General features: G+C 39.5%; 11 protein-coding genes and 3 long non-coding RNA genes across 23 annotated transcripts in view; 9 read left to right on the forward strand and 5 right to left on the reverse strand.

Annotated features, from left to right (window-relative positions):
• Positions 1–14,502: 14,502 nt before the first annotated feature.
• Positions 14,503–17,174, forward strand: LOC133722563 (uncharacterized). The gene is made up of 3 exons (XM_062149445.1): positions 14,503–15,246; positions 16,019–16,350; positions 16,547–17,174. Exons 1-3 carry the CDS (start codon positions 14,669–14,671, stop codon positions 17,047–17,049), a joined length of 1,413 nt encoding a protein of 470 aa, XP_062005429.1. The 5' UTR covers positions 14,503–14,668; the 3' UTR covers positions 17,050–17,174.
• Positions 17,175–21,944: 4,770 nt separating this feature from the next.
• Positions 21,945–22,980, reverse strand: LOC133720351 (uncharacterized). The gene is made up of 3 exons (XR_009851817.1): positions 22,770–22,980; positions 22,504–22,663; positions 21,945–22,010 (listed from the first exon to the last, which is right to left on the reverse strand). It is a non-coding gene; the product is annotated as an uncharacterized LOC133720351 (long non-coding RNA).
• A 1,177-nt stretch (positions 22,981–24,157) lies between these two features.
• Positions 24,158–27,232, reverse strand: LOC133722656 (uncharacterized). 4 transcript variants are annotated; one of them, XR_009852892.1, is made up of 4 exons: positions 27,068–27,232; positions 26,873–26,976; positions 24,594–25,415; positions 24,158–24,407 (listed from the first exon to the last, which is right to left on the reverse strand). It is a non-coding gene; the product is annotated as an uncharacterized LOC133722656 (long non-coding RNA). The 4 variants fall into 4 exon arrangements; XR_009852891.1 differs by having other exon boundaries at positions 24,532–25,415; XR_009852890.1 differs by having other exon boundaries at positions 24,158–24,822; positions 25,268–25,415; positions 27,068–27,220.
• A 5,709-nt stretch (positions 27,233–32,941) lies between these two features.
• Positions 32,942–36,821, forward strand: LOC133723832 (uncharacterized). Of its 3 annotated transcripts, XM_062150692.1 has the most exons (10): positions 32,942–33,066; positions 33,260–33,512; positions 33,642–33,846; positions 33,981–34,071; positions 34,177–34,325; positions 35,042–35,285; positions 35,387–35,491; positions 35,643–35,825; positions 35,919–36,123; positions 36,223–36,821. In XM_062150692.1, exons 2-10 carry the CDS (start codon positions 33,269–33,271, stop codon positions 36,708–36,710), a joined length of 1,914 nt encoding a protein of 637 aa, XP_062006676.1. In that variant the 5' UTR covers positions 32,942–33,066; positions 33,260–33,268; the 3' UTR covers positions 36,711–36,821. The 3 variants fall into 3 exon arrangements, with proteins under 3 accessions (XP_062006676.1, XP_062006677.1, XP_062006678.1); XM_062150693.1 differs by lacking the exon at positions 32,942–33,066 and having other exon boundaries at positions 33,074–33,512; XM_062150694.1 differs by lacking the exon at positions 32,942–33,066 and having other exon boundaries at positions 33,389–33,524; positions 36,223–36,820.
• A 1,180-nt stretch (positions 36,822–38,001) lies between these two features.
• On the reverse strand, positions 38,002–40,659 carry LOC133723062 (uncharacterized). The gene is made up of 5 exons (XM_062149895.1): positions 40,509–40,659; positions 39,654–39,679; positions 39,429–39,489; positions 38,760–38,887; positions 38,002–38,178 (listed from the first exon to the last, which is right to left on the reverse strand). Exons 1-5 carry the CDS (start codon positions 40,657–40,659, stop codon positions 38,029–38,031), a joined length of 516 nt encoding a protein of 171 aa, XP_062005879.1. The 3' UTR covers positions 38,002–38,028.
• An 8,290-nt stretch (positions 40,660–48,949) lies between these two features.
• LOC133720254 (plasma membrane ATPase 1-like) lies at positions 48,950–49,449 on the reverse strand. Its single transcript, XM_062146465.1, has 2 exons — positions 49,378–49,449; positions 48,950–49,279 (listed from the first exon to the last, which is right to left on the reverse strand). Exons 1-2 carry the CDS (start codon positions 49,432–49,434, stop codon positions 48,992–48,994), a joined length of 345 nt encoding a protein of 114 aa, XP_062002449.1. The 5' UTR covers positions 49,435–49,449; the 3' UTR covers positions 48,950–48,991.
• A 4,013-nt stretch (positions 49,450–53,462) lies between these two features.
• On the forward strand, positions 53,463–56,512 carry LOC133721737 (putative pentatricopeptide repeat-containing protein At3g13770, mitochondrial). Its single transcript, XM_062148428.1, has 2 exons — positions 53,463–54,177; positions 54,275–56,512. Exons 1-2 carry the CDS (start codon positions 53,709–53,711, stop codon positions 55,717–55,719), a joined length of 1,914 nt encoding a protein of 637 aa, XP_062004412.1. The 5' UTR covers positions 53,463–53,708; the 3' UTR covers positions 55,720–56,512.
• Positions 56,513–57,461: 949 nt separating this feature from the next.
• On the forward strand, positions 57,462–58,077 carry LOC133723797 (uncharacterized). Its single transcript, XM_062150662.1, has one exon. It carries the CDS (start codon positions 57,518–57,520, stop codon positions 57,830–57,832), a length of 315 nt encoding a protein of 104 aa, XP_062006646.1. The 5' UTR covers positions 57,462–57,517; the 3' UTR covers positions 57,833–58,077.
• A 12,129-nt stretch (positions 58,078–70,206) lies between these two features.
• Positions 70,207–75,628, forward strand: LOC133720749 (uncharacterized). Of its 4 annotated transcripts, none has more exons than XM_062147212.1 (10): positions 70,207–70,360; positions 70,596–70,695; positions 71,691–71,767; positions 71,910–73,018; positions 73,105–73,393; positions 73,572–73,778; positions 73,926–74,099; positions 74,465–74,653; positions 74,768–74,881; positions 75,132–75,628. In XM_062147212.1, the coding sequence occupies exons 4-10, from the start codon at positions 71,958–71,960 to the stop codon at positions 75,474–75,476; spliced, it is 2,379 nt and encodes a 792-aa protein (XP_062003196.1). In that variant the 5' UTR covers positions 70,207–70,360; positions 70,596–70,695; positions 71,691–71,767; positions 71,910–71,957; the 3' UTR covers positions 75,477–75,628. The 4 variants fall into 4 exon arrangements, with proteins under 4 accessions (XP_062003196.1, XP_062003197.1, XP_062003198.1 ...); XM_062147213.1 differs by having other exon boundaries at positions 70,221–70,360; positions 70,526–70,695; XM_062147214.1 differs by having other exon boundaries at positions 70,223–70,364.
• Positions 75,629–80,288: 4,660 nt separating this feature from the next.
• On the reverse strand, positions 80,289–84,568 carry LOC133723063 (glutamate receptor 2.8-like). The gene is made up of 5 exons (XM_062149896.1): positions 84,132–84,568; positions 82,157–83,508; positions 81,720–82,035; positions 80,978–81,372; positions 80,289–80,837 (listed from the first exon to the last, which is right to left on the reverse strand). Exons 1-5 carry the CDS (start codon positions 84,232–84,234, stop codon positions 80,289–80,291), a joined length of 2,715 nt encoding a protein of 904 aa, XP_062005880.1. The 5' UTR covers positions 84,235–84,568.
• Positions 84,569–88,869: 4,301 nt separating this feature from the next.
• On the forward strand, positions 88,870–90,901 carry LOC133723064 (uncharacterized). The gene is made up of 3 exons (XM_062149897.1): positions 88,870–89,716; positions 89,998–90,200; positions 90,464–90,901. Exons 1-3 carry the CDS (start codon positions 88,870–88,872, stop codon positions 90,899–90,901), a joined length of 1,488 nt encoding a protein of 495 aa, XP_062005881.1.
• An 8,603-nt stretch (positions 90,902–99,504) lies between these two features.
• On the forward strand, positions 99,505–102,204 carry LOC133720734 (putative FBD-associated F-box protein At5g56700). The gene is made up of 4 exons (XM_062147191.1): positions 99,505–99,717; positions 100,061–101,011; positions 101,095–101,238; positions 101,744–102,204. The coding sequence occupies exons 1-4, from the start codon at positions 99,658–99,660 to the stop codon at positions 102,053–102,055; spliced, it is 1,467 nt and encodes a 488-aa protein (XP_062003175.1). The 5' UTR covers positions 99,505–99,657; the 3' UTR covers positions 102,056–102,204.
• Positions 102,205–139,676: 37,472 nt separating this feature from the next.
• LOC133719914 (uncharacterized) lies at positions 139,677–140,726 on the forward strand. Of its 2 annotated transcripts, XR_009851544.1 has the most exons (4): positions 139,677–139,831; positions 140,098–140,189; positions 140,289–140,431; positions 140,597–140,694. It is a non-coding gene; the product is annotated as an uncharacterized LOC133719914 (long non-coding RNA). The 2 variants fall into 2 exon arrangements; XR_009851543.1 differs by having other exon boundaries at positions 140,289–140,726.
• A 1,264-nt stretch (positions 140,727–141,990) lies between these two features.
• Positions 141,991–142,955, forward strand: part of LOC133722083 (receptor-like protein EIX1) — a 3,228-nt gene continuing 2,263 nt past the window's right edge. Inside the window, exon 1 of the mRNA XM_062148902.1 lies at positions 141,991–142,955. This exon is cut by the window's right edge and continues 2,263 nt beyond it. Within this exon, the coding sequence (XP_062004886.1) occupies positions 142,028–142,955 (928 nt within the window). The 5' untranslated portion in view covers positions 141,991–142,027.

Consider the following 142,955-nt stretch of genomic DNA (forward strand, 5'->3'; position numbering starts at 1 on the left):
ATCTCTTTCAGCAAGTACAACTAAATAAAACACTCGGAGTAGGGTGGAGCTCGATACCTTACGTTGCGGCAAAGCCAGTTCCCCAAAAGGGAATCGACTGGAGGTTCCTTTGGAATATCACCGCGACGGAAGGGAGGGAAATAAATCTGCAGCCAAAAGGCAAGGATCCAGAAAGGGCCACTAATGTCGGTATCGAAGAGGCGCATTACGGCTCTATAAAGGGAGCGATATAACACACCCAATACAGGTTGCCCAAGGCCAACGCAAATACCATTGTAGAGAGCAGTGGCCAGAGAATTCCAGGGCCCAGTAGGTTTGTTGGAAGAAGTGCAAAAGATAAATTTGCAAAGCCAGAATTCCAGGAATGCGATACCTCCTGTATGGTCACGCTGGGTGCAGTAATAGTCGCACTAGAATGGGTAGGATCTGCTGTAATGCCCCCGACCAGCCATATCCATTCTCAAAGGAAATTGAATGCCATCAAACCGACCATGCACATAAGGGTCAAAGTCAATGGGCAACCCCGTGATGGTAAGAACATCCAGCAGAGTTATGCTCATCTGCCCAAACCGGAAATCGAATGTATTGCTGGAGGTGTTCTAGAAGCAAAGAGCGGCAGCTAGCGGTGCAGGGCTAGTATTATGGGGAAGACAGAAGCATAGATCGATGGTTTGGGTGATACCCACTGCATCCCATCGGGCCAAATCTCTCACTCGGACCTCCTGATACCAAATATTTTCCTCGAGAGCGATGGTAGGCCAGAAGCCCACTTTCCTCCTTGGTCCCCAACTGCTAAAATCACTGGGCACCTGCCGAAGAGCCGCTATGGGACGGCGGATGGGAAGCCCATAATAGGCCATAGCATCATCTGGCAAACAATCGCGAGGTGTGGGACCCAGACTCGCTTGACTATCACCTCCACCATAGCCCATCAGTAGACTTCTCTCTTCTCCGGCCTGACTTCTGCATCAAACACCCATGTTAGTCCGCCAGGTGAAAGCGGCTTTCTCAGTGATTTCATCTGCTTGATCGATAACGAATGGTTTCTTGGATGCCATTTCTGGGTCGCAAGGAACACTTCTCCATTACACCTTGATTTATAGCTCAGATATTTTTAGAGATTAATTTATTAGCTGGGCCAATAAGTGGCTCTAGTTGATAATTAATTAATCATTATTCTATCTTGTGAATGACATCTGAGGCGGCAGTGAAGAGATGGCATTGCACCTTTCCCTACAACCGCAGGGCCAGCATAGTGGCCTGATGTTTTTTTTTAATATGATTAAAACCCATGCGGTTTTAGATGCTAAAGTTACAGCAAGTATGGTGGTTTCACTTGGTCACATGTCATGATGTCGATAGCCATGATCCAATCATCCTCTTCAGCATAAGACTCACGAAGGATTAAATGACAGCAAACAGTGAGCTATTCTGCATCTTATTTCACCAAGTACTGTAGGCCTTGATCAAACTTGATCTAGCCAGTGAAGCGGCTCCAACACCTACATTTGAGAAAATCAACAGAGAGCCAGCGAACAAGGCAGATACTTACTGCTATACACATGGCGAAGTTACCACCAAGGAAGAGAATGATCCTCATTCGCGATCAAAAGCAGTCTCCTTCGCATGGGGGCACGCTAAAGTTCTGATCTCATACAACCTGCCCAAGTTTCGCCAATTCACTGCATACCAGACATCAGATACATGGGGGGAATAGAGTTGGCAAAGAAAGCGTCAGTTCATGAAAAAGGCAATTCAGATTGTGGCATTCAAGCTTTATGGCCTAGTTAGAGGCCTATATGGAATTAGTCAAGTAATACCAGTCAAGCCAATACAAGTGGCTTTGGAGCAACGACATTATAAGAGCAGTGCTAATTCAAGACCTCTTCAGTCAAGACGAAGACCTTTGACTTCGAGGTCTGGGGGGCAATGTTTGAACCCAAAATGAGCATTTTGGCTTGACAAGGCGTGTCTTGGAGAAATTGAGCCAATATCAATGGCTCAAGCTATATATTGTCGACAAATTCGAGATATATTATTTAGAGGCTAAATAAAGCATACCTGCAGAATTATGGAAGATTATGTGAGCTGCAGCAAAAGGAAATGATGGAAGCATGGAAATGAAAAGTCAACTTTAGCACATTTTCCTACTTCGACTAGGAGAAACCGAGCTAAACAAGGAAGGAGGGGCGGCAGACTAACCAAATAAAATTCAAATGAGCTAAAACTTTCCAGATTCATTCTAGACATCCCAAGAATCATTTCTTATGAATAGTGAAAGAGCTAGTTTGGAGTGGAAAACTTTCATTTCCTTGGTCCAGTTTTCTGAAAGACAAAACTGGAAAACCGGACCTGCAAGAAGTCCAGCGGCATTTCCGGCCCAACCACATGGAAGTAAGCTCTAAAATTTTACCAGAATGATCTATACTCATGGTGGATCATTTCATATGAAGAAGTCGAAGGCCCATTCGGAGTTCTTGATGGAGATATAATTGAAGGAATAAAGGAGAATAAAGTGACTCAAAATTACTCCAAACTCATCATTTTCAATCTCATTTAGTGCTCCACTATCTCCAATTAGTGCTCCACTATCTTCAATAAGTGCTCCACTATCTCACTTAGTGCTCTACTATCTCCAATTAGTGCTCCACTATCTCATTTAGTGTTCCACTATCTCCAATTAGTGCTCCACTATCTTCAATTAGTGCTCCACTATCATTTGTTTAAGGCCAACCACTGTGGCATGGTAGCCTATAAATAGAGGTTACAATGAAACAACATGACACACAATTCATCAACAACAATCTCTAAGATTATCCAAGCCTCTCTAGAGCAACCCCTCTCCTTCTCTTACCGGTGACCACACTCTAGTCCCAGAATCCTCAGGAGCCGACTGTCAATGCCACCAAACCTTCTGTCAACGTGCTTCGGTCCTAGTCTCCTCAGGAGCCGACTGTAGTACCGCGACCACAACGGTTACGGAATCAGCCAAGCAAGGGTAACGCCCTCGCAAACCAGCCAAGCTAAAGTCACGCTTTAGCAAGTTCTCCCCACTTCCCAGTGATTTTCGCTCAGCTCGATCTACGACGTCGAGTATCGATTGTGTGATATTGAAGAAACTAAGCAAAAGTCCTCATCACGAGGCACAAAGACCCCTGCGACGAGGTTGGTGCTCTCCTCGTCTACAATCACTTGAAAGAAGTCAGGTCAAGGGACACCCCCGACGACTGCACCCGAACGGTGCTAGCACGCCCACGCAAGAAAAGAGACTGTTGACCAGCTCAAGAAAAACTGGAGTCAAACAATAAGTACACTAATTTTCTAAAATCCAAATCTGTAAGGAAAACTAAATACATAACCAATTAATTAAATACAAAGACTAATTAATTTCTCATTACATAACATTAATCTTCTTCTTCTCCACCCAAATTTGAATTTATTACTAATTTTTTAGTCTCTTGTTGCTTCCTCATCGTTAATTTATTATTAAATTCACAAAATCATTAGTGTTAATTTTATCAAAATCTTTACAATACCGTTTGTGAATATCGAAAGTAAAAATTTTAAACATGAAAAAGAAAAAAACTCAATCTTCAGCATTGCTCAAAGTTGTTAACTTACTAATCTTTTGACATCAATTGAAATAGACGAACATTGAAACTGAAATTAAAAAATGGAGGTAAATCAGATTATGATTTTATTAGGAAACTTTAATAGATTAAATGAGAGATTTATTTCATATAAAAGGATATTTCTAGAAAGAGAATTTGGTTAGATAAGTAAACTTAATAATTGAAATTAAAATCAGGGTGTAACGAGCAAGTAGGGTGAACAAAGAAAATGATAGGGTGGCAATAGCCGCACCCTAATTATATTCCTCTTAAAATATGTACATCGAATGCAACTTGATTATTAAGGAAAGCACTGATTTTTAAAAATTTAGGTTTACCTTATTTCCTTTTCGGTATACACCAACTTTGAAATTACTTGAGGGTACGAATTTGGATCATGAGTCGGCTATTGTACATTACCATCACAATCTTGCTGTGTGCATATATATATTCGTAGACTCTTTAGTTGCTTCTATTGCCTCGTATATTAATATATCTATAATTTTTTTATTATATATAAGATTTATTTCATTGATATGTCATCATCGTTGAACCAATTGAAATGTCAGTCCCTCATATTTCGAGTGAAGATACGTAGTTTTAGTTTATTGATGATTGAACTCAGTTTGTAGTTGTAATTTATTGAAAATTTTTGGGGAGAGAGAGAGAGAGTGAGTGTGTGGGCGCGCGCTCGTTTTAATATAAAATGTGTTTCAAGTTCAATTGTCTTTTTCCCCATAAATTGTTGGTAGTTAGATATGTAAGCACTAAAACCAGAAACTCTGAATTAGGGATGGAATTGACCAAAAATGGATTATGGATGGGAGGACACTACAAATAAAATGTAGACACTGAGGTACGTGCATGTATCCATATACCAATAGCATATGTCAGATCGAGATACATTCATAGTTCAATTCAATGTAGAAACTCTGGAAATTCTAAGAACGTAAATTGGAAACTAAACTTTCAAATACACTTGCAGTTCTTATGTAATTTTCCATATACATAGTACAATAGTCATTTTCCATCCCTTGCCAATCCTATGTGGAACACATTTTAGATAAAGTTTGAGAAAACAAAGCAATGATCTAACAGATGCTTTGTGAGGCTAGGGCTGCTATATATATCTTTTACTCCTAATCATATATTTTTGTATACCAAGTTAAAAACTGCTAATTGAATAATTATAAGTTAAAATAATTCATGCAACAGTGATGTCTTAAAACCCTTCTCTTTCAGCAATAGCCACAATGCCATTACTAGAAGGGATTCAGTCGGAGACGCATAAGATCTACCACCAATCAAGAGATGATCTCGCAACCGAACTTGTAAAAAGCATGAAGCTTCTCCAAAGTTACAGTTATGGCAGTCTTCCTCCTCCAAAACTCTGCACTTCAGTATTGCTGCCTCTGATGGCCCCTGAAGAATCTAGGAGGATGAATCATTTCCACCACTAACCTCCACATAGTGCAGGAGGCGACATCAGTCTAGGTCCCCTCTCTAAAGGGATCATTTCTTGAATCTTTAGATGGGACATACTGTGGTGGGATATTATGTTTTGGTAAATCCTTGGTTCGATAAAAATTTTGGATGGATGATAAACTTTTTTCTTGGCTTTCTTTCTATTCCAAAATCTAAAGATGAAGGTGCTTTCCTCCATCTTTATGTAAGCTGTAACAGTGGAGAAAAGTGAACCCTGGAGAAAGAATATCACAAATGTGGCTAGGGTTGGACAACAAAGGAGCAAAGGTACTTAGGGAGTCGTCTAGGATCCCTATTTATATCGTTTGGAAGAGTGTTCCTTTTGTCCACATAGTAAACATGCCATATAAAGGTGGACAAACTTTACTAATAATTTGCATAGGGTGCGGCTATTTCCACCCTACCATTTTCTTTGTTCACCCTACTTGCTCATTACACCCTACATTTTAATTTCAATTATTAAATTTACTTATGTAACCCATTTCTATTTCCAAGAATATCCTTATATGACATATCCAATAAAAAGAGATTTTTTTTAATGAAATTCTCATATTTAATTTATACCAATAAAAAAACTATATAATATATTAAAGTTTCGATTCCTAACAAAATCATAATCTAATTTACTTCCATTTTTAAATTTTTTCTTTCTGCTTCAATGTTCATCTATTTCAATCTATGTCAAAATATTAGTTAGTTAACAACTATGAGCAATGAAGAAGATATTGAGATTTTTCTTGCATGTTTTAAATTTTTACTTTCAGTGTTCACAACAGATATTGTAAAGATTTTGATGTAGTTAATATTAATAATTTTGTGAATTAAATAACGAATTCATGATGAAGATGTAACAGAAAGACAAAAAAATTGTAATAAATGCAAATTTGGGTGGAGAAGATGAAGATTAATATTATCCAATGAGAAATTAAGTAATCTTTCTATTTAATTCATTGGTTATTTATTTATTTTTCCTTATAAATTTGGAATTTAGAAAATTAATGTACTTAGTAGTCATTTTACACCTGGGTAATATAGTCTTTCAATAATTCAAATGTTTGTAGGGTGAACTAAGAAAATGGTAGGGTGGCAATAGACGCACCCATTTGCATATATAGCTAAACTTATATGGTGCAGTGATTGATAAATATGCAAGGCATGGAATCAAATTTCATACATAAACTTAGTTAGAAAACTAATTAATTTATTGCCATGATATGCATGTGCTTTTCTTATTTTTTTTTAAAAATTAGAATTTATCATTTTCAATAAACATAAAAATGTCTAGATACATCATGAATTTCTCAATCTCGTGTTTGTTTTAGTGTTTAATGTCATCCACGGAGTTTAAGTTCCGGGTTAAGCTCAAGTTATATTGATATAAAGGAAAAAGTACATAGCTGTTTAATAACTGTTTCAAAATCTATTAGTCGTTTGACTGCCCGTCATTAGTGATTACTGATTACTATGATATATATTCTTACTTGCACTTACAACATTCTCTACGTATTGTAGGAAGTATTGGTTGTCATTTTATTCAAGGGCGGAGGGATTTCAGGACGAATGGGGGCCACTGCCCCCATTGAGATTATGACACTTGGCTCACAATTATACATTTGCCCCCATCAGCCAGCCATATTAACAACATATATATGTATATATTGTGTTCCACAATGGCACAATGGTTGGACTAATATATTTAGGTCCATAAATCACAATTCCCACAATGGCTGGACTGATATGTTTAGGCCCATAAATCACAATTCCCACAAACCAACGGACAAAACAAGAAAAAAGGGAGCATGAAGCTTCTTGTGCACCCCATTCAGCATATATAATCAAAACTCAACTATCAAAGCACTCAAAGTCAACAACCAACTGATTTGCTGTGATGACTTCGTTTCTCAAACCCCATATATCAATATCTCTTTGTTGATCCCTGCAGCATCTATGATAATGAAATTCATATGGAATTTTAGTTATCTATTGACTATTGTCTGATTGTGACTCAGCCACTCAGGTTGATTAATTTGTTTGTTTTTTTTTTACTGCTTTTCTTCTCCTTTGTTCTTGTATATTTCCTATTGAGAACACTCAGCACAGTGTGAATTGAATTCATGATTTTGTTCTACTGGTAGGATTATGATGCTCTATCATGTATTCATGTTAATAATATAATTTGATTGCTCTGTTTTTGTGTTGAAAGATTTTATTGCCATTGTTTTTATCTCTTTTCTTTTTGCATGCCTGGAAGTGTGGAACTCTATAAGCAGATACTAATATTTTTGATAGATTACATATGATCTTGTTTACCATATTGATCGTTTCTTAGCTTTCAAACAATTTTACTTACACTTTAATTATCTAATGCAGTTGTAAATAGCTCGAGTCTTTTGTTGTAATGGCTCGAGTCTTTTTTTTTTTTTTTGTAATGGGAATCATTTTTGTGTATTATATGCACTGATTGCAAAGGGGATGTATTTTGGTTCATCAATGGTCTATTTTGGTGTATGTTTTTTTGGCCCCCATACATATATGTTTCTCCCTCCGCCGCTGATTTTATTTTGTCTACAATCAAAGAAATCCATCAATACATGGATCATAACAACACTCTTTCTAGCAAAATTGGTGTTTTTGCAGCAGTTTTGCTACAAACATAAATTTAAAATTACATATCAATGATCGTTAAAAAATAAAAGTTATGAGCAACGTAATTTTTTTTTTAGAATAATAGTCAACCATTTTATTAATAATAAACATAAGAAAAATTACAACCTAAAGATGTAGAAACTACATCAAAATATAAACTAATAAGGGAAATACTAGATACCATAAAGCAACGGAAATAAAACCGATCAAAGGTACGAAGGGATGCAATTAAGCATTTGATGACGCCCAGGACAGAGTCCGAGCGATGTAAAATGGTTCCAATAGTATGGCCGACCATACTTCCACGCATATAAATACGTCGAATAGAGGGTAACCTTCTATCAAGGTAACCGCCGGTAGTGTGACCGACCTTACCCACTCCACACAAATTAATACGTCGAGTAGAGAGCAAGCTTCTACCTAGGTAGCCAAAATTCCAAATCCAGAGTATAGCAGAAAGAGGAATCCGTAAGAAGTCGCCTGGATCCCAAATACGAATCCAAAGAGAAGACAGAACCCAATCAAAGGCCCATCTTGAAAAGCCCAAACCAATAGGAGCCCAGGTCCAGATCCATAGGTGGGCACCCAAAATCTCTCTGGGCACCCAGACCTGCCTTGTCCGCGACCCCAGCCACTGAGCCGCCGAACCTCGCCGGAGGTACCTCGTCCCGGACCTGTTCGCACTAAGCAAGGCATTGCCGCCTGCCTCACCACCCTTGTGGCGATGCCCATTGATGACCGAAAAGCTTCTGCACCAGACCCAAGCCCCGCTGGTCAGATATGGAGAAAAGCCATCACCGAAGCCAAAAACCCACTCCGGCCGCTGATACGTCATCGTCCCAGCATCAATACTCTTGGTCAAGCAACCGTACGCCGTGCACCGCACCACCGCAGGACCAGATCTATCCAAGAGACCCACTTTCAGCCTTGCCCGACTCGGTCGGAGACGATTCACCGCCGGTGCCTTTCCACCACAGCAAGGTGGCACGACCCCTTCTTTTCCCCACCAACCACGATCAGATAGAGGCTGGGACCAGAAAGACGCCGCCGGGAAGCATCCTTGCCGCAACTAGTAAGCACGCACGATGGAAGTCGTGGGCCAAGGTAACGGCGTCGAGAACAGTGCCGGAAATTTGCTCCATCGACGATGGAGGAAGGTACAGAGAGGCCACGAGCGGCTCTCTCCCAACCCTAGCAGAGCGCTAGGTATTCTCATCTGTTTTTAAATGTGGTATGAGCAACGTACTTGAAATAGCACCGATGAAATATGCTCTAAAAGCAACCCAATACCTTGATCGTATATATTTAGGATTTTAGGTAAAAAACAGCATGCCAATGTTTTTTTTTTTTTTTTGGGTGTGTGGTTGGTGGCCCCCGGGGGGTGGACATTTGAATTTGACAAGATTGGTAAAATTGGTGAATCTCTTTTTATTTTTTAAATTTATTTATGAAAGTATATTTGGCAATGGTAGTATCATTTGGCATTTCATTTTGACTATCAATGTCATATGCATGGAATAGACGAGTTTTGTGAACGTGTATAATTCAAAATTTGTTTTTTTGACGAAAATTTTTTAAGTAATTATTTCAAGGAGTAGTGTTAGAGATTATCCCAAATTTCTTTATTTAATTTGGATATCAAATGATGTGGTAATGCCACTTCTATCATTTGTACACACTCCATAATTTTTAACATAAATTTTAAAATGAATTAATATATATCTAAAATAAATTTGTAATAAAAAATAATTAATTCTACAACCGCAAAACTCATGAAGAACAATTTCAGAGTTGTCATTCAAATCAACAAGGTTTGATTTCAAATTAGGGGCCGTGACCACTTACCCAAATTTGGGCCAATATACTCCCACTTACTCCACTAAGAGTTTTTTACTCCCATTTATCCAATTTAATATTTAAGTACAGTTTTGCCCTTAACTCAATTATTTAATTACATTTGCATCTCCCTGTCTCTCTCCACTCTCCCCGATCTGCTCTTTCTCTCTCATCCCCCATTCTCCGATCTCTCTCTCTTTCTCTCTCTCTCTCTGTGCCTCAGATCTCTGTTTCACCTGAAAGCTTCCATCGCCTCCTTCACCGCCACCTCCCCTTCCATCAAACCTTCCATGAACTCCGTGAATCCAATCCATAGCCTATTGTAGTCGCCGGTACGTTTCGAAGATCAAGGGTGGCACTGGAGAGACTGGGAGACCTTGCGACTGCGCGGGAATTTGATCTCACGGTGGAGCTTGCCGGCGTCGTCGAGGTGGAGCATGCGGTGGGGCTGCTTCGAGAGAAGTCTTTGGATTTGGTGGGCGTCGATCTCGCTAATGCTTTGAACTCCGACCGCGCGTAATACGTCCATCGACCTCCGCCAGGTGACCGGATGGTCGCAATTGCTGCCACTGCAAGTCCTGCAGCACAAGAGTTCTGGTCGGGGCTTTGTTCCGGGTCGGAGCTCATGAAACCGCACCGTTCTGATTTTTTTTTTTTTGGGTTAAATAGTGGTAGAAGGCCAATAATGAAAGAAAAGAGGGAAAAAAAAAAAAGAATGCTTATGATAACACATGGAGTGAACATATAAATTGATCAATTGTGCCTGTAGTGTATTTATTTTGATTTTGGGAGTTTATGCAATTCACTGATGGGCAATAATATGATTATTGGGAGGCAATAATATGAGTATTAGGGGGCAATAATATGTTTACTGGGGGGCAATAATATGTTTATTGGGAGACAATAATATGATTACTGGGTATTATTAGGGGGCAATAAAATCATATGCCGGAATCAGGTCACCAGTCTGGTAGCCGGATTCGGGATTCCGGTCACCAGTCGCCGGATTCCGATCACCAGTTGCCGGATTCCGGTCACCGGAGTCTGCGACCGGCCACTGGTCACGGGAGTCCGGCAAGGTGTCAGATGACTTCTCTCTCTAAGTGACAAAGAAGGAGAGGGCAAAATTGTCCCAAAAATAAATAAAAAGGAATAAAAAAAATACTTAATTGGGTATTATAGAAATAATCTCTTAGAGTGTTTGGGTAAGTGGGCAATCTCTTAGAGTGTTTGGGTAAGTGAGGTTAATTAACCCCAAAATTGTGTAAATGGTCATTTTCCCTTCAAATTATTATAAGTACAAGTTTGGTGTTGATATGTTTGGGTTTATGGGTTAGACAGTGATATTGATGAAAACTTAGCTGCACCATATTTATTTATTGATGAAATCCACCTCCAATTTCAACCCTTTCCAATCATACACATCCCTCAGATTCCCAGAGCCTCCCATCCCCACAAACCCCAAATTCCTCTCTCACCTTCCTCAAAACCCTCGACTCCGCCCCATCAGCTTTTTCTACTCGGTGGCGCATTCCTACCTAATCGTCGGGTCCAGCTCCTTCTTGTCCTCCTCTACTCGACAGACGTCGTCGATCCGCGCCTACTTTGCCTTCAACATCACCGCGCAGAGAGGGTTGGGTTGGAGAATCGGAGCCTGGGACTGTTCGGAGCAATGAGAGCTCGGCTTTGGAGCCATCGAATAAGAGATTCTCCTAGCAGTGAGTTTCGAGGTGGAACGACGCCAGCAAGGTGGTGACTTGGCCGTGGGCGGAGTTAAAGGAGGAGGTGACCAGTTTTCCGGTCGGAGATGGCCGGAGGAGAGGATGAAGTGGTCAAGGAGGAGGGGTTTCTGTTAAAACCATGATGCAGCAACTTAATCATCACAACATAAGGATCAATTCACAATTACACAAACACATACCAAAAGCATAAACATATGAACAAGAGACCAGCAGAAGAGAATTCCTAATTTCATTAGGACACCCACCTGCATCCACACTCTTGATACCATCCAAGATAGTCTGACCAAGGGAAACCATGTTGACATCCATTTCCGCAGATGATTATCACAGCAACCTTATCAAAGAAGAGTCTTCTACCTTCTACTACTGTTTAACCTCATTATATGGAAAATGAGCTGTTTTTTTTTTTTTGGATATTAATGAAGCTTCATTAATAATTACCAATGGGAGTAAACCCAATGGAAGGTGCCCAAAACAAGGCCCAAGTACAAATAAACCCAATAAGGAAAATTACAACTCAACCATAATCCACATGGATAGGGCAAAAGAGTGTAACCCTAAAAATTAAATAAAACATCAACTCCTACAATACTAACACAGCCGCCGCCGCCCAAACTCTTCTGCACAGCTGCCGGTGCAGTCGCTGCCACCGCCGCCAGAAGCTAAGAGGATGCGAGAAGTGCTAAATCGAGGCGATGAGTACCGAATAACTGTTGCCAGAACAATCCCAAAAAGCAGATCCAGTCAAAACCAAAGTTAAAGGGGATGAGAGAAAGTAACCAATACCACACATTGACTCTCTCTTCTCCACCAAAGAGACTCAAACCGGGAAGGGAACAAAGCCACCGAAATGGGACAGAAGCCAATAGCAAAGAAAAAAAACCAGTGGTGAATCGGGGGTGAAACACCCATGAGTGAGCACCAATACTCCTTTGGGTAGGTGATTCTCACTTTTAAGAGGTAGCCACGAAATCCTTCATGGAGAAGGTCTTTGGTAGATGGAGGGGAGCTGGTGTGAGGTGATGGGTGAGGGAAATCATGGAGTTTTTTGGATCTGAAATTTTTTTGGGTTGATCGGCAAAGAAAGGAGGAACAAAGTCCTCTAGAACTGGACATAAGCCAGCAAAATCACCACAAGGGTGTGAGAGAAGCAAGAGAAAAAGATGAAGAATAGAGGAACTGAGAAAAACAGGGAAGCCAAACGAGAGAGACCGACCCCAACTCTCGAGCCTTCGATCTAGATCCGGACGGATCAAGATCTGGGCAAGAGAGAAGGGGGAGGGAGATAGGTTTTCTTAGATTTGTTTTCTCATCTAGATCTGGAGGGATCAAGATCTGGGCAAGAGAGAAGGGGGAGGGAGATAGGTTTTCTTAGATCTGTTTTCTCTCTCTAGGTTTTAGAGAGAGACGCTATGATGAAGCAGAAAGAGACCACAATCCTTTTTTTAAAGATGAACTGTTTGTTACTCGTAGTAGAGGCAGGGACTTCTCCTGCTAATATATAGGCATAAATCCAAAGAGTCCTCTCTCCATAAAAGAGTCCAAGTCATCTGCTTAAAGCTTATCGATTAGGAGACTTAAGTTTATCACATTAACTTGATGTTAAACAGGTAGAGTTAACTTGAACTTCTAACTCCTATTAAGAGATATATATACATTCTCAATAGGTAACTAGATAGAGTTAAAGCATTACGTTTCTTGTTATTTATCTCAAACTAAATCAGTTATCTTTTAATTAATGCTATAAGATAATTTGAAGTCCAATATTTTCCAACAGTTTCTGTATGAAAGAGTTTGAGGAGAGAAAGTTCGAAAGGGGAGAAAGAGTTCAATTATTTTATTTATTATTATTATTATATTTTTTAATGAATTTAGCTTCAAAGGTTATTTTGGGAATTTACTCTTCTTAGGGGGATAAATGGCTGAAAAGTGAGCCTCCATGTCGGCTCCAACTCAGCACACGATGTCATGTTTCGAGCTAAATTCAAATTTTGGAATCGGGTGATGTCATTTGAGAGCATAGAGACCATCGTGATTAATTCTCAGAAAGAGGGATCAAACTTATTTTAGCTCGAAAGTTCAGGATAGTAAACTGAATTTAATCCAAAAAATAATGATTCAAAATATATCGAGAGTTTTACAACATTTACACAAGAAATTCAACTACAGTTCACAGTTTTATGCTTGTGAAACAAAACTTTTCCTCCATTTCAATATGTTGATGTAAACTTGGTTTCTTAACTAAAACTCTTCATTTGGAGCGCTTGCCATAACCGCATGGCTAATCATGCAAGGATTGTACTATACCAGCCAGGTTCCTCAGAAGTTTGTTACGACTTGTCGAGAGAATATCTCTCAATCAATCTTGTCAAACGCACGAAGCTTCTCTTCGGTGACAATTGAGGTTCTAGTTCTAATTCCTCCTTTTGCATGTCATTAAGCATTGCCTTCTCGAATTAGCACACAGTTAGAGTTTAACTCAATGACAAACCAAATATGTCCAACCTGAACCATTCATGTTTATAATTGTAAATCACAATTATGAATGCCTTTATGATTATCAATCTGGTTGAAAATTTGTAGAGCTGATCTGCTCATATAGATCTAAAAACTGAACAGTCGAGATGTAGATATGTGATCGCAATGTAGTTAATAGAGTAGCAATAGCTGCACCGTTAATATATAGGAGTGAGAAAAGAATATATATATATATATATATATATATAGAGAGAGAGAGAGAGAGAGAGAAGAATATAAGGTAAACAATGTAGTTATTGGGTGGACTATAGCAGTAGAAATTGGGCTTCCTAAGTCTGGGATCCGAATTTGGGATCCGGGTGGTTTTTTTTCATTAAAACTTGGGGTCCGGGATGGCTCTTGGTTCGGTTTCCAATCTTTTATTTTGATTGGGATCAATACTCTCGGGGAACTGATGGGATAATTGGTCTGAGGTTGTCAGCGAGTCTACTGATGGATCCTGCAGAAAATTTTTATTGTCACTTTCTTATTAGTTTACTCCCCATGAGCTTCACTCAATAAGTGGAGTAATATTGCGTTTAGCGGTGTCTCTTTCTAAAAGTCTCACTGGGACGAGTCACTGTGTAATATTATTTTTTTCATATTAAATAAAAATGTTTGATCTCATAGCACCGTTAATATGATTGACTCAGCTGTGCACCCTGCGTGCAAGAATGTTTTTCTTTTCCTTCTATTTTAAGCATCAAGCTTTTTAGTTGGAGATGTAGAGTGTAAAATGGTCACGTATCTCCACCTACATCAAGCAACTTCAGGTACAGAGCCAAACTGAGTAACTGATTGTTGGACTTGAAAACAGAGCCCCAATCCGAAATGGCCACACTCTTCTTCTTCCCCTTTCTACTTACTCTCCTCCACTCCACCTCCGCCACGTCATCATCCCCACCCACCATCGAGCTCTTCCGCAACCTCACCGCCGCTCTCTCCGTCACCGACTTCGGCGCCACCGGAGACGGCGTCACCTACGACACCTCCGCCATCCAATCAGCCATCGACAGCTGCTGCACCACGCCCTGCCACGTCACCTTCCCGAGTGGAGGCACCTACCTGACCGCGACGATCCGCCTCAAATCCGGCGTCGTTTTGCACATCGAAGAGGGCGCGACTCTCCTCGGCGGCACGCGGCTGCGGGACTACCCGATCGAGCAGGAGCGGTGGTACGTGGTGCTGGCCGAGAACGCCACCGATGTGGGGATCACCGGCGGCGGAGTCGTCGACGGCCAGGGGCTTGAGTTCGTGAAGAGATTCGATGAGAAGAAGAATGTGATGGTCAGCTGGAACTGGACCGGGGCTTGTTTGGGAGACGAGTGCCGGCCCAGGCTCGTCGGCTTCATTGACTGTAGAAATGTCCAGCTTTCCAATATTGAGTTGCGTCAGCCGGCTTACTGGTGGTAAGTCCTATTTTAATTTTTTTTTCCTTCCTAATTTACTTTTCTTTTTCTATTGAGAATTTCAGTTTTGTTTCAAATTCTTATACTAAAGAATATGAATATGATAAGCATATATGGATGTTGTCGTCAATGTTGATCGGTTAGATTATTGTGGCTAGTGGCAGTAAACAATGTCATTGTTCTAAGCAAAGAATAAACAACATTCACATGTAGGATTGCATATCAGAGGTGTGTAAATATGGGAACCGGTATTACCACCGGAGATGTATAAAAGAGTATTACTCGAAAAAAAAAAACATATCTGCTGTTGCTTCATGTAGGTGGAGATGTAGAGTGGCCATTTTATTTCCGGCGATATTTAGATATTCGGTTTTCAGCTACCTTTCACTTGTCAGCTTGGCCTGAAATTCTGATACCTACCAACTCTAGGAAAATGCTAGAGCCACCAATCTAGAACAATTAAAATGCAAGGATATGATATTTTGATAAATTTTACAGGGTATACCCAAAATTGAAATTCACATTCTGTACATTTTAGTGAGTAGTCAGTTATGACAGGGACAAGCTTTAAATATTTTGTTGTGCGCTCCTGCTTTTCTTGCACAGTTAGAGCTTACACGCAATAGTTCAGCAGACACACAAGTTACAAACATTTTGTCATGCTATAGTGCAGCTTGTTCTTTTAGTTTATATTGTTCAATTATTGTATTCTTAACTTGTCCAACTTTGGAACTCTAGCCACATATCTGATAGATTTTCTGTGTGATTGCAGCTTGCACGTTGTACGTTGTGAAAGTATTACTATTCAAGATGTTTCAATTTATGGAGATTTCAATACACCCAATAATGATGGGATAGATATTGAGGATTCAAATAATACTGTCATTACTAGATGCCATATCGATACTGGAGATGATGCTATCTGTCCAAAGACGTACACTGGCCCCCTTTATAACTTAACTGTAACAAATTGCTGGATTCGGACCAAGTCTTCAGCAATCAAACTTGGCAGTGCTAGTTGGTTTGATTTTAAAGGTCTGGTGTTTGACAATATCACTATTGCAGATTCTCATAGAGGGCTGGGATTCCAGATACGAGATGGAGGTAGTAAAAAACATCTCTAGCTTTTTTGCATCATTGTTATTACCATTACTTCTGCAGAAAATAAAATAAAATTGAAATCCCACTATCATAGTTCCAGCTTGGGTTCAAGACTTAAAGCAATATCATCAGTTACTTTGATAAGCAATTTTGTCCGATCGATTAGCTCTGATAGTACTAAAATATTGAACTTGTGCAGGAAATGTGAGTGATGTTATCTTTTCAAACATTAATATCAGCACAAGATACTATCATCAATCCTGGTGGGGAAGAGCAGAACCTATTTATGTGACTACTTGTCCACGCGACTCATATTCAAAGGAGGGTTCAATCTCTAACCTACTCTTTGTGAACATCAGTGCAAATTCAGAGAATGGTATATTTTTATCAGGCTCTAAAAAGGGGCTTCTTAGTGATTTGAGATTCATCAACTTGAATCTGACCTACAGCAGACGGACCAACAATGTGGGTGGGTTGGTAGACTACAGACCAGGATGCCAAGGGCTGGTAAAGCACAGCACAGCTGGTTTCATCATGGAGCACATTAATGGCTTAGTGTTTGACAATATTTACATGAGATGGTCCGATGAGCAATGGTCTGCTGAGCAATTAGGACAGTGGAATAATCCCTTGGATTTCAGGTCTTCTACTGTAAATAACATATCTATGCTTAATTTCCATTCAAGCCTATACACACAGTGAAAGAAATAGGAAGAACCACTAAATTGTCATTCTTTTGATTGTATGCGTGGGACACATCAGTTCTTGTCATATGTGATAGTTCAGGGTATTGTGAAATAAATAATTCAGTTTGATTCGACAGTTTATATGATTGAAGTCATGAAATCTGTGGTGATTGCTGCGCAAGACAACTTTAGAAACCCATATATATTACCTATCAGACCATTAGCATGTGTTCATTGTGGTCTATTCTTAGTATACTCCATTAATGCTAAGAGGGCTATTCTTCGGAAGCCTGAATCTCTCTGTACAGATGTTAAGATCAGATATTGCTGGTTTTGGTTCTTGTTCAAAAAATTCGAAGTTGAGACCTGTGAGTTTGTGATCTCTGTTCTTCTTAGCTATAACCATCTCTTGTATTCTATGTACATAAAACTATCAATTAGCTATGACCACTCATCAATACGTTGATAAGAGCAACTACAGAAGGACAATATATATAAGAAGTACAATGGAGATTGTTGCTATTTTCTTTTGTATGTCCAAGTTCAACAGGGTCTTCTTTGCCAAAAATAATAATAATAATAATAATAAAAAGGGGCTGTGACCACTTACCCAATTTTTGGCCAAAAATTGCTCACTTACTCCACCAAGAGTTTTTTAACCTCATTTACCCAATTTAACAGTGTTTGACAGTATTGCCCTCATTTTAATTAACAAATTACACTCATATCTCTCTCTCCTCCCCCTCATCGATTTCTCTCTCTCTCTTTCTCTCTCTTTCTCTAACCTCGTCTCAGGCTCTCTTTCTCTCTCTCTCTCTGAGCCACCACACCCACCACTCCACCGTCGATGTCGGCCTCCACCGTCGCCGCTCTGTCCCACCGTCGGACCACCAGAGGATGACGCCATCTAACTCCACGATCCCAACCCCTCTGGGCTTCGCCGGTTTTGTTCGTTAGATGTCCGGGAAGCTCTCCACGCCGGAATCGGGTCTGGGCTTCGCCGGTTTTGTTCGTCAGATGTCCGGGAAGCTCCGAAGCTCCACGCCGGAATCGGGTCTGGGCTTCCCTTGCAGGTCTCGGACGACGTCAAAACTGTGGTCTATTGGGGGGTAATAGACAAATTATTGCCCCCCACTAATTTCTTAATTGTGGTTAATTAATCACTGAAATTAGATGTAAAGTTTGCAGGTAAAGAATATAATTACTTGGCAAATCAAGTGCCTCGTAGTAAAAGGCAAGTTTGAAATATTTGTACCCCTTTATTAGTTCCTAACCTTAAACGGTTAAACCTGCTAAACCCTAGATGGACCAAGAGCATAAGAATCTTTTCGCTTAATCAGAAGAGCTTACAAAAGAAAACATCGATCGCAGCTTTTCAGATAGAGTTATCTATGCCTTCCATGGTCTCAACCTGCTTCTCACCTCCATCAACGCCTCATCCTCGCCTCACTTTCAAAGGCTCACTCATTCCTAACCCTAGACCTCCCATAACCCTTCCTCACCATCTTTTCCAAACACCGGCTTTCCCACTCTCAGGATGCAGCTTTTCTGCAAAGGTTCGAGAATCTAGGGTTCTAATGCCCATTACAAGAGCAAGTTTTGTTGCTGTCACTGCCATTTGGCCCTGTCGAGGCGGTGCTGATCTGAAGAACAATAAGTTACCTAACTTGAGAACAAAGGGTTTAGGGTTTAGGGTTGATGGGAGATCATCAAGGCAACGAGCTGTACGACCCCAGAGTGATGGTGAGCTACTTTCGTCTGAGGAGTTGTACTAGACCATGAACATCCTTGTCTCTATTTTCTCGTTCCTATCTGTAGATGGTGATCCAAGTAAAGGAGTTGAAGAAGAAAGATGGAAGTTGATTTGGCAGTACATAACCTCTAATGGCGGTACTGTTATTCCAGCTGAAGAGTATGCTCCGCATCTGGTCACATTGCTTAAGCAAAAGATTGAAATCGAAAAGAGAAATCGAGCAATGCAGCAGTCAACTCGATTGGCGCTTGAATTTTCAGACGAAAGCTCCTCAGTTTTATTAGTCTGTGTTGGTGCTGCTTTCTACGGGTAGCTGCTTTTCTTGCCAAGGGTCTTTCCTTTCTCTTGCTCTCCTTCGGTGGCTCCTTTGTATTGCTGTGTTATTTTACTTATGTATTGGAAAACAACCTAAAGACTTGTAAAGTGTTCGGTTTGTTTTTGTCATACTGGGGAAAATTGCCTTGAGCTTCATATAATATTAAAACGCTATGATTTTTTTATTCAAATTTACAACATCGCACTTATAGAAGAAAAACTTAGACCAATAAGGATGTTAGTCTACACCAAAAACAAGTTTTTTGGTAGTTAGTTTAAGGATGCACAATGTTGGAGGGAAATTTGGAAAATAACTTTTATTTTGAGAATTCTTTTTAACATAACCAACACTCCTTGATAAACTGTCAGAAAAAGTCATTACCTAAGTAAAGAAAATATATTTTCAAAGCCATGAAGCTTGGCTAGAAAATTCCTTGCACATTCATGAATTTTTATAGGTTTGACAAAAAATGGCAAATCTGCGACGTCTCTCTCAAAAGAAAGAAGAGACTAAGCCCAATAACTAAATTAAGCCCAAGCCTGACCCAAGCCAAACTAGGCTCAACCAACAAGAAAAGGCTACCTATGTAGCTGCCCACATCCGGCCACCCCCATCGCCACGGCTCCACCAAGTGTTGGTTTCAACATCACATTTGTCGCTGTCATCAGTTTGTGTCCCTAGGTGTTGATCGACGCCCTGGAACAACCACGCGCGTAAAGCCTGTAAACCAATATCCATTGGGTTTCGAATTTTTTAATTAGATCCCTAACGAAAATGCTCGCTCTTGCCCCATTCTTCTCGTCGGCCCCTAAACCACCGGCCCTAGCTTCAACTAGTACAAATACAACGCATCCTTGTCGCTTCGCCACCCAATTGTGGAAATCAAAGGGGTCTACTGGACGCTGCTTCCTGCTACAGTCAGCGGGGGGATATCCGCCAGCGGCGGATCCCGAGGCCACGCCTCACTCTGACAATGACCGCCACGCGGCGTTACGGTCAGACAGTCCCTACGGGACACGGGGACTTGTGTCAACAGTCTACGACGGCCCTGATCAGGCACGTTGACCCCCGTCACTTGGGTGCTAAAGATTGGGCTCGCTACCCAACACCCTCTGCTCCGTGCAGCTCCCCCTCAACAAACAATTTGCAGACCATCCGGAGGTCTATCTTAGCCGGGGAGTGGGGGACTCCCTGGGGGGCCTAGCAGGGGCCCACCCGAAAGGGTATAAAGCGTTTGCTCAGTAAATCCATGGTTGACAACGCACTGACGCTAATTATGCTGTTGCAAGTCTAGCGGAAGATAACGCTTCAAACCGCCGAACAACTCCCCAACCAAGATTGCCCTCCTTGACTGGGGACTTGTACATACATGTACATTCACAAGCATAATTAGCTATACTGGGCTACGCTCATTGTACCGCCAGAGGTACTAATTCTCGCCAAAGGAATAACATGCAGATACACAGCCAGGCGGGCAACAGCCTGAGCCTCGGATCACCCCAGATCACCGCGGACGCTCCGCCACGCGCCGTACCAAGATAGCATCAGTAGCTCCCAGAGCTGGGGACTGAAGCACATCAGTCCCACATCGAAAACAAAGAGAAGATCAACCTCTTCCTCACCTATAAAAGGTTCTCTCCTCTCTCCTCATTAATTACGCATTCAATACTTACCTACTGTTACTTTGTCAACATAAATACATTGACTAACTTAGGCATCGGAGAGTTGAAGACCGCCCAGCGCGGTCTCCCTCTGACGCCCTTTGTATTTTACTTGACAGGTAGCGAAAGCTTTGAGAGCATCATAAGTATCAATCCGCCCACCGGATCAGCGTTAACAAAGGTTCAGCTACCGCCGAACTTTTAGACATTAACAGAAAGGTTGCCAATTCTTTGAGTTTGTGCAGACTGAACTAAACAAAATGAGAATTATATTGCAAATTAGAGAGAAAGATTGGAAATAAACCCTAGGACTTTGGAGAAAGGAGCAGAAAGGAATGGTAAGCAAACAAACTCTAGTTTAACATACCACAATCCTTGAACTAACTACTCAATGAAAGAAGAATTGAAGAGACTTTAAATGCCTATACTCGAAGAGGAGGAGGAGGAGGAGGAAGAGAGACGAGAAGAAAGCGTTGTAGACAGAATAAACACAAGGTGTAAACTGAAAATTTCAATAAGGGTGTTTTCAATTTATTAAACTGTAGCCGGTTCCCTATTTGCAATAAGAAAACATGGATGTGGAAAAGCAAGTTTCAGCTGCTTCTCAATTCCACTGCCACAGGCCACCGATTAAAAAAAAAAAAACGCAAACTTTGCAAATTAACATCAGTAGCCCTAACTTTGGCCTCAGTGCCAACCTGAGCCTATTCATTATAAACTTGCAAAGGGATTCCCAAACTCAGCAGAAAGTAACCAGAGTCTTCTTCTTCACAACCAAGTTAACCATGGTAGCCAAGAAGCAACTATATATAAGTACCCTTGGTTCTTAGCTCATTACATTAGGTCAATAGCACAAGGGAAAAATTAACGCCAAAGCTTAAAAACCTCAGCATACAACTTAAAAACAAAAAAAGAAAAGAAATTGAACATCTGAAACTTAGACAACAAACTCTTTCAGCCTCACTTTTTATGCATAACCAATTTCCCCTAATCACTTCCTATCACCTACCAAATTTAGCTTCCCATAAATTTTAGCTGTAACCAAGTTGCAACTCTTGAGAAAAATATCTGCAATTCAGAGAAATCCCAAATCTATCTACACAAAAAATCAGGGATGTGAATTACCTGTTGATAATCGAGTTTGCAGAGAAGGAACGGAAAGAGCTAAATTTCTCGACACAGAGGGTTCTTTCTCCAACTTCGCAGGGCGGTTTGGTTTACAAAACCCACGCTAGCTGCATCTGTATCTGTATATATAAAGCGAAGCGCCTGTTATTGTTGTTCCAAGACGTTCAATAGCAACATCAACTCCTAAATAGAGAGACCACAAAAACATTCTTTTAGCAGTCTAACATTTAGCACCACTACAGCCTACAAGTTTCCACAAATAGAGAGAGCACAATAACGGAGCACCAGATCAATCTCAGCTCAAATACAAACAGTGATTGAAAATCAAAGAGTTCAACCTCAACCGAACCCTAGAAATAGTAAGAAATTAAAAACCAATACTACAAAAACTAAAAGCTTGATCAATACAAAGCATACACAACTCCAGCAATGAAATTGCTTCCACAGAGATCATTTTGATACTTCTATCACAAATAGAATTGAGCAAAATCAAATTGTACCAGTAGACCTACTGAGATAACGAAGAACTAGCTATTGATAAATCGCATTAGAACCAAACAGATCTATGGCTATTGTAAACCAAATGACCTAAAAAAAAAAAAAAATACGAACCTCCTGTTCATGTCGACATCGGCCTTCTTGCAGACGATGTTGGCTAAACGGCGACCGATACCCTTGATGGAGGTCAGAGCGAACATGATCTTCTGATTTCCATCCACATTGGTGTTCAGAACACGCAAAATGTGCTGCAACTCTCGTTCGCGATGAGAGACTTCAAAACCAGAAAACTAAAATCAAAATCAAAATTGAGATTTCACGATTAGAAAAGAATCAGAGGAATCGAGATACTTCTCGAAATAAACCGACGCATGCATCACCTCCATCACCTGCTCGACGGTGTTCATTACGAGCGGTCCGATTCCGTCGCCGGGGGTTATGTTTTGGCACTCAGAGCTCCGTCGTTGGGTCGGGGCATGTAGGTGACCGATCGGGTTTGGGCAATGACGCCAGGTGAAGTTTGAGATTCGTCTTCTACCTTTTGGATTTCTAATCGAAGCTCTGGGATTTCTGATCAAAATGGAGAGAAGATTTGCGCTCTGATATTTTTGACTATAAAGCTATAAACGTATATTTGGCTTTAAGGGCAGAATCGGAATAAACGTATACTAGGTGACATTTTTATCATTTCATACTCTAATGTGACATTTTCCATCATTTCCCTTTTTTTTTAGTGTGCTTGTATTTATTTTCTTTAGATTTGGATATTTGTTTATATAAAAAAAAGATAAGCATGATCATTCAAATTTTGAATAGTACAGTGCTTCTTACTGAGCATTCAAACTCTAAATACAAATTCATCAACTTAAATTTCAAATGAAGTATTGAAATAACTGGTTGAGTGAGTGAAACTGAATGTACTGATTTATTTTGTTCAATTCAATAAATTCACGTTATGAATAAAATTCACGTGTGGCTATTTCACTTGTTCTAGAGGAGTTAGACAGGGTGACCCGCTATCCCCATTATTATTTTGCCTTGCTCAGGAAGTTCTAAGTCGTGGTCTTTCATCTTTGATCGTTGGAAAAAAGATACGGAGTATTGCATCTCCATCGGCCATCTCACCACCCTCTCATGTGTTATTCGCAGACGACGTCATGGTGTTTCTACAAGGTAAAGTTTCTCACTTGCGTAATTTACTTTCTTTCATGGAAGAATATGCCTTGAATTCAGGTCAGGTGATAAACAAGGCGAAGTCCCAACTATTCTTGGCACTACACCAAAAACTGCATCACACGACGGTGAAAAAACGTCGTCTGATTTGAAGACTCACCGTCGTCTATCTCGATGTTGTCTGATGAAAAATCAGACGACGGTGAATTCACCGTTGTATGATACAAAATCAGTCGACGTATATTTCTTAACACCGTTGTCCAAGAACTCGACAGATGCCGGACGCACCCATGCGCAGCACTTGTGCGCAGCAGTTCACACAACAGAATTTACTTTTATGCCGTTGTGGGTTGAATTTTCATACAACGGTTTTGTAGTTTAGCTGTTGTGTGATTAAAAGTAAGACAACTGTGTTCTAGTATTTTCTGTTGTATGAGCTTAAAACTAGACGACGTTACTTATTGAAATCCATTGTGTGATATCTATGAATGAGTTAAATTAGACGACGTAACTTATTTAAATCCATTGTGTGATATATATAATTGCGTTGTGTGAATACCCAAATTTTGAATGGATATAAATTAATAGTGAACAATTGGAATACAAATTGAATGCAAACCATCAAATGATCAACATTTGTACCAAAATCATTGTGATACATCAATTCATCAAATATTGAATTTAAGGAACATTGCTAAAGCATTCATACATCTCATAGACTAAAAAGCATTTAAGTTTCCTAGTTAAGTTTTACATGTTGAAAGAAAATATAGCTTGCTGCATTGCTTGGTACTCCACGCTTGATCTCCCAAAGACTCTTTATGCAACATTCCACCATATAGTTCCTGACACAATTAACAAATGCAATGAAAACAAAAGGGATAATGCATGCCTTACTATGTACATAATATACAAGCATTTTAGAATTAAACAATTTATAATATACAAGGAAGAAAGAAACAGAGTGACCTTCTGGGGCATAACAGCAAAAAACACATAAACCTCGCCTTCAAAAGAGAGAGTGAGCTCACTAGTCCACAACAACAACAAGAACTCGTGCCCCAGACTTCCGCCTTATTACCAGCAATGATGTTGTCCCCATATATTCACAGCAAGTCTCAACCACTTGGCCAAGCTTGTAGCAGATGATCAAATCCAACAAATATATACTAATCAAAAGTAAGTGCAATTATGACTATATAGAAACCCCCAGCAAGATTGACCGATACTTGCTTCTAGCTCTTTAAGCACTTGTTGGCACTGCAATTTGTTTGCACCAGATATTATATTAAAAGGAACACTGAACACCATACTATGCTCAGAGCATTACAAAACTATAAAGATATTGAGAAAATCTGGTAAATATTTCTTCCAGTGACCATTATCTCTTACTAATCACCATATTTTAAAGCCTAAACCGTGCATGTTTTATCTTAGTACGAGCAACAGATCATTTGGAGTTGGTGCTAAACGAGTTTGATATTGGGGAATATATTTTATCTTAAACCAATGATCAAGTCAGGAAACAAAAAAAAATAATTGAGTGCTGCTTTCTTCTTTGATGATGTTTAACACCAGTATGAGTTCCTTCAAAATACTAACATTTAGTCCTACAAGTAAACTATTGCTATACAAAGACCAAGAACAAGAACATGCATACAAACAATACCACAAAGAAAGCTCAAAGTATAATAGAAGAACTTACAAGGATCAGGTTTTGTGAAAATGGACCGAATTGCTAGTAGCACCTTTGTAATCGTTAGTGCTGGACTCCAACCATCCTTTACGATTTCCAAACTTACATTACCAGAAGAATCAACATTGCAATGAAAGACTCGAGTCCTGAATACGATCTGCAACACCAATCCTTTTAAGAAGAGAAATAATAAAATAAAAGAATACTAGCATCAAATGAGTGAATCAATCACACAGATAACCTGCTGACCTCCAGTAGTTTTAATTTCATACATATACATTTTATTCTTAAGATCAATATTTGATACATTGATTAATGAAATCGGTACCAAGGCTACTGCCTATGAGTCCCACTAATGACCTGAATGAAAAGTTGGATAATCACTTGTCCTAGCTTCCTGTCACTAAGAGCTTGGCCGGTTGAACATTGCAAATCTAATTGGAGCGATAAGAATTAGGCTATCCTTTCAATTTGGAAGGATATTTATATTAATTAGGAAAGTTACATATAAGGCAGCAAACAGAACAGAAGCAACTATACCTCATTATTTTCATTGACGACAAATCCCCCAACCCCTACTTGATGTGAAGCATTAGCAGGAAGCATGCAATTTTGTATATTTAGATAGCTTATGATTGACCAAATCTGAATATCTAACTTCTACTTTGAAACCCTCTTGTAAGCAAACCAAATAGATTAGGTAGGACAAGAACACTAAACAATTAGAACAAAGTTTGACACTCACAGTGCCATTGCGGATTCGGCCGAGATGTCTAGCTGCACCTATAGTGCTTTAAAGAGTAAAAAGCCAATGAAGATGACCAGCAGTGTCACAACCCAGAATTGAGTCATGACTAAAGTGGAGGTTAAAAACTGAAATTAGAGTAAGGCACTTTTTTTTTTTTTTTTTTCAGACAATACTTTCAGTTAAAAGAGAAGGTGATTAAGCATAAAGTATAGACAAGGCTCTAATGGGAAAATTACTGTTTGGATGAAATAGATTGTAAGTAAGGAAGGCGTTAATTCAAAACCTTAGTAAAAATATATTTGTTAACAATCACCTTCAATAGGTACACTTGAACCTGCAGTAGCTATATGTATAAATCCTTAGCTACATAGCATTAAAAGAGGAGAACAACATCAAAATATAGTTCTTGTGTGAACTTTGAAGAATTCCAGCAATTATAGCACAAAAACTAGTTCCATGTTGATGTCCAAAAGCCAAGAATAAATATAAATAAAAAAACGAAGAGCACAACTGCTCCTTCATTCAAATCAGTGACTAAACAACATGAGAAAATTGGGAGAGAAAGAGAGATGCTTCCAAATATTATTGTTAAAACTTTTGCTCAAAACCTAATTCAGATAAAACTGAAAGAACAGAGGTAATGATCATAAGAAACAAGGCATCATTAATTCATGCCAAAACAAAGAAATCAAAGCTGCACGAAGGGAAAGCATTCCCTAACAAACAAGATTTCCACTTACAAATCAAATAATACCCAAAACAATAATCTCAAAACAATTGGTAAAGAAAACATTCCAAAGCAATCACACTCACTACGTACACACCAGATTAGAAACTAAGCTATAAGAAAGTTTTGTTTTCCCTACCTCAAGCCTTAGTTCAGCGGCTAACAAAACCCCAATCCACTGCTACAAGCGGCAACCCAAATCAAAATGCTAATACCCACTCGATAATCAGCAATTCCAACCACCTAAACCAAATTTTCGACAAAATTAAACCCAAAATCAAAGAAAGGCAGAAACAGAAGGAGTGGGTTTTAGAAGATGGAAAATTCGACTTACTAGAGATAGCTGCAAGTAACCAAGGAATTCAATTCGAGGTCGGTGGGTTTCACAGCAATCTCTCTGAAGCTATTGGAAAAGTGTAGATTTTGACCTTTGGGTGAGTGAATGGAGGTCAGTCTTTGAGGCAAAAGAAGCGGTGGAAGAGGAAGTAGGCATGATGTTTCTCGTTGAGAAAAAGAAAGGCACAGGAATGAAGGAGTGAATGGCACGTGTTGTCTCATTAGATTGTGACTAAGCTTTCTAAACAGATAAGTCTAAAACAAATAAAGTAAATAACCAACTATAGAGATAAAAATCTGAAATAAAACCAAATCCTAGTCAGAAAACAAAACACACCAAAAGAGAAGGACAAAGAAACAATGCGGTAACCTAGCCTATTTCTTAAGTGAGATCGTCACAAGCAGATACAAAGGATTTCTGCCATTAAGGCACAAAAATAGATAAGTAAAGATAAACACCAACAAGTTCATATATCCTTGGTACAAGAAAAGTATAGAATACAGCTCATTCAAACACATATAGAATACATACCTGCTCAATTCAAAAGAAAAAAAATAGAGAAACCATTCAATACGAAAGATTACACAGGGACATAAACCTCCAGAGCTCGTACAAAAGTGCTTTAGAGAACTAAACTTTAGAGAACATACCGCTCGGAATATCCTTGAGCTGAGTTCCACGACTCTGAAATCTCACAAACCAAGCACAATGTAAATCACCCAAGTGCCATACAAGTAATTAACAACGAAAAAGCGAAAAGCCCCTCTTTTCACATCACAATACCAAAAATTGATAGTCTACCAAAAATTGGCTCTTCCCCATAAGGGCAAGCCATTTGACAGTTCACTTTCCAAGAACACCCAACAAGAACTCCATAAATACCAAACACTACATGGAATCTAGTAACAATATTCACCATTGAAGGAGAATATGATTGAGTACCTGGAACAAAAATCAAGAATTGTTTGAATAACATATATTATGGATCTATATTCCACAACCATTTTAGTAGCTACACAAAATAAGTAATCAAACATGCAAAGACGAGCTGTTGTTATACAACAATCCACACTCACGGCAAAAAAATAGAACCAACATTCTTTTCCCATTATTTCCCTTTTTCTATTACAATAGAACATAGTCCTCTAAAGCCTAAACCTCTACTGAAAATCTCAAACTCATAAACTCTCACTCAAACCTGGAAGCTTTAGGCTACACAGTAATACCCTAAAATCTTTGCTTCCAAAGATAAGAAATTTCCTATCACAGGACCATCAATAAACAGAAAAATACGAAAATTCAAAACACCACACTCACATTCACAGAACTATCATATTAAACTTATGATGCAGGAAAGTGAAAACAGTAGCAAGCTGAGCATCCTCGGGACTCGAAGGCTCTTAAAGCTGCTCATACCACCAAAAATAAGAAACAAAAATATGTAAGGTAACACCAGCTGTTTAACATTCACATCAATGCTCACCGATTGAGGCCAATGAGGCCTATCAAGTAAAAGGACTACCTCTTCCATATGCTCCTGATTCTTCCACATACTCTCATCCACTTTATGCGGCAGAGGACTCTCTAGTTCATCCACTACCAATCTCTCTTATCCTATAAAATCAAACTCACTGATTCACTCACTATTCAAGATCAATACTTTAACAGAAATAAGAACGGGAATTTCAGAAATTGTTGTAATTTAGAGTACCTGGAGTGGCCAGAGAGTTGGAGAGCAAATCGGCGGTGAGGGATCGAATCTCGGAGGAGAGGCGGGGGATGTCATCGGAGATAGGAAGGAATTTGTAGGTGTCGTAATAAGAAGTGAGAAAAGCCCTGGTCATGGGCACCAGACCCTCCGTGGAAGAAGCCATTGGCAATAGGAACCGCCTTGATCTCGTTGGGTTTGTTTTGTTTCAGGTCGTCGTCAGCAAGGAGAAAAGGAGAGGAGTTACTATGGAATAACTGATTTTGAAAGGGAATAAACCGAAATCAGCAAATTTGTTGGAGATAGGGACCTTACCAGATTTAGAAGCCTTGAATTGATTTAGATCTTTAGACATAGAGAGAGAGGAGGGTAACGCAAAGCGGAGCTTCAATTATCCATTAGGTAGACGGAGTTGAAGGCGGGTTTGGAGAAGTGAAGAGCGAGCACAAATTCAAACCCCAATTTCCCGCAGAGAGAGCTCTCAAAACACTGTTGAAGCAAGCCCTCTGCCTATCCCGAAACGCCGCCGCCGCTACTGCTCATTGCCATCGTCTTCCCATCTCACCCCATTGGACGGCTTGAGAATCGAGGCCATTGTAGTCGGCTCCCTGTAAAGGTGGAGGATTTAGGGATTTAAAGGGTTGAAATTAAGTGTGGAATTGGAAACTGGGGAGAGAGGGCCGAGAGAGGTTTCACGAGACAGAGAGCTTTTGCGGAGGACTGAGAGATTCACGAGAGAGATTGAGGTTTCACGAGAGAGAAAGAGAGGCGTTTCGGGGAGGCTATTCAAGAGAGAGGGTTGAGAGTCTCTGTATGTCGTGCTAGGTTTTGTTTTCCTTCTCTCTTTGTTTTCTTTGCACCACAATGTGGCATGACAATTAAACCTAGAAAAAAATTGTCAAAGTTACTCACACAACAGAAACCTCACCAACTGTCGTCTGAGTGCCACACTAAAAATCAAAATGTGAAATCATGGAGGGAAACATGGCGCCTACAACATTTTAGCTCAAAATGTTGCCGCCCAGTTCCAAGTTCACACAACAGAAAATCTTAATTCTGTTGTATAATTTCTACAGCTTGCACTAGGCCTATCTAGGGGAAGACATTCAAGCAAGCTTCCTTAAACTTTGGTGCTCAGTTTTTCAATCATACAATGGAAATAGTGAAATCCGTTGTACCTAGTACCCCAAATTTCAGTGTTTCAAGAGGCAACCAAGACTCCAAAGTGGAGGGAAATCTGCCGCTAAATTTTTAAGACTCAGAAGACGGACAATACTTAATTCCGTTGTGCAATGTAGTTCTGATAAAAAAGTTATCACTTTATTGACATTCACACAACAGAACATCACTAATACCGTTGTACAATAGAGTTTACTTAAACACACAACGGATGATTTCTGTTCTGTTGTGTGATTAGTGTTGTGTGATGCAGTTCTTGGTGTAGTGTGGGGAAGTATGCTGCGCTGCGGCAGAATAGAATCTGCAGAGTTTTGGGGATCCAAGTGCACCATCTGCCTTTTATGTATCTGGGGGTTCCAATCTTCTCTGGGCATCCGAAATCTGAGCACCTAGTTTTGATTGCCGATAAAGTGCGGTGTAAATTGAGCTCTTGGAAGGGGAAACAACTATCTCAAGCAGGTAGGTTGCAGCTTATTTCTTCGGTGATTCATGGTATTTTGACCTACAGTTTCCAAGTGTACGAGTGGCCCAAATCTTTGTTGAAGAGAGTCCAACGATGGATTCGAAATTTCTTCTGGAATGGGGATCCTCTCAAGGATGGCTCTGCACTTGTGGCATGGAGCACAGTCTGCACCCCAAAAGAGCAAGGGGGGTTAGGCCTAAAAAATATTTTTACCTTGAATAAGGCTCTGTTATTGAAGAGATGTTGGGATGTGGTGTCGTGCGCATCAAGCTCAGCCAAGTTTCTCCATGCGAGATTTGTAAAAGGGGGTCTGCAGCCCTGTTCTTACTACAAAAAATCTTCAATTTGGTTAGGGCTCAAGAAGCTTTGGCCAACACTTCTCGACGGCGTTCAGTGGCTAGTGGGGGACGGCACTTCAATTCGATTTTGGAGAGATAACTGGTTAGGGGAAGTTCTAGCAAATTCCGCCAATTATGCTCAGGAGGTCCAAGAGCTGCTCAATGACAAAGTATGTGAGTTTATTACTAATGGGCAATGGTCTCTTCCTGCAAGCTTCTGTCACACCTTTCCAGAAGTAGCCCAATCAATTCATTCAGTGGAAATCCCAACAGAACCCACGGTGGACCAAGTTATTTGGTCAGCCACGGCATCAGGCTCTCTAACAACTAAAGAAGCTTACAACACCCTTGCTCCTCATTTACCTGGGCCCCTGTGGTGCAAGAGCATTTGGCATGCTGCAATTCAGCCAAGGAAAAGTATTACAACGTGGAAAATTCTACTACACAAGATTCCAACTGATGATTTCATTCAAAAACGTGGGACCAGTCTTTGTTCAAGGTACTTCCTTTGTAATAAAAGTCAAGAAACCACACAACACCTTTTTCTTACATGTGATACTGCTGCGGCACTTTGGGATTGGCTTCTGCAATTATTTAGACTTCATCCTTCTCCAGGTGCGTCCCTACATGATTTATTCCATGATCACTTCCTTTCTTCTCTTAATAGGTCCTCAAAGTTACTATGGTACATATCGGTGTGTAATTTGCTATGGTCCCTCTGGCAAGAAAGGAATAAAAGGAAGTTTGACAATGGTAATATTTGTCCTGCCCGTTTACAGCAATTCTTTGTACTATCTCTAAAAGAATCTGCAGGCATGGCTTTTGCATCTTATTCAGGCACCTCGTCGGTACTGCCCATCTTTGCACTCTTGGGCCTATCTCCTTTGCTATATTCTGCGCCTAGGTACATCCCAGTGGTCTGGAATCCCCCTCCAGTTGGCTGGTTCAAAGCAAACTCAGATGGTTCCTTCCATGACAGTGATCATGCTGGATATGGTGGAATTTTTAGAAACAGCGAGGCCGCATTCCTGGGTGCCTTCTCTTGTAAAGCAACAGTCTCTTGGGCTATTGATGCTAAGATCCTGGCAGTTATTGAGGTAATTAAGGTGGCTCGTGAGAAGAACTGGTTTCCTTTGTGGATTGAGACAGATTCCATGTTAGTCTTGCATTATTTCAGGCATCCTAGCATGGTCCCATGGCGTCTCCGCACCCGTTGGAAGAACTGCATGAAATCTTTTAACCAGCGGCAGGTTCATATCTCTCATATATACAGGGAAGGTAATCGTGTGGCGGACAAGCTTGCAAATTATGGTGCTATGAATATTGGTACAAACTGGTGGACTTCAATTCCACAATTTCTAATTAGTTCTTTTGGTCATGATTTTACAGCTAGAACAGATTACCGGTTTGCTTAACCGGTTTGTTTTTCTCTTGTTCAAGTTAGAAAGTCCACTAGTGCAGTACCCTGTTTTCTGTAACTCTCTTTTTGGAGGTGGTTTTGGCCTAGTCCCCTACCTCATGTACTTTGGCCTGTCGGCCACCTATTATTAATATATTTTCTAGCGAGGGATGGGCGGTGGGTCCCCGGTTGTAGTGGTCCCCTTCGGGGTTGTGTGGGTGCTTAGGCATCCCTTTCAGATCGCTGCAGAGGGACTAATATCGCCTAATCCTCGTTAGTTAAAAAAAAAAAAAAAAAAAAAAAAAAAGAATAAAATATGGTCATGATTTTCTACACTATGGGCGGGTAGACCCCATGTGACCAACAAAACAATGAGTTTATTAAGAACCCATTTTGAAACTAATGCATCAATTGCAAAGGTTGAAATAGTTTTGAATAAACTCCATATACCGTTATGGGCCGCTATTATATTCTTTTTCATACCCGATTTACTTGGCAAATATAGAAGTGTGTAGGAAGTAGGAACTCTTCGATATGTAGAACTCTTCCACTGCAAGGAATCATCTCCGATCTGTTAGTGGTTACAGAATTGGAGTATATGAGTTTTCTTTTGTTTTGTTTTTTTCTCTTTGTTGTTTCCCGGTCAAAGTAAAAAAACACTCGCAAGCTGATTATATATCAGTCCAGTTCATGAATCAAGAAACAAACAAGGGAAAAGTCTGCGTCGTATTTCTTCAAATGCGTCCATCAATAATAAAAAAAAGCCCATAAAATTCTATAAATTCCACCCCCGTCTTTCGAAATCTCAACTTCACAACTCTCTCTCTCTCTCTCTCTCTGCCTCTGACGACTCTCTGCTTTGAACAGAGCAGAGATTGATTGTTAATTGCCTACTGGTATTACAGCTCTGTAAGTCGCGCGCAGAGCAAGCATCATTCTGTTAATTGCCTACGGGTCTAGTTTTAGACTTTAGTTCAAGTGTTCAACTACTTCTCCTGTTGCATATATTCATTATTGGTTTTTGAATTCAATGATGGTTGCTTCTTCATATATTTACCTCAAAAGTGGCTTTGTAACTATTGATATATGTAATTTGTGACAGGAAATAGCTATGATGCCTGTCTCCTTGATGAGGGGGTTTCTTCTGTTATGCTTGTGTATAGCAGCGGCGACAATGAGAACAGCAGAAGCAGCAGGTGGAGGAGGATACATGAAATATAAGGACCCCAAACAGCCCTTGAATACTAGAATCAATGACCTAATGAGCCGGATGACTTTGGAGGAAAAGATTGGCCAGATGACGCAGATAGAGCGCAGTGTTGCTTCAGCTGAGGTCATGAACAAGTACTACATTGGTAATTAACTAGGCATATATCATTCTGTTATTTTACCTTTCAAACTCACTGCATCCAATAATATGTCCATTATTTTGTGTTGTGTACAACTTCTTTATTCAATTTGGGGGTGCATGTCTTGGCCTGCAGGGAGTGTCTTGAGCGGCGGTGGGAGTGTGCCATCAAAACAAGCTTCTGCAGAAACTTGGGTTACAATGGTGAATGATTTTCAAAAGGGTTCTCTATCAACTCGCCTCGGTATTCCAATGATTTATGGTATTGATGCTGTTCATGGCCACAATAATGTCTATAAGGCAACAATCTTTCCTCACAATGTTGGCCTTGGAGCTACCAGGCAAGTACTACTGCTATATCCAATCCATAATCTATATAGTACTTAATAAATAACTAATATCTCTAGCACAGTTCTCATTGATTCCTCATGAGTCATGAATATGGATATTGAATCAATCGGTGTATCAACTGCAGGGACCCTGAACTTGTTAAAAAGATTGGAGCTGCAACTGCACTTGAAGTTAGAGCCACAGGCATTCCATACGTCTTTGCACCTTGCATAGCGGTAATAATTGTTGCTCAGCATTCATAATGCAGTATGAAATTAGTTAAATTCCATGCTCATTGTATATATAATTTACTAACTAATTCGATCTGCGATTGTGTGCAGGTTTGTAGAGATCCAAGATGGGGTCGTTGTTATGAAAGCTACAGTGAAGATCATAAGGTTGTTCAAGCAATGACTCAGATCATTCCTGGATTACAAGGAGATATACCACCTAACTCTAGAAAGGGTGTTCCCTTTGTAGCAGCTGGAAAGTAAGAAACAAATTATTGTACTTGTTTGCTTGTACGTGGTACCAAACATTCTTTAGCATTGCACAAGCTCAGTTCATAGTAAAAAGTAGCATTACAGGCCTGCTGCTACATTTAACTCTCACCTTTAATCCAATGAGGTAATTGCTCATAATTATAATTCGAGAGTTTGCTGTATAGTATTTGTGACCCTCGATCGGCCTTATCCATTTCTGATTTTCTCCATCTGATGTGAGAGATTGAGGTTTGCGTACATATTCTTCTGTTTAATTGATCAGTGTTTGAAACCAACCTCAACTCATTGATTCCAATTGTGGTCAGTCAGCCAACTTGAGCTATTGAAAATAAGAAAGGTCGTATATTGCTTGGTAGACCTATGATCATAGTTTGACATGGACTTATTCTGTTTTACATTCATCTTTTGACCATATAAAGAAGCGATCTTGGCTATATCTAGATTATTGATACGTTTTTTTTTGGATAAAGATGATTGATACGTTTGTCATAGTGTGAAAGTTACAGTTTGGATTTATGTATCTGGTTGAGGACTTGTGAAGTATTCCACAAGCTTCTTTGCAGAAACTTTAGCACTCTGATTGTGACTAAAAAAATGGATATTTATATATGTCACCGTCTAGTAATTACAATTAAAGATGACCGACAAAGAAAAATATTTACATAGTTTGAAATACTGACCTTAATTGTGGTTGTGTTTGTAGTAAAAAGGTTGCAGCCTGTGCAAAGCATTATGTGGGCGATGGTGGAACAACTAAAGGCATCAATGAGAATAACACTGTGATAAACAGGCATGGGTTGCTCAGCATTCACATGCCAGCGTACTATAACTCAATTATCGAAGGTGTTGCAACCATTATGGTATCTTACTCCAGCTGGAATGGAGTCAAGATGCATGCTAACCGTGATCTGGTCACTGGCTTTCTTAAGAATACTCTCCGTTTCAGGGTAATTCTAATCGATTTATAATTCCAGCACCGTCCCCTTTCATCCATTAATTTCACATTGTATAGAGTACGATACCATTGTCACATTGCATTGTTTTTCAGGGTTTTGTCATCTCAGATTGGGAGGGTATTGACAGAATCACCTCACCACCTCATGCCAACTACTCATACTCGATTACAGCAGGGATCAATGCTGGCATTGACATGGTAATAATTATTGTCCATCTCCATCTGCAAATTAATTGGTTAAATTTCCTTCTATCTTTACTTGGTATAAATAAGTTAGCTAGCTTGATTATCGATGTTATCTGGCTGTCTTCTAACACGTCCTTCTGTTTTAACTGCTTGTCACCTTCAGATCATGGTTCCATACAACTATACAGAATTCATTGATGGTCTAACTTTCCAGGCAAAAAATAAAATCATTCCCATGAGCAGAATTGATGATGCAGTGAGGAGAATTTTGCGGGTTAAGTTTATAATGGGGCTATTTGAGAATCCGTTGGCTGATCTCAGCCTCGTCAACCAGCTTGGCAGTCAGGTAAAGTACTTGACAGTTGACACTACCACTCTACAAGAAATGGGGAGCATTCTTAAACTAATTGAATGACATTTCGGATAATAAATTTAACAGGAACACAGAGACTTGGCTCGGGAAGCTGTGAGGCGATCGTTAGTTCTTCTAAAGAATGGTGAATCTGCAGACAAGCCATTGCTACCCCTTCCCAAGAAGACATCAAAAATACTTGTAGCTGGAAGTCATGCAGACAATCTTGGTTATCAGTGTGGTGGTTGGACCATTGAGTGGCAGGGATTGAGTGGCAACAATCTCACACATGGTAGTTAATTAAATTAATCATAGCCCCTTCTCTTCCCCGTAAAATCAAAATATGTCCATATTATTTATAACCTATATATTTTGTTCAACATGCCCGCAGGTACCACAATCCTTACCGGTATAAAGAACACAGTTGATCCAGAAACCAAAGTGGTGTATAAGGAGAATCCTGATGCGGAGTATGTTAAGTCAAATGATTTCTCCTATGCCATCGTTGTCGTAGGAGAACCACCATATGCGGAGACATTTGGTGACAGTTTAAATTTGACACTCCCTGATGCGGGCCTTAAAACCATTACAAATGTTTGTGGTGCTGTGAAGTGTGTTGTCATCGTCATCTCCGGTCGTCCTGTTGTGATCCAACCATATGTTCCCCTGCTAGATGCTCTGGTTGCGGCGTGGCTTCCAGGAAGTGAAGGCCAAGGAGTTGCTGATGTTTTGTTTGGTGACTATGGTTTCACCGGCAAGCTTTCTCGCACTTGGTTTAAAACTGTTGATCAGCTGCCTATGAATGTTGGGGATCCACATTATGACCCTCTCTTCCCCTTTGGATTTGGCCTCACAACAACACCCAGCAAAGCCAACTAGGAAATCGTTTTGCTACTCTTCAATGATTTTATGGATATATGTGAGCTAATGTAATTGATTTAGAATCCCTTTTTTTATCAGCATAAATCAAGCGAATTACCTTTAAGCAAAAGACAATATTTGAGTTTATGGAAATTTAACCTTAAAGGATTTATCCTTGGAATTAATAAGGTCTTTCCAAGGAACAACATTATTGATACCAAGGTAACGGCAAATAGCAGTTTTATGTCGGATTCGAAGACGAAAATACTCCTCACGTGCTAACTAAGCTAACGGAGAAATTAGATGAAAAGTCCAAAAATAAACGGTAGGGGGTAAATCGGCAACAATTGAAAAAGTGGGGGTGTAAATAATCAAAATTAAAATGTTAGGGGGTAAATCGACAATCATGGGATAAATTAGGGGGTAATTTGACTATTTTGCCAACAAAATAAGGTAGACTTATGGTAATTAATTTGCTGGTCAGTAGCTTTGGAAAACAACTGTAGAGTAGGTAAAATATGCCTTGCAGCGGTAGTAGAAGCCTTAGAGAAAATAAGACAGTCACTAGGCCAAAAAAGCTAACAGACAACGGACCAAATTCGTTGTGTGATTTGGACGATCTCCGTTGTGTATCGGAGCGTTGTGTGATGAAAAATGGCACAACGGTGGAAACCCGTTGTATGAAACACAAACAGACAACACTTATTTGGTTAAAAGTGTTGTGCCTTCTCTCGGCAGATGGCAGCCATAGTTGCCGCGCAGTCATGCTGTGCGTGGCATGTGCATCTTTCAGACAACAGAACTTATTCCAAAGCTGTTGTTGGAAAGCCTAGTTAGACAACAGTTTTTTTAATTTCACCGTCGTCTGATATACCATCACACTTCAGTTGTGCAGTATGCTTGTTGTGTGAATTGGTTTTGGACAATAGAGTTTAGTTTTTACCGTTGTGTGATTGTAATGAATGCATTGTGTGAATGGCCTAATTTTGTGTATTCAAACAATGTTGAATTGCCACACTATAAAACTGTTGTACAATCATTTTCATTTTCTATATTTTGTGCACAATAATGCTCCATTTTACCTAATGAACGCAATCAATTGGAAAGAAGACACATTACAAACCATCAAATGAGTAATCCAACCCATTCTATATACATCAAATGTTAAAAGGGAGCATTTCTCAATCATCCAAGCCAACATTAAAAAAAAAAAAGTATTCCAATACATGCCCATCTACTTGGGATATCCAAAACTGATACAAATTATTCCAAAACAAGATAGCATTCTAGTGCCATGCCATTATCAATATCAATAAACCATCAAAAATTAATATGATTATTGACAAAAATATGAGCTGCTGCTGCATGTAAATATTATATGCCAGAAGAAGCAGAAAACGGTGCGCCCATCAATATTTTCCCTCTCTTTTGCAGAATCTAGAATGAGTCTGTAAAGCCTTCTTACTAGCTTGAGGATCTCAGTTATCTGCAAAAGCAAGAGGATAGGCTGGATTAATATAGAACTTTAATCTGTACATGTATGCACAATTGGGACTTTCAAAGTGATACTACTATGTTAGTTAAGTCCACGACCTATGTTATTAGCTGAAGCAAAAGAAAATACAAATCTCCAAAAACAACTTTAAGATGCATCCTAGCAAAATTTTATACATTCTGCAAAAACTTACCAGAAATTTGACCCTTTATATCCTGGTATTGGAGATCTCACAGAATGTGAGCAGATGATTATCACATTGCAAAATATCTAAACTCATGTTAATGTAAAAATGCAGCAAGTAGAATACATAATACAATAAGTTGGAACAATTTAAAGTGGAACTCAATTCATGTGGTCATTTTAGAGCTGAAGACACTAAGGGAAAACAATAAAGGGCTCTAAAACGACCTCTTTATATTGCAAGCAGAGATATAATACAATCTCCTCATAATACTTGCTTTCATGTCCTTATACTAACTCATGAGTTATGTGTAAGGAGACTGTACGTAATCAATATAGCAGCAATAGCACAAGGAGACTGCAAATTTCCAGAAATTGAAGCAACTTACACCAAACACTGCTCTTCTCATGGCCCATTGTATTTGATTTGGACGTTGACTGTTGTAGCTAGTCACAACTGCTATACAAGAAACATCAACAGATAGTACCTTGCCCACCTCAAGATTTTTTTGTACAACTAGCATCAATGGAGAAAGCCAAAAAAATTCTAAGATTAGTCCAAGTCCAACTAAGGGATCACTAGCTAGATTGGTCAAGAAAGAAACATTATTCCAAGAGTTTTCAACAAAAGTAGCAGAAGTTTGTCCTTTTTTTTTAGCATTTCTAATATAACATTTTACGAATTGCAAAGAATGATGCTGCAAAGAGCCTTTTGTATCTCCCACTCTTCTGAATGTCCTATGCATCTCCATTTTTACTATCACTGAAAAGTTTTATGAAAGAGTATTCTTGAAAAGAGAGGTTAAGATTTTGCTAGTTTTGTTCAAGAGACAATGTAAGAAGTTTATTTTGTCATGCAACAAAAGAAACTACAAATACTTTTAGTTTAGGATCTGAGGTTAAATTTAGAGCAAAAAGGGGGAGAAGAAAAGAAGAAAACAAGAGAGGTGGTTTGATTTAGCAAATAGATAAAACCACACATTTAAATTGACATCTAACAACTAAGAGACTGAACATCTTTGTAGAATCTGTGGCAGAATGCGTCAAGAAATGCTTACCAGATCCACCTGCAATTATAAATGCAAGCCCTTGGCCAGATAGCTTCTGTCTTAGAAAACCCTACAGTACATTAACATTGCAATCAAATAAACAAAGAAAAGACATGGAACTTTGAAAACAAATGAAGGAGACAAAATAGAAAAAAAAACAAAAAAAATTAATTAATGGTAGAAGCATGCTCAGGAAAAAAAAATGAAATATTTCTGAAACACCCAGTATCTTACCTCTGCATAGACAGAAACTACCAGACCTGCAATGAGATTGCAGTATACAGTTTAAGAAGATAGCCATATAAAAAGTCCACCAACAATAACTTAAAAACTAGAATATACTCTTAGCAAAATAGAACACAGTATAAATTTCCCTCTGTATACATGAATACATGGACAAATGACATTATTTAAAGAACCATCTAACTGGAAAGTAAGACATTTCTGGCAAGCAAAAATAATCCTGAAAAAGCCAGCAAGTAACTGAACCCAATAACTTATTCAAATATACTAGCAATTACTAAACTTTTGCTTGAATTTGTTGAAGGAATATCGATTTAGTGTGCCTTATCAAACTAGGAATAGCAATAGGAGAGAAGGTTCTAGATTTCTCAATCCTACACGGATTGGTATTCCTTGTAACATTAGAACTAGTACTTTGTAATCCCTATATATAGGGCTCTTATTCTCAATAATAATACACATCTCTCTCTACAATTCTCTCTCGAATCTATTTCACTTAAACACGTTATCAGCACGAGCCCTAAACCACAAAAAGCCAAAAAGCCAAAACCCGAAAAGAATTTCATATCGCCAAAAACTGCCGCAGCCCCTAGCCTGTGCTAGCATCGCTGCAGCCTGCCCCGCGTGCGCCCCTGCGCCTACTGCTGCCCCGCCTGCAACCTTGCACAGCAGCCCCTGCGAGCTGCTCCCGCAGCCACACGCCCCTGTATCGCTGTTTGCTGCCCCCTCCCTGCAACCCTGCGTTCCAGCCTGCTGCCACCGAAGCATCCCTGCACCTAGCCCCTTGCTAGCCTGCCTGCTCCTGCAGCCCTTTCGGCCAGCATACCTGCCAGCCCGCGCGCATACCTGCTAGCGCGCCCCTGCGACCAGCTCTGCTGCTGCCACTGCAGCTGCTGCCCCTGCAGTTTGCCTTCGCTGCTCCTACACCACTACTACCACCGCAGCCCCTGCTGCCCCGCATTCGCTGCACGCATCTACTCGGATTGCTTCGCTCCATCACGCCTGCATCGACACGCGCATGTTCCAAATACAAGTAAGTATTCAAGAGTAAGTTTTGAAGTTCATAAATTTAAATACTTCTTCTTCTTTTCTCGGGGACTTAAAAACCTCCCTTCTTCTACATCCCACCTTTCTTATAACGTGGGTTCGATTTTGAGAAAGCGGAATCGTGGGGATTCGCGCTATAAACGAACTAAGAGCGTTCGTAAGACTTCGGACTAAGAGCGTCCGCAAGCATCGATTAACGACCTTATAAATATCATTGTTTCGGTCTAATCCAATTTTCTTGGAAATCGATTTCTTGGTAGCATAGCTCGGAAATCTCAATAATTAGTTGTCGTGGAAGTTTTAACTCCGAAACTAATATATTTCTTCTTCTTATTTTCAGGATGTCAAAACTTGACTTTCCTATCCTTGACTCAACTGGCTCGGAATATCATAGTTGGGTCACGAATGTTGAGAACCATCTCACTTCAAAAGGGATCCTACCCGTAATTCAAGCACCAAATCCCGACCTCATATTTGAGCGTACGGCTACAAATAATGCCACCGCTCTCATCTTGATGAGACGCCACATGGATAAATCACTCCGATTGGAGTATATGGCAATCAAGGATGCTAGAGAATTATGGGTTGCGCTTGAGGATACCCTCCTCCCTGACTTGAAAGTTCAATGGAACAATCTACGATTTGCTGACTTCAAGTCTGTAGCTGAATATAATTCAGAAGTTCTTCGCCTCAAAACCATGTTGGGGTTCTGTGGACAACCTGTCACAGAGCAAGAACTAATTGAGAAAACTCTCTCCACCTTCCCCGTCTCAGCTATTTTGCTATCAAAGCAATACCGAACTGAATTCAATACTGGACGGCTCATGAGGTTTCATCAGCTAATTAATATTATGTCTGTAGTTGAAAAGCATGATAATATCCTCGTGAAGAATTATAATTCAAGGCCCATCGGAACTAAGAGCGTTCATGAGGCAAATTATAATAATGCACCCAAAGGAGGGCGCAAGGAGCGGAACCCTAAGAATAAGGGACACAACGGACATTCTGGTCCATATAACCGCCCTACAAAGGAAGGTACTCGTCAGAATGAAGGACGATCACGTGGCAATACATGGCAACGTGGGAGAGGAGGCCGTGGGGCTCCAGGACGTGGAGGAGCCACCCAAGGCCGTGGGAATGGCGCCAACTCCTATAAGGGACGCCACCCAAGTGCAAACAATGCACCTCAATTAAAGGGAGGAAATCACAATGACATGTGTCATCGATGTGGATCTAGTGAGCACTGGTTCAAACAATGCAAAGAAAGCAAACAATTAGCTGCGCATTACAAGGCATTTAGAGACTTCAGAGAGCATGAAGCCAATCTTGCCGAAAATATAGAAGAAGATGGTGATGATGCCAACGTCAATCTCACCATAGCGGACTTCAAATCTGACAAAGAATTGCACAAGGATGCTGCAGATTTTGATTAGTATAGTCCTTTATTTTTCCAAGAATTATGTAATGGCTATTATGCCTTAAATCAATAAAATGACTTATTGTATTAACTTTTTCCCTCTAGGCATACTCAAGAGTACTTGTGATGTCTAGGCAAGGTTTGATCTGGGAGAACGGTTTTAAAAGTGAGCAACACTCCACCAAAATCTCGCCTTACCTTACCTGGTCACAACTAAATTGAAATTACCGAACAGATTGAGTGACTACGATTTGTCTACGGTTTGATTTTTATGTTGGATTAGATTTTGGTCAAGAAACTCTGATGTAATCATTGGCTATTATTAATAAAGTATCGATTTATTTTATTCAATGTCTTGGACATGTTTTAATTTCGAACTTTATTATTTTTCAGTATGTTTCCTGGAGAGCTAGAATGCCTCGTGGATAGTGCCACCACACATACTATCCTTCGAAATAGACAGCTATTTCTATGGATGACACCATCTCGATCTTCCGTGACTACGATGGCTGGATCATCTCGATTGATCCATGGTCGAGGACCAGTCCAATTTATGTTGCCAAATGGCACGACTTTCAATGTCACCGAAGCTCTTTATGCTCCTAGGGCAGGAAGAACCCTATTAAGCTTCAAAGATATAAGAGCCAATGGTTTTCATGTGGAAACACATTGTGAGAATGGACAAGAGTTCCTTTGCATCACCTCTAATGACTACGGACATAAACGAGTCTTAGAGAAACTTATGTGTCGCTCTAGTGGGTTGTACGCAACCACTATTCGAGTTATTGAATCCAACCATGTCATGAGAGATGATTTATGGGATTCCGACACATATAGGCTTTGGCACGACCGTTTGGGACACCCTGGTCGTGACATGATGATCCGTATATTAAAGACTTCACACGGACATCCCTTTTTCAGAACGAAAGGAAGTAAAACTCGAAATTTAGATCAAGGAGGAGCACCTGCGCCTCACGGCGCCTTCCCCCTTCAAGTCCGGCCACCACTAGCCGGCGCCGCCATCCTCCTGCGGCTCAAGGGTGGCTTTGACGCCCCCTCTGCTCCTCTAACTCGAATTTCTACTTCTAAAGTCCATTGTGACTTCATGGCTCAACCAAAATCCTCATTGGTTGTTTCTAAAGCCCATCATTCGTTCTGCAAAGCCTGCTCTTTAGCAAAGTTAGGATCGAGACCATCCTATGCAAAGGACACCAAAGAAAATATACCATTCTTGCAAAGAATCCAAGGTGATATTTGTGGACCTATTCAACCATCATGCGGACCATTTCGATATTTTATGGTATTGGTTGATGCATCGACACGTTGGTCACATGTCATGCTATTGTCCACAAGGAACGCTGCATTTGCTAAACTCCTAGCACAAATAATTAAGTTAAGGGCTCACCACCCTGATCATCCTATTAAGTCTATAAGATTAGACAATGCTGGAGAGTTTACATCAAAGACTTTTGATGATTATTGCATGTCCATTGGGATTGATGTTGAACATCATGTTCCTCATGTTCACACCCAAAATGGTCTCGCAGAAGCCGCCATTAAACGACTACAAATGGTCGCTAGGGCATTGGTAATGCTCACCAATCTCCCTATTTCTGCTTGGGGCTATGCAATATTGCATACCGCTGTGCTTATTCGTCTGAAGCCCACTGCCACTCAACCCTTTTCTGCGTCCCAGATGGTGACTGGGTATGAGCCTAATGTCTCACACTTACGCATATTTGGGTGTGCAGTTTATGTGCCAATTGCGCCACCACAGCGCACCAAAATGGGTCCTCAAAGACGATTAGGTATTTATGTTGGATATGATTCTCCAACGATTATCCGCTACATAGAACCCTTGACAGGCGATCTCTTTACCGCTAGATTTGCGGATTGTCACTTCAATGAGACAGTCTTCCCGTCGTTAGGGGGAGATAAGAACATCAATGTTCAACAGGAACGACAGGAATTGTCGTGGTCTGTCCCCACTCTGTCTCATCTTGATCCCCGAACCGCACAGTCCGAAATTGAAGTGCGGAGAATTCTTGATCTTCAGAACGTAGCAGAATCGATGCCTAATGCGTTTTCTGATATCGCTAAAGTGAGGAGGTCACACATACCTGCTGCAAACGTGCCTGCAAGGATTGAAGTCCCTAAAAGTAGAGGACATGACGCCAACTCAAGAATGCATGAGCATGGCGCCAACGTCCCATCTCTCAATGATGGTGACGTTTTGGCTAGGCCCACGGCTCCTGCCAGGAAGCGCGGGAGGCCTATAGGTTCGATGGATTCTCGCCCAAGAAAGAAAGCGAGTTTGGCACAAAATAATCCATTAATCATCGATGTGAATAATCCATCTCATGAGAATATTCCGGATTATGGTTATGTCCAAGAGACATCATTGGGGGACGCTCCAATGTCAGAACCAACTCCAGAGAATAGAGAGATCTCCATAAATTACACTAGTGTACATGAGATGATGGATAGAAATTCTATGGCGATTGATGATGCATTTGCATATCATATTGCAAAAGGAATTATAGAATATGATGATATCGAACCTCGCTCTGTTGAAGAATGTCAACGAAGAGCAGATTGGCCTAAATGGAAAGATGCGATCCAGGTTGAATTGGATTCACTAACAAAGAGACAGGTATTTGGGCCTGTAACGCAGACACCCCCAAGTGTAAAGCCTGTTGGCCATAAATGGGTCTTTGTTAGAAAGCGTAATGAGAAAAATGAGGTGGTAAGATATAAAGCCCGCCTTGTGGCGCAAGGTTTCTCACAACGCCCTGGAATCGACTACGAGGAGACATATTCTCCCGTAATGGACGTTATAACGTTCCGCTACCTTGTCAGTTTGGTAGTTTCCGAAAAACTTGACATGCAGCTTATGGATGTGGTTACAGCATATCTCTATGGGGATCTAGATTCAGAGATATATATGAAGGTTCCAGATGGACTTCAATTACCCAAATCAAGTGGCTCTAAACCACGGAGCGCGTTTTCAATAAGATTAAAACGCTCACTATATGGATTATAACAATCCGGACGGATGTGGTATAACCGTCTAAGTGACTACTTGATTGGGAAGGGATATATTAACAATGAAATATGCCCATGCGTGTTCATTAAAAGAACAAGTTCCGGATTTGCAATCGTAGCAGTTTATGTCGATGACATGAACCTAATTGGAACTCTAGATGAGTTGAAGGAAACTGCTAAATACTTGAAATCCGAATTTGAGATGAAAGATCTTGGGAAAACACGGTTTTGTCTCGGTTTAGAACTCGAGCACCGTAGTGATGGGATTTTGATCCATCAGTCTGCATATACTCAGAAGGTCCTAAGGCGCTTTAATGAAGATAAAGCGAAGCCTACGAGTACTCCCATGATCGGCCGTAGTCTTGAGCCCGGAAAAGATCCGTTTCGTCCAAGGGATGAGGACGAAGAACCATTAGAGGCCGAAGTGCCCTATTTGAATGCAATAGGCGCATTATTGTACTTAGCTCAATGCACAAGACCGGATATCTCATTCGCAGTGAACTTGTTAGCTCGACATAGCTCTGCGCCAACACGCCGCCATTGGATTGGTGTAAAGACAATCTTTCGATACCTAAGAGGTACGGTTGATATGGGCCTATTCTATCCCTACAGAGAGAAAAGGAATGACGGAAAGTTGGGATCGGACCCCAAAAGGCAAAACGCCCCCGTCCATGGAATGGCCGCCGGCCATGTTGCCGCCGCTGGCGCCGCCGCCGCTCATGGTGGCCGACGTCCTCCTATCTCCCTCCATCAAAACGACAATGATGTCTTGATGGGTTTTGCTGATGCAGGGTACCTCTCTGACCCTCACAAAGGTCGCTCCCAAACTGGTTATGTCTTTACCATGGGAAGCACTGCGATATCTTGGAGGTCTACAAAACAGACCCTTGTTGCTACTTCCTCGAATCATGCAGAGATTATTGCTCTACATGAAGCCGTTCGTGAATGTATATGGCTAAGGTCTGTGATTCGACATATTCAAGGGAGTTGTGGTTTAAAGTCTACCACAGATGAACCTACATGCATTTATGAGGATAATGCAGCTTGTATTGAACAAATGAAGTTAGGTTTCATCAAAGGCGACAACACCAAGCATATATCGCCTAAGTTCTTTTATAATCAGCAACAACAATCACTTCTAAAGATTGAAGTGAATCAAATCCGATCAGAGGATAATGTAGCGGACTTATTCACCAAGTCGTTACCTAAATCCACCTTCGAGAAACATGTGAAGAGCATCGGATTGAGAAAGTTATCCGAACTCCCACGATTGTAGCAATCAGGGGGAGATATCGACATCAGGGGGAGTTATGATGTTTGCATGTTCGATCTCGAAGAGTGAAGGACGTGTTGTGCTCTTTTTGTCCTTCGACCAGGGTTATTTTTATCCCACAGGGTTTTTGTTACCTGGCAAGGTTTTTAACGAGGCAACGGATGAAGCGTCACCACCAAGTTTGAAGCGGCACAAGGGGGAGTGTTGAAGGAATATCGATTTAGTGTGCCTTATCAAACTAGGAATAGCAATAGGAGAGAAGGTTCTAGATTTCCCAATCCTACACAGATTGGTATTCCTTGTAACATTAGAACTAGTACTTTGTAATCCCTATATATAGGGCTCTTATTCTCAATAATAATACACATCTCTCTCTACAATTCTCTCTCGAATCTATTTCACTTAAACAGAATTAAAATTAAGATGTAATTGACCTGCACTCTCGTCCTGTACAGAACATAAACCTTCTTTTAGCAAACCAGCTTGAATTACAGTCTGAATCAAATGAGGACCTTTACCAGCTTCCCAAAAAGTACAGAAATACTGATAGAGGAACTTTAAAATAAAAAGTAACTAATTTTTGCTTTAATTTATTCTCCTACACTAGCAGCTGAAAAATGACATATAAAGTCGGTAATGTCTGCAGCAAGAAGAGGATAGTGCATCGGTACTGCATAGACACAAAACCCGACGTACTGAGAGGAATTACATAGTAAACTCATACCTGCAATCCTTTGTACGGACAAAATCATTCAAATGCAAAGAGAGCTAGAGAGCTCAAGAAAATAAAATTAATAATCCGAGACCAAGTATCTCTGGCGATAGTCTTGCCAGAAAATTCATGTATCCCGCACAATCATGCATGTAGTTTGAGTCCAATTAAAGCATTTTATAAGAGGCGAGAGTAATGTTACAAACTTGCAACAACTGTTCATTTAAAATCATATTCAGCATTATAGGATTACAAACTGAAAAGGATAATCACACACCTTCAATAAAATTAAGCTTTGTCACAAGGTTAGCTCTTGAAATACCTTTCCCACTGTTTGCCTTGAAATCAGTACCAGCAAAGGCAATCAAGAAAAAATCATGTCTAAAGGAACAGTAGAGAGAAAGAAACAATAGAAAATAAGATAAAAGAAAAGAGAAGGGGAGAAAAAAAAGAGGAAGAAAATAAAAACCTTAAGCTGAAACTAGGATCACTATTATTCCATGCCATCAATCTAATTGCTTCTTCTTATCCCAGATGCTTTGTCCATCGCCTTATCATCCACAATAAAATCAATTAAAATGATGGGAGGTGAAAACAGATTACCAAGCCAGCTATGCAAGGTTTAGCAACTTCAATCTTTGATTCCTCCACAGGGAATGAATTTGAAAGGAAAGCTGCAAATATTTTGCAGTATTAATTCTGAACGGATTTCGATGGTACAACATATATGATAGACAATAGTTCCTCAAATGAGTAGCTGTTTACTTTCTATTGTTTAGGTCTATGACAGTCCCAGATTACCTACTATTCAGAAGGCATATGAACACACAAGTATGACTATATTCTTACTACATGATGAAAGTATAGAGTGGCAAGAGCACGTGCTTGTGTGCGATCATCACCCTCTACTTTGGGTAGAGGAAGAGAGTTACTTCCTGCATACCAAATTCAAAGAAATTAAATAATATCTCAAAGTAGTTACATGATTATAGCATATCAATTTTAAAATGGCAAACGAAAGAGAAATTGCAATCTTATTAGGAACCTGACAAACGAAAGAGAAATTGCAATCTTATGTACACAAAATAAACAATATTCAACAAAACAGTCACAGAACACAGAAAATGAAGATAATAATCAGGCTGCATTATATAGTTTGACCAGCAAAGCATAGTATGGATCAATTTTATACAGGATACCACCATTATATTTCAAGAAATGTATACCTGTAATATATTAAGAACGGTTCGAATCACTTCCTGATCTTTAAGAACTTTGACACTTTGGCGTGCTTGCCCAATGATCTCGGACCATTTCTGAATGACAAGTACCTCATAAGCCACACAATATACTATCAGCACCTGCGACTTTACAAGTGTGTGTTGTGTGTGCATGCAAGGAGGATATGAACAGGTCCTAAAACAGTGGTATTCATATTTAACCTGATTTGGGAGACTCATCAATATGTGTAAATATTCATCCCTCTTTTGGGGATCAGATTCTGCTTCAAGCATATATCACCATAAAATCTTTCTACTCATACATCAAAAATTGATCAATAGACCAATATGGAGCTTATGGCCTATTGTATCACCATAACAGAAGCAGTAACTACCACCCTAAAAACAAAACGACAACAAATTGGTATATCTGATACCTTGGCTTTAGGAGCAAGACGAGCCATGAGAGCTGCTGCAGCATTACCGACATTATTTTCCTTGATGAAACTAATGGTGGAGTTGATGACCAGTAGAGTAATAATAACCACAAAATCTTGCCAGTTAGGAGGCTTCCCCTGCATACAGATAAACAAAGATCACAAATCAACAAACAAATCACCAAAAATGCAAGCAGTGTAAAAAAAATAGCAACAGTAACCCGAAAACTTGAAAAACTTGCTCTCTTGAAACACAACACCCATACCACACAATTGTGAGAACATGAAGAAGAAAACACAGTTTGTGAAGAACAAAGAAAGGGGCTGTGAATATGAGGAGAGTAACCTGCTTTTCCTCAAGCTTGTTATGCCCAAAAATGGCTAATCTTTCCTCAGCAGCCTCACTGCTGAGACCCTCTTTGCTACATCTCAGATTCTCAAGCACCTCCTCAATGGGTATGTTTTCCTACAACCACAGAGTTCATAAACACCCATTTAAACCAAAACCACACAGCAAACCAAAAACCAAGCAAAAAGCTTTGAAATTTTCTTAGATCTATATACCAAATCAATTGTTTCCTTCAGCACCGCGTCAAGCACTTCAGGCTTCTCCTCCGCCATCTCTCTCCTCTTCCTCTCTCGTCACAGCTCTACAGAATCATTAACACTCGAAAGATCAGAAACCAAGAACCAACAAGAACATCAAAAATACTCAAAATTTTGAAGAACCCAGAAGAAGCTGATAGCTTTTAGAAGAAGACAAGCACTAACCAGTTGTAAAGATTTGTTTTTTATCAGAATTAAAGGTTGAGGGACCAGTTGAAGAGAGAAGCACAGACGAGAGAGAGTGGGAGGAGAGAAAAAGTGGATCTGGAGGAATCTCTCTCCTCCGTCACCGAGAGGGAAGTGAAATGAGAGAGCGGGGAAGTGTGGAAGTTTTTTAGCTGAAAACTCTCTAAGGCCAAAGTGGGAGTGAGAGTGAGAGATGGAAGGCTCAGGATTTTGCTCGAAGTGAAGAAAGGCTCGGGGTTTTGCTCTTAGACTAGAAAAACGAAAGTGTGTGTAATGGTGCCCTCGAGTTGTATAAGGCACCTCGCATTAATTTTTTTATTTTTTTTTTAATTACTCAGACAACATATAGAGTTATATATGTTGTCTGAAGTGTAGCAAAGCTGAGGGAACAAAGATGGAAATTTCCCGCCTGTGCAATCAAAATTTCAGTTTTGGCGCTGAGGTTAGACATTTCTCAATCACACAACAGAAATAGTTCATTGTGTTGTAGGAACTTGCAAGCATAACAAACCATTGAAGCCAAATTTACTCGTTTTGGGGAGAGAATGAATGCCATTTTGGAGACTTCTCCAAATTGTGCCACTCACTTGCACAACGGCACATTAAAAACCATTGTATGATGATTTGCAAGTACACTCCTACAACACAAGTAACTAAACTGTTGTATAATTTAGTGGCATCTAGGGTACAATTTGGAGCCAAATTTGAGTCCATCTAGGAGGGAAATCCGCCGCATTTTTTTTTTGATTCACACAACAGATTATTCTTGTAACCGTTGTGCAATGACCTTCTAAAAAAAAAATTCAGAATTTTAACCACCTTATACAACGTGAGTTTAGTAAACATGTTGTGTGATTCACTTTCCCACATCACACAACGAATTTTTTTTTTTCGTTGTGTAAAAAGTGTTGTATATTAAGGTTATTGGCCTAGTGAGTCATCAGCAAAGAAGAAGTTGGAAACTCTAAGCCCTCTAGAAGAAGAAAGAATCCCTACCTGATTTCTTGTATTAGAAGCAAGGTTGTTGAGGTTATGTATGAGAGGTTCAATACACAATCAAAAGATATAAGGGGATAAAAAATCACCTTGTCGAATCCCTCGTGCAGGGGAGAAAGCAGTTTGGGAAATTTCATTAAGTAGAATTGAAAAAGTGACAGAAGAGATACAGTTCATAATCAAATTTGTCTAGGTAGATTTCAAACTTACAAAGGCAAAAGCGAATGTAATCCCAATTAAAAAATCATAAGCCTTCTCAAGATCTAACTTAATAGCTAGCTAGCAAGCCAAGTCTATTTTTAGTGTGATGAAAGTTAGAAAACATCTCATGAGCTATAAGAATATTATCAAAAATCGAACGTCCAGGTACAAAAGCTCCTTGGTTTTGAGAAATGCACTTATACAGAAGAAGGCATAAGCGATTATCGATGATCTTAGAAATGATTTTATAACTCACATTACATAAACTAATAGGGTGGTAAAAAGCTCCAAGATATAAAGGGTAGAATAGTAACCAACAAATATTAAAATAAAAAAGTTCAAAATTAGAAACGTGGGAACTGTTTTCTTGGGTCAACAACATGACTGCAAGTCACTGCATTGATAAAACTATTAACTGCATAACTGTGTCTTTTGTTATGATAAAGTGGAAAACGGGAGGCATCTTTTCAAGGATTGTAAAAATGTCCACATCATGTGCCACTCAAAATGAACCCTACCACACATCCACCCTCTTCCTTGAGCGAGTGGGTAAGATTGTTGGTGTGTGAGTTGCCTGTCCATGACGTTGAAATGGTCTTAACACTACTCTGGGCAATTTGGACGGTGAGGAATGACATAGTTTGGAATAATGGTTGCTTTAATCCTCTATATATAGTTGAACAGAACAAAGACAAAGGGAAAGTTTGGGAATTTCTGATGAATTGATCTTCTCCAAAGATGGAGTACATATACAAAGTATACACATTCCTAATAGGAAACTAATTACACCATGATATTCTCCCCCTTAACTACATAATATTCTCCTTAACTATACAATCCTAATTATACTACAATTCCTACAATTATGGAGAGTGACTCACGCCAACACTCTCCCTCAAGTTGGAGCATACAGATCACGGATGCCCAACTTGTCAAGTGAGTAAGAAAACGCCTTGCTAGAAACTGCATTTGTAAGAATGTCCGCCAACTGCTCCTCAGTAGGTACGAAGGGAAAAGAGATGATTTGTTGATCCAGCTTCTCTTTGATGAAGTGTCTATCAACCTCCACATGTTTTGTGCGATCATGTTGGACAGGATTATGAGCAATTTCAACTGCAGCTTTGTTATCACAGAATAAGGGCATGGCTTTCTTCTGCTTGAACCCTAAATCCCTCAACATGTGCCTCAACCACAACATCTCACAAACTCCACGAGCCATTCCTCTATATTCTGCTTCAGCACTAGAACGGGCCACCACCTTCTGCTTCTTACTCTTCCAAGTAACTAAATTCCCACCTAAAAACGTAAAGTATCCGGAAGTGGACTGTCGATCAGTTATACAACCTGCCCAGTCTGCATCTGTATACCCCAAAACATCCAAATGCCTATGCTTAGAAAACACCAACCCCCTTCCAGGAGCAGACTTCAAGTACCTCAAGATCCGAACTACAGCTTCCATATGAGCCTTACTAGGATTATGCATGAACTGACTCACAACACTAACTGCATAAGCTAAGTCTGGTCTAGTGTGTGACAAATAAATTAATCTTCCAACTAACCTCTGATATCTCGCCTTATTCGTGGGTACTTGATCTGGATACTCAGCTAACCGATGGTTCTGCTCAATGGGTGTGTCAGCTAGTTGGCAATCGAGCATACCCGTCTCTGCTAATAAGTCAAGGACATACTTTCTCTGGCTCAACATAATACAATCTTTTCCTCTAGCAACTTCAATTCCCAAGAAAAATTTCAAACTCCCCAAGTCTTTCATTTCAAATTCTGCTGACAATGCACTCTGCAACTTCTTAATCTCCTCAAGATCATTACCTGTCACCACCATGTCATCCACATAAATAATTAAAGCTGTAACTTTACCCTTCTGATGCTTAAGGAATAGGGTATGATCTGAATTGCTCTGCCTGTACCCAATCCTCCTCATGAATGTCGTGAACATACCAAACCAAGCTCTTGGAGATTGTTTGAGGCCATATAGGGACTTCCTTAAACGACACACCACCTTGACTCCAGTGGAAGTACCATATCCCGGAGGCAAGTCCATGTATACTTCATTCAAATCACCATGCAAGAAGGCATTTTTTACATCAAATTGTTGCAGAGGCCAATCAAGATTAGCTGCTAGAGACAGAAGTACCCAGATTGTATTGATCTTTGCTACTGGTGCAAAAGTTTCATCATAGTCCACACCATACTTCTGGGTATAACCCTTCGCTACTAGCCTTGCCTTATATCTGTCCACCGTACTTAAAATTCATCCTTTTAATTTCAAAATCCTTGATATTAAATTCAATGGTGAGTGACCACAAAATCTTTGATCACCTGGTGATTGTGTAAACATTACTCTAAAACTATATATGATCAAAATCATTCCAACAAATCAGTAGATATGATTGACTTGAATATCACGTCATTTGACATTTAATGATAACACGAACATACTTCATATAAACTTGTTTGGAATTGGAACAGTCTTCAATCCTAATTTCTGTGGTAAAAAAAAAAAATGCAATCACACAATAACCTGACATGCCCGCATGCTATAATTAGTATGATATGCAATGAGGAAATTAACTTTCGTAGTATCACCTAGAATCAATTGTGGTCTAGTATTTCAATAGCTATGGTCTTCACTTCATACTCTTAAAGAGTTCTAACCTAGACTTTGATTACTATTTTGTATAAAGAATGCCAATTCCAGATAGATATGGTCATTTTGTTAGAAGCTGTGCTTCAGCAACATCATGGCTATCTAGGAAAGGATTGATAATCGACGCCTCAACGGGGCAAAGGAGGATAGTTAGGGTAATTCGCTAGAAATATTTTACAGACATACGTGCAACTTCGCAGTCAGCAATTTAATTTGAAGGCAAAGGGTGTTCAGTTAAAACATGCAGAGAAGACTACCGTTCTTAGTTTGCAACCGTAACCATGTAATCTCTACCCCATTTTTCCGCCAACTATCCCTTTCATCCTTCCCGCCAAATTCACCGGCTTTAACATCTCTATGCTCCAACGGTCAACTGAGAGAAGCCCTGGTCGAAATGACCGTTCAAGGCCTTGACATGAAGTTCGAAGGCTACTACACGCTCTTAAACGAGTGTGTAACCAGAAGGGCCTTGAGAGAAGGTCAAAGAGTCCATGCCCACATGATCAAAACCTGTTATCTTCCGCCGGTGCACCTCCGGACCCGGCTCATTGTTTTCTATAACAACTGTGATTGTTTGGGCGATGCACGCCGCGTGCTCGATGAAATGCCTCTGAGAAATGTGGTGTCGTGGACGGCCATGATTTCGGCTTATTCTAAGAGAGGGTACGCCTCCGAAGCCACCGATCTTTTTCTACAGATGTTAAGATCAGGTACTATTGGGTTTCATTCTACAATTTCAAGTTAATTTTTGTTGTTTAATTATGTTACATTGTTTTATGCGTTGGTAATGTTGTGTGAATATTGCAGATGAGGGACCTAATGAGTTCACGTTTGCAACAGTACTTACTTCATGTACTGGTTCTTGGGGGTTTGACTTGGGCAGGCAAATCCACTCTCTTATAATAAAAACAAAGTATGAATCGCATATATTTGTTGGCAGCTCGCTTCTTGACATGTATGCCAAAGCTGGTAGAACGCTTGAAGCGAGACGAGTTTTTGACAGCTTGCCTGAAAGGGATGTTGTCTCTTGTACAGCTATAATCTCTGGCTATGCCCAGCAGGGTCTTGATGAAGAGGCTTTGGAGCTGTTCCGGCAGTTGCAGAGGGAAGGAATGACTGCGAACTATGTCACTTATGCCAGTGTTTTGACGGCATTATCAGGGCTTGCTGCTTTGGACCTTGGCAGGCAAGTTCACAACCATGTGCTTCGTTGTGAAGTGCCTTCATATGTGGTTCTTCAGAACTCCCTGATTGATATGTACTCAAAATGTGGAAAGCTAAGTTACTCAAGACGAGTTTTTGATACCATGCCCGAGAGAACTGTTATCTCATGGAATGCAATGCTCGTAGGGTATAGTAAACATGGAATGGGAGAAGAGGTGGTTAAGCTTTTCAAGCTAATGAGAGAAGAAAATAAAATCAGACCAGACAGTGTCACTTTTTTGGCTGTTTTATCTGGTTGCAGTCATGGAGGAATGGAAGATAGAGGGATGGAATTCTTTTATGAGATGGCGAGAGGGGAAAATGGAATTGAGCCAGAGCTTGAGCATTATGGATGTGTTGTTGATCTGCTTGGCCGTTCTGGTCGAGTTGAAGAAGCCTTTGAATTCATTAAAAAGATGCCTTCTGAGCCAACTGCTGCTATATGGGGTTCCCTTTTAGGTGCTTGTAGAGTTCACTCCAATGTTAAAATCGGTGAATTTGTGGGTTTTCGGCTTCTAGAAATTGAACCTGAAAATGCTGGGAATTATGTCATTCTTTCTAATTTATTTGCTTCTGCAGGGAGATGGGAAGATGTAAGAACTGTAAGGGAATTAATGACAGAGAAGGCTGTGATAAAGGAGCCAGGAAGAAGTTGGATTGAGCTTGACCAAATCCTTCATACTTTTCATGCAAGTGATCGCTCCCATCCCAGAAGGGAAGAGGTATCTGCAAAGGTGAGAGAGATATCAGCGAAGTTAAAGGAAGTTGGATACTCTCCTGATATGGGTTGTGTTTTATATGATGTGGATGAGGAGCAGAAGGAGAAGATACTTCTAGACCACAGTGAAAAGATGGCTTTGGCTTTTGGGCTTATTGCTACTCCTGAAGGTGTGCCAGTCCGTGTGATAAAAAATCTTCGCATTTGTGTTGATTGCCATAATTTTGGGAAACTTGTCTCGAAGATATATGGAAGAGAAGTGTCTTTGAGAGATAAAAACCGTTTTCATCACATGGTTGGAGGGATTTGCTCTTGTGGAGATTACTGGTGAGTTTTGAAGATTCATACTGGGAAATTAAAAATATGAATGTCTCACTTCAGAATGGAACATGAGCATATATGGCCATGCAGCAATGTTGACATAAAAAGTCCAAAATCATGTCAGGACTGGCATACTTGGTTTCTGAGATGAAAAATAAAAATGTGGGAGCAAACTGGTCATGCACGTTGGCCAATTGGAAGATCATCTGAAGTGCAAGTTAAGCTCTTCCATTGTTCTCGGAACGCTCCTAAGTTATTATTGAATGGGGCCCTCTATGGGGGCATTGGAGAGGGTTATTTCGTTTGAGACTAACAAAGGCAAACAGCAGTCTAGAAGATGCACCCTTCATGCCTAAACATGATTTCACTGAAGTTTGAAAAGTCCTCTGTCATCGAATTGGATTTTGGAAACCTTTCATTGATTTGATAGAACATTAAGGCAGTGTCAAGGGAAAGTGCATTTGAAGTTTGAACTGTTTGCCTCAATAGCATCGTGAATATAAACATGCTGCAACTTGATGTCCAATTGGTAGAAAAAACTGGTGAACCTACTTGAGTAGTGGAGCATGGTGCTCTTCCATGATCTTCCAAACTAGTGAACCTACTAACAAAGTATCTACAGAAAGTATCAAGCTCGTTACTTGAATAGCTTACTTGGTATTCACAGCAGCAAACTGTCATGGCTCAACCGATCTGGAGAAGTAGCAAGCTTGATACTTGCTGTTAGCTTTGTTAGCCTAATTACTCTATTACTCTATACACCGAGCCTATAGAATGGCATATGAATTACAATTTTGATTCAACAAGAAAATACAAAGAATTTCCTATCAACTACTTTTTTCTGTAGAACCTACTTACTCTGGTTTTGTCATTTTAGACTCTCACTTTATTTGCATTCACAAAGTCACATACAGAGTAACCAGTATCACCCCCTCATCTTGGAGAGATGGAACATGAGCACCATGCACCACATTATCTCTTTCATACCAAAGCCTCCCCGCCATACAAGCAAAGAGGTCCAGTTTCATGCATCCCGATTATGCAATGATGCCGAAGCATGATATTTTAGTCTAGAAAGGCTGGTCTAACTCCAAATTCATCACATATTTTGGAGCTGAACTGCAAAAACTTCGACCTACTATTCACCAATTCACAACTCCACAAATAATGAATATCACCTCTGCAGGCCAAACCAGAACTTGGAGGCTTAGACCCAGCGAGGCGAGCTACAATTCTTTTAGCAAAGCAAATTATTTTTCAAGTTTAGATAGTTGTCTACGGTGGTGACTTGATTCACATGAATTAAATCAAAATAGAAGGAACATACAACATATTTGGAATTGGAAGTGTGAGTAGTACCTCTATTTCCAATTTTTCATATTAAACACACATACATTCAAAGAGATTTTTCAGTCACACGCTCAAATCATTAAGCTTGTCCGACTGTCCAATCATGCGATGTCACGTATATCAAGCTTAAATACATAGAAAAAAAAAATTTCAACACTTCACATTCGATCCAAGAGTAATATTTTAGTTTTCTAAATTTTGATTAATGGCTCGAAAGTGTTTAATATCCGATGACTTAAATAATTGGCTGATTAAATAAAATAAAAGGTCAAAAAAAAAAATTGTATAAAAAATAATAATAATAATAATAATAACTAGTGAAAAACGGCACCAGATAGTTTTTGCGACTCTGTGAAAAACGCCTCGTCGCACAGCGCAGCATCACACACTTCTCCTTCTTTACCAAACAAAAAAATTCACTTCACTCCTTCTCTTAGAAGTCATACCCGCCCCACAAAATGCTCCGCCAGCGCCTCATCCAAACCCTCCGAACCCGCGGCGGCTCCGCCACCGGCCCGAGCCGCTGGGCCAGTCCCGGCCACGAAGAGCATCCCAAAGGCTACCTCTTCAACCAAACCCCTCCACCTCCAGGCCAGTCCCGAAAATGGGAGGATTGGGAGCTCCCCTGCTACGTCACCAGCTTCCTCACCATCGTCATCCTCGGCGTCGGACTCAATGCCAAGCCCGATCTCACCATCGAGACCTGGGCCCACCAGAAGGCCCTCGAGCGCCTCGAGATCGAGCAGGCCGGCCTTCCGGCTGAATCCGAATGAGGATTCGATCCGGGTAAGAGAGGTTTCTGGGTCGAAACTGGTTTTGAGTTTCCGCGGGTTGTTTTCGCTGTTGATATTTATGATATGTAGTTGAAAAATAAGGGTTTCTGGATCGTTTAATTGGGCTCTTTTGAAGCTTGAATACTTCCTAATTTTTGTTGCTTTCCAGATTATTTGGATGTTTGACTTGGTAATGTTTCGAATAGCTCATCATTTTATAGAGATTTTATGCTTATGATTTTGAATTTTGGAGTGGTATCAGTTGCTTAATGGTAGGATAGAAACAGTGTATATGAGCTTGCATTACTTCCTGTTGAGATGTGTGGAAGAGCATAAGTTCAGCGTAGGGTGCTTAGTATGATGGGCTTGACAATTGACATGGCACATAACCCCCCTTACATGAGTTTATAAGCTAAACGTCTAGTCCGTGGGCATCTAGCATTTTTTTTTACTTTTCTTAAGAACGTGTCTTGCAGAGCATGAGAGGAGTTGGGAGATTTTAAAGTCTGAATCCTGATGTAGCTGCTACGAGTTGTGATTGTCATGAGTTACAAGTCATATTAACTATGTAAGAATGAAAACAACTTGAGTTGTCAAACGTTTGCAGAGGTTTTTATTAATGCTATATTGTGAGAAGTGTCTCCATTACGTAGGATAATGGATTAGGCTTCTACCAATGCAGAGGATTTTATTAATACCATATTGTGAGAATTATCTCCCTTGGACTATTATTTAGTCTTGCATTCTAAAACTTGGTTGATGCACGGGGGATCTTTACATTATGTCTGTCTTTAAATACTTTTGAAATATATGTAAAAATTATTTATGAACTTGTTCTGCTACTTATCTGTTAGGTCTTGTGTCAACAGACAAGTGATAGTAGATGTGTTTTTGTGCCAACAGATTCTTGTGTGTGTCAAGAAATTGGTGATTTGTTGTACTCTAAGTCCATATCGACTTAAAATTTAGTTGTTTTGTGCAATAACATCAAGCGTTTAGATTTGAGATTGATGCAAATTAAAAACTTAGATTATGTTGCCTCCTTCCTTTGAGTTTGTTCTGCGATACAGCTAACACTGTAGCTCGGACAAAGGCCATGCTGTTATTAGAGATGTTATTATAGAGAGTGGGTTTAATTGGGATGCAGTAGCTATCCACAGATCATCTTTTTTAATCTTAAAATCTTACTTTCGGGTTGCTTTCTTGGATTTATGTTAATCCATGCTATCATCGTGTAAAGGGAATTTGAGCTGACCTGCATGTTTCAAATATGACTTGGCCTTTTGAAATTTTAAATAGACTATATCCAGAGATGTTGGTAGTTTGGTGCTTCATTGCTTACCTTGGACCAAGTGGTTCACATATAGTGTGGAAAGTACTTGGGAAACCTTTGGACATAAAAGAACTATGAGTAAGAAGATGCTTTTCTATACTAGAAAATTATTTGACTTCACCGTATCTAGCTATTTGGAAAGCTTTTTGCCTGATCTATGAGTCAATTGGTTTAAAATCTCTGAGATTCTCAAATCCATAAGTTTGTAGTTGTGCCACTCTGTATAGTCATTGGAGCAGTCCCTCCTTAGGTTAGGAAGTAGGGGTGGTGGAGGTCCTGGAGGATGTTGAATAGGTAAGAATGACATCCTGGAATCCCCTTCACTGTGCTTTTACCCACCTTTATGAAGGCTACTGCTTACTGGTAATCAAGTATCACCTGTATTAGAAATGGGGGTATTTATCTGAGTAGCATCAGATGCTTCATACAGCTATGGGAATGGATTCCTCTATTATGTGTCTTCATGCTGGTTAGACTTATTTATGTTCTTCGTTTAAGCAGATATTGACTTCTATTATCTTTTTTTTTTTCCCTTTTTTTCTTTTGAATTTTACCCTTTTCCTGCTTGTGAGGAAATAAATTTTGGAGTTTTTTTATTTTGCATAGATCTCTGTGTTCTTTGTAAGGTTTTGAACATTTGGTAATTACCCCATCTCATTGGTTCTCTTCACTCATGGAGAACGTAGATATCACTCTCAACTTGGCTTTGAATGGGGCAAAGTTAGTCTTTCGTTATATCTCTTGGGGCTCTAATTGGTTTCCCCAAAATGATTTGAACATTTTAGATATACAGATAGGTTTGCCTATCCCTTGGTGATTATTGTGTCTTATATGGAGCCTGATTTTGCAAGTTCAATTTTCTGGAAGCTTTTGTGTTGTATAGAGCTTGTTTCCGCCGACTTGTATGGTAAGAAAAATGGAATCCAAATTTTTTAATTTTGGTTTTTATCAAATAACAACACAAATCCCCCAATGTAGAGCACTGAAGCTAACCAGATTCCCAACAGATGTGACAGTTTAGAACAATTGGTTTGTCAACCTTAAACAAGGTCGTCACTTTTTCAGTTTTGTATTTCTGTAGTGGTCCTTCGGAGGAAAGAAGCAATTAACCAAATGCTCGGAAATTTTCATATGTTCTAAACTTTGGCTATCCTGCTTAATGTGAAGCAGAGTCGAACAATTGGTACCTGCTAGTTGAAGTTTGAGTTCCAACAGTTACCAAGAGAATTGATCATGAAGCAAATGAGATGGTTCACCTTGCCTCTTGAGTGATCTAAGTAGAGATGCATACTTTGGTATCCATGGTTATTGACAGAGGAATGTCAACCCTAATTTCTGTTATGCCCAACCAATTAAATTTGATTAGTCTAATTCAAAGAACTAGTTCCGTCCAGATTTATACTTTACAACACTTGCTAAAGATAAACGGAGCATAAGATCACATGATACTACATGTTGGTGCATGAGTAAAGTTGGACCAACAGAATCCTTCATGTAGTTTGGCCAAAAGGAGAAATCTTTCACGTAGATTTTAATGTGTTCAGGAAGCTTCTAGTTTACAACTTAGACACGTGAGCAGTTAACAGGTTTTTTCATGTATTATAATGGCCTAATGTAAATTTTTTGTATCAGAATCTTCAAAACTACCTAGTGGTACCTAAATTAATGTACTATTTTTCAATTTGGTACTTCCATCTATTTTGCCGTTAAAAATGTTTGTGTGACACAAAACGGTGCGAAAGTTAATTCAATTCAATTCAATGTCAAGTGGAGAGGAAAAAAAATATGAAAAAGAATAATCAAATAAGAAAGAGTTACTTCCAAAAGGTGCTTCAGAAACAACGCTGATGGCGCGAGTGCATAATGGGCTCTGTTCTAGTGTTGTATAGCGAAGGGACCCTAGGCGTTCGCAATTTAAAGAGCGGCGAACTCAAAGGCCATTAACGAAGCATGTAAGAATAATCATAATATGGTGATACTTGGCACTAGCCCGCCTATTGGCAACCAGTCCTAACCAACTGCCGACCATCGTTGATGTATAGTTAGAAGCCATCTAGCTCAGCTAAAGCATCTTGCGCTACTACCTCTAGTCTCTGGCTCCGCTTGAAAAGCACCGTCTATGTTTATTTTCTGTCTTCCACTAGGTGAGCATTATTAGTCTGCAGCCTCTTCTTTTTTTTCTCCTTCAGAGGATGCAATCTCTATAGTGGTCCTCCAGAAATGAAAAACCCAGCTAGCCGTATTACACGGATTAAAATATTAAATGTCACATCTTTCTAAACTCGGTTGTTCCTCTCAATCTATATTTCATTATTTCCCATAGAGAAATAAAAAGAATGCATTATTGCTGCTTAAGAAGAGCTCAAAAAACCTCACATACCCAATCTTGATTAGTAGGGACGGGATGTTCTCTTGATCTTAGGCTAAGAGACACAATGAAACCAATATGAGATAGTAACACTGTAACAGAGTATGTACTAAATAATTGTAAGAATAATATCAGGTAAATCACTTTTTTATATACTATCTTTTTTTTTTTTTTTTTTTTTTGATCGGGTTAGTTGTTAGTAACTCACACACCCATGCAGTGGTATCCCAGCGCCAGGACACCTGCACCGACATTGCGGCGAAAGCCTGGCAAAGCCAGACTAATCCACTGCACTGCAGACGCACGAACCCAAAGGATCCCTCAAATCTGCTGGCTACGGGATGCAAAAAGGTAGTTCATCTAGCATTACTCTATATGTAAATTACTTTCAACAACACCCCTGCACAATCCACAAACATTATCGGCCAAATTAACTTTTTTACTGAATGTCACTTTAGTAGGGAGAAGAATATCCCGCATCAACCTCTAGATACCTTACCTTAAGATGAATATGAGCTTTCCAAATATCACCATTTGAGATACTGAGATACAAGATCCTTTTTTTTTTTTCATGACACTGAGATACAAGAACTTTGAAGACAATGAAGACCTCACTAATAGGTTTTGTCAAACCTTAGCTGCACGACAAGCGTACTTTTTAAGAGGTTAGATAAATTCTTTTTCTTTTCAGAGATTAAATAAAGGAAGAAAATCCTCTCCTGAGCTAGTTATCATAAATTATTCTTTCTAACATTGAAGTTTAAATTTTATGATCATTTTCGTAGTTGTTAATCTATTTTATGTTTCGTGTTTCTCATCTATGAATATTTTTTATTTATTGATTTATTTTTTCTACTAATCTCGTAGTGTGATTTTCTTAAGAAAAGTTTTCTAAATCCGCCACTTTTGTCGACTAACCTAGTATCTCCGTGACTCCATTATACTCATCTGAAGGTGAAAAAGACCTGCCAACCATACCGCCACAGGTCACCAGGTATTTCTACCAATCAAGTGACAGAAAAAAAAAAAAAAAAAAAAACTCAACATCCTGTCAACTGCCACAGGTCACCAGGTATGTCCATACTTTTGTGAGAATGCCATTGGATTTGGATGAGAGATACAGTAAAACCTTGAAAACCCAAAACCCTACTCTTTTAAAGAAGAAAGCGAGGCTATTTTGAAAATAGGTCCATTCTAGCTTCATTATTAAAGTCTGTCATCTCTTGGCAAAATACAATGTCACCTTCTCGTAAGGGGTTAAATTTTACTTTTGGTTGTTGACTTGTTTCTAAGAGATCGCTTTTGGAACCCTCTTTTTGATCAAATGTCGCCGGATTCACAGTTTAATTTTTAGAGCTTTATAAGCGGATCATTTCTGAAAATTTTCAACTAAATTGGAAATCCTTAAAACATTCATAATTGTCATTTACCATTATGAATAATAAATTGAAAATCCTTAAAACATTCATAATTGTCATTTACCATTATGAATAATAGACATGTTTGGTTCATCTATTTATTTGACCTAATTTAGTACCTTAATGATTACCAATTTAGATGAAAATTTGTAGAAATGATCTAGATATATTGAAACTAAACAATGAATTTGTTGAAATATAATGTTAGCAACAAGCGATCTGTCGAACCCTTAAAAAAATTCGAAAGAACCCTACACACACATGAATTTGTTGAGATGTAATGTTAGCAACAAGTGATACGTCGATCCCTTAAAAAAAGTCAAAAGAACCCTACGCACGCTCGCGTATATGCATACACACATATATTAATGTAGGAGAAAATTTTAGCAAGTTTCAACAAAAAATATCAAAAGAAAGAAACGTCATCATATTAAGAAGAGTGATTTGAACATTGAAAATTTCTATTCAGATAAGCTTCTTAATGGTGAAATTACTCATAAATGGCTATTTTGGATATATCGAGTTTTTCAAGCATTGTCTATTAGAGAGCCCGGACGTCGTTTGGGACGGTTGGTCTATTCCCTCCGGTGCTCGACCCAGGCCGGTGGCAGAGGAGAATGATAAACCGGGTGCCCAGTGCTTTTCTCTAGGTGCCCAAATCAATTATTTTCTTTCTTCTTCTTCTTCTTTTTTGTTGGTAAAATGGGGCATAAGGCCCAGAATGAAAGAAAAATGAAAAAAAAAAAAAAAAAAGTTCTATTTTTTGAGGAAATAGATAACTTCATTAATTTATCCATGGCCAGAAGGCACGTACATCAGATGCTGACTCTTACCAAACTCATAAATGGCACAAGCTACCGAGCAAAGGACAAGTGACCCTCACTGTTAACACATACGCTCACTTATTGAGCCTAATCATATGAACTCAAGTCCAAACTATCTAAATTCTTGTAGTAGCAATTCCAGCCGCCTAGAGACCTCAATTGGTGTACGACTAGAGAAGCCAAACTTAAATAGCAGAAGACCATAATTCAGATGCTAGACCGAGAGACACTAAATAGTGTAACCAAACGAAACATCATGCCCAAGTCTCCAGGGTCCCAAATCCAAGCCCATAGAGAAATCTGACCCAACAGAAAAATGAAGTAGACCCCACAGCAGCCCAATCTTCTGAAAGCCAGATCTAATATGGGCACCCAGACATGACCACCTTCCGTCAGCCGCCCACAGTTTCATCTGCTTCCAGCAAAGCCACCAAAGGACACGCCAGCAGCCTCCCTGGATTAAGGATCCGATCAGCCAAGCCATCGACTCGGGTACCAAAACCATCGCTGGCCACATCGCTGGCGCCGCTAGTAGTCCCACACCCCTCTGCACTGCCGCAACAAATAGCCCAGTACCGCCAGCAAATATCCGCCAATCACTGTAAGAAGGAACACGCCGCCCGAGCCCAAACCCGGATCTCCTCCTTTGATCACTGAAGCATCCCTGCCGCGGGCGCAGCCTGAACCTGAGGCAACCAACGAGCACTGTCAAGCACATGGCGGCCCGCGGTTCCTCAAAGCGAGAAGTGGAGTGATCTGGTGGAGGGGATGGCCTCCCTGCAAGCCGCCCAAAGAAGGCGGCGCTAGGTTTTTGAGAGAAAAAACTCTCGACTCTCATATTTTTTCCTTTTTTTTTTAGTTTTTTCTTTTAGAAGAATTATTTAAAAAAAAAAAACAGTTCTATTGGGGCAATAGAGGTCTGTGAAATGTCTGTTGCCCCCTAATAGACGTCTATTGGGAGGCAATAGACGTTTTGAATTGATGTAATCTTCTCGTTTTTTTTTCTTTAATCAAAGTTTTATTTGTCTAATTTTAGTAACATTAGTTCTCATTTCAATTATCGAAACGTTTATTGGAGGGCAATAGAAGTCTATTGCCCCTCTATTGGGGGGTAATAGACGTCGGGGCAATAGACGTTTATTGGGGGGCAATAGAGGTCTATTGGGGGTAATAAACCTTTCCGGCGACCTATGAGATCTCCGACAACATCTTTCGGGACCTCCGGTGGGCGGCGGCCGGCGACCGGGCTTCGGCGAAGTGTCCTATGGTTTCTCTCTCTTCCATTTTCTTTCTTTCTCTCCCTCTCAGTAACAAAGAGGTGAGGGTAAAATGGTCTAAAAAAATAAAAAAAAATTAATGGGGTATTAGGGAAGATTTTGTTTTGGGTAAAGGGGAATTAAAAAAACTTAATGGGGTAAGTGGGGAAAAAAATTCCTAGAAATAGGGTAAATGGACAAAAACCCTTTTATATATTAACTTGCAACCAAATGCTCAATATGTATAAAAAAAAAAAGGATTAAATTCAATTTAGTCCCTCGAACTTTAGGGCTAAAATCAGTTTGGTCCCTGACTTTTTTTTTTAATCAAGATGGTCCCTGCACTTTCATTTTCCATCACCCGAGTCCAAATTTCAAAATTGACTCTAATTGTGACGTCATATGGTGAGTTGGCACCGACCACATGGCCCACTGTTTAGTTTTTGACTCTCAGTTTGGACGAAATGTCCAAACTACCCTGAATACTATTCTCCTCATCTCTCTTCCCCGAAAGCTCCTCCCTCTCCCCCTCTCCCTCTCCCTCTCCTCCACCACGTCTCAACCCATGTCCTCTTCACCCTCAGATCACGACCACAATAACTCCAGCGCCGTTCCAAGCCCAAATTAATCCAAAAAACACAAAGAAAACGGGATCCCATTCCCGTTTGACCCACACCCTCAGATCATCTCTCTTCTTCTTTTTGACCCATACCAATACCACATCCAGTTCACCATGCTAAGCAACAAAGCCAGAGCTCAGTCGCTCTCCTCCACTGCTGATCTCGTTTTGCATGTCGGGTTTGAGGTCAACGACGAGACCTGGAGTCGTGGGAGGGCGTCTGGGCAACCCAACCATGTCCATCGTCGTCACCGCCGCCCACCCCCTTGCTGGACCCAGGACGAGGCCCGCTCCCTCATCCTCGCCGATCGTGACCGCTGGTTGGCTCTCCGCCTTACCAATCTGAAATCTGCCGACTGGGACCACGTCGCCGCTGCCACCGCTTCCTTGGCTCCCTCCTCGCCGCCCAAGAACGCGTTGCAGTGCTGTCATAAGCCTCGTCATGGCTTTGTTTCATCTCATGGATCAAATGGAATCCGACCCAGATCGGGAATTGGATAATGGTGGTGAGTTTGGAGGTGGGTTTTCGTTAAAGGCTTGTAATTTGGTGAAATTTGATGGAAATGTTGATAGGGATTTTAGTCCTGATGTTGATTAGAATTGTAGCTTTTATTCTAGCTCAGGGAAGAAAAAATATTGATTGCTTCTAGTTTTGTAGCTTTGATAATGTGCTCTTGTTTTGCTCTGATTTGGTTGGAAGTAGATTATTAACATAGATAATGGATATGGGATTCTGCTTTGAACAAGGGACGGTGGAGGTGTCGAATTTGGTGGAGGAAGAAGAAGAATATGGGAGAGCCAAGTGTGAGAGTCAAAGTTAGGGGTAGTTTGGACATTTCGTCCAAATTGAGAACCAAAAACTGAACAGTGGGCCATGCTTGTCGGTGGCAACTCACCATATGACGTCACAATTGGAGTCAATTTTGAAATTTGGACTCGGGTGATGGAAAATGAAAGTGCAGAGACCATCTTGATTAAAAAAAAAAAGTCAGGGACCAAACTGATTTTAGCCCTAAAGTTCGAGGGACTAAACTGAATTTAATCCAAAAAAAAAATTCATTAAAAAAATAGATAATTAAGCAATAGAAACATAGGAATTTATTAGCAAAAGTGGATTTTGTTCAATAAAAAAAGTGAATTTTGTTTTTGTCTTTTTTTTTTTTATAATTTTGATTTTTGTATCTTGTGATTTACCATTGCTCTTCAACTACTAAATATATAATAAGATTAATATATGATCTAAGGACTCTCTGGTGTTTCCACATCGTCCACTGAATTCTATTAAACATAGTGTAGATTATATAAACATAAAAAGTAATACAAATTCAGTGACCATTTGAATATCTAATCTAAAACAGCGTCAACAAAAACAACTTATTATAAACAATTTTATAATCTGAGGGATTGAGGATTAGTTGAGGAAAGGGTTCACATCTGATCACTATCAATAATGTATACTAAATATGACGATAAATACGTCCAAATTAAACCACTACTTATTAAGGTGACCGCCATGACATATATAATTCCATACTTTTCCCTTGAAAATATTAACATTCTCCCATTGCCTACTTTGTACGAGATCGATGATGATCTGAATAAGCTGGGAAAGGAACATTTCGTTCTCTGCATCTCCTCTCAGCTATAAAGAAGGTGAGGAGAAAGATGGATTATTAAATCTGTAATTTAATGACTATGTCAAGTGTGATGCATGCTAGGAGAGACAATGACAAAGTTGAGGATCTCATATCTCGGCACACTAGTGATCTGGAACCACATTGTTGTCGGTGTGCACCGATCACTGAATTGCTTCGGTCTTACTTTACTAATCTAATCCCCTGGCCTTCACTCTTTTCCATTTATCGTAGTAAATAACTAACGGCTTGCTTGGCATTTGTCATCTTTTTTATTCTTTTTTCTTTTTTGGGAGCAAATTTTTCATGTTGGGTAAAGCAAAATGAAGCTATAAAGGCTACTCTTAAGCCTCGTTTGGTTGCCAGAAAGGAAATTAGTTCATTGGTCTTTCCCACGAGCATGGGAAAGTAAATTTCCCTACCAATGTTTGGAAACACCGGGAAAGTAATAGCAAAATATATTTTACTTTTCTTTCCGATGTTCGGTTTGTACATGAATAGGAAAGCAGGTAACATTAATTTTCTAATAATATCCTTATTATTAAAACATAAACAATTCAAGATTCAAAAGTTTATTGGATAATTTGGTAACAACCATTAAAATAATCTTTAGAGTAGGTAATTAATGTGCAATTAATGCAAGGAAAGTATAAGAGAAAATGAATCCCATGAGGTGTGGGAGGATCCATTTTCCCCCTATTTTCCCTTCATACAGGAATATTGTTCATTTCCTTGGGTGTGCCAAACACAGGAAATGATCAACTTTCCTTTCCCAACCTTTCCATTCCGCAAACCAAACGAGGCCTTAGCTCTAACATATGATATGGTAAAATTGACTTGTTGTTTTAAATTTAACATTTGGCTAATCTTAGCTCCAACCAATATGTCAAAAAAAATTTATTTCTCTCGGTGAACAGTGAATTAACATTGGAAAATAGAGAAGTTAAATTTGACATATGAAAGGAAATGTCTTTTGCCATGTCAGAATTGACATATGGGTTGGAGGAATATAATATGTCAAAAGTAGTTGTTGGACTTGTCATGTAAAAGACATCTCCATTGAAGACGCTCTGTTATAATTTTTTTTTATCACTTTTATTATGTGAGATCATCCCCTCTATTATATTCAAGTGTAAGTATTTTCTGCGGCCATATTGCTTTCTATGTTTCAGAGGTTAATTCAATAACAACAATATTTTCCCATCAAAGCCTCCATACAATATTTGATGTTACTTGCATTTGCACCTCACTTCAATTAACAGTTAAAGCGCTCCGCACTGGATGTCTTCCCTTATAATATGGGAAATATCACATGCTGTGGTCTGTTACATGGATCTGAGTCATCTGACATATTTTCTTGTCCGGAAGACTCCAAACTTGTGGGTCTTAACATGTTATCACCGTTCCACGAACTTGGAGATCAAGTTATTTCAACATCAAAATTAGTTTAGACTCGGTTCTAGTTGTTCTACGTTTTCGGTGCCGTAAACATTTACTTTTCATTACTAATATTCTAAACAAGTGTGATAAACATTATAGTGATCAAGTCTTAGGAACTAACCTTTGAATGTCTCATAAGATATGAAAATTATTCTATGCACCGACGGTGCAAGTGACCAAACTCTTGATAATCTCTATCATAAGGTATGGAAATTATAATTGCTTAGGATATGCTAATCACCTACCTACCTGTTAGATTTTTAGAAAATTATTGTTGGTGTCGTCGGTCCAGTGGTTGGTTCGGTTTAATGAGAAGGGCATTGTCATTTAGTTGCAGCTGAATTTCTTGCATGTCAAAACAAATCGAGTACAAACGACGACTGTTATCCATAACATTAGATGATTAGACTCATAATTGCAATATTGCTTAGTGCCTACAACATTTCAAGTAATACTTGTTAGGGCCACACACTCATTTTACCCTTTTGGTCTGCAGAAAATTTTGTATTTTGATCTTTTTCTTTTTATGCTAATGTTGAAAACATTTTCTTGCATGCATGCATATCATATATTTTATGCTTATAACATGAGCAAAATGATTGTAATTTTACGTTGCTAATACTTTAGTGAATTAGGGTGCATTGTTGTTGGGCTTTTCATGGTGGAACGACGCTCCTCCTTTTATTAATGATATGTGTGCTCAAGACATGCGACATTTCGTTTGTATCTAAATAAGTTTTTTAATTTAAAAGGAAGAGATTCAGAGCACCGACGTGTATATAAATTAATACGAATGAATAATTAAATAACATTAAGTGCAAACTATAAATATCAATCAAGGAGTGAGATTACCTAATAGGTAGTAGATGTTTAGTTTATTAAAACCAAAAGCTAATATGTATTATAATTAATTGAAAATATAAGGAAAAAAATTAAGCATATAATAAATACTTATGAATAAAAATTTATTTTCTAAAAATTTAATATGTTCTAATTTTTTTTTTTTTTTTTTTTTTTAAGCTCAGACTGGCGCTAGGCGCCTACACAGAGAAGGAGCTTAGACGGCAGCCTACTGAGATGTCAGATTTCTAGAACTCTAGTTCGGGGTACAAGTAATAACTTCCCAAAAAGAAATTAATCAGCCATAAATCGAACGAAAATAAGTTAAAGATGGCGATGGACCCAAAAGGGTTTTAAACCAGTCAAAAAGTCATAGGATGTGACATTAAAAAAAAAAAAAAGTCACATCCTCTCTCTCTCTCTCCAATTTAACACCTAGATTTAGATTTCTGATATCCAAGAAGAGCCACTGACATGGGGTAATTTGGGTACACCGTACACCAGCAAGCAAGTAAACCTTAGAAATGACGACGACCACGCGGTAACGTAAAACCGGCAATACCCGGTCACTTCCCGCCACCGACAACCCCCTCCGAGAACCACCCCCCCCCCCCTTCCCTTTTTAAATAGCCCTCATTCCCGCACTCATTATTCAACACTGCCTCTCTCTCTCTCTCATAAAGCTCATTATTGTTGGTGCATTCACACACCTCTCGATATAGAGAGAGAAAGAAACGCAGAAAGTTGATAATTGCTAACGAATCCCAAGCAAACGACGCTGAACCAAAAGCCTTCGGTAAGTAAGTACAAATTTCTGGCGTCAGTTACAGCTTTTCTCTACCGCTCGATGCTCTTCTTTTCCCGCTCCACCGACGCGTCGTTTTAGCCTAGATCTCGTCACTTTCTTCATTCTCCGCTTTAGCTTTTCTTGTTTTTCTGTCTTGAGCTCCATATTTTCCAGGTTCGGTTTCTCCAGTTCCGGGCATTTCCTCACTCTTTCGATCTCGCTGTTTTTTTGCTTTTCCATGCAGTCGCGGCCAACGGCGCGTGAGCGTTTTCGGTTCGATACGCCGTCGTTTTAGCTCCGATTGCGGCATTGCGTTGGATTTCCGGCTCTGTTATTCTGACGCGGTGAGTTTGTTAAAACCTTTTCCTTCTCCTTCAGTATACTTCAACTTTTTGTACGGTATTCGTCTCGCCACGTCAGCGGTTGGTGATTATATCTACGGTGCATATTACTCCTTAGGATGAATGAACCACTGTTGTGATCATATACGGCAATCCTGTATGAGTTGAACAGTGATTGCAGATTTGGAAAACTCGGATCTCAGCTTAGTTTAATGAATTTCCATTTGTGTTTACTGTTATGATTAAATAGTCAATTCCCTTTGTTTATTATAATTTTATCGATTTGATGCTTTTTTGGTGGAATCGATTTGATTCTTTGTACTTGATGGCGTCCTATTGGTTGGTCGAAATTAAAGAAAAGAGGAGATATTAAATTGATTTATGATTTTGTTGGACTGTATGGTGTTTAGCTGTAGCCAGTTGCTAGAGTGAGATGTGTATATTCATAGTGTGCAATTTATTCTATATACTGATGGGGACGTAGAATATGATAGATTTGTGCTCTAATTCGTAGTGCTGGACCCTCCAAGCCATTTTCTGCTCTGTTGAAATTCAATTGATTCCCAAAATTGACATAGTTCATCCCACAGCCTTTTTCAACGAGTTTGAGATGTTATGATTGTGTTGTTTTTGAAATGTAGTGCTTCCTAATTCTATATGATTTTAACCCAATTGATTGAAATTGACTGAAGATGCTCGTGTCTTAAATGCCAACACATTTTGATCATAGCATTAGCATTATTGTAGCATTGATTGAAATATTGGTAAGGATTTTGCCCTCCTGAGTTGAATGGGTGAACCAACTCTGTTTTGCCTTTAGTGCATAAATTTTTTTGTTTGTTTGTATTTTCTGATTTTGAGATTAGAAGATAACTGAGACAGGAAAGGTAAAGCTGTCATGACTGTAATTGGCCTTCACAATTCGGTTAGGACAAAGTTTTATGTCGAAACTGTGTTACATTTTCCAGTTAATGACACAGAACAATGTCTTATTGCAGGCTTGCTTAAGGTAATTTTGAATAAGGAAAGGCCCTGAATAAGTTTCCACCATTTTTGAGGAGTCACTTCATAAAGGGTAGTGGCAGTCCCTTGCTTTATGCATCTAGTATTGCCTTGGCTCTATTTTCTTCTCTTCTGCTCTATTTCTTTTCCGTCTGAGTCTTAAAAATAACAGCCTTACTCAGATATTAATTGTTTTTCATTCCTCCCTGTCACAGTTTCTTCATCTGATTGTTGTAGTTGGAGGAAGTAGAAATTTTTTAAGCATGAAGGAGGTTGACAAAAGGAAAACTACTAATACTAAAACCACCAAGCGCTCCGGAAGAACTGAAAGGAGAGACCATAAGCTGAACCAAGGGAATACTGGCAAGACTCTGAATGGAAAAGGAACTGAATCTAAAGAGTCTCATGCTAGAACAGGCCCCGGTACTTTAGTAAGTGATTTAAACATGGGTACAGAGGCCTCGGAAGTTAATGAAAATGTGGTCATACATTATGTGGATGATGTGAAAAAGTTTGTGGAGGCGCCTCAAGATTTAAAAGCCAACCCAATGATTTCCATAGAGAACAATGATGAAGATTCAGATGGTCATTCTAGTGATTTGGAAAAAGAAACAAAGCAGGGGAAAGAAGAGGCGTCAGATTGTGAGACCATAAAGGATTCGGTATCATCTCAAGGAGAATCGACTACCTCTGCGGATGACATAGTAGAAAGCCCTCCAAGGGTTCCCAAAATTATTGGAAGAAAAGATTCCTCAGAGAGCTCTCATGGATCCAGGGAGAGATCTGGTCATGAATCTAGTAACTCAAAATCCAAGGATCACACTCACAAACAATCCACTACGATACACAAGGGGCCTTCTAGGAATGATTCTAGCAATATGGAAATTCCCATAAAACCTTCATCAGAATCATCCGAGGAGGTTGATGACAAGGCTGTCAAAGAAATAGAAGGAAATGATATTGTTGATAGGTCTTCAAATGGTGCCCAGAGTATTCAAAGTGACAATCAAACGATAGATGCAGAAGAAATTGATGAACAAGAGGATGTTACAGCTTTGGAACAGAAGGTTGAAGAAATGGAAATGAGAATTCAGAAACTTGAAGAAGAACTGCGAGAAGTTGCTGCTCTTGAAATTTCTCTATATTCTGTGGTACCGGAGCATGGGAGCTCCGCACATAAAGTGCACACACCAGCCCGGCGCATTTCTCGACTTTATATTCATGCTTGCAAGCATTGGACTCAGGACAAGCGAGCCACAATTGCTAAGAACACTGTATCAGGGCTTGTTCTAATTGCAAAGTCCTGTGGTAATGATGTTGCCAGGTAAATGTTATCATGTTGTAGCCGAAGTGTTGCAAATTGTTGTAATTTCTGCAAACTAACTTTTCTTTTTCCTTTTGTATATTAAGGTTGACCTTCTGGTTATCCAATACTGTTGTGCTTAGGGAGATCATATCTCAAGCATTTGGCAGTTCACGTCACTCAAGTCCTTTTTCTAAGTTTGAGTCTAATGGAACTAGCACGAGAAATGATGTGAAGTCTGCAGCACTGAGATGGAGGGGTAGTTCTGGTAGTAAACAAATGAATGGCCTCATGCAGTTTGCTGATGACTGGCAAGAGACAGGAGCCTTCACAGCGGCATTAGAAAGAGTTGAATCCTGGATTTTTACTCGGCTAGTTGAGTCCGTGTGGTGGCAGGTAAATCTATATAACTTAGTATGAAATATATAATTGATTACTACAGCTGAACTATAGTGTTTGTTTGATTGAGACAACCAGAGTACAGTCATTTTTTATTTCCAATCAACATATGACGTATGTTGTCAAGGGATATGATTGCTCTTTTGTTTAGCTGATTGAAATCTTATATTTTTAGGCTTTGGCTCCGCATATGCAATCTCCAGTCGAGTATTCATCAAATAATAAGATAGCAAGGTTCTTGGGACCTGCCCTCGGTGATCAGAACCAAGGCAGCTTTTCTGTTAACCTGTGGAAAAATGCTTTCCAGGATGCTTCTCAACGACTCTGTCCTGTTCGAGCCGGGGGACACCAGTGTGGCTGCTTGCCTGTGTTGGCGAGAATGGTATGGAATCCTCAAATGTCTACCTAAGCTTCCCCTGTAGCGTAAATGTTCATCGCAGACATTGAACTTTAATCTTAACCAGTTTGTTAAACTTTCTAAGCTTTCCAGTTGCTTTGGAGGTTTAATCAAGTATAATTTTTCTTTTAGGTCATGGGGCAATGTGTTGCCAGGCTAGATGTTGCAATGTTCAATGCTATTCTGCGTGAGTCAGTACATGAGATTCCTACTGATCCAGTGTCAGATCCCATTCTTGATTCCCGGGTTCTATCTATTCCTGCTGGTGATTTGAGTTTTGGATCTGGCGCGCAACTAAAGAATTCTGTACGTAGTTTATACTCTTTCTATTTTTATTCTTTTTAGACCTGATATATTCAATTTTAAGTTGGCATTTCATCGTTTTGAAAAACTAGGAATCTCGGGATTGCCTTGCCCTTACCTAAAAGTACTATGACTTTTGATTATTATGATGCATCTTTAATCAAGTGCCGCTAAAGGCACACTAGTTATTGGTAAACCACACATGTCAACGGTCACTTGCCTGTTTGTTTAACTAGAATCAAGAGTATTGATAAAACTAGCTCTCTTGATTTATTTGATCTCCTTGTGATATACGTAATCCTTGGGTATAATGTGAAAAAATCATGATTGCAAGTGTTAAAAAGTTGAGGAGGCTGCTTTTCATGCAGGTTGGAACTTGGTCTAGATGGCTAAGTGATATGTTTGGCATCGATGCTGATGATTCTCTGCCTGGAAGTGAGGACGATGACAAGCAGAGTGGAGATGCTGAACCAAAATCCTTCCTTCTTCTCAATGCCTTGAGTGATCTTCTGATGCTTCCAAAAGACATGCTTATGGACCGCTCGATCAGAAAGGAGGTATGCTTCTATTTGCGACCATTCAACTTTTATACTTCGTTCGATACGTTATTTGACTTATTTCCCCCCTTTTCTGGGCTCCTGATTAAAATTTGATTTTGTTATGTTCACTAGGTTTGCCCATCAATTAGTCTTCCATTAGTTAAGCGAATACTTTGTAACTTCACTCCAGATGAGTTCTGTCCAGATGCTGTTCCAGGAGCTGTATTAGAGGCACTGAATGCTGAGGTATGAGTACAGTTTCAACTGCCCCTAGCTTTATTCAATTTCAGTTTCCATTCCCAAATGAACCTGTGCCATTAATGCTGGATGATTTTGAAACATTTGTGCAAGTTTTCACTGCCACTTGTTTAAATCATGAACGAATGACAGTTGCATGTTAGTTCTAAACCAACTGGATTGTAGAGATGCTTTGTAACTTGAAAGACCAAACATTCCCTATGGTAAAAGCTTAATGTTTGTTTCATTATTTGTTTAGAGTATTGTGGAGCGGAGATTGTCCGGAGAATCAGCGAGAAGCTTCCCTTATACAGCTGCACCAGTTTTGTACCACCCTCCTTCCTCAGTTGATGTGTCAGAGAAAGTTTCAGAAGTAGGAGAGAGATCTCCATTGGAAAGGAATGTGTCGGCTGTACAAAGAAAGGGATATACAAGTGATGAGGAGCTAGAGGAGCTGGACTCCCCTCTTACAGCCATCATTGACAAATTACCATCATCTCCAGCTTTCATAACAAATGGAAACGGAAATGGAAAACATGAAGAAACAGGTCATGCCTGCATGAATGCAAGGTATGATCTCCTTCGCGAGGTCTGGTCTGCGTGAGAAAATTATGGAGATGTATACCTATAGTTTCCTTATACAGTGAAATCATGGAGAAAATTAAACAGAGATGTAAATAATATGAAAGGCAAATATCAAGACAATTCAGCGATTCTGAAATGCGGCTATATAGGTTAAATCCATTAGCACTATTACATTTTGTTTACCGAGTTTTGTTATTATATAGTTTGCGAGAGCAGAACATACACAAGCAGCAAATATCAATTAGGTAGAAAAGCAAATGGTCTTCCAGACTCGATACTGTCTCCAAGAAACTCTTTATGAACATCCATAACTAATAATAATGCTACCAGCTTAACAGGACCCTGCATTTCATCATCAGAACAACTTCAATATGGACCTGCTTGCTTCTAGTCGCGGCCAGCAATACTAACCTAACTGCAGCATATATGTGCAGCTAGCTACCTTGCCTAAAAGGTAGTCAGGTGGGGAACGTGGCTGCCATCGCAGTAAGTGTCGTAATCAAAAGTTCGAGTAGGCAGGATTTTGGAGGAGAAGGCTCCTGAATCATCAAACTGAAACTTGAATATAATGATAAGAAGACCACTGTCTCAATTTGAATTGCACTCGATCTCTTTGTAATGGAATCCCTTGGCCTTCAGAAAGCAGACATTACCATCTCCAAGATGGACAAACTGGGCGAGGAATATCCCTGCGTCTTACTAACATTCAGCTTGCCAGCAGGGATCTGATCCCCAGAAAGTTGCTCCACGTAACAACCAGCAGCATCAAGATCATCTTCTTTGGACAGCACTAATTGCCGGACCACTGTATCGGAGTCCTGATACAATATAAACATCACCTTGTCATTACAGTTTCGAGCACCATAGTCCTTCCAGTCCAGGACTAAATCCTCAGCACTGAAGGGAAAAGGCTGAGGACGGGGTATCTAGGAATTAAGCTCGGTGTCAAAGCAGAGGGCATGAGAAAATGAGTTCCTCTTCCACACCAAAACCTTGTTGCCGAGTGATTGCATTATAAGAAGTAAACTGAACAACATGTATATTTAATTACATGAACAAAAATCAACTATGACAAATATAGAATTGATATGTTATTCTGATCCTAAGTTAGGATGCGTAAATCATTGCAATCCTATAACACAATAAGTACATATATATTGCAGTAAACAATATAAATTGAAATCAAAGACAAAGGGTGTGCAGAGATGCTAACTGGATCCACTGCCTCCTTCCATTGTTCTTCTCCTACATCCACCCTTGATCTCAGATTGTTAATGGGACAATTTTATTGAGGTGTGGTGTTCTAGCTGCAGGGATCAATGTAGGCTTTGCTATGTCCTTTATATCAGACAAAACAGTTATGCAGTTCCATCCATTAAGGAACTGCTGCATAACTTCCTTATCCTTGTCAGATTGGATTGATATTGATAACCACACAATTTGAAATTCAAATTCAAACATATTTCAATATATAAAACCATTTTCGATTACAAATTTATATATACAATATATTAGTATTTATTTGAACTCTAAACTTCTCAAAAATATCAGCTTAACGTACTAGACAATGTTGATGTTATTATAAAGTAGAGAGGAGGTAATATAGAACCCTATGGAGAAAACAACCCTAATCTCTCTCGCAACGCTTATTCTCACACTCCCTCTAACGCCGCCTCCTGTCGGTGATGCATACAACGGTTCCGACCGACTTCTAAGCCCAAATTTTTTGGGTCCGATCTCTGTTACATACCTTTGCGGGTGATGGGAATAATCCTTCTTGGAAGAGCAAATTTCTGCTCGAGGAAATCCTGAAGTGGTGGTCTGATCTCCCTGGCAATGGTAGGGGCGGCGGCGAAGCAGTCTGGCTGCTAAAGACCTCCCAATCTCTCTCTATGTCTTCAATGGCGTTATCGTCGTTGCTTGAGACGCAGATGACAAAGGGTGTTGAGCGAAGGTGCAACGCAGAGGTTACAGATCTGGAATATATAGATGTTGAATGGAGCTTGGGCGCCGCTGCAGACGTGGTCAAAATGGCCGGTGACTTGCCGATGGATATGGGTGTCCAAATCAATAGGGCAGGACTGTTTTTTGGCTCATACTCGAGCCCAGTTCTCGGTGATTCTGATGATGATGGCCCGGTGGTGTTCTCTAAAGGCTACGTTGGTCTCGAGCGGTGGTCCAGGTGGCTGGGTGACTCCCTGCGACGGAGATGGTGGTGGCTGTAGCAGAGAGGCTACTGCCTTAGTGAGATTGGGTTTGGGCCCAAATGGGCTAGGGCACACTGTTGGGCCCGTGCTTAAGGCTGCTGCTGTGGGCCAGAAAAGGAAGATGCAAGAAGAGGGTGATGGGCTCGGGCTATTCCTTAACAAATCCATTCGAATCTTTAAGAGTTTGGGCAGCTGTGGGGCCCACTTCATTGTGCTATTAGGCCCAATCTCTCTATGGATCAGACAACTTTTGTGTTCGACAAAATCTCCTAGCCCTACCTTGAAGGGCAAGGAAAAAATATAGATAGGTGTGGTAGGGGCCTATTTACTATGTCTTACTATTCTCCATAGTTTATAGGCTCACTTTAAATAAGTGAGCAATTAGTTCAAATATATGTGGTCTTTTTCTATGTATCACAGTAGTTCTCTTACTACAACTTCTTGATCTGTCTAGTCGAAGGCAGCAGAAGGATATGTAATGGCCATCTTGGCATGCGTTAATGAAATCCACATTTCTTTCAAAAAAAAAAAAGTAGAGAGAAGATAAAGAGAGAATAGTTAGGAGGAAGTAGAAGTGTTCTCATTCAGTCTCATTAGCCTCATTTATATAGAGGTAGGGTTTACATCAAAGTATATAACTAATGAGTATTTACGTGGACAACCACATAGATAATAATATTTACAACACTCCCCCTTGGATGTCTACTAATGAATGATAGTATTGGACGCACTTATTGTTGCCTCGTTAAAAACCTTGCCAGGTAACAAAAACTCAATGAGACAAAAATAACATTAGTCGAAGGACAAAAAGAGCACAACGTGCATATGTCCTAGGTAGCATGCTTCTGGATGCTCCCCCTGATGAGAATCTCCCCGTGATTGTTGCAACCTTCAAACATATATGTGGTAAAATATATGTATGTAGTATCACTAGAGTGAGACCATGTGTGCTTTGCATATAGGGGCTCATCACGAATTTTCATACCTGTAACATTAAAGCAATACCAACAAAGCTAGATAATTTTCATTAAGTCTTACCTCATATAATAAGGTTAGAAAAATCTCATATGCTCAAATTCATACACTCAGTAATAGCTAAACAATATAAAGAAATTGACACATTCAACTTCGTATAGTTTAAAACTTTGAAAAATCATCATGGCATACCTAGCCATATACATCAATATCTTTGTTGTGTATTGATACGTTTCATATAAGCTCTTCAGGAGCTCTAAGTAATTCATAACTTCGCGAAAGATAGAATATGTTGCAACATTATAATCGTAATTCGAATTCAATTTCATAGTCTTATCATAGTACTCACTGAGGCAATTTAGGTCGCGTTAACTATAACAGAATGAATACTTATGAGCTAGCTTTAGACTGTTTGATTCCATGAGTGAGCATCAGGCTCTTTCAATCATTCATGGACTTGCATTTGAATCCCTTAAGGGTTTGATAAGCAATATGCATATAATGACACTTTACTTTTGAAATTTTGCTTTTAGCAATGTGTCTTTAAGATCTTCATAATATATGATGACAACGTGCCATAAATCTCTCGTCAATATAAAAGTTATATGTAACACTATATTTATAGAAAATTGTCATTCGGATAAGGGAAGATATTCATTATCTCATGTCTCTATAAATCTCATGTCTCATTTCCTAATGGCGTACTTACACCCTTTGTATGTGTAGCCATATTAGGAGCTGTGATATTGTTTAATGACATTCTCTTTAGGAGAACCATGTTGGATACACTTGCATCCCACAAATCAAATGGAGTCTACATTGTTTGCGTTTATATGGTTGGTCTCATGGACTTTAACCCAAGTAGATGCCTTTGTATTTAGCATATAATTTTGTCACTTTCTTTTATAAATCACTAGGTTAGATATTTCTCAAAATAAAAATGACATGGTGGATAAATATCTCACACCAATTCATGTCATTCTTTAGGAACAATCTTTCTCCCCCTCATGGTAGTAGAATCCTCTTATTAAAGTGACAACTCGCAAATATGAGGTAAATAAACAATTTACTTGTCCGTAAGGTTAGCAGTCATCAAAACTTGTAAGTGCACGATTCCATGCAACATGGCAGAAGAAAGATGACGTAATGTGTTATGCCACAATAGTGTATTTGGTTCAATGAACTTCTAGTTCATGACATTATATGCCTCAATTTACTGTAAAAATTTGATACAATATATATGAGATAGAAAAAAAAATCTTCCCCAACCATATTGGAGACACAGCTTAGTGCGACAATATTTCAAATTTGGTAACATGATAGTAGCTCATTCGGAGCCACATATCAAGATCTACAACTCTTGATATGAGTGTTACCTAGCTTGAGTAAACATCAATTGTGAAATGCTGACAATTGGAATGGACCAAAATCATTTTGAACTGCTAGCCAAAATGATATACTCGAAATTATAATATGTTGTTGGGATAAGTGAAATAATTTTGGCCAATTAACAAAATCTTCTTACTCGCTCCCACGCAGTAAATAATTACAATTTTAGTACCTTTTATTTTTTTGAAACAAAGGAGGCAACAGCCAAGCAAAACAAACAGAAAAACACTACTTAACCATAATGACTAGTATAGAAATTCCTAGGCAATCTCTTGAGTTGTTTGACCATTAGGATTCAGATCATCGAGCCTAGTAGACAATGTTTCCTGCATTTCCAAAACAATAATGTTTGATGCAGTCTGGCTTGAGTGACTGGATAATGGCCTGGGGGAGCTTGCTGAGGATTCCACTGCACCCAGACTATGAACACTTTCTTGCAGCCTGCCACGCGTAATAGTATGGGAATTGATGTCCTCTTGGTCGTACATCTGGAGTAGGATGCAAATTCTTCTCCAAAATGAGATGTTTGGATCAGAGCATATCAAAATGTGCCGATGCTGATAGAGGAACATAGCTACAAATATGAGGACAGCTAATGATGAAGAAAGCCAAGCAATCAGGAAGAGGCCCCAGAAGCTATCAAGGCTAAGAGTAAGAGGCCTGTTGGAAGAGCCCGTGATGTTGGGGCCCATACAAATTGCTTGCTTCCCGAACCACTTGTCCCCGATTGTTCTAATTTGATCTTCCTTTTGCAGATCAGTGATCACTCTTGAGAAATCACGTGTGAGATGCGAACCCTTTCGGAAGACCTGCGGATCAAAATTCAAATTCAAAGAACATGAAATCCATATATATCCTAGAAGGGCCCTATATAGAAGGAATAAGATCATAATAGGATATATGTAAATGAGTATCAAAGCAAGAGCAGAGAAATAATGAGTAAACTTACAAAGGAAAAACCATTGTCAGTTTTAGAAAATGCCGTCTCAACCACGGTATATTTTGAGCAATAAGTTGAAACAAAAACCTTCATATAAGGGGCTTCATCAAATGCAGCAGATATACTCCCTTGTTCGAACAGTTCATGCAACCTTTCTATGGAATTATAGGTCCTAAGCTTGTCTGGATAAAATCCTACTTGTTCCAAAATCCCCTGGACAAAAGAATCTTCTTGTAAGCCAACAATGTCACCATTTTTCAGGAGAAGGCTTACATCCGTTGGTTGCAGCTGTTGAACTGTTAAAAGTGATGATAAACTGGCGGTATAACTTTGAGTCAGTACGAGGACAACAAAGCACCACACGATCACTACAAACCTAGCTAAGTTGCTCACTAGTTGATCCCCTGTTACAAAAAATAATAATTATTAATTATAAAAATGATAATTATCACCACTTCAAAGTTAATGATATACTAGCATTCTGGAAACCTACTTCTACGGCGTCAATAGGCTTCTTCAAATAAAATTAGAATGGCCAAATATAACATAACTAACTCAGCATAAACAAAAGGATTTTAAAATTTTGCTGTTTGTTGTATTTTACAATTTCACCCTCTTATAATATATCTGCTTCGTTTGAACAGTTTCTTTAAGAAAAAACTTCAAACATCTTCAAAGGTTGTACCAAATTCCAACTTATGCATTTAGATTATATTAATATTTAGTATAGTATAGATTGGAGAGAACTTACTCTGTGCGAAAACCATGGTATAGAAGGAGAACCACAAACTTGTGCCAATTTGGTTTTGCAGAGGCCCGCGAAAGTCTTTGTTTATCCGATGCTCCAGAACCCAGACGACAAAACCCATGAATATAAAAAAACAAACACTTAATAACCACACCTCCCAGGTCAAAGGCTTCAAGAACACCCATGCATTTTTACTACTTTTGCTGCGCTTGACAGGCAAAATCATTGATATCCCAGTATCAGTGTAAGGCAATGTAAAGTCAACATACAAGGACCTGTTTGCTCTATTTGATAGATCTCCCACTGCAGCATCAAATTTCTGTGAAGTAAAAATGGCATCCTCTCATTGTAGAAATTTGCAACTCTTGCTAGAATAAATGTGAAATATAAAAACAAGGATGATATAATATAGGAAAAGTTGGCAAAAATAAGTGTTATACCCCACGAAAAACTTGAAAGATCAAATCATCATAGCTGCCAGCTGGGTCACCATTAGGCCTTTCAAAGGGGAAAAACTCGTAAGAAACTTCATATGGTAATCTTTCTACCACTGCATGAAATACCTCTATGCAGTATCCACTGACAGTACTGGTAGTAGGAGCACGTCTCACACTTACGAACTCTTGAAACCCATGATTCACCGGAACTAGAACTCTCATCCGATTCCCATGTTTAGGAATCTCCCAACCTTTGGGAATGGTGATCGTGTCTCCAGGCCAAATAATTGGTCCAAACGCATTGGCATCCATAAAAGAGGATCTGCTTGTGTTTGTGCTTCTGCTAGTTGAATTTAAGTTTCTTACAAGTCCCTCTTGGAGTGTCCAGTATCCAATCTCTCTTTCTCCATTACCATTTACATTAACTATCTGAAAATTTGTTGAACGCAGTTGCCCATAAAGAAGACTAAAGTTTCCTGAAAGGCCTCTAAATACTGTACTTGAAAGTGCTTGTACTAGTTCAGGACCACTTTGTGAGACACCTAATCTTTCTAAAATATTAGTGGAATGGTCGGAAATGTTCAACTTTTGGAAATTGAAGTTTGCAGCCCCAACCTTTTCAACTGCCATGGCCAATGCCCAAACAGCATCATAAGCCCACAATCCAAAAACATCCAATTTAACATTAAGGATTGTCGGATTATCCTTTTGGAATTTCATTTGCCATCTAAGTTTGAAATGTTCAAGCTCTTCTGTATTCGGAACATAAGATTTCAAACCCATCACACCTAGCATGTTATCCGTGACAGAAGATTTTATGGAACCAAAAAAGTTTGTCATCCTGTCTGTCGTTATCCAAGCATAACCTTCACCCATCATACCCATCTCCTTAGCGATTGCAAATAGCCGAGAGCCAAGAGAGGGTAACATGTGTACTATGAATACCCTTGTTTGCATTGTCATCAACTGGTAAGGCTTTGCAACAATTTGGTCATCACTGGCCATTGAAGGAATGACACACCAGTAAGGGATACGAACATCTACCTCTTGCAAAGCATTAGTCAGATAAGGTATTACTCCCTCCCCAAACTCATAATCAACGTAGATGGGTACTGCTTCACTCCATCCAAAGTTTTGGATGATGGATCTTATGACTTTCACTTGAGATGAGTCATTCTGTGCAACTCGGAAAAAATACGAAGTTGGGAAAGAAGTTATGGAAGAGCTTGTTGTTGAAAATGATATTATGGGCACCTGAGCTTTATCTCCAAGATTCATTGCATACTTTGCTTGCATTGATGATTCCGGCCCTATGATGATGGCTTGCACTTCTAAATTCTTTATCAAGTCTACAGCTGTTTCAAGGGTGAAATTTAGAAAGTAAAGAAAACCCATGCAATTCAAAATATGTCATAGTAGCTTGCTAAAGAACAATATTTTCAGTTGCTTGTCTTGGGTTTGGATCCATTTCTGGCTGGCTTGGGTTTAGGTCTCAGGTTTTGGGAACAGAGTTTTTCATTATGAGCTCAGGTCAAGCTCCGGCTCAATCGAGAGCCCTGAGCATTATACAATTTGTTTAAGGTATTACTATTCCTTCTCAACAGTATATTACGCTATAAATGAGGAAATACTATTCTGAAGATGAACTCTAATTGATGTTAACAAGCTAGAGTCGGACTCTGGCTACAGTCTAAAGCAAAAGTCAGAGAACCAAAGAGCTGAACTAGACATAAATCATGCCTCAAACTTTGGGCAGTGTGTCAAACTAGATGAAGGATCAAAGTCAATGAGATATAACGTACATCTAACAGAAATGTCATAAAAAAAAAAAAAAAAACATCTAACAGAAAAAATACCAATCATATACAAAACGTACTGATTATGATTCAAACATATATGCGCGGAACTAAAACAAAATATTGAAGCTCCAAAAAAAGAAATCAAAATATGGAAAAAGGGAAAGAGAGATGGAGAGAACCTTCACCAGCTTCAACAACAACATCTCCCTTGGAGTCCCTTATGTGTAGAAGCAGCCTAGTCTTGTAAGAAGCATGAGAGGCATAGAAGTCTGAGATGGCCATATTGATGCAGCTTAGCCCAATCTTTCCAAACAATGAATCAACATCGAGGACCACACCCACATTCACTGGGACAGTTGTGTCTTGTGCAACGGCCAAGGAAATTCTAAGGAATAAGAACAAAAGAGAACAAACATAACTGTTAGGATACTTTTTTTTTGACTTTGTCAAGGGGAACCCAAAGGCTTCCTAGGCCCAAGATAAACCCCTTCGGCGCATGTGAAATGCTCCAACTGTGCATTGCAGCACAGTGCCTCGCCACTTTGACAGCTTCGGGGTTCGAACCTAGGTTGGGGAGCACACCCAACTAGGCAAGAACCACTAAGCCACTTGCAGTGGTTATAACTGTTAGGATACTTGATCATGCTTCAATCTATTGGAAGGTGCGCTATTGATGGCAATGAGTAAGAAGGAACTTATATAATGATTATGGGTGGTGGTGATTCAAACAAACTTCGTTTGAATCTCTTGGAAGCTTCAATGTAGAGTAAATTTTACGTTAGAAAAACGAAAATTCCAGGAAGCATTAAAATCATTAAATATATATAAAATCAAGCCAATGACAATGTCTCACAGGAGAAGAGTCAATGACACATGATGTTCCCCTCCACACATGTAATTGACAATGTTTAGAAACAAGAAAAAAAAAAATAGAAGGTTTGACCTGATATATTAGGATATTAATGAAGGCATGGAATATGTGTAAAATCTTATGTATAAACAAAAACATTATGGAACTGACTACAGATTTACAGAACACTTCAATTCTATTTTACAAGCTTCAACAATTAGAAGCAGAAGACTTCTGTAGTTCTGTTATTCCTTATAACCAAAGTATATGGAATTTCTCAACTCGTAACCTGTAAGAAAGTTTATTACTGCTTCTCTCTTATGCACTAGGACCATGATCTCTAACAGATTTCTTCTGGCAATCGACTCAGGGACAACGTTTGAAAACGACCATAATTTACTCTATTGCTTTTTCATCTGCTAGACGAACCCAACAACAATACATATTACTTCTCCATTGTCATATCACAAGAAAACAACTAAAGTGTAACTTGTAGAAAGTAAAATCCCATGGAAAGAAGATGTGCCTTACATTAACGAAGAGTTTGTTATAACGAAATTGCATGGCTGCGAAAGAGAAATTCAAGATGTACTATTAGCAAAAAATTCAATTTCAAGCCAAAAGTAACGTAAATTATAAAGAAAAATAATCAAGCTAATAAATTTCAGCAAGCTGGCAATGTAAAATACAGTACTGACCTCAACTAGCTCTAGATCGCCAACTGCAATTGTTCTGACTAGTGGGCAAGTCTGAAGGGAATAAACCCCGAATCCTCTCCTGCTCTCCATCTCTCGGAAATAAGTAATGTTAATTTTTTACCAGAAAAAGGCACTACACTGAAGCAAAAGAAAATAGAACCCGCTATAGAAATTACTCACCTCAGATGTACATTGCCAACTGCAATTTTTCTGCTCTCCATCTCTCCAAAATCATTTGTAACTTCAATCCCATTCTGAAAAATTTAGAGTGAATGTGAACCGACAATTGCAGACCCAGTTTTGAATCAAAAGGTGTGAAGTGAACGCACACGGGCAGAAAAGAACAGAAGAGAAGGACGTTTCCGTTTAAGGATAAGAACTCAATTAAAAATGCCTTCTAGAGTGAGAAGCTCTTCCTTCTCTCTAAAAGTCTTTACCTTCTTCCAAACCTCACCACTGACCCAACCCTTCATCCCTTAGATCTTCCTGCTCCCGTAGCCCTCCCACTTGTTCTCCTTGTCCCCCCTTTTAGATTCCTTTACTATTGCCCACTGTTTATCAACTGCTCTACCCAGTTAATCACCAAACTTGTGGTAGTTTGTCCACTCTCCCTAGTTGGAGGTTTATACAGCTCTACCCACACGTGGTAGCCCTTCTCTGCTTTTCTACTTTTTCTTCCCTTTGGGAAGCAAATCTGTCTCTTGTCCTGCTCCCCTTCGCTCAACATGTCTTATCATGATCACCTTGCTTCCCGTTTGGAAAACACTTGCTGCCTCGACGAGATTGAGAATGGTGTCTCTCTTCTTGGAGCACTCATTGCAGATGTTGTACCAAACATAGGTGGCATAAAGGGATCCCTCAAAACTTCCTGGAGGGACCGCGGTACGATTAAGATTGCCCCCCCCCCCCAAGCTGCCTCTACTCTTCTAGAAGGTGGTCCTTGGCATGTAGACAACATGAGATTCAACGTGGTTAAATGGCTCAAATCTCACTATAAGGCCACGTTTGGTTCGCGGAAAAGAAGATTCAGGAAAGGAAACTTGCGTTTGGGATGCAAAATGAAAGAAAATCGTTTTCTGAGGGAAGGGAAAATAAGGGGGAAAGTGGTTCATTCCAAATCTCAAAGGAATCATTTTCCCCTTTCTTTCCTTACAACATATTATTTTATTACATTATTTACAAAATTTTTAACAACTTTTTTAATAACTTTTCTTACGTCACCAAACATCGGAATGGAAAGTTGTTATGGGAAAGACAAAGGAATTATTTTCCTTTCCGAGAACCAAACGATGCCTAAGTGATATTCACTTCCACAAGGTCTGGTATTGGGTCCAAATCTCCGGCCTCACAAGGGAGAAGATGAATCCAGATCTCCGGCCTCACAAGGGAGAAGATGAATACCAAGAATCCTTCGTTGATAGGCTCAGAGATTGGCACTGTTCTTGAAGTTGAAAACCATGAAGTTGTGGATGCTACCCTCAGTGGCTACTTGAGAGTTAAGGTTCTCATGGATTCCGAAAACCCCTTCCCCACTGGCTTCTGGTTCCCACTTAATGAGTATACAAGTACTAGGGTGGATTATGGGTATGAAGGTCTATGTGACTTCTGTTATAAGTGTGGGAAGCTAGAGCATCACCCTGATGTGTGCTAGAATTATAGGGTTATCAACCTAGAAGAGTGGAGAACCAGAGAACATTTGGTATGGCCCTTGGATGGAGAGGAGATCCATCCCTGTGAAGCACCAATCTTGGCTTGATCGGTCAGCAAGGGTTCACCGGAGAAAACCAAAAATCAATAGAGTCACGGGTTCATGTTCGAACTCCCCTTTCGAGTCACATGACAGCCCTAGTAGACAACCCCATGAGGTCAGACCTGAGTCAACACTGGTGGTCAGCGATGTGACTCTCCCTCTTATCATTGAGCCAGATGATGTTGACTCATCACCCCAAAATTCAAATTCTCAAGATTCCCTCATGGTACTCCGAGGCCCAAGATCCTCTTTGCCTCCTGCCCCACATGGAACGCTTACATCATCTGTAAAGGTAAACCCATATCCTAGTCCAAACTAGTGGAAGCTTGCTGTCACAACTACAAAAACGCATGTGGAATGGACAAAGAAAATCATTTCCCCAAGCCCAACCCACCCCATAAACTCCAACAGGCCCATACCCTACTCGCTCCCAGTCTCTTACCCACAAAGACCCCCGAGGCCCCTCGTTCTTTCTGAACAAAAGTATAGCCATGCTGTCATCACGGGCAGGCCCGTGGTCAATGACACGACTCGGGACTATCAAAGGGGAAAGGCCCAACCCAACCTGTGCTTCCAACCCACATAGCTGAGAACGATCTCACTTCTGGTGCTCTTCTATCCCACTATCAAACACAAGTGCTGACTTTCAACTCCCCACCCTCTTTACCAATCTCAACTAAAAGACTCCACCCTCAAACTAACTCATCTCCAAGCCCCCAACATGCCAAAACCAAACTCATATCCCAACAGCCTCAGAGCACTGTTCATGAAGAAGGTGGTGACCTTTTTATCCCAATCCCCGCTCCATACATGGCTGCTCAATCTAGGGGTAGAGACTGCCCCCGTGGCAGGGGCAGAGGACGGAGAGGAGGACGATCTGACTCACAGTCTCCGGGGACAAATTCGGGCAGGAATGGCAGCAGATTGGGTACAAAAAAGAGATCCTTTGGAACATACCCAAGCACTGAACTCAACTTGGGAGCTGTCCAAGAGATCAGAGTTGAAATTCTGGAGGATTCATCAGAAATTAGTGCTAACACTCAAGGTTTTTCTCATGATCTGGAGGAAGTATCCACACTCCAGGGCGGTGGTGGCTGGCCAACAGCCACAAAGAGGCCATGAGTCAACTCCTCTCCTGGAACTGTCGTGGCTTGGGACCAGCCTTGACAATCCAGAAATTAGGGGAGCTCATCCGCTCCCACTCCCCGTCCCTGGTTTTCCTTTGTGAGACCAAACAATCAAGCTTCAGAATCAACAAACTTCGTCGCCAACTCAAATTCTATAAAGGCATCACCATGGACCCATCTCTCAATTTTGCAAGAGGACTGGCTATGTGGTGGCGTCCTGAAGTGGAGGTTAAGGTACTGTTTAAAGATAAGAACATTATAGATACTTTTGTTAAGTTCACAAATTTGAATACTTCTGTGAGAATTACATGGTTTTACGGCCCTCCTTACCAGGAGGATAAGATTGCCTTTTGGTCGTCTCTATCTTATTTATCAACTCCTCCGGATACTCCTTGGATTTGCCTTGGTGATTTCAATGAAATGATCTCAATTGACTAGAAAGAAGGGGGAGTCCCTTGGCATTGGAATCGAACTAGGTACCTGAAGAATTTTATGGATCAAAATGCTCTCTTTGACTTGAAGTTCAGGGGACCCAAGTTCACTTGGGAAAACAAGAGAGAAGATTCGGGTGAAGTTGTTCGTGAAAGATTAGACAGAGTTATTGGAAACGCCGTGTGGTTGAGCTCCTGGCCTGATTCCATCACTCACCACGAGCCAAGAATTGGCTCGGATCATTGTCCACTAGTCCTATATACTCACCCTCGAGTGAAAATAGGTCCTAAACTCTTCAGGTTCGAAGCAACTTGGGCTGATGACCCAGAGTGTGAGGAGATAATCAATACGAACTGGTCTTCTAATCCCAACACTAATCCCTTCAGTTTATGGGGCTCGAATTTGTTAGCCTGTAAGAGGAGCCTATTGCAGTGGAGCAAGAGAAAATACCCAAACAATAGAGCCGTGATCAATGCTCTGAATTGGGAATTGGGTGAGATACAATCCGGGGAGTTTTCTCCTGTGGCAAGAACTAGAGAGAAGGAGATTGTGGCTGAACTGGAGACTACTTGGAAACTGGAAGAGAGCTTCTGGAGGCAGAGTTCGAGGATTAACTGGCTTTTGGAAGGAGATCGGAACACAAGGTTCTTTCACTTATCCACCCTTCACAGAAGACAGAGAAACAGGATAAATAGTATGTGTATTGAGTCTGATATTTGGATTTCGGAGGAAGGTCAGATCCGTGAGGCTTTCACTAGTTTCTTTGGAAATCTTTACTCTTCTTCTGGCCCAAGGAATTGGGGAAATACTCTTAACAGTGTCGTCCCACAGATTTCCTCTGAACAAAACTCAAAGCTTACTAGACCCTTCTTATTAGAAGAGATTCATACTGCTACTAAACAACTTGGCAATTTCAAGGCCTCCGGACCGGATGGCTTCCCTGGCCTTCTATAGCAGATTTTGGGAGATTTTCCGGGACAGCATAAACCAAGCTGTTTCTGGTTTCTATAGTGGGAACTGTTCTGTTGACACCCTAAACCAAACAAACATTGTTTTGATCCTGAAAGTCCCCCTTCCTGAATCTGTAAACCAATTTAGACCCATTAGTCTCTGCAACAATTCTGTCGAAATCCTATCCAAGCTTCTTGCCAATAGAATAAAGCCAATTTTTCCCCCTAATTATTTCAGAACACCAAAATGCCTTCATCCCAGGCAGACAGATTCAAGACAATCTCATCCTTGCTTATGAAGCTTATCACTACTTGAAGCTGAAGAACTCAAAATCTGATCATGAGCTTGCCTTGAAATTGGATATGAATAAAGCCTACGATCGGGTTGAATGGGACTTCTTGGAGGCACCACTACTGAAGTTTGGTTTTGATTCTAAATGGGTGAGTTTGGTAATGAATGTGGTGACGACAGTTTCCTTTTCTTTGTTGATTAATGGAAAGAAAGGCCGGAAGTTTTTCCTTTAAGGGGAATTAGACAAGGGGACCCCCTGTCTCCTTATTTGTTCCTTATAATAGGGAAAGTCCTATTAAGAAACCTATCTACTTCCTTATCCTCCAATACTCTTCAAGGTTTGAAACTCAGCAGGAACTGTTTAGGCTTATCCCATTTATTCTTCGCTGATGACGCCTTGTTTTTCATGAAGGCCACCACGGCAAATTGCCAAACCCTGTGCTCAATCATTGATACCTATTGTGTAGCCTTGGGACAGTCGGTCAACTATGAAAAATCCTCTATCTTCTTCTCTGCCAACACTCCTCCGAAAGCACAATATGAAATTGCTGTTGTGCTCAACATCGCTATTTCGAATGAGCCTGGTACATACCTTGGTCTTCCAACCCACTGGGGAAATTCCAAAAAGAAGGCGCTGACCTATATCAGGGATAGGATCAAGCAGAAATTGGATGGATGGAACGCAAACGTCTTATCCCAAGTTGGCAGGGAAATCTTAATAAAAGCAGTGGCAATGGTTGTAATAAATTCTGATATCGCTAATTTTTGGTGGGGATCAAATGGTAACAAAGGAACAATTCACTGGAAGGCATGGGATTCTCTGTGCAAAAGTAAGTCGGAGGGGGTATAGGCTTTAAAGAGCTGTTGACGTATAATAAGGCTCTCTTGGCAAAGCAATGCTGACATTTGATTAAAAACCCGGAGTCCTTTTGGAGTAAGGTTTTGAAGGCCAGATATTTTGATAATACCTCTTTCCTAAAAGCTAAGAAAGCTGCTAGACCATCATGGATCTGGAACAGTCTGCTGGCAGGGAGAGACACAATAAAAAAGATTGCTTTATGGCAGGTCAGAAATAGTTGAACACACTACTAGAATAACTCAATCACACGACAGTCATCAGACGACACATGAGTTTTTGCTGTCGTCTGAGTTAGTCAGACAACAGATTTTTTAAACCTGTCGTCTCACTTCTACTCATCCAACACATGATCTTTTGGTAAATTTGAGAGATTTCAGACAACACGAACAAGGATATCTGTTGTCTGAAAAACGGAAAAAAAACAAACAAAATTTAATTTACATTTATTTTTTTCCCACTTAAAACCTAGCAGCCTTTATGAAAAACCTGTGTTCCCTCCCTTAGCTAAAATTTTAGGTCACTCTCCCTCCCAAATCGCTCTCAGCCTCTCTCTCACTTACTGTAGCTCTCACCCTCAGTCCCCCTCACCCTCTCAGCCTCTCTCTCAGTCTCAGTCGATACACTCTCAGTGGGCTGTCTCTGTCGATCTAGACTGACTTTAGTCTTCAACCTCCATCTCTCTCTCTCTCTCTTTCGTAAGTTCTTCTTGGTTTTTCTTACTTCAATATAAGATTCATGTTCTTCAATTTTTCAGATCGAAAAAAAAAAATTGGGTTTTGTGATATTGGTGTGCAGCTATTGCAGTAATTTCAATTCTATAATTGACATTCTCAATTCTATCGCCCGCGCCTCTCTCTCCACCGCGGGTTCTCTCTCCTTCAGTCTCTCAGTCGCGACTCTCTTCTCCCCCCAGTGGCGGAACCAGGATCTAAAAATGGGTTAGGCTAATTTTTAGTACATAAAAATTTTGCGAACTTCTATTTTTTTTAGGTTTGGAACCCAGTGGGAAGCTCATCCTCACGCCTTTATTTTTAGAGGTACATCGTTCACAGAATTCGACGTCACATTTCTACTCCCACTATCACTCCTAATCTCACTCCCACTACCACTTGATGGAGTATCATTTGTAAACCATGACAAAAGATTTTTGTATCGCTTGGGTTTTCGGTGATCCATCATTTAAATCAATATCTATAATATTATATATGTATCAATATTAGAATAATATGCAAAACAACAGATGATTAGATGAAGAAAGCAATTTCATTGGACTAAACATAATTATCCAATTACCATTGACCAAACATAGTCATCCAATTTAGTGATTGACCAAAACACAATTCCCTTTGACAGTTCGACCATTTCTATCTTTTGACTCTTTCATATAATTGATAATCAAACAAGCTGCAAGCCCAAGCATATAAAATATAAATGAAGACTCACAGACGCATAATCAAAGAATGAAGACTCAACAAGCCACATAATCAAACAGCAAAGCAATTTCATTCCAAAGGAAGACTCACAGACGCACGCGGCATGTCCACACGACCACACCTCCAGTCTGAAATCTGAAAACACAGATGTGAGGTTGTGATGAAACATGGCCAACCAAACCCCTTAATCACCATTGAGAATATTCAAAGGAGCATTTGTGAGTGGTCAAATATGTCAAGCTTGCTGACCAAACATCACCATGATGTTACTAGGTCAGGAACCCCCCCCCCCCAATCCCGGAGCATGGAATGAAGAAAGTCACCACAGTGGGATTGGAATTATTATCAGAAATCACAAGGGTCACTCTATTGCTGGTGCAAGCATCCACGGGAGTCATAACTCGACCATTGAAGTGGAGGTTGAGGCAGTGGTTAAAGGCCTCCAGCTCGCTGCACACATGAAACTTCAGAAGATCATTGTTGAAGGGGATTGCAAAGAACCTAACTGCCCTCAACAACTCTTCATGCTCCCCAAACTGGAGAATATCCCCTAGTATCAACAAGATTTCTCACCTAAAACTTTGTTTGCCGAGATCAATTGGAACTGGATCCTTCGTGAAGTTAACCGTGTTGCGGATGCAGCGGCCAGGCTTGCCAAATTGAGGTTGCGCTCTCAGGATTGGGCCAACAGGCCCCTCCAACCTCTCTAGCTAGTCTCCATTCTCAGAAGTGATGGCCTCCCAGGGCCTCCTTGTAACTAGCTGTGAGGCTGTGTCCTCCTCTATTTTTGTGTTGTAGCCTTGTTCTTCCCTTGCTCATAGCTTCTGTTCCTTGTAGTTTCTTTCGCTTGCCCAAGCGGCCTAATGAATTATCATTATTGACCAAAAAAGAAGGACGTTTCCTTTTGAACTTTGAGGAATGTGATTAAAATGAATGAATCGGGGGTTTCCAAGAATATGAATTGTCGAATAACAAATAATATGAGCCCAAATTAAATGGATCGATCGACCACTAGCTTTTCAGCCCAAATGTTTGACTTTTATATAAAAGTGGATGGGATCCAGTAGGTCTCATGCCCCATCCACTTTTATATATTTTTTTAATTTATGTATATGAAAACGTCAATAAGTAGTTTAGAGTTTCTTAATGTTTTTACTAGCCAACTTGGTGTAGTGGCAAGACATATGCATGGATTTTGTAGCTGGTCCGATCCATGCGTGTTGGGAAGATTTTCCAATTTCTTTTTTCTTTTTGAGAACATTGACACAATTTTTCCTAATAGTTTTAAAATTTAAAAATAAATTATGTCTCCATAATGAAAAATTGTCTAATGTAATTTTAAGAAAAATATTAATCTTACTGTAATTTTATTCTAATTAATTATATTTTATTAAAATTTTGGTATATATTTTAAATTCTAAATATTTTTTTCTAAAACTTCTAAGTGCCTCGTAGCTCCACTAAAAAGGATAACAACAAGAAGAGAGAACAAATGGAGCTGGTAGGGTTCTTGACCATGTTGAATTGAATCTCTTTAGAAGGTCTGCAATTCATGATATATATGCAATAAACAAAAACTTATATAAGTGTTCACAGAAACCTGCTTGATCTTTTAAGCTTCTTCTTTCACTTTCATGATTATGGATGATTAGAATTCTAAGAAACTTCGCTTGAATCTCATCTAAGCTTCATTTTAAGAAAATGTCAAGGAAATTCGAAGTCAATCACAATGATCCCCAAAAGTCAATGACAATATTTCTCAACCAAAAAGAAAAATGGATAAAGATGTCTGACTTTTGGCACGTTTAAAAATATAACAAATTACATATAAGTTATTGACAAAAGATAACTTAACCGATACATCATTTAAAGATTGAATTAAATATATAAGTTATTGTCATTATATATTTACTTTTTTACTTTTTTAATGACAATAACTTATATATTTACTTTTTACCACATGTCATGAGTTAATTTACTTTTTTACCCTTAACTACTTCTTTTGACTTCTAATCCCTTTATGTTACTTTTTTTTTTTCTTGAGAATAATCCCTTTATGTTACTTCTCAAAGAAAAAAAAAATCTCTTTCTTTTACACGTTGCTAAGAGAGAGAATCTCAGAGCTCTTCGTCAAACTTATTTTTCTTCTTTATTGTTGAACGTGTCCTTAGTTCAGTAGCAGCTTCATTTGCAGTAGCAGGAGCAGGAGCAATAACAATATTGATTGACTTCGAAACATTGGATAAAGATGTCTGACTTTTGGCATATTTAAAAATATAACAAATTACATATAAGTTATTAACAAAAGATGACTTAATAGAGACATTCTTTGAAGATTGAATTAAACATACGAAAGCATAACTTAAAAAGATCTAGACACAGAGAATGCAGAGCAACTTATGAAAGCAGTAACATCTTGAGCAAATTCTTCTCGGGTTGTTGAGAGAAACATTGGCTTTAGCAAGACAAAAGGAAAGGAAAGAAGCAACAAAAAAAAAACAATCGAAGAAGTGAACTTAAATAGGAGGAAGAGGAGGAGGTGTGAATGGAGCCAAGACGATCGGTGTAAAGAATAATGGGAGTCATCACTGTTGTAAAGAGCATGAGCATCACCACATTCCCACCATCATCTTTCATATTTGAATCTTTTATACAGAAAACGAAATTCTGACGAAGCCCAGAGGCGGAGACCAATCCTGAAACTGATTGGGGTGAGGAGTGAATAGACTAAGAGATTGTGACCAGACATGGTTGAGTGAGAGAAAGAAAACTTTGGGTCTCAATCAATGAATAGAGGTAGCTGAGAAAAAAGTCATAATCTTTTGACAATGGCATCACAGTAATTTTAACGAAAAATTGTATTAATTCTTTTTTTTTTTTTTGAAGGGAAGACGACAAACTATATTAAGTGAAACTGAAGAGTACATGGAGCGATGCAAACGCATCGAAAGAAAGCAATAAAACATAACAGGATGCACAAGTGCATCTAATTTTGGAAAGTAACCAGGGTATGACTAAATACCTTTCGGACATGAGTAGAAGCCGAAAAGTCAGGAACTGCACTGCATATATCAATTCAGCAGCGAAACTGAAGTAGTAACTGTAACCAGGATCGTAACCGTAACTTGGGAGATACACCTCAAGAGAGTGAAGTGAGGCTCCCGAGAGGACGAAGGCGACCAAGGGTGTCAAAAACTTGGACGTTAGCAATCGAACTCTCAAGAACAAGAACCATGAGACCGAGTCTCTAATCCAGAATTGAACTAGAGCCCGGATTAAGCAACAACAACCACCTGGGTCCCAAAAACAAGCCCAAGAGTGCGTAGGCCTAGAGAAAGCCCACACACACCCTGCAAAGCCCAACATACAGGCCCAAGCCCAAGCCCACAGAGAGATACTATGGGCCCCCAGACCACTCCGATCGGATTCCCTAACCCTTCGACGGCACCACCCGACCACTGCTGCCAGTACACCAGAGCACGAGGGCAAAGAACGGTCGCCACTAGAGGAAGCATAGGTGCGCCGGAAGGAAACGGCGCTCCGAAGACCACCGTCCCCAAGCAACCTTGCAACTTGGATCGGACCCCTATACCAACTAGAGTTCTTCAGCCCCTGCGGTCGGATGTCTTCCCGACCTCCACCATCACCTACTGCCACCAGCAGGCCTACCAGGTCCCTATCGCACCCACTTCTCCATCCTCGCGAAAGAGATGAACTAGATCCAGGATCCCACAGACGGATTTTCACCCACAAACTCGATTTGGAGAAGCACCTCCTCTGGCAAGAATCCCGAGCAGACTCCCCACGAGCACCGCTGTATAGTTTAGAGCGACAGTCCAACAAGAAACGGATGCCACAACCCAATGGTTGAGCATAGGATACAGACGACCTCAAGGAGGACGACAAACAGGCATCACGAGGGGAAACATCGGAGGCAACAGATCTCGACGAGCAAAACCCTAGAACTAGGGTTTGCCGCCGCCAGTAGAGAGATAAGAGAAGAGCTCTCATATCGCTAGTAAATCAATCCATTATACCCTTTTTACAGTTGAAGCCTAAAATTAAAGTAATTGACACCGGGAAGTTCTAAATTAATTAATGGGTTCCTTGACTAGAAGTATTCTTATTGGTCAAACCTTGTATTAATTCTTAATTACGCATGAAATCTCAGAGATTAGGTCTACTTAATTCTCCTTGGGCCTAGGCTTTGTGTCCTTATTTGTATAAATCTAATATAAGATGAGTTTTATGTTTTTTTTTCTTTGTTTTTTAATTTTTTTTTAAATTTGGTCTGTTACTTGCATGTAATTTTCTAAAATATTATTGGGCCATGGACTATTTGTGCAAGCAAAAACTAATATGGAGAGAACTGTTCAAACTTTGTAGACTTCAACTGTTACATTGAGTTCCATCATTAGGAATATAATCTATGAACTTATATGTTCAAACTCTACCAATAAAAAGAAAAGACACTAAGGCCCCGTTTGGGATTGCTTCGCTTTAAAAAAAATCAGTTTTTGTTCAAAATTTTAGATTTTATTGTGTTTGGTAAATAAATAAAAAACAGCTTTCATTGAAAGTTATAGGTCAGTGACAGCATATTTTAGAAGCAGCCTAGAGGTTGCTTTTAGAAGCTGCTGTGGATCAAAACACACTCTGCAGTTGTTTTATGTACTGACAGCACTTTTAAAAATATTATTTACCAAACACGAAATTGTTCTAATTCATAGCTGATTATTCTCACAACACAGCAACAACAGTTTTTTTTTTAAAGTCACAGCAATCCCAAACTAGCCCTAAACCACGACCTAATAAGAAAATCATGGACATCGATCACTTCTTCATCTGTGTCATGCCAGCTGCTGAGGAACTCTAGGAGTAAAAGATCAATAGATAAAGGGAAACAAGATAGCTCGCTCTGAATTGAAGAAACTAGCACCAGAATTAACCTTTTAAAGAAATCATCCGGAGTTCTCATAAGTATGGAAAGACGATTGGCGTTTGTGTTTCAAAGTGTTAAGTGATTTAGGCTTAGTTTGGGATTGCTGTGCTGTGAGAAAAAGCACTTCCGAACTTACTGTGAGAGGAAGCACTTCCGAACTTGCTGTGAGAAGAAGCAGCTGAGTGTTTGGTAAACTGTTTTTAAAAGTGCTGTGAGAACAAAAAGTAATTTCTAAGTGTTTGGTAAGTTGCAAGACAAAAGTGCTTTGGCTGAATATAATTACCAAAATGGTCATACATGTTAATACACTAGGCACATTCCTCATCTCATCATCTCCTTTTTGTACTGTACTATTAAAATCAAACCAAGAAGCAACCTTGTTAATTAACTCAAGGGCTTGTGAGACATTCTTCCCAAGAACTCTGCAATTTCTATTTTGCCATAAAAACCAAGCAATCACTGCAATCCATTCTAGCTCCCAATCTTTAGCCACAGTTGCAACATGATTAAAAAGCTCCATGAAATTTCATTATTTCCAGACTTTACAGACATCCACCAAGAAAGTATTTTTCCACACATCAGTAGCTACTTTACAGTCCCACAAACAATGAATAGCAGTCTCTTCCCTGAAACCACAACTCCCACAACATGCACTAGACCCAATCTTTCGATAGAACAAGACATGTGAGCCCCGGAAAATTTATTGAGCTTAATTGAGATCATTTGATAATTATTTATTTACGATCTCGAAAATTATTAATGGTGCTCGGAAATATTTTTCAGAAATTTTCACTGGGAGAAATTCTTGATTTAAGGGTTTGAGAGTAACGTACACGACACAACGAGTCCGTGAGAATTTTTGGAGAATTTTTCGGATACCCGAGCTAATTTTTACGAATTTTGGAAGTTTTGGGGATTAAAGAAATTATTAAAGGAAAATAGAAAATCAGGTGGAGCGATCTAAGCCGTTCACTTTCTCCACAGACTGATCTTGGCCGTAGATGTTGTTTAAAAGGGGATGGACCAGATCAGATCGATCTAGAAGGCTCGGGAAGGGATTAGAGCCTCTGACCCGCGACGCGACCCGATGACCCGAAAACGAGATCCGGCTGGAACTCCTCCGTCCGACCATATCCTGGCGGTGCACCACCGGCGTTCGACTCCTCTTCTCAGCGCTGACACGTCTACGGTGATGGATCGTCCATGCAAGGATCTTGGAGAGAGATTCGAAGCTTGGAAGCTTGAAGCTTTTCCGGCGTTCTTCGACATTTCCCGCGACTCTGGTCATCGTTGTCGATGCTTGAGGTATAGAAATTGATCTTCTCTTCATGCTCTAAACGATAGTACACATAATTTTCGATTTCGCATGAGTTATGATCGAATGGGATTTTTGGTTGTTTTCGGTGCGGACGGAGCTCACTGTGCACGGCAGTTTTCTGGGCTTCGTGGTTCGATTTCGACGTTGATGATCATCCTAGAGCAAGAAACCGGGCTTGGTAGCACTCAATTTCAGAATCTATGTAGTGGAGTGCAAACCCGAGCGGAATTGGAGGGTAGCAGGGTGTTGGCTTCGAAGTTAGAAAACATCCTGTTCAGTGATCGTGTTCGAAGCTACACACAGTAGCAATAATCGTTATTAACACAGTAAAGGTAAATTTCATTCTCATACTCCATGTGTATTGAGACTGTTTTGCTCGGTGCAGAAATGGAATGGGTTGTGGATGTATGCTTATTGTTGGCTCTGTTGTATTTCGATCGATTACAAAAGAACGAGGATAAAATAGGTAGTTGGCTTAACTTCATTAAATCTTCCGTGTTTTCAGCCGCGTTCCGTAAAAGCCATTTTCAAAAGCTACTGAAAGTAGCTTCTGATTTCCTGCTGCCCAGAGAAGCGCTTCCGCCCAAAAGCAACAATTTTGAAGTTTACCAAACAACCTCACTTTCCTCCAAAAACACTTTTGGACCAAAAGCAGGTTCCAAAAGCAATTCCAAACTAAGCCTTAGAAATGAACCACCGGCGAAAACTATTCCTATACTAGCTAGGAGGGGTTGCTGGGGCATGATTTGGGTCATTTGAAACTAAAACCGGAAAACATCTTAATCGGTTCGGTTGTGGAAGGTGGATCGTGCCAAAACTTGGGCCAACTGTTAATAAAGAGCCCAAGTAAAATGGGTCAAGATGAAAAGCCCACTAGCTTCTGGGATCGACATCTCTTCCTTAATTGAGAACTGCCAGCCCCGCATGTGTACCATTTTCGAACAGAGCAACAATTCAGATCTAACTCCAAAACCCAGAAACCTCAAGCTTTGTTTCTTCCAGTTCGGGCATCAGCTGTCAATGGGATTAGCTTAGCTTAACATTAAAGTGACCAATGTCAAACTCAATTATAAACAAAAGGGTGCGGGTGCCTTGTCTACCCTCTCCGGCCAAGGTAAAATTTTTCAGAACTTGCATCTCTTTTTTGTTTCACTAATGTCGTATAAAGGCTCCATCTTTTTCCTTCCTATGTATCTAAATAGTGTCTTTGGCTCGATTTAGTTTTCTAACTGCTGTCATTGTTGTTTTTGATTTTTTTTTCTTTCTTTCACGAAATTGAACAAGTCTGATGATTTTAGAGTATTAGGGAGAAGACGACCTATAAAGTTTGCATCTTTGTTCCTTCCCAGATGTCTCTCTAGTATAAAGCTGTAATTTTTGTTCTCTGAGTTTTTATTTTTAACACTGTTAGTTCTTTCTCATTGTTTTTTTTTTCTTCGTTTTGGGTCAATTTGTAGATTAATTTCAACTTGAGCAAGATACAGAGGATTAAGAAGCCTGAGTCCAACAAGGTGGACCGAATCAGCGCCCTACCAGATGAAATTCTTGTGAATATAGTTGCCTTCTTGCCACTAGATGAAGCACAGGCTACGAGTATCCTTTCTAGGCGATGGCGTTATATCTGGAAGTCTGTGTTGGATTATACCATGACTCTCAACTTTGATGCTGAGAAGCATTTGTCCAATTTTGCATCCCGGGAAGAGTTGGCAATTCGTTGGTATGTCGATTGGGTGGATACAGTGTTGAACCAGTATACAGGCCGAAAAATGAAGCAGTTCAGGGTTTGTTATGATTTGGACAGCACGTTTTCAAGGTCAATTGATGGATGGATTCATTTTGCAATGACAAAAGGAGTTGAAATGCTTGAGTTAGACTTATTAGAATATGGTGTTACTCGCCGTTTGGAGTATCCAATTTATACATTTCCCCACAGACTTTTAGGCATCGTGAAAGAATCTGCTTGGAAGCACATCTGTTCTGATGTTCCTAGGCTAAGTCCTTGTGCATGCATTGGCTTTAAGTCCCTCAAAGTGCTTAGTTTGAAATGTGTTGATGTGGATGGACAAGTTCTTGAGTACATGTTTTCTAATTGTCCAGTTCTTGAACGATTATCACTAGGTTATTCCCCGAGCTTGGTTAGTCTAAGAGTTGTTGGTCCATCAATTGCATTGAAGTACTTAGAAATACGAGGATGTGCTAGACTTGAGAGCATTGAGATCTGTGACACAAACCTTGTTTCTTTTGTTTATTACGGAAATGAGATACACTTGATAGTTAGAAATGTACCACTCCTTGTTGAGGTATCAATTTGTGAGTCTTGTAATAATGATTACATACTGGTCGCCTTCACCCAACTCTCATGCTGTCTCTCTCAACTAGAGATTCTCAAACTAATTGATGTCATACTGGTTAGTACATGAGATTGTTATAGCTGTTTTTGCTTTCCTTTTGTTGGGTTATTATTGTGCTTTAATCCTTGTTTTGTTGTCAGCCCTACAAGAGGAATCCTGTATTTCCTATATTCACAAATCTCAAGCATTTGGAATTAAGATTTTATGAAGATGATGATTGCATTCTTCTTCATTTAACTTCTTTCATTAAGGCATCCCCTTGCTTGCACAACCTTGTGCTGGAGGTATGTATTCTGATCTCATAGATGATATAGTAAAACTTGGTATCTTTGAGGCACTTTGGGTGATATTAGTAGTCCTTGAGACTCGCTCGTGGCATTGATATATCATATATGCCACTTTTATATATTTGTTTCATATATTTGACTTGTCCTTATTTGTGTTATTTGTTTAGGTTTAATTCCACAATCAAGTGTGCCACTTAAATGAAACAATATAAGTTTCAAACATTAGACATATACCTCCTATAAAGTTGATTCTTTTATTTTTGTCAGGGTCTATAATATTTGTGACTGTTTTTTGGAGGTTACTTAGGGGTGTCAATGTTCCCATACATGGTTAGACTGTTCAGCCTGTTTCTCATTATATTGATAGTGTGTAATTACAGGGATTTATTTCACCTTTATTGCTCTAGAGACTTGTATGCTATTGGTGATTGTATTTGCTAGCTATAGTTTATGGAACTTTTGGTGGTTGTTGCATGTACATTAAGTTTTTCCTTTGATGCAGTTGTACCCTTTAACATGCCGAAGAGAAATAGAATTTAGAAAAGCTGCCAAATGCTCCCATGATTACCTAAAGGTAGTGGAAATATTTGGATATCATGGACGCAAAAGTGATTGTGAACTGGTCAAGTTCTTGACAGAGATTGCTGTTAATTTGGAGAAAATTGTTACTGATCCTGCTCATCCTGCTGAACGACATTACTGTTATCCTAAACACAGACGAAAGCCGGATATTGAAGTCGTGGCGAGGGCTGAACAGTCAAGTTATGATTATGCTACCATAGTAAAGAAAAAATTCCTTCGACTTGGGAATTGATTGTGTTGGAAAATGCAGTGGTGCACTTGCTTAAGTTATCTAAAGACAGGCAATCATCGGATACTAAGGTTTACATTATTGATGTATATAAAGCTCAAATTGTGGTTCTGTATTAGTCAGAAAGTCAAGGTTTTACTTGGATTACTGCTCATGGGTCTCTGACTTGGGGTTTTGTACTTATATGCTGCAAAGGAGCTCTCCCGTGTATGCTTATCTCCTGACTGGCATATTTTATGCTGAGAGAAGAGCGGAGTATTGATTATGTGATGGTCCATTGTCTGGTGGCTTTCTCCATCCGGGGAAGGGTTTCATGCTTGACAAGAAAAGGCTCAACTTTCAAGGGCTTTGGTTGGGGAAAGAAGGCAAAGTTTCTTTGGGGTGTAGTCTGGTGAGTGTTACATGGGTGATTCCAATGTAAAGAATCTGGAGGTTGCTTGAAGAATAATGGAAACTTGGGCTGGAGCCTGGAGGTTTGGCTCGGTGTGTTATAACTTGTGTGGGTGATTTTTGTCTAAATCCAAATGCTGCTGCGAGTTAGTAAGCAATTTGTAGCTATTTTATTATTACTCTGATTGATGTCTTCTTGTATACTAGGTATACTCCGGCGCAATGGTGCGGTTTTGTTTTTTTCTTTTCTCAAATTATTCAGAATAGTCATAATCGTAAGCTAAGAAATTTTAACTGAGAATGTTATCATTTTACATATTCTAAAAGTTGGTGTTTTAACAGAAAAAGAATTGAACTACCATTGAGATTCTCTTGCAAGTGAGCATCACTTATAATTAAAAAGAATAGTTTTTATCATTAAAAATTTTTTGGACCGGATAAAATGATACTCAATTTTTAAAATGATCAAAATGGTTCCTAAACTTTTTTAAAAAATCAACTTGATATCTCGGCTTATTTTCTATCACTTCTCAGTTAAAATTGATCACATGATGTGCATGTGAGGTGTTTTGTGGGATTATAATAAAGGGGGTGAAATTTGCACTCTCCAAGTAAGCATAGATATTGTTATCACCAGAAAAAAAAATATATGACAATTGATAAAATTATCAACCAATTTTCATTTGTCACTTGTCAACTTTTAGATATCTTTATCTTACAAAAAATATTTATGATTTTATAAGATAATCACCCAATCTTCATGACACGTGTCAACTACAAATATTGTTATGTTTTGAAAATAAATTTAGGATATGTGATAAGATTTTTGACCTATATATACGTGACAAGTGTACTTATCTTCACTTTTTATCTTTCAAGATTGGTAATAAATATCTCGTGCCAGTTTAGTTTTTAGTTAAGTTTTTTAGTATGTTTGGAGTTGGGGCCTAGTTTGGCTTCAACAGTGCGTCAGTATAGATGTCCATTTTGACGTCTAAAGTGGGAAAAGTTTTGGTTGAAGCTTTTATCTCCCATTCTCATTGTAATCTTCGTTTTTATTAATGAAGTTCTTATTTGATCAAAAAAAAAAAAGATTGGTAATAAATAAGCTTCAGATTTTATTCTCTGCTCATAAATTCTTCTCATCCTACACCTACATCTCTTTTGAAATCTTATTATCCATCTCATTTCTCCTCTTTCTGATGAAAGAATTGAACAAATAGATAGGAAGCGTGAAAATATAGAAGTGGTTGAGCAAATTCAAGCTACAAACTCTCAAGCAGCTGCGATGGTGGCTAAATATCAATTATTGGAGACACCTAGAGGGGGTGGTACACGAGTTGGCCATGCCCTAAATTTTGGAAGTCATAGAGAAGTCTAAAGTCATTTTCTCCTTGACGATTATTTTGTCGAACCAGTGTATGATGAAGCATGCTTTCAGAGGCGGTACAGAATGCAAAAACATGTCTTCCAATGTATAATGGAGGACATTTACAACCTCGATAGTTTTGGGGGATAAAAAGCAGATGCCACTGGAAAAATGGGATTGCTTCCCTAATAAAAAATGATAGACAAGTGCCCTGAGAATGCTTGCGTACGGTGCAACTGCTGATCAATGTGAAGAAATCATTAGAATGGGGGATTCTACAACTCTGAAATGTCTCAAGAAATTTTTTAGATAAGTCGAGTTTCTTTATGTTGGGTGGTTCCTTCGTCCTTTAAATCTCGCTGACTTATATATGCTTCTCAACAGAGGACAATGCCGCAGTTTTCTAGATATGATTGGGAGTGGAAGAAATGCCGAACCGGTTGGGGGAAAATGTGAACCTCGTCCAGTCAATTGGTGCTACTCATTATACAATTATGGGAGGTCATTTGTGCATGGTGCTTCTCTTTGAGAATTTTCTTCAACCCTCGAAATTGAGATTTGAGAGCTGAAGGAGTTCAGTTTGTTGGTGGACCATGCCAATTTTGTATATAATCAGCATGAAGTTTCTCCCATAACTTTTGAAGAGGTTATATGTTTGCCGGTGATCAAGCATACAATCTTACACGCTCATGAATCACACAATTGAATTTGCTCGTCGACTTGCCATTTGGAACCCGAATTTCCCATTATTGGATGATAATTGAAAGAAATGAAGAATAAATTGATGGAGGAAGATAAACATTTTGCCGCTTATGTTACAGGTTTAATACTTTCAAGAACTTCATAGTCTTCTTCAACAAAGCTCTACAGGCCATAGGATATGAACATCCTCCTCATCTTGATTCTTTAGAAGTCCAAATCCTCTCCACTAACAAATCATGCAGGGTACGTACGAAAATCTCCACTATCGCTTTGAACGTGCCATTGATTTGTACATTCATTACATTGATCGATGATACAAGCTCCGAAACCATATTAGAATTTCACTCTTCTCACTATATCTCAAAACAATATAGGAATGAAAAAAGTAATACACAGTTACTGACAGTAGAAAGGAGAACTAGATAACACCTGGCCTCAACTCGATCAACAACGATATAGCTAGCTTCAGATAATTTCTATTATATTTGTTCTATTGATAGGCACTGCCTTAAGTTAATATACATGAGAATGATGAGATCATCTTAGCCATACGTGGGCGGTGTGGCACCAGATCCCGAATTTCACAATCCACTAAATATAAGATCGACATAAGAAACCAGCATCAAATCAGAAGTCAGAACTGTTTAAGGTCATTAACATTTCGAACCAGCTGCTAGATGAAATGTCCAAGTCTGGATTGTCCATCCTAAAGTCTTCAGCAAAATTTCTATTTTCCTCTACTGTATTGGTGCAATCACAGTGACTCTCGTTCGTCCCCATCATTGCGAAGCTCGCAACTGGTTCCTGACCACTGGGAAATTCCCTGATATCGCTACCACTTTGAAGGTTAGTCAACTCACTAAAAATATTAGGGTTTTCATGGCAATTAGGGTTCTGAAAGTCTTGAAGACTGGAGGAGCTAGGGTTTTGAGGCATATGGGGCTGGGAATTATCACTGTTATACTGATGAAACTGAAGCTCGTGGTTCTCTGGGGTCAGAATAGGTTGAAACTGGAGTGATGGCACTATCTGCTTTTCACTATGGTTACCCGAATTATCGAAACGAGGGTTTATTGGGAAATTAGGTTTCTGGTAGCAAGGAAGATGATCAAATTCAAATTTAGGCTTTTTAAAGTACTGCGGGAATTGGAATATTTGGATCTGGTCATTATTTTGGTTGGGATTGAGGGAGGGGCATGGATATTGTTGTTCTGGGTTTGAATTGCAATGGGTTTCTAGGGATTGCACTGTTGGCTCAAATAATGGTGGGGCTATTGGGGTTATATTAGGGTTATTACCCGAGCTGTCAACTTGTAGTTGTGAAACGGCAACATTGTGAGTGGTTCTTCTGCTCTGGATGATATGATCAGCTGCAGTCCACCTTATGAACTTTGAAGCACCATTTTCAATTGGAATATTTGGGCTCTCAAGAATACCTTCGACATCATAGTGGCTTAGATCAAAATTGGTCACTGCTTCCCGCCCTCCTCTACATTTTATTACTGCAATATCATAAGCCCTTGCTGCTTCCTCTTGAGTATCTGTTATAAATTAAATCAGAAAAATGAAAGGAAAATCAGTATCTTGTTTTTCTACGCAGTATAAGTTTTTATTTTTCTTATATATTTATTTTAAATCTTATTCTCTTAGTGCTATATGGACACCTTTATCTAATGCCACCTTGTTACGTTACTAGGCTCCATCTCTAATTCCATATTTATTAGATATATGCTCAATCAAGAAAGGTGGTCCGTAAATGTGATCCAAATAATTAAAAAAAAAAAAAACTTATAAGTAAAATACTAAAAGGCTTATAATTATTCTTACCAAATGTTCCCACATAAAGGCCTTTCGTGTCTTTGCCTTTGCCTAATCTGGCTTGCCATCTCATATTATCTCCATACCTGATTCAAATTAAGTTTTGACAATGAGGTGCTTGAGAGAGAGAGAGAGAGAGAGAGAGAGAGAGAGAGAGAGAGAGAGAGAGAGAGAGAGAGAGAGAGAGAGAGAGAGAGAGAGAGAGAGAGAGAGAGAGAGAGAGAGAGAGAGAGAGAGAGAGAGAGAGAGAGAGAGAGAGAGAGAGAGAGAGAGAGAGAGAGAGAGAGAGTACTTGGAAACTCCTCGATATTTAGATAGCCCTTTGGAGAAGCAAGCACTGGTTCTGAAAGTTAAACATCATTCAACATCTGGGGCGTAACCAGTCACAGGGCTGGTTGGGCTATAGCCCAATCTAGAATCAAGGAGAAAAAGCCCCAAGTATAGGTATTGCCCATAGTAGCCCACTTACAATATATATATATATATATATATATATATATATATATATATATATATAGCCCTTCTTGGCTGTGGATATCCGCACCTAAGCAAAAGGTGCGGATTTCCAGTTTTCCCCTACTTTCTGATTATATTTTCACATCTTAACCGTTCAGTTTTTAGATCCTAATGTATAGATCACTTCTGCAAATTTTCAGCCAATTTGATGATCGTTAAGGCATCCAAAACTGCAATTTACCATTATAAACACGAACGGTTCCGATTCGACATATTCGGTTCGTTCGTGTAAATTGCAGTTTTGGATGCCTTAACGATCATCAAATTGGTTGAAATTTTGTAGAAATGATCTATACATTAGGATCTAAAAACTGAACGGTTAAGATGTGAAAATATGATCAGAAAGTGGGAAAAAATGGGAAATCCGTACGTTTTGCTTAGGTGCGGATATCCGAACCTGAGCAAGGTTGTATGTGTGTGTGTGTATATATATATATATATATATATATATATATATAATTTTAATAATGATACATATATATATTATTATACGTATTGAATACAATGACGGATCACCGAAAACCCAAACGGTACAAAAATCTTTTTTCATGGTTTACAAGTGATACTCCATCTAATGATAGTGGGAATGAGATTGGGAGTGGGTCTCGGAGGGTACGATTCAGTTAGTTTTTATTATTTTTCAACAAGTTTATGCTTGTAACTTTTAATTTTTCAACAAGTTTATGCTTGTAACTCCCACTGGGTTCCAAACCTCAAAAGAAAAAAAATTTACGAGCTTGCAGAATTTTTATGCACTTAAATCCAGCCCACCCTATATTCAGATCCTGGATACGCCACTGTTCAGCATCCAGGAATAACCAAGAATAACAATAAAGTAGTATATATTTAGAGTTTTAGACTCGAAAAGTGACACCAATAATTGATCCAACCATTGCATTTCAATTAACGACCAAACTAATTCTCGACCTTAGTTAGATGATCGATACTCGACCCTCTGTACATTTCCCTTTCTTAGAATAGATTTATTATTTCATTAAGATCATTTTAAGTCAAAGCAGTCTTCCTTAGTAGTCTACCTTTCAATGAAACAAAGTTTCGGTTTGTTGGTATAATAACTGCACACGTTACTTACCTTCGAATATGGAGCAAATAGTCTTTCTTTGTATATGCTTGCATTTCCTCCAATTCCTTCATGTAATCACTCACCTACAACAATAAATACACGTACACTTATATATGCAGTATTACTTAGCGCTTTACACATTCTCATTAAAACAATAGTCATAAAACAAGTTTTACTGTCAAATAATCCAGCAATTAACATACAGGAAAGTTTAATGGGGTAGAGTCGCCCCAATACTTCAAAGCAGCTAGATCATGTGCTCTGGCAGCTTGCTCTTCTTCTCGAAATCCGCCTGCCAAATTTGAACGAGAATTGAAGAAATTAGTGGGAAAGATTGATTTCAACTCATTATATGTTTAGGGACAAATATAAACCATCCCGTATGGCCGTTTCTCTGGTATAACAATATCAGCCTTCTACAGGATGATAATGATACTTGATACTAACCCTTAATTGCATAGATGACTAATTAAGCTATTGTAAACATTAATTAGTTCACTTTGCCATTTTAAGTTTTTTCCTCTATTTGTGTCTAAGAAGATGATTTTTAAGTTAAAAGTGAAAGAGTTATGCAAGAAGCTTCACTTACCAATGTAAACTGTCGTATCATTGATGGAGGAAACAAAAGAGAAAACAAAAGGGTTAGTAGATATATAGTTGTAGGTGTTGCATAGTCGAGGAAAATGGTAAATGGATAATAAGAAAATTTTGGGTACCTGTCTTGCCTTTCACTTGTGGATCAGAATTATCCCATAGAAATGCTTCAAAATGTCCTGGGTACCTACAGCAAAATATTCAATGTTATGATTCTGTTCTGTATTTTTTTTTTGTTGCCAAAAGTTATTTGAACATGAAAGTATTAGATCCACATACGGAGCAAATTCATATTTGATAGTCAACCATAGGTTATGGAGAATATCCATTATGGAAACCATGCCAATAGCATTGCTTGATCAACTGTAAACCCTAAACCCTCAATAGTAACGACTAGGTAGATACGTACATACCTCGTAACTCCGCGAAACTTAGAACTTCTCTGATGACCAGATGCTTTTTTGCCCTTTTTAGTAAGCGGACGTTTACGTTGCACTTTCACAGAATTGAGTCCTCTTCCAGTAGGATTCTTCTCTTGGTCGAGCACATTATCACTAATAATCGTTTAAGATCAAGTTAGGATTGAGACAAGCAGAGAATCCATTTCACTAATTGATCATAACAATAAAACAGGACATAGTTAGTAACTCCGCGATACCTTTTCTCACCAAATAATGTTCGTTTACACTTTTTAGTAGGGCGACGTTTGCGTTTTATTTCCGCAGATTTTGTGCCACTTCCACTAGCATTCTCCCCTTGGTTCATGAAATTATCACTGGTCATTGTAGAAGAGTTAATAGATATGTAATGACATGATAAACTTTTAGAAAAATATGAATGTTAAAACATTAACATAGCCCAACCTAATTTGGTTTCCTCCAAAGGTGCTGCTGTTTACACCAGATATAAAACCCTCATCACTTGCGAACGGAAATGGTGACGACAAAGGATGGTTGTCAAAAGGAAAATTATTGTAATTGAAGTCATCCAAATTCATATCAGAACAAAGAAATCTGGAGCTGTCACTGTTCATGATCACCTGAAAAAACAAGAGCTGACAATTTGGAGAGATATAGTTGTACATACAGACAAAATATGTAGGAAACGAAGTAATTAATTATGGTTCTGCATTGTCCTAAAGAATGCAACAAAGGCAATTATTTTTTTTCCTTTCTGATTCGGGAAGTGGAGACTTAAATGGAGATGTCATCCATCATTTTTGATATCTGATGAACTGTTTATATTCACAACTGATAAATCACGATTATGAATGTCTTAACAATTTTTAATTTGGTTGAAAAATTACATAAATAATCTATACATAAATATCTAAACATCGAAAGGTTGATTTGTAAAAATGTGATAAAAAAGTGGGTCTCATAAATAAGTTTTCAACTAGTCCTCATTTTAGTCATGGGTACTGTTATATATATGAAGGTGGTCTACTTTATCTAGCAATACATATAATGGATACCATCCCTAACTACCACTATTCATGGTCGACCAAAAAAATGAAGAAGACACAACTCAATTCATGAGGAACTTTTCCCACCACATCGGATAATAATCATATGGAGTCCGCCTGCTACAAAATAGTAAGTACGTTTTTTTTTTTTAGTCGGCTATACTGAATATGCGATGCTAAATCAAACATAATTGATAGTTTATACACGTGGACTTCATATTAATCACTATAAAATACGTTACAGTTAATCACTTAATTGTTAAGGACAAAAAGATTACACTCAAATATAAGAAAAGGTAATGATCACAAGCTTCTCTCTAACATTTGTACTTCTAATTCTCAAAAAAAAAAAAAAAATTAATAAAATAAAAAACATTTCTGTTTTAAAAGAAAATAAATTTATGATTAAATTGTAATTATATATAGATCTAGAAAATGAAAATAAAAAACACATGTTTAAGCCCCGTTCTTAATAAACACATGATGAGCTCACAAAGGATAGTTCAAGATCAATCCTATCTACATATATTATTATTATTATTATATGATTGATTAGCAAACAGTACTTCACGTTCTTAAGAGACTGTTGTGTCTCAATTTTAGTTTATCCTGATTGATCGAGTAATTATTAACTAGATATCGAATTCTTTCGATCCATTGCTATGTAACCCATTCCCCTGTAAAAACACCATCACATAAATTGAGCAAAAATGGAGGCCGTAACGTTGATAAATTTTCATTGTCCTGCAAGAGTTAACTTAATTAGCAGCCTTAATTTACCTAAATTAATCAGTAAATATGTCTATTAATTAATAATAATATATATGAAGATATATGCAAGTCATCATTCAAAGGCGACATGCAAGATTACTGTGATTTGTTTAAAAATAAATCATGTATAACAGTGATCTGACTAATTTGATGCTAGTAATGCACCTACCTTGTGTGTTATATCCGAACTGATTAGGGAATGTTGAAGGTATATAGCAACCAGCAGCTAGCTCACTGTGTCTCTCTGCTTCTTCAAAGCAAAACCTTACCAACCCTAGAAGCTTGAGTAAAGAGGGTATGGGGAAGCAGTAGATATATACCCAAAAAGTTATATGAACAAAGGGAAAGTAAAAAGGAAAGTAGAAAAAACCAAATTTCATGGCCAATGCTAACTGTAAATGCAACAGGTGTTGGTAAAGTTTGTGTGAATGAGCTGTATTTTGTTGGTCTAAATAGCAAATCCCTGAGCAATAAATAAAGGGTGATTTTGTAACTGTATCTGGCTCCATCAATTGAATTCTACAATCTTGTTCTTTTGGTAATATTTTCATATGGTATCTTGCAAGTAGTCTGACGGTGGCACTAAAAAATTTATCCTAACATTAGTCAAATATAAAAATCCCATAACCTAAGTAATACAACTCTTTCAATTAAATTTTTTTTGTCATTTCAAAAAAAAAAAAATTGTTACAATGTCAAACTCAAGAGCATTTTTAGTAGACTCTTTAGTTTGATCCCTTGGCTTTTTTTTTTTTTTTTTTGAACGTAGAAACTAATTTCATTCAAAGCAAACACATGCTAGAATGGCACGATACAGTTCCCATCAAGGGTGATAGGTGTCATTACATTTGAAAACAATTTTGCTCATTTATTCAGAAGCTTAGCAGAACAAAACATAATTCTAACTAAAATAATAGCTGACAAAAGTTCTCAGTGCCAATGCGCTCAATTGCAGTACACCTAAAAACTTTTCACTTAGATGTGTAGAATCAAGGGTTTTTTTTATCATGAGTGGGGTCTGGACTTTTTCTGACGGGACTAAATAGTACCCAGACTTTAAAAACGATCAATTAGATACCTGAACTTTCAAAATCACATCAATAAGATGCTTTCATGTTCATCCACCATCCGTCACTTTTCCGTCTTTTCCTCAATTTGCCTAATCAAATGTTTGTCATAGCCTCTGATGTAGCCCAGCATTTTTCTCCAAACATTAATCCTCTAATGCTTACAATCTAATTTCCCTCCAAACTATCAGGCCAAAGAAAACTTCTCTTGTTGAAGGAAATTGACTTTGTGTGCCTAATCAAACTAGGATTAGTTTCATGGTTGTATTAGGAGAGAAAGTTCTAGAATTCCTAGTCCTATTCAGAATAGTATTCCTTGTAACATTAGAACATGAACTTTGTAATCCCTATATATAGGGCTCCTATTCTCAATAATGAAACACACAATTCTCTCATCAATCTCTCTCAATTCTATTATTCTAGAACACGTTATCAGCACTAGTTCTAACCACAAAACAAAAACCAAAAACCTGAAAATCTTCTTTCACCACCGCTGCACCTAGCCCGCGCTAGCCCTACCACCTGTTGCCCCTTGCAGCCCTGCCGTACGCTGCTGCTCCCTGCAGCACCTGCCGCGTCCGCGTCCGCTGCTACCACCTGCCCGCTCGTGCGCCTGCAGCTTTGCGTCAAGCTGCTGCTACTCCTGCAGCTTTGCTGCACCTCTCGGCCAAGTCCCCTACTGCATCCTCTCGGATAGCCAAGCGTCCCTATTGCCCATGCAGCTCTTCCGGCCAGCCAAACAGCCACCAGATCAGCCTAGCTCCCTGCAATACTCGACAGCAATCAAAACTCTTTGCTGCCATCAACACCGAACCACCTAAGGCTTCCTAACTCGACCTACATCATCTCAAGGTTTCAAGACTTCAAGACTCAAGGTTTCAAGCTTCGAATTAACAAGTAAGTATTTACATTAAAGTTCCCACTTTTGAAATTTAATTTCCTCTTTCTTTTTCTTCGGGGACTTGCAACCTCCCTTCTTCTACATCCCACCTTTCTTATAACGTGGGTTCGATTCTTGAAAAGTGGAATTGTGAGGATTCACGTTATTAACGAACTAAGAGCGTTCGTAAGACTTCGGACTAAGAGCGTCCGTAAGCATCGATTTATGACCATCTAAAATCATTGTTTCGGTCTAATCCAATCATTCTTGGAAATCGATTTCTTGGTAGCATAGCTCGGAAATCTTATTATTTAGTTGTCGTGGAAGTTTTTTTTAACTCCGAAACTAATATATTTATTCTTCTTATTTCAGGATGTCGAAGCCGAAGCTTGAATTTCCTATACTTGACTCAACTGGCTCGGAATATCATAGTTGGGTCACGGATGTTGAGAACCACCTCACTTCAAAAGGGATCCTACCCGTAATTCAGGCACCAAACTCTGCGCTTATTTTTGAGCGTACGGCTACAAATAATGCCACCGCTCTCTTCTTGATGAGACGCCACATGGACAAATCACTCTGATTGGAGTACATGGCAATTAAGGATGCTAGAGAATTATGGGTTGCGCTAGAAGAGCGTTTTGGCAATGTCAAGGACTCCCTCCTCCCCTATTTGAAAGTTTAATGGAGCAATCTACAATTCGCCGACTTCAAGTCCGTAGCTGAATTTAATTCAGAAGCTCTACGCCTCAAAACCATGTCGGGGTTCTGTGGACAACCCGTCACAGAGCAAGAGCTAATTGAGAAAACTCTCTCCACCTTCCCCGTTTCAGCAATTTTGGTATCAAAGCAATATCGAAATGAGTACAATACTGGACGGATCACGAGGTTTCATCAGCTAATTAATGTTATGTCTGTAGCTGAAAAACATGATAATATCCTCGTGAAGAATTATAATTCAAGGCCTATAGGAACTAAGAGTGTTCAAGAGGCGAATTATAATAATGCACCCAAAGGAGGGCGCAAGGAGCGGAACCCTAAAAATAAGGGACACAACGGACATTTTGGTCCATATAACCGCCCTACAAAGGAAAGTAATCGTCAAAATGAAGGACGAACACGTGGCAATACATGGCAACGTGGGAGAGGAGGCCGTGGGGCTCCAAAACATGGTGAAGCCACCCAAAGCCATGGGAATAGCGTCAATCCCTCAAGGGGACGCCAACCAAGTGCAAACAATGCACCTCAATTAAAGGGAGGAAATCACAATGACGTGTGTCATCGATGTGGATCAAGTGAGCATTGGTTCAAGCAATGCAATGCAAGCAATCAATTAGCTGCACGTTACAAGGCATATAGAGACTTTAGAGAGCATGAAGTCTATCTTGCCGAAGAAGAAGAAGATGGTGATGATGCCAACGTCAATCTCACCATAGCGGACTTTAAATCTGACAAAGAATTGCACAAGGATGCTGCAGATTTTGATTAGTGTAGTCCTTTATTTTTCCCAAGAATTATGTAATGGCAATATGCCTTAGTCAATAAATGACAATTTTATTAACTCTTTCTCATGTGGCGCATCCAATGAAGTATGATGTCTAGGAAAGTAATTGAGATTAGTGGTACTTAAGAGAGTCTCACTCCACCGACATCTCTCTCTACTTTCCTGGTCATATTTGATTGGAGTTACCAAACAGATAGAGTGACTATGATTTGTCTAAATTTGATTTTTATTTTGGATTAGACTATGGAAATTTTGATGTAGTCATTGGCTATTATTAATAAAGTCTCGATTTATTTTATTCAATGTCTTAGACATATTTTAATTTCGAACTTTATTAGTTTTCAGTATGTTTCCCGGAGAGCTAGAATGCCTCGTGGATAGTGCAACTACACATACCATCCTTCAAAATAGGCAACTATTTCTATGGATGACGCCTTCTCGATCTTCTGTGACTACGATGGCTGGATCATCTCAATTGATTCATGGTAGAGGACTTGCCCAATTTATGTTGCCAAATGGCACAACTTTCCAGGTCACTGAAGCTCTTTATGCTCCTAGGGCAGGAAGGACCCTATTGAGCTTTAAAGACATAAGAGCCAATGGTTTTCATGTGGAAACACATTGTGAGAATGGAAAAGAGTTCCTTTGCATCACCTCTAATGACTACGAACATAAAAGAGTCTTAGAGAAACTTATGTGTCGATCTAGTGGGTTGTATGCAACCACTATTCGAATAACTGAATCCAATCATGTTATGAGAGATGATTTATGGGATTCCGACACATATAGGCTTTGGCATGACCGTTTGGGACATCCAGGTCGTGATATGATGATCCGTATATTAAAGACTTCACAAGGACATCCATTTTTCAGAACGAAACGAAGTAAAAATCGGATTTTGGACTCCGAAAGAGCCCGTACGCCTCACTGCGCCATTACCCCCCAACACCGGCCATCCTTGGCCGGCGCCGCTGTCCCCATGCGGCCCAAGGGTGGCTTTGACGCGACCAATGCTCTTTTGTCTCCAAATTTTACTTCTAAAGTCAATTGTGACTTCGTGGCTCAACCAAAATCCTCATTGGTTGTTTCTAAAGCCCATCATTCGTTCTGCAAAGCCTGCTCTTTAGCCAAAATAGGATCGAGACCATCCTATGCAAAGGACACTAAAGAAAATATATAATTCTTGCAAAGAATCCAAGGTGATATTTGTGGACCTATTCAACCACCTTGCGGACCATTTCGATATTTTATGGTATTGGTTGATGCATCGACACGCTGGTCACATGTCATGCTTTTGTCCATTAGGAACGCTGCATTTGCTAAACTCCTAGCCCAAATTATTAAGTTAAGGACTCACCACCCTGATCATCTTATTAAGTCTATAAGATTAGACAATGCTGGGGAGTTTACATCAAACACTTTTGATGATTATTGCATGTCCATTGGGATTGAAGTTGAACATCCTGTTCCTCATGTTCACACCCAAAATGGTCTCGCAGAAGCCACCATTAAACGACTACAAATGATAGCTAGGGCATTGGTAATGCGCACCAATCTCCCTATTTATGCTTGGGGCTATGCAATATTGCATGCAGCTGTGCTTATTCGTCTGAGGCCTACTGCCACTCAACTCTTTTCTGCGTCCCAGATGGTGACTGGGTATGAGCCTGATGTGTCAAATTTACACATATTTGGGTGTGCAGTTTATGTGCCAATTGCGCTTCCACAACGCACCAAAATGGGTCCTCAACGACGATTAGGCATTTATGTTGGATATGATTCTCTAAATATTGTCCGCTACTTAGAACCCTTGACAGGCGATCTCTTTACCGCTAGATTTGCGGATTGTCACTTCGATGAGACAGTCTTCCCGTCGTTAGGGGGAGATAAGAACATAAATGTTCAACCGGAACGACAGGAATTGTTGTGGTCTGTCCCCACTCTGTCTCATCTTGATCCCCGAACCGCATAGTCCGAAATTGAAGTGCGGAGAATTCTCGATCTTCAGAACATAGCAGAATCGATGCCTGATGCGTTTTCTGATATTGCTAAAGTGACGAGATCACACATACCTGCTGCAAACGTGCATGCAAGGATTGATATCCCTAAAACTAGAGGATATGACGCCATCTCAAGAGTACCTGAGCATGGCGCCAACGTCCCCTATATGGGTGACGCAGTGGTCAGGCCCACGACTCCTACCAGGAAGCGCGGGAGGCCCATAGGTTCGATGGATTCCTACCCAAGAAAGAAAGCGAGTTTGGCACAAAATAATCAATTAATCATCAATGTGAATAATCCATCTCATGAGAATATTCCGGATTATGGTTATGTTCAAGAGACATCATTGGGGGACACTCCAATGTCAGAACCAATTCCAGAGAATAGGGAGATCTCCATGAATTACACTAGTGTACATGAGATGATGGATAGAAATTCTATGGCTATTGATGATGCATTTGCATATCATGTTGCAAAAGAAATTATAGAATATTATGATATCGAACCTCGCTCTGTCGAAAAATATCAACGAAGAGCGGATTGGCCTAAATGGAAAGATGCGATCCAGGCTGAATCGGATTCATTAGCAAAGAGACACGTATTTGGGTCTATAACGCAGACACCCCCAGATGTAAAACATGTTGGCCATAAATGGGTATTTGTTAGAAAGCATAATGAGAAAAATGAAGTGGTTAGATATAAAGCCCGCCTCGTGGCGCAAGGTTTCTCACAACGCCCTGGAATCGACTACGAGGAGACATATTCTCCCGTAATGGACGCTATAACATTCTGCTACCTTGTCAGTTTGGTAGTTTCCGAAAAACTTGACATGCAGCTTATGGATGTGGTTACAACATATCTCTATGGGGATCTGGATTCAAAGATATATATGAAGGTTCCAAATGGACTTCAATTACCCAAATCAAGTGGCTCTAAACCACAGAGCGCGTTTTCAATAAGATTAAAACGCTCACTATATGGATTAAAACAATCCGGACGGATGTGGTATAACCATCTAAGTGACTACTTGATTGGGAAGGGATATATTAATAATGAAATATGCCCATGCGTGTTCATTAAAAGAACAAGTTCCGGATTTGCAATCGTAGCAGTTTATGTCGATGACAAGAACCTAATTGGAACTCTAGATGAGTTAAAGGAAACTGCTAAATATTTGAAATCCGAATTTGAGATGAAAGATATTAGGAAAACACGGTTTTGTCTCGGTTTAGAACTCGAGCATCGTAGTGATGGAATTTTGATCCATCAGTCTGCATATACTCAGAAAATTCTAAGGCGCTTTAATGAAGATAAAGCAAAGCCTGTGAGTACTCCCATGATTGGCCGTAGGCTTGAGCCCGGAAAAGATCTGTTTCGTCCAAATGATGAGGACGAAGAATCATTAGAGGCCGAAGTGCCTTATTTAAGTGCAATAGGCGCATTATTGTACTTAGCTCAATGCACAAGACCAGACATCTCATTCGCAGTGAACTTGTTAGCTCGACATAGTTCTGCGCCAACACACCGCCATTGGATTGGTGTAAAGACAATCTTTCGATACCTAAGAGGTACGATTGATATGGGCCTATTTTATCCCTACAGAGAGAAAAGGAATGACGGAAATTTGGGATCGGACCCCAATAGGCAAAACGCCACCGTCAAGGTTTTGGCATCGGCCATGTTGCCGCCGGCGGCGCCGCTCCGCTCCATGGTGGCCGGCGTCCCCCTACTTCCCTCCATCAAAACGACAATGATGTTTTGATGGGTTTTGCTGATGCAGGGTACCTCTCTGACCCTCACAAAGGTCGCTCCCAAACGAGTTATGTATTTACCATAGGAAGCACTACGATATCTTGGAGGTCTACAAAACAGACCCTTGTTGCTACTTCCTCAAATCATGCAGAGATTATTGTTCTACATGAAGCCGTGCGTGAATGTATATGGCTATGGTCTGTAATTAGACATATTCGAAGAAGTTGTGGTTTGAAGTCTACCACAGATGAACCTACATGCATTTATGAGGATAATGCAGCTTGTATTGAGCAAATGAAGTTAGGTTTCATCAAGGGCGACAACACCAAGCATATATCGCCTAAATTCTTTTATAATCAGCAACAACAATCGCTTCTAAAGATTGAAGTGAATCAAATCCGATCAGAGGATAATGTAGCGGACTTATTCACTAAGTCGTTACCTAAATCCACATTCGAGAAACATGTGAAGAGCATCGGATTAAGAAAGTTATCCGAACTCCCATGATTGTAGCAATCAGGAGGAGATATCGACATCAGGGGGAGTTATGATGTCTACATGTTCGATCTCGAAGAGTGAAGGACGTGTTGTACTCTTTTTCTCCTCCTCGAGCTTGTTTTTGTCACACAGGGTTTTTCACTCGAGCAATGTTTTTAACGAGGCAACGGATGAAGCGTCACCACCAAGTTTGAACGGAAAAAGGGAGAGTGTTGAAGGAAATCGACTTTGTGTGCCTAATCAAACTAGGCTTAGTTTTATGGTTGTATTAGGAGAGAAAGTTCTAGAATTCCTAGTCCTATTAGGAATAGTATTCCTTGTAACATTAGAACATGAACTTTGTAATCCCTATATATAGGGCTCCTATTCTCAATAATGAAACACACAATTCTCTCATCAATCTCTCTCAATTCTATTATTCTAGAACATCTCTCAAATTAACAAGTATACCAATGAGAAACAATGAAACAAAGGCACGAATGCAAAACATCATCAAAATGGATTGAAACAGTAGAAAGAAAGATAGATCCCAACAATAATGACCGTCTTCTTCTATTAGAAACCCATTTGGACTCATTTTCTTCATCTGGAATAATGAATTTTTGGGTATACCAGTACATATTCTTTGGAGCAATTCAAGATCATGAAAAACCATATGTAGTCTTATTTGGGTTTGATGCGGAAAGGATAGAAAATAGGATTGTGATTTGAAATTTGTTGACCAGTGAATCAACTTATTGTAAATTGAAACAGAGAAGACAGGATGGCTATGGTTTCTCGATCTGTGGTGGGTTTAGTCGCTGAAGAGTGGTTTCTCTACCAGCTGGTATAGTTTGGCCATGAATTTCTGGGTTTCTTTGTTCTTGGTTTCTGGGATTTTATTCTTAGTTTGTATGAATTTCTGGGCTTTATTTATCAAACATTAATTGATTTAATCAGTACTTTCTTCTTTAATCAAAGATTCCATCTCCAAATCAGACTCATTCAGTAAGATATTTCATATTCGTTCTTCAATTTAATAATAGCTGAATTAATCAATAATCCTTGAATCATGCATCTGGAGGATCTTGGACACCTCATGTTCAGCATCTTGAAATATCTTAGGTACACCTACGCTTGTAGCAACAATACGTTTCTAGCAAATTAAGTTATGGAAGTCTCTTAATCCTTTATTGATTGATGGAGAACTGTTAGTGCAATGTTTAACTGATTGGCATTTCCTAAGCACAACAACCCAGAGTCATGTTTTCATGTAATAACTTTCTACTCTTGGATCCTTAGAAGAATGGATGCTTCAAGCTTCATGCACAACTCTCATCAATCAGGTATGTCTGCATACATGTGCATGCTTGTAAAGTGGTTAGGACTGAACTTGCCTTTAAATCCTATTAAAGGATGCGATCCTCTTTTCAATCCTATTGTACTGATCTGCAAATTTTCATATGGTTTTATCCAAAGCATATAAACTTTCTTAAATTGGTTTATGGGCTTTTCTAAAGGGTTTTTTACTTCAACAGTGTCTGAACTCTTCGAGGACTTTTGAAATGATACCTGAACTTTCAAAGTTATCAATGTGATACCTGGACTCATTTTTTCATATCAACGTCGTACCTGCGGTCGATTTCTGTCACAGAACCGTTAACTATGACCACGTGCCCAGCACGTGAGCACAAAATAAGGCTAAAAATGACCTTTCCCACTTCCTTTAGTTCTTCACGGGATTTTTTACTTTAACAGTGTCTGAACTCTTCGAGGACTTTTGAAATGATACTTGAACTTTCAAAGTTATCAATGTGATACCTGGACTCATTTTTTCGTATCAACGTCGTACCTGCGGTCGATTTCCTTCACAGAACCGTTAACTATGACCGTTAAGTGCCCAGCAAGTGAGGCACTTAATGAGGTTAAAAGACTAATTTACCCTCAAAAGTATTGTTTTTTATTTTTTTTGCTTTCTTTTTTTCTTTGTTGTTTTTCTTTTTCGACGTCTTCTTCCCTCTGATTTGTCCCCTCCGATTGGCCGCAAATCAGATCTCACCTTCTCTCTCAACCACCCAACCCTTTCCAAGCACTACCTGACTACAACCACATTGAACTCAGCTAGATCGATATGGCTACCATGCAAAAATTCAAGCTCCTCGCCACTCAATGCCCCATCGTCGCCTGAAGTCCCACGCGCAGCCCATCCGCCAGCCCCGTCATCCACCTCTACCGCCGTAAAACCCTCAGATTGTTCCTCACCCGCCCCAACCGTCGCCGATTGCCTCGCCGGAGTACCTCGTCCGAGGCTCCCACTAAGTACTGATATTACAGCCGCGAATAACCAAAGGCCGATTCTTTTTTGAACAAATTGATTAGAAGCTGGAATCAGTGAAATGATCATTGCCCCATTGTTCGATAAATCATATTCAGATAGATATAGTTATACACAGACACGCAATCGCGGAAAAATCTTTTTTGGGTTTTCTCCAATCATCACCATCCTTCGCCTTTTCGTCGCTGTTGAGAGAGAGAAAGAGAGAGACTCTCAGTCTCCTTCACTTTTGCAGATTTTGATTCAATTACAAAGACACGGACTATTTTTGAATTTCATGAACTTATGCTGTGATGTTAGTTGCGGTGAGGAAGCCGAGTGCCACGACAGCGTGGCCCGCCTCCATCATATCTCCGGCAAGATGCACAAGAAGGTCTGGATTGCCGCCGGCCATATTCTCTCTCTCTCTCTCTGATCCCTCTATCTGAAATCTCAGGTAAATTCCAAGTCTCAGATCTGGAGGCCAAGAGTCGTGAAACCGTCTACACCGCTCCGGCCTGCAATAAATTCAGAGAAGCAAAGCCGTCGAGCAAGTTGTGCTTGGAGAACTCCGACGAGATGGAGTCCCCGGCAGTGTCCGTCCATCAGAGAATTGGATTCAAGTTTTGCTTTGGGTTTTGCATTTTGCTAGGAAATGTCATCATCCCATCTGATTGCATTTTGCAGATGAAAAAGGAAATAGAAATGGAGAAGAAGAACTGAAGGTACGACGGGACACGTGAAGAACTAAAGGAAGTGGGAATGGTCATTTTTACCCTTATTTTGTGCCTCACGTGCTGGGCACGTGGTCATAGTTAACGGTTCTGTGACGGAAATTGACCGCAGGTACGACGTTGATAAGAAAAAATGAGTTCAGGTATCACATTGATAACTTTGAAGGTTCAGGTATCATTTCAAAAGTCCTCGAAGAGTTCAGACACTGTTGAAATATATACTTTTGAGGGTAAATTAGTCTTTTAACCTCATTAAGTGCCTCACGTGCTGGGCACGTGGTCATAGTTAACGGTTCTGTGACGGAAATCGACCGCAGGTATGACGTTGATACGAAAAAATGAGTTCAGGTATCACATTGATAACTTTGAAAGTTCAGGTATCATTTCAAAAGTCCTTGAAGAGTTCAGACACTGTTGAAGTAAAAAACCCTTTTCTAAATGATAATTCTATTTTAATCCATGCTTTTTAAAAGATGTCATGAAGCCCATGTACATCAAAAACCCTAGCTCGTACTCTCATATATATATATATATATATATATATATATATATATATATATATATATATATATATATATATATATGTTTCTCTTAGGGTTGTTCAAGGTGTGGAACATATCAGAATATTTGGTCGTTGCCTTCTTAAGAGTTTTTTGCCTTTATCTTCAGAAAGCATTGAGCTAAAGTTTCATGTGAGAATCCTTCATAAGCTGTTCCTTGTTTAGCTTTTGAAGGATTATCAAATCCCAAGCTTTTTTTGTCAAAAAAAAAGTTTTCTGGTTTTATGCTTCATGTGTGTTGGTAGTTCATGCATGATTTATGCCTTGAGGTGATTGACAACTGAGGTGATAGTTGTGTCATCTCAAGATTGACAAAGGAGAACAAGTTCGCTGATCTGAAAGTAGCATAGATGAGAAGACACCGCTGCCCACTAGATTGGTTCTAGTAGATGAGTTGTGTAAGATCTTTATGTACTTTCCTATTCATATAGTGGATTGTTCACCGGCATAGTGCCCGCAGTTGTTTACCTATTTGGAGGGTTTTACTGCGTCAACAGATCTTGGGTTATGTGTGATGATTTTACTTTGGATGGTTTGGCGAATTGAATAAATCATAACATCATCAAAGATCTGCAGTTTCGATTAGGATTCAAGTTATACTGCAATCCTGTATTAGGATGCGAACAGGCCTCCACTCCTAAGACTAATTCCTAAAGTTTTTGACATACTGATCAGTTTAGTTAGTTGTGAGAAATACATATTCATTCTGTAATTACAAGAACTTTGGCAAGAAGACAACAATTTGTTTTTCTCTGACTGGAACGAACTATATCAAAGCTCAAAGAAAGAGATGGAGATTTGGCGAACTAGTCCTCTTAGGTATTGTTTAAGGCAAAAAGTCTATTATGTCCCTATGTGTTGGATCAATTAATTGACACGTGACTAATACTAACGGAGAATTGACGGAGAATGGATGGAAGTACCTAATTGATTTTTTTTAAAGTATGGGTACCATCTTGTCCGGTCATGAAAAATTCAGACTCTACCCATAATAAAAACTCTAGAATCAACAATTATTCTGTAGGCTAAAAACAAAAAAACTACCATTAGATTTTCTCCTTGCCCTTTGAGTTAGAGAATTTTCAGAACATCTTCAGCCAGGACCTTTGATATCTTTGGTGAATTTTTGTTCCTCGAACCAAATGGACGCCCTCTTTTCTTCTTTGAAACACTGCCACTTGACAAGGAGTCTATTTTGAGACTAAGAGTCCTCCCGGGTCTTCCTTGAGCCCAAGGGCTTTGGCTGTAAACCTAATCGGCATTTTCAGCTTTTTAATGGGGATATCATCATCTATTTACAAGCAGTCCGGCTAGTACTTAATTACACGCATTTATATACGTGTAATCATGTCTAAAACACTAGAAATAAGCCAATCCTCATGTCAATTAATATGTAACTAATCCATTTTTATTTATTTTGTAGCAAATAAGTGGAGTTGAGAATTTCGGAAGAAAATGGTGCAAATTTGGAATAATTTGGAGTTTTCGACAAGGAGACGAAAGGTCAACAGTTGTCAACCATGATCAACATGAGTGAGGAAGCCGAATTCGAGTATTTCAAGATGATGCCTTTCAATATGCTTTAAGACCGGAGAAGGAAAAAAAAGAATGAAGAAAAGAAACTATTAATTGATTAATTAGTGGCTTAATTAATTGATCATGGGCTTAATTAATTAACCCATGATTTGATTAATTAATCCCCAGCCGTGACGTGCAGGAATCATTGCACGGGGACACGTGGCAGCCATCACAAGATATTTCTTTCCCTTCCTCATGCATCCTGCACGTGCAACTTATCCTACTGATGTAGGACGAGATTTTAGTCAATTTCAACAAAGAATCTCGAAAAAAAAGAAGCGTCTCTACATTAAGAAGAATGATTTGAATATTGGATATTGGTATTCAAATAGGCTTCTTAATGATGAAATTAATCATAAATTACTCTTTTGGATATATCGGGATTCTCGAACAAAATCTTGGTTGGGAGATTGCGTAATATTCTTTAGTATCTAGGATTCTATTTCTGATTTTTATTCTAGTTTTGATTTTTATTTAATGAGGTTTAATTAGGTTTTCTAGTTTTAGTCTATAATAAATTATTGATCAGATCTCATATGGCTCTGATACCAAATGATGCGGGAAGCGTGAACACGATAGTAAGGGGCTCCGTCAAGCGTCGAAAGCCATATGAGATAAGCTAGAATCCACTAGCAATTACGGACACAACCGTAAGAAACATAGAGAAATTTCTCTAATATTTGATTTTTATTTAATGAGGTTTAATTAGGTTTTCTAGTTTTAGTCTATAATAAATTATTCTTTTTGTTTTCTAGTTGTATTAGGTTTATGTTATGTGCCCTATATATAAGGCACCTCTTAGATTGTAATTTTGATTCAAGTTATCAATAAAAAACCAAATATTAGAGAAATTTCTCTATGTTTCTTACGGCTGTGCCCGTAATTGCTAGTGGATTCTAGCTCATCTCATATGGCTTTCGACGCTTGACGGAGCCTCTTACTATCGTGTTCACGCTTCCCGCATCATTTGGTATCAGAGCGGGTATCGCCCGCTCCTTAGCAGACGACGGTCCAAGGGAGAAGTTCACTACCGCCAACCTCAACGACGCTGGTCGTAGAGTATCTATCGAAGAAAGTTTCGTTGAAGAGGAACATGCCAAGGGATTCGCCCTAGGACAACCTCATCAATCCAAAAAAAAAAAAAAGGAACGTTGGATATTCACAACGCCGGATTACGACGACTTCCGAACTACATGTATCATCAACGACAAGGTATGCTTGGTAATAATTGACAGTGGTCTACGAGAGAACTTTGTAGCAAACAAAGTTGTGGATTATTTTCAATTACCGACAGTGAAGCTGAGTGATCCATACTGGATTCCATTTGGGGAGGATGAATATGCACAAGTAACAGAGGTTTGTAAAGTTCATGTCTCTATGGGAAAATTTTATAAAGAAGAGATTACTTGTCATGTGATTGACATGGACGACACTAATGTGCTTTTTGGAAGACCATGGCATGAATGTGTCAATGGTGGTTATTGCAAGGACAACACATATTTATGTAGGTGGGATGCGCACAAAATTAAAATCAAGCCTAGAAGGAAGAACATCAAGAATGACCATCCTGAGATGTGTGAAAAGAAACATGAAGAAGCCACTTTGAAGATTGAAGAGAAACTTATTAAAGACAAGGAAGCTGATTCATTCATCACATCGATATCCATGTCATGCATGCTTAATAGTGTTCAAGACCAACCCAAAGAGAAGTCAATGGCCATTCCTTTTCAAGTGGAAGAGCTTAAGTTTCAAGATGCTTATTCTAAACTTGTCTACGGTATTGGATTCATGGTGATACCTTTTAATTTTGAGAATATTGAAGTTGATGGCTTATCATGTTTTATTCCTACTAATGATCGAGCTGCATTCAAGAGGAACTCGAGGTCGAGTTCTTTTCAAGTGGAGGAGACTGATGTAGGACGAGATTTTAGCCAATTTCAACAAAGAATCTCGAAAAGAAAGAAGCGTCTCTACATTAAGAAGAATGATTTGAATATTGGATATTGGTATTCAAATAGGCTTCTTAATGATGAAATTAATCATAAATTACTCTTTTGGATATATCGGGATTCTCGAACAAAATCTTGGTTGGGAGATTGCGTAATATTCTTAAGTATCTAGGATTCTATTTCTGATTTTTATTCTAGTTTTGATTTTTATTTAATGAGGTTTAATTAGGTTTTCTAGTTTTAGTCTATAATAAATTATTCTTTTTGTTTTCTAGTTGTATTAGGTTTATGTTATGTGCCCTATATATAAGGCACCTCTTAGATTGTAATTTTGATTCAAGTTATCAATAAAAAACCAAATATTAGAGAAATTTCTCTATGTTTCTTACGGCTGTGCCCGTAATTGCTAGTGGATTCTAGCTCATCTCATATGGCTTTCGACGCTTGACGGAGCCTCTTACTATCGTGTTCACGCTTGCCGCATCATTTAGAATCCTAGATACTAAAGAATATTACGCAATCTCCCAACCAAGATTTTGTTCGAGAATCCCGATATATCCAAAAGAGTAATTTATGATTAATTTCATCATTAAGAAGCCTATTTGAATACCAATATCCAATATTCAAATCATTCTTCTTAATGTAGAGACGCTTCTTTCTTTTCGAGATTCTTTGTTGAAATTGGCTAAAATCTCGTCCTACATCACCTACTCTCTCCTTACAATCACAACAAGCCACACCCATATATATTCACAATCACTCTCTTCTCCCAGGAGGCCGCAGCACACCCCATTCTCTCAAACCTAACACAACACCAGCTGCATTCATTCCTTTACCCTTCCTCTAGCATCGAACCAACCACCCCATATTCATCTCTTCTTCTTCCCACCGAAACTCACCACCACCAACCCATTTTTTATAATTTCTTCACTACTCCACCACTAATTATCATCAATTTCACAAGATTCAAAGGGAAGCCCAAGCATCAAAAGCTTTATCAAATCAAATTTGAGTAAAAGTAGGGAGTCATAAATCAAAGCTAGCCATAATTGCTCTATAGCAATTTGTGGCTTGTTCTTGTTACTCATACTTCTCTTCACTTTGTTCCTCTTTAAATTATGTATATTGATGTTTGTTTAATGATGGGTAGTGAGTAGATTTGTTGTTGGGGGCTAGGGTTGTGTGTCCTAGTCCAAATCTTGTGTAAAATATGCTTATTTTAATGTAATGATGCAATTTTCATATGATGGATGCTTATATATATTTTTGTTGGGTTAAAATGCATGTCTAGGAGCCTAGTCAACTCTAGGGTGTGTATTTTGAGCATGTCTAGGATGGAGTTAGAGGCTTGACCCCCTCTAATTCCTAAGCTAGAAACCTTCAATTTCGTATTCGAGGGGTTATAAGCATGGTGATTTACACCCGTTGCGTGATTGCGCGGGCGGATCGCTTAGTAGTCTAATTCCTCGATCTCTAGGACTCTTGATGTGAATTAGGGACCCTTGAACCGGCTCTAATACATGTCAAGTGAGTTCATACGACCCTTGAACTGGAGTAGGAATACCATGAAAGGGAATTTCGGTCCTTGAGCCTTGAACTGCCTTGGATACTACTACCGCCAAAGTAGGAAATTTGCATCTACATTAGATTAGCTTCCGACACATGAGATTTGGGTGAAGGAACCTCCCTAGCACCCGACATTCTCATTATATTGTTCACACTTTTCTAGTTTAATTTCCTTGCATTTTTATTAATTGCTTTACATTTTAGGATTTAAAGTCTGCTTACTACCTTGTACTTTAAAGAGTTCATCAGTTCAGTCCATGCACTTCTAATTTAATCAGAAAAGTCCTTGCACTCTCTAATTTCATCAAATCGATCCAATCCATCACAATTCCGTCAATTTTCGCTGTTAAAATGCTGACGTGGGACCTTCTCATAGGAAAAATTCCCAAACTACCCATCTTTAGGCTGCCCGCCGACGTGTTAGTGTTGTGAATGTAGATGGGTAGTTTGGAAATTTTCCCCGAAAATTGACGGAGTGGTGACGGATTGGATCGATTTGATGAAATTGGAGAGTACAAGGACTTTTCTGATTAAATTAGAAGTGCAGGGACTGAACTGATGAACCCTTGAAAGTATAGGGTAGTAAGCAGAATTTAGTCCTACATTTTATTACTTTTTGTTAAGTTCAAATCAACTCTCAAATATTAAATCCATCGACTCATTTGTGTGTACCCATCTTGAGGCTACAAGTTAGTGGCTTTGAATAGGCTTGGTGTGAACTAAGCCGAGCATTGCCAAGGCTTGGTGCCTTGATTGTTTATAGTTTTTATTTTTATTTTTTATTTTTCTTGTGTGCTTTTAGTATCCTACCTCCAATTATCTTGGTTAGGTCCAACACCTAATCCCCGAGGTACGATAAACTAATGATGGAGAAAAGATGGTGATTACACCCTAAAACATGGAAGATTTTTGGGTGGTGATGATGGTGGACTTTTGGGTAATATGGAAAGTTGAGATGGTGTGGAAAAAAGGGAAAATGGATGGAGTTGATTTTGAACCAAAAGGTTTGGGATTTGGTTGTGATATAATGATGATGAATGAATGTAGTGGAATAGGTACAATATTATTCCTCCTCCTTGCTCCTCCATGATTATAGCCGTAAAATACATGGCACCACCATCAATGGTGGTGGGCCGCCATTTGTGGTGGTTCGCCAAAATTTGGAATTTAATATTTTGCTCCACATTTGACCGTTATTCTTCCTAACTCCAATTCTCCACTTCAAAACCCAAAATTGATGTTTCCTTCACTCTTGCAATATTCCTAGATAAATAAGAAAATGATTTAGTGAAAGCTAAAATAGACTCAAAAACAAGTCAAATCCAATATTTAGGGGAATGCATATCTATGTAAATTATGGTCTAACATCGGTGACCCCTCATTTTGTTGTTGGGGAGAAGCAAGTTCCATTTGCTATTTCTCATATTGGGTGGTGGAATTCGGTTCTGGCTTGGCCTTTGCTAGATCAGAGATTTGCCAAATTAGTTTGATTGAATATCAACTGGTTGGTTTTTGCATGTTTAGATTGACTTGCTGGTGATGATCGAATTGTAGAATCTAATCGGATTGCATGGGTTGCTCGAATTATAGGGGATGATGGTGTAGATTGCGTTGTAGACGGCTGCGCTGATGACATTGTTCTTCGTGGTGGTGAGGTGCTCTGTAGTGGCTGGATTGCGGTTGTCGATTTTGGCCGGAGTATAGACCTTACACTTTGGGCGCCTTACTTTGGACTCAAACGACTAGGATTTCATTTGAAATGGGCTGCCCTTTGTTGTGGGTTTGGAAGATCTGGGTCCTTAAGGCCCCTATTATTGCTTAAATTTTTTGGGTCACAAAAAGGGTAGTTAATTTGTTGACTCAATTTATTCTACTTTGGAGGACTAGATTTTTTTTTTTTTGTTTAATAGAAGTGCTTATCATTTAAAATGTGACTGTATTGGGGGTGTTAGGGCTTATGCTGCTTTGGTTGTATAGATTTTGGTACTCAGTATAACGGCTCTTTCTGACGACCTCAAGGGGTATGTCGTTTTTGTACTGCTTGCTGAATTATAATATTGGAATGACCTTATTTGTTTTTTTAAAAAAAAAAAGGAAAAATTTCAGTTTACTACTCTATACTTTGCACTCAACATCATGTCAGTCCCTCCCCTTTCAATTTGATCAGCAACACCCTTGCACTTTCAATTTCAATCAACCGTGTCCAATTTTTATTGTTCCATCCAAATCGAACGTTAAGCGATGACCTGGCAATGACCAACTGATTCAGTGGGCCCACTTAAAGGGCTAAATTTGACAATTCACACAATTTTCGTCCAATAAAAAAAAAAAAAAACTCTGATCGAATGACCCTAAATTTTTGAAGATGACGATGACTCGTCGAAGATGGAAGATTGCAGCTTGCCCAGTCGCTCTCTATCATTAGTATTTGGTCATATTCTTACGAATGCATATTTTCTCAAGTTGAACCAACCATTTGACATGTCTCTGCAAGCTCTATTTCCAAGTTTTGAAACCACAATCATAAACTCACCATCCAGGTTTTGAGCTTTGCAGCGAGCTTGTCCAAGTCACTTTGTATCAGAAACTGATGGGATGCTAAATTCCGAGCAGAAACAGTTAAACTGATGCATCCCACAAATAATAACTCTTCTAATATCATATTGGTCGGCAAACAATGTTAACTGAAATCAGAAGATTTCTGGGACCAAAACTAAGAAGAATCGGTAACAACTCAAGATCGAGCAGCAAAAACAACCTGATTTTCAGCTTCTTTTTCAAAAACCAACAGCTTGTGAACTTCAAACAAACCCCAAACCAAATTCTACTCAAGACTGTTGCTTTCACTCCCCAAACACAAACCAAAACAAAATCTTGCATTTATAAGAAGATAAGAAAAACAAACAACAAAATTATGGAACAAATGTGCCAAAATCCAGAACCAAAAAGCTCAAAATTGAACTAAGAAAGAGAGCAAGATAGAGATAAAGAAACTTAATTTACTCAGACCCATTAGTGAAATCACCACCACCATCTTCTTGATCAACTGGGTCTTGTTCTTGCCTCACCATTTGCTGTTGTGATGTCAGCAAGCGATTGAGGCCATCAATAACCAGAAAGAAGCTCTGGTACAGGTCCTGATCGGCCACTGGAATATCATTGAGCACAGGGACTTCACCTATCTTGATCGAATTGATAATAAACCTTCTTCAAAAGTCGGCAGCAGCTTCTGCACCACATGCTCCCTGAAAATCACTGAGTAATCGGACAAGAAACGCGTCCATGATCAAACAACCTTCAGACCTAAGAAGATCTGCAACCGACCCGAAAGGCCGGTGTGGTTGACCCGAAACTCCAGCAATCGGAGCCGGCGCCGAAGCTTCATCAGCCTCCAAGAAAGACAAGTTAAAGAACCGATCGATGGTGTATATCATCATCGACCCATTGTCCAAAAAGAAATTCGGGTCGACCCGAACATCATTGATTGACGAATAGCCTCTTGAAGTTGGAGATGAAGTCAAAATCAGTGTGTAATTCGGGAGAAGAGTTTGGATTTGTGAAGAAGACATGTCGAAACTGAGAGAGAAGAGAGTGGAGATCAGAGGAGAAAGACCTTGGAGAGGTCTGGCGAGGCCAAGGTGTTGATCTGAGAGTCGAGGGAGAGGAGGTGGGTGGAGATGGAAGAATGGAGCTCTGAGCATATTTTTAGCGTCATTTGATCCATTTTTTTTTTTTAGGAAAATTGTATGAAATGTCAAATTTAGCCCTTTAAGTGGGCCCACTGAATCAATTGGTCGTTGCCAGGTCGTTGCTTAACGTTCGATTTGGACGGAAACAGTAAAAATTGGACACGGTTGATTGAAATTGAAAGTGCAGGGGTGTTGCTGATCAAATTGAAAGGGGAGGGACTGACATGATGTTGAGTGCAAAGTACTGGGTAGTAAACTGAAATTTTTCCAAAAAGAAAAAGATAGACCAATATAATTAAATCTCATTTTCTTTTTGTTTTTGTTTTTGTTTTTTTTTCTTTTCATGTGGTCAATTTTATGCAATTCAGTAAATTGTTTTTATTTTTTATTTTTAACAAACTATAATTTCATTAAAGGATAGGAGAAGACATGACCCTATAGTCACCTTTACCTTTCTCCGGGGCATTGCACTTTTTTTGTTTTTTGCACTTGATTTTGCTTTTAAAAGGTAACCGTACTGAGAGATTGCTAGGTTGTTTAATCATTTGTTAGGGTAGCTTTAAAGTATTTTTTGCATGACGGGGTGAGTTATTACTGTACCGCTTGCTGAGCTACATAATGAATGACATTTTTAATTAAAAAAAAATACAGTACTATTTGTAATAATTAATGTTTAATGAAATTTCCTTTGGCAACAAAATAAAATAAAATAAAAGAATTCGCATTTACTTGTGCACCATCCTCACTAACTCACCCGGAATTGTTCAAACCCGGAGTAGGCCCGTGAACATAAAATGATTCAGATTTTATGAGTCATTGGATCAAGTGACTTATCACAGTTGATGGAAGAAGAAAAATATGTTATGGGGGACTGGGGGAGGGACGCTTCAAAGTCTCCGCTGCTTAGAGTCTTAGACCCACCGACCTACCTATCTATGTCTCCCCAATCACCCACCAAATACGACTTCTATCACCAGTCTTATTCAGGTTACCGTACAACTTGGACCAGATAACATGATTATTCATTTAGTCTTAATCTTTTTAATATGTTTTGTTGTAGAAGCGCGTCTTGATTTTCTATACCATGAATGATCATGATGCATACTCTATTTATGTTAATTTAATTCAATGCCTTTGAGGTGTCTGACAAAATGCCTGAACCATAGTAGAGAATGATCATGACGTTAACAAAACCAACTCGGACACAAAAATCACTACAACATAGTACTTACTTTGCAGTAGTTGATTAAGTTACAGATTGAAACTCCTTACATTTGCCAATAGGAATAGCTAATAAAAAGATGATGAAGAAGAAGGGAATCCTTTGTCAACCATATTTCAGGAAATGTCACATAGCAGCTACTGCAAGGAGATTACATTGCTACCACTTCACGCATTGAGCCAAATAATCAAAAAATGATTCAAACATGAAATACTGCCAGAATGATCGAGATAGAAGCAGGCTGGTCTAACCTACACTACATCACTCCAAATCCATAAAAATATCTTGTATTACCTATCCAGACTCCATACATTTCAGGTTGATGTTTGGCACAATGTAAATCAGTTATACATAAAAAGCAATATACACATCACACAGTAAATGGGGAAAACAATACAAATTTTCAATCAATTGTTCTGTCTTTCAATCCTCTTGTATATATGTTTAATGTGAATAATGTCAAGTTACATTATGGTATCAGATTCTCTGTCTTTCATTACCCTTTAATAATACAAGATTTGTTTGAGGACAAGCATAAATTGACAGAAATATAGAGAGAGTAATAATTCAGAGAGAATGGAGATTTATGTGTGTTTATTCATCTCATACAAGAGGGTATTTATAGGAATACATTACAAGTGTGAAAGCTCAAAGATAATATCAAGCTTGGTATCAACTTGATTTACAGCTGCAGCTCAACATGATAGCTGTGATGATGATAATTGCCATGTTTGTTGCCCTTTGGCATAAAGCTTGTTACACAAGTCTCTATACCTATATTATACACTCAAGTACCTTATCTATACACTCAAGTGCCTATTTATACATGATATAGACATTTATACTATGACTCATATATACTACAATATGATTCATGTATACTACAACACTCCCCCTTGGATATTTCATGTTTAATAGCATTGTCTAGGCCGTGCGCTTCGAAATTGCCTCGTTAAAAACCTTGCCAAGTAATAAAACCCTGTGGGAAAAAACAACCTTGGTCGAAGGACAAAAAGAGCACAACGCGCGTTTGAGTATGGAGTATGTTTCTGGATACTCCCCCTGATTTAGACTTCCCTTGAAGATCATGGGAGTTCGGATAACTTTCTTAATCCGATGCTCTTCACATGTTTCTCGAAAGGGGTTTTTGGTAACGACTTAGTAAATAAGTCCGCTACATTATCCTCTGATCGGATTTGATTTACTTCAATTTTTAGAAGTGTTTGCTGTTGCTGATTGTAAAAGAATTTTGGTGATATATGCTTGGTATTGTCGCCCTTGATGAAACCTAATTTCATTTGCTCAATACAAGCTGCATTATCTTCATAAATGCATGTGGGCTCATTTGTGGTAAACTTCAAACCACAAGTTCCTCGAATGTGTCTATTTATAGACCTTAGCCATATGCATTCACGCACAGCTTCATGTAGAGCAATAATCTCTGCATGATTTGAGGAAGTAGCAACAAGGGTCTGTTTTGTAGATCTCCAAGATATCGCCGTGCTTCCCATGGTAAAGACATAACCTGTTTGGGAGCGACCTTTATGAGGGTCAGAGAGATACCCTGCATCAGCAAATCCCATCAAAACATCATTATCATTTTGATGAAGGGGAGGAGGAGAACGTCGGTCACCATGGATAGTGTCACCGACGTCTACATTACGGAAGATGGCTTTTTGCCTCTTGGGGTCTGATCCCATGCTTCCGTCTTTTCTTTTCTCTCTGTAGGGATAAAACAAGCCCATATCAATCGTACCTTTTAAGTATCGAAAGATTGTCTTTATGCCAATCCAATGACGGCGTGTTGGCGCAGAACTATGTCGAGCTAACAAGTTCACTGCGAATGAGATATCCGGTCTTGTGCATTGAGCTAAATACAATAATGCGCCTATCGCACTTAGATAGGGTATTTCAGCCTCTAATAAATCTTCGTCCTCATCCCTTGGACGAAACGGATCTTTTGTGGGCTCAAGACTACGGCCGATCATGGGAGTACTTACAGGCTTTGCTTTATCTTCATTAAAGCGCCTTAGTAATTTTTGAGTATATGCTGACTGATGGATCATAATCCCATCACTACGGTGCTCGAGTTCTATTCCGAGGCAAAACCGTGTTTTCCCAAGATCTTTCATCTCAAACTCGGATTTCAAATATTTAGCAGTTTCCTTTAACTCATCTAGAGTTCCAATTAGGTTCATGTCATCGACATAAACTGCTACAATTGCAAATCCGGAACTTGTCCTTTTAATGAACACGCAAGGACATATTTCATTGTTAACATATCCCTTCCCAATCAAGTAGTCACTTAGACGGTTATACCACATCCGTCCGGATTGTTTCAATCCATATAGTGAGCGTCTTAATTTTATTGAAAACGCGCTCCGTGGTTTAGAGCCACTTGATTTGGGTAATTGAAGTCCATCTGGAACCTTCATATATATCTCTGAATCTAGATCCCCATAGAGATATGCTGTAACCACATCCATAAGCTGCATGTCAAGTTTTTCGGAAACTACCAAACTGACAAGGTAGCGGAACGTTATAACGTCCATTACGGGAGAATATGTCTCCTCGTAGTCGATTCCAGGGCGTTGTGAGAAACCTTGCGCCACAAGGCGGGCTTTGTATCTAACAACCTCATTTTTCTCATTACGCTTTCTAACAAAGACCCATTTATGGCCAACAGGTTTTATATTTGGTGGTGTCAGCGTTATAGACCCAAATACCTGTCTCTTTGTTAGTGAATCCAATTCATTCTGGATCGCATCTTTCCATTTAGACCAATCTGCTCTTCGTTGACATTCTTCAACGGAGCGAGGTTCGATATCATCGTATTCTATAATTCCTTTTGCAATATGATATGCAAATGCATCATCAAAAGTCATAGAATTTCTATCCATCATCACATGTATACTAGTGTAATTCATGGAGATCTCTCTATTCTCTGGATTTGGTTCTGTCATTGGAGCGTCCTCCAATGATGTCTCTTGGACATAACCATAATCCGGAATATTCTCATGAGATGGATTATTTGTATCGATGATTAATGGATTATTTTGTGCCAAACTCGCTTTCTTCCTTGGGCGAGAATCCATCGAACCTATGGGCCTCCCGCGCTTCCTGGCAGGAGCCGTGGGCCTAGCCAATGTGTCACCCATAGAGGGGATGTTGGCGCCATTCTCATGTACTCTTGAGATGACATTATGTCTTTTAGGGACATCAATCCTTGCAGGTACATTTGCAGCAGGTATGTGTGATCTCGTCACTTTAGCGATATCAGAAAACGCATCAGGCATCGATTCTGCTACGTTCTGAAGATCGAGAATTCTCCACACTTCTATTTCAGACTGTGCAGTTCGGGGATCAAGATGAGACAAAGTGGGGACAAACCACGACAATTCCTGTCCTTTTTGTTGAACATTAGTGTTCATGTCTCCCCCTAATGACGGGAAGACTGTCTCATCAAAGTGACAATCCGCAAATCTAGCGGTAAATAGATCACCTGTCAAGGGTTCTATGTAGCGGATAATGGTTGGAGAGTCATAGCCAACATAAAGGCCTAATCGTCTTTGAGGACCCATTTTAGTGCGCTGTGGCGGCGCAATTGGCACATAGACTGCACACCCAAATATGCGTAAGTGTGAGACATTTGGTTCATACCCAGTTACCATCTGGGACGCAGAAAAGGGTTGTGTGGCAGTGGGCCTTAGACGAATAAGCACAGCTGCGTGCAATATTGCATAGCCCCAAGCAGAAATAGGGAGATTGGTGCGCATAACCAATGCCCTAGCAACCATTTGAAGTCTTTTAATGGCAGCTTCTGCGAGACCATTTTGGGTATGTACATGAGGGACAGGGTGTTCAACCTCGATCCCAATGGATATGCAATAATCATCAAAAGTCTTTGATGTAAACTCCCCAGCATTGTCAAGACGAATTGACTTAATAGGGTGATCAGGGTGGTGAGCCCTTAACTTAATGATTTGTGCTAGGAGTTTAGCAAATGCAGCATTTCTTGTGGATAAGAGCATGACATGTGACCAACGTGTCGATGCATCAACCAACACCATAAAATATCTAAATGGCCGCAAGTTGGATGGATAGGTCCACAAATATCACCTTGTATTCTTTGCAAGAATGGTATATTTTCTTTAGTGTCCTTTGCATAGGATGGTCTCAATCCTACTTTTGCTAAAGAGCAAGCTTTGCAAAACGAATGATATGCTTGAGAAGTAATTCTTTGAACCTCTCTTGGGTTCGTACTTCTTTTCGTTTTGAAAAATGGATGTCCGTGTGAAGTTTTTAATATACGGATCATCATATCACGACCTGGATGTCCCAAACGGTCGTGCCAAAGCCTGTATGTGTCAGAATCCCATAAATTTTCATTCATGACATGGTTGGATTCAATGACTCTAATAGTGGTTGCGTACAATCCACTAGAGCGACACATAAGTTTCTCTAATACTCGTGTATTTCCGTAGTTATTAGAGGTGATGCAAAGGAACTCTTGTCCATTCTCACTATGTGTTTCCACATGAAAATCATTGGCTCTTATATCTTTAAAACTCAATAGGGTTCTTCTAGCCCTTGGAGCATATAGAGCTTCGGTGATATTAATATTTGTGCCATTTGGCAACAAAAATTGAGCTGGTCCTCGACCATGAATCAATTGTGATGGTCCTGCCATCGTAGTTACTGAAGTTTGACTAGGCGTCATCCATAAGAATAATTGCCTATGTCGTAATATAGTATGTGTGGTGCCACTATCAAGAAGGCATTCCAATTCTCCCGAAAACATACTGAAAAAATAAAGTTCGGAATATTAACACATGTCCATGACATTGAATGATAATGCGATACTTTATTAATAAGGAAAAAGCCAATGATTACATCAAAGTTTCCAAAGTCTATTCCAAAATAAAATCAAACTTATACAAATTGTAATTGCTCAATCCGTTTGGTAATTCCAATGAAATATGACCAGGGAAGTAGAGAGATGTTGGTGGAGCGAGGCTCGCTTAAATACCCCGATCTCAATTACTTTCCTAGACATCATACTTCATTAGGTACGCCACATGAGAAAGAGTTAATACAATTGTCATTTATTGACTAAGGCACATTTGCCGTTTTATTGGAAAATAGAAAAGACTATTCTAATCAAAGTCTGCGGCATCCTCGTGCTCTTCATTTACAGCTTTGAAGTCTTCTATGGTGAGATTGACATCTTCACCATTTTCTTCTTCAGCAAGGTTGGCTTCTTGCTCCCTTGCTTCCCTATACTCGTAGCGTGCAGCTAGTTGAGTACTTGCCTGGCATTGCTTAAACCAATGCTCGATTGAACCACACCGATGACACATGTCATTGTGGTTGCCTCCCTTGATTTGAGGTGCAGGTGGTGCACGTTGTGGATATTCCCTAGGCGGGTTGTTACTGCTACTACCACGGCGTATGGTGCGACCTCCACGGCCCACAGTGTTACGGCCTATGGTGTTGTTATATCCACCTCTCCCACGTGTGTAGTTACCACCACGTGTGCCCGCACTATAGTTGCGGCTGCCTTCTTTGTTGGGGCGGTTATATGGACCCGTTCGTCCTTCATGTCCCCTGTTATTAGGGTACACATGTCCCCTATTAGTAGGGTACCGCTCCTTGCGCCCTCTCTTGGGTGCATTATAATTCGCCTCACGAACGCTTTTGGTTCCAACGGGCCTTGAATTATAATTCTTTACAAGGATGTTGTCGTGCTTCTCAGCTACCGACAAAATATTGATGAGCTCATTTAACTTTGTAAGTCGTCCAGCATTAAATTCAGTGCGATGCTGCTTTGATACTACAATTGCTGAGACGGGGAAGGTGGAGAGAGTTTTCTCAATTAGCTCTTCTTCTGTGAGAGGTTTTCCACAGAACTTCAGCATGGCCTTTAGGCGAAGAGCTTCTGAATTGTATTCAGAAACAGACTTGAAGTCTGAGAAGCGTATATTGTTCCACTGAACCTTCAAGTCAGGGAGGAGGGAATCTTGGATATTACCAAAGCGCTCTTCTAGCGCTGCCCATAGGTCCCTTGCATCTTTGATGGACATATACTCTAATCTGAGTGCTTTGTCCATATGGCGTCGCATCAAGATAATTGCTTGTGAATGCTTTATGGATGTTCGTTGGAACACAAGGCCCGCAATTGGTGCCTGTATGATGGGCAATATCCCTTTTGATGTGAGATGGTTCTCAACGTCGGTTCTCCAACTATGGTATTCCAAACCTGTTGAGTCAAGGATTTGAAAATCGAGTCTAGGTTCATTCGACATCCTCGAAATAGTGTTGTCTGAAATGACCGAAAAGTTGCAGGAAAAGTGTCCCGAAAGTCGCCGGAAAAGTGCCCGGAAAGTTGTCGGAAAAGTGTCCCGAAAGTCGCCGGAAAAGTGTTGGAAAGTCGCCGGAAAAGTGTCCCGAAAGTCGCCGGAAAAGTGTCCGGAAAGTCGCCGGAAAAGTGTCGGAAAGTCGCCGGAAAAGTGTCCGGAAAGTCGCCGGAAAAGTTGTCGGAAAAGTCGCCGGAAAGTTGTCGGAAACTTGCTCGACAGATCTGTCGACAGATGTGTCGACAGCTGCTCGGCAGCAGCTCGGCAGCTGCTCGGCAGCAGCTCGGCAGCTGCTCGGCAGCAGCTCGGCAGCTGCTCGGCAGGTGTCTCGGCAGGTCTTCGGCAGCAGCTCGGCAGGTGCTCGGCAGCGTCTCGGCAGGTGCTGTCGACAGGTCTCGGCAGCACTCGGCAGGTCTCGGCAGGCCTTCGGCAGCGGTTCAAAAACTTCCGGCGACCGGTTCAGGTGGTTTCCGGCCGGTTCCGGTGATTCTGAGGCCGGTTCTGAGCTTCTGGGATCAGGGGCTTTGATATGAGCTAGGGTTTGGAGGTTTTTTGTAGGTTTGGAAAAATGACTTCGATTGATGATGAACTCTACTCTTGTCAATTTTCGATTCTAATTCTAGAGCAATTTCGTGCTGATAACGTGTTTGAGGACAAACATAAATTGACAGAAATATAGAGAGAGTAATAATTCAGAGAGAATGGAGATTCATGTGTGTTTATTCATCTCATACAAGAGGGTATTTATAGGAATACATTACAAGTGTGAAAGCTCAAAGATAATATCAAGCTTGGTATCAACTTGATTTACAGCTGCAGCTCAACATGATAGATGTGATGATGATAATTGCCATGTTTGTTGCCCTTTGGCATAAAGTTTGTGACACAAGTCTCTATACCTATATTATACACTCAAGTACCTTATCTATACACTCAAGTGCCTATTTATACATGATATAGACATTTATACTATGACTCATATATACTACAATATGATTCATGTATACTACAACAAGATTGAATTCTTATTCTTTCAAAAACCAAGTGATTTAAAATTTAGAAAGAAACAAAAGTCCAATTAGTGACCACTGACCACCTAGAATCTTACTGTACACTGTAAGGCTATGTTTGTTACGTGGGACTGGACTGGATTGGAGTAACTTATGCAATGAAATAAGACTCATCCCACGTTTGGCACACATGAGGACTCAATTAAATGAGATTAGAGAGTCCCCGCATCAGCTCCCGACCTTCTTCCATAGACCCCCCAAAACTCATGGGACTGTGGAAGGCAGGGCTTCAACAATGCTCATTAGTCTCTCCTCTCTTTCGCGCGAAGCCTCATCTCTCCATCTCTTTCGCGCGAAGCCTCGTTTCTCCACTCCCGATCGCGCTTCATCCTGCTTGAACTACTCTTCCAGGTTCAATTTCTTGTCTCTCTGATGCTCCTTTTGCTTTGATTCTGATTCCCTCTTCCCTTCGACCCCGTCTAGCTTCTTCTTCTCTTGTATCTACTGTGATTTGTTAAATTAAAGACTATGGATTGATTTTCTATTGAAAATTGTTTATGGGTTGTAACAATTGGTGTCTGGGTAGCTTGATTTGCTAAGAATTGATCAATTTCAAGACTGGGTTTTTTTTTTCTTTTAACAACGTCTGTGTTTTTACCATGAGGTCTGGATTCCAGCTGCTGAAGGAGTCTTCAAGGACTTGGTCAAGAAAAGGGGTCTGGATTCCAAGTTCAAGATTGACTCTGCTGGCACCATTAATTACCATGAGGTATGACTTTAGATTCGACGTACTATAACTGCTGTTTTAGTTTCTGATGCTGCAAGTGTTTGTTGGAGTCAGTTTGTTTAAGGTAGTTGTGTTTGTTAGTGTTAAAAAAAGGGAAATCAAGCGGACCCAAGAATGAAGGCAGCAGCTAAAAGGGATTGAGATAACATCTTTGTCCAAGCCAATCAAGCTTCCTGATTTTCGAGATTTCGATGTTATTCTTGCAATGGACAAGCAAAACCGAGGTGTGTGATTATTATTATTATATATGGGAGCCCAAGAATTATAACATTGGTTTGGTTCAGTTGTCTTGAAAATGGATCATCCCTTTATGATTTTTATACAGAAATCTTGATGCATGTTTGTGTCCAGCATAGTTGATTAACTTGTGGTGTTGATATTGGCTGTAGCTGATATTTTGGAGGCATTTAATCGATGAAAATTTAGAGAACCACTGTTAGTATCAAAAGTGTTGGCATTCCACTTAAACACAAAAACTCTACCCAAGCTTGGAGATCATAATTTATTTGTATGGCAGCTTTGTTTTCTGAGCATGAACTCGAAAAGAGTAGTTTATTTGCAAATGTGGGAGACATGCTTTTTAAGCATGAACTCGAAGAACAAGAATGAAAGATTGTTTAATTGCATAAAATGTGGTGTTCTTTCTGTCAAAAGACCAAGTCTGAAGAATATTGTAGTTTGTGTGTGGTGGTCTTCTTCTTCACTTTAATGTGTGGCCATTTTCTCCTTCATGGAGAACTTGCTATCGAAACAGAAAAGGAAGAACATGGCAACTAGGTTCTCCATCTTCGTCTCATGGAAACCTTGCTGTCAAAGAAGAAAGGAGAAAGCAACTGTATCAGATTTCCATCTCGTCTTGCTATCCACTCGATGCAATCATGAAGACCTTGCTCTCTAAGATGGAAGTGGGAAGCAAGTGCCTCTGCACCTCGTCACCATACTTCAACCAAGTTGAAGCAATCTTGGTGATTTCTTCCTCGTATATATATACAGGTTCTGTGGTTCTTCTTGCTATTGAGTATAATTTGATTTTCAATCCTTTGGTTGTAAAAGAGTTGGTCTCTTTGTTGCTCTGTTTTGTTCTATGTTGAAAACAGATTGTAAAACAACTAAGTGAGTCTGTCCAATAAGGATTGCAGCTGTCATTGCAATCCCAGAGTTAAATGTGTAATCTGAATTGATTAGTGAATCATTGGGTTCTCAAGAGTTAGAGCCCCGCAGTGTTTTTGATCTCGATTGAGGTTTTCACTGTGTAACCAATGTTGTTGTGTTATGCGTAAGAATTGTCTTCAGCTTTCACCTTCCAATTTTCTTTTCTTCTCACAAACTCAGAAAATCGTTCACGTTTCTGCAAATTACCAACTTTTAGTCCAATACACAAACAAACATGGGATAGGACTATTTTGACTATTCTGCTCTTTAGTCCTAAGCAGTACCAAACATGGGTCTTGTATTAACATAGCATATCCCAAGCTAAAAGAGTCCTAGACTACTATAGGAAATAAGGTGGGGGATGATAGTCCCACGTAACAAACACAGCCTAAGTGTGTAATTCTGTAATACACAAGCAGTAGTACTTTCTACTCCAACCGACAAATCGTACAATATCTTTTCATGGTAACCAAAGTCAACCTTACCTAGCTGACTTAGTGGACTTCCAAACTTGTAAAATGGGTTGAGCACTTGGAAAGTTGGAATAACGCCATGTCGATCTGAATATCTTCTCTTAATGTGCTCCTGGCCTTCTATAAATTGTGTTGAGTTTACAACCCAACCATCTCCATTATTCAGCAAAGAAAACTCTACCCAATACTACTGCAATGGGTACTTATGCTCACTGGTTAACCCTTTTGTTTTTGGCCTCTTCATTTCTACATATCACTAAACCCTGTTTGGCTGAGGGAGCTCCAGGAAGTGTGAAATCATGCATTGAGGGAGAGAGACGCGCCCTTTTAAGCTTTAAAAAGGATGTCACTGATCCTTCTGGTAGGCTTTCTTCTTGGGTGGGTAACGATTGTTGTCACTGGAAAGGGATCTCATGCGACAATAGTACCGGTCATATTGCAAAGATGGACCTCCGGAATACACATCCAGTTCCACATGAAGTTATATATCCATATTCCATGTATAATGGATCGGACCGGCAGGAGTTGGCTTATAAACGGTCTTGCTTGGGAGGTAAGATAAATCATTCTTTGCTTAGCTTGAAGCATTTATATTACCTAGACCTGAGCTCGAATGACTTTGGAGGGATTCAAATTCCGAAGTTCTTTGGACAGCTTAAAAGTTTGAGGTATCTTAATCTCTCCATGACATCGGTGCAGTCATTTGGTGGAGAGATTCCCCCTCATCTTGGTAACTTGTCAAACTTGAAATATCTTGACATCAGTCAAAATTTCTACGTATTAGATTTCGGAAACTTGAATAGGCTGTCTTCCAAAAACTTGAATTGGCTTTCTCATCTCTCTTCCCTAAGATACCTCAATCTCAACGGACTGAATCTTAGCACTGGAGGAGTAAGTTGGCTACATGCTGTTAACATGCTTTCTTCATTGGTAGAGTTGCATTTATCTTCATGCGAAATAGGAGAGAACCTTCCACTCTCATTGAAAACCAATAACCTCACATCACTTTTGGTTTTTGATATTTCAGATAGTTTTATTTATTCTTCGTTTCCTAGCTGGTTTTTCAATCTCACCAGTCTCACAAAATTCAACCTAAGGGAGAACCCTTTCATTGGTCCTTTTC

Source organism: Rosa rugosa, chromosome 7 (genome assembly GCF_958449725.1).
Source record: "Rosa rugosa chromosome 7, drRosRugo1.1, whole genome shotgun sequence".
In the NCBI taxonomy this organism is placed as follows: Eukaryota; Viridiplantae; Streptophyta; class Magnoliopsida; order Rosales; family Rosaceae; genus Rosa; species Rosa rugosa.

Excerpts from the sequence above, each read along its gene's own strand:
- LOC133720254 (XM_062146465.1), bottom strand. The coding sequence starts at position 49,434 with ATGGCGGAGGAGAAGCCTGAAGTGCTTGACGCGGTGCTGAAGGAAACA. Across the intron at positions 49,280-49,377 it reads TGAAGGAAACAATTGATTTG|GAAAACATACCCATTGAGGA; the intron begins GTATATAGATCT and ends CTGTGGTTGTAG.
- LOC133723797 (XM_062150662.1), top strand. The coding sequence starts at position 57,518 with ATGCTCCGCCAGCGCCTCATCCAAACCCTCCGAACCCGCGGCGGCTCC.
- LOC133723832 (XM_062150692.1), top strand. The coding sequence starts at position 33,269 with ATGATGCCTGTCTCCTTGATGAGGGGGTTTCTTCTGTTATGCTTGTGT. Across the intron at positions 33,847-33,980 it reads GTTGGCCTTGGAGCTACCAG|GGACCCTGAACTTGTTAAAA; the intron begins GCAAGTACTACT and ends TATCAACTGCAG. Across the intron at positions 35,286-35,386 it reads AGAATACTCTCCGTTTCAGG|GGTTTTGTCATCTCAGATTG; the intron begins GTAATTCTAATC and ends ATTGTTTTTCAG.
- LOC133723062 (XM_062149895.1), bottom strand. The coding sequence starts at position 40,659 with ATGGAGCGAAGCAATCCGAGTAGATGCGTGCAGCGAATGCGGGGCAGC. Across the intron at positions 39,680-40,508 it reads TCGCAGGGGCGCGCTAGCAG|GTCTGGTAGTTTCTGTCTAT; the intron begins GTATGCGCGCGG and ends ATCTCATTGCAG. Across the intron at positions 38,888-39,428 it reads TATAATTGCAGGTGGATCTG|TTGTACAAAAAAATCTTGAG; the intron begins GTAAGCATTTCT and ends CATTGATGCTAG.
- LOC133720734 (XM_062147191.1), top strand. The coding sequence starts at position 99,658 with ATGTCAAACTCAATTATAAACAAAAGGGTGCGGGTGCCTTGTCTACCC. Across the intron at positions 99,718-100,060 it reads GTCTACCCTCTCCGGCCAAG|ATTAATTTCAACTTGAGCAA; the intron begins GTAAAATTTTTC and ends GTCAATTTGTAG. Across the intron at positions 101,012-101,094 it reads AACTAATTGATGTCATACTG|CCCTACAAGAGGAATCCTGT; the intron begins GTTAGTACATGA and ends TTTTGTTGTCAG.
- LOC133723063 (XM_062149896.1), bottom strand. The coding sequence starts at position 84,234 with ATGGCCATCTCAGACTTCTATGCCTCTCATGCTTCTTACAAGACTAGG. Across the intron at positions 82,036-82,156 it reads TCTTTCAAGTTTTTCGTGGG|AAATTTGATGCTGCAGTGGG; the intron begins GTATAACACTTA and ends TTTACTTCACAG. Across the intron at positions 80,838-80,977 it reads CTGACAATGGTTTTTCCTTT|GTCTTCCGAAAGGGTTCGCA; the intron begins GTAAGTTTACTC and ends TTTGATCCGCAG.
- LOC133721737 (XM_062148428.1), top strand. The coding sequence starts at position 53,709 with ATGCAGAGAAGACTACCGTTCTTAGTTTGCAACCGTAACCATGTAATC. Across the intron at positions 54,178-54,274 it reads TCTACAGATGTTAAGATCAG|ATGAGGGACCTAATGAGTTC; the intron begins GTACTATTGGGT and ends TGAATATTGCAG.
- LOC133720749 (XM_062147212.1), top strand. The coding sequence starts at position 71,958 with ATGAAGGAGGTTGACAAAAGGAAAACTACTAATACTAAAACCACCAAG. Across the intron at positions 73,394-73,571 it reads TTGAGTCCGTGTGGTGGCAG|GCTTTGGCTCCGCATATGCA; the intron begins GTAAATCTATAT and ends TTATATTTTTAG. Across the intron at positions 74,100-74,464 it reads GCGCGCAACTAAAGAATTCT|GTTGGAACTTGGTCTAGATG; the intron begins GTACGTAGTTTA and ends CTTTTCATGCAG.
- LOC133722563 (XM_062149445.1), top strand. The coding sequence starts at position 14,669 with ATGGCCACACTCTTCTTCTTCCCCTTTCTACTTACTCTCCTCCACTCC. Across the intron at positions 15,247-16,018 it reads CGTCAGCCGGCTTACTGGTG|CTTGCACGTTGTACGTTGTG; the intron begins GTAAGTCCTATT and ends GTGTGATTGCAG. Across the intron at positions 16,351-16,546 it reads ATTCCAGATACGAGATGGAG|GAAATGTGAGTGATGTTATC; the intron begins GTAGTAAAAAAC and ends GAACTTGTGCAG.
- LOC133723064 (XM_062149897.1), top strand. The coding sequence starts at position 88,870 with ATGGATCAAAATGCTCTCTTTGACTTGAAGTTCAGGGGACCCAAGTTC. Across the intron at positions 89,717-89,997 it reads TACTGCTACTAAACAACTTG|AACACCAAAATGCCTTCATC; the intron begins GCAATTTCAAGG and ends TAATTATTTCAG. Across the intron at positions 90,201-90,463 it reads TTGGTTTTGATTCTAAATGG|GCCACCACGGCAAATTGCCA; the intron begins GTGAGTTTGGTA and ends TTTTTCATGAAG.